Below are 110,729 nucleotides of genomic sequence, written 5' to 3' on the forward strand. Positions count from 1 at the left end.
TTAGCTTTTGTTTCTTATTCCGACACGGTCAAGCCTCTGAAGCTATGATTGTTAGCTTGGTTAGCTTTATATATACGTATATATGTGTGTATCCAGCAGTGTCCGAACACCAGATAGTTGCAGCGAAAAGCCCAACGTTAGGCAAGATATAACCGGAGAACTAATGTGTTTAATCCTAAACGACAGGTTAACAGCGTAATTATTACCAGTGCTGACATTGGGAGAGAGTATGATGAATACGTGTACTTGAAGCCGTATGTGCGCAGCGTTAACGTAACCGGTCCCATGGTGTAATGGTTAGCACTCTGGACTTTGAATCCAGCGATCCGAGTTCAAATCTCGGTGGGACCTCGTCCTTTTAATCGATGCGTTGTGATTCCTGTCGTGCCTAAATTATGCGTTCAAAGGCTGAGATGTACCAAATCAAACCGGCAGCCAGATGTTTGCAATTAGAACGTCACAACTAAGCTATCACCTGTTCTTTGTAAGTAACACAGAGAAGATGATCCTTTAAACTTAAATTGTCTCAAGATGTGCCTAACTTATAACTTTAATTATGAAGACACTACTTGGTTTCAGAACACTTGCTTTAATGTTCTTGTCAGATATGACATACATCATTCTTTTCACCACCTCAGACACCTAAAATATATTACTTCTTGTACATAAAAATCCAATATGACAAATAATAATTGTGCTGAAGTCACCTCGATACTGTTTCAGTGTACAGAAAAAACACAAATAGCAAAATGAAAAATGTATTTCAAAAAAGAAAAAACAACAGTTCAAAATATCACAATAGTCTTTGGTTTTAAGTGAAACAGTTCACTCATGAAGTGATTATTAACTAAAAACTTCTCTATGCGCTTTTATTATGACATTACCAACATAAGAAAAGTTGTTCATATTCATGTAATGCTTATGACCTCTTAACTTACTGCATGTTTGTTAAAATCTATTTTAAGATTATATTTTACATTACAAAATTTTTTGCTAGATAGTCTGCATTTTAAATTCTGGTTAACATAATGCTCTATTGTAGTTAGACCTTTATTAGTATTCATGCTGTGAGGACAAAACTGATAATGTTTCACATTTATATGTAATGAGTGAGTTAAACTGCAGCCACACCTTTGCCTTAGATCATCAGAATACACACTTTCATGAATCTACTTGCTTTACTCTTTCCAGTGTTTCATAAGTGCAACTATACCAGTTTACCCTTGAACACATGACTCTTACTTCCTGCCACATTCTGAGCCCTTTTTCTTCAGCTTTTGATACTGATGTATGGAAAATGTTAGGAAAATAACATGGATGCTTGCTCATGCAGTTTCAAAAGTTTGTTCATCATGTGAACAGTTTGAAAAATGATAACATAAATGATTTTAACAACAATAATAAAAATAAAAGATACAAACACAAAACCAATTAAATCTCTTTTTCAGTCTTATTCAGCAAATATCACCAAGTTTCGGTCAATCACTGGCTATTCCTCTAAATAATACTTTGACCTACAGAGCAGTGATTTGTCAGAATTAGATTCTCTTATAAAAACAGTCATACAGCCAAGCACAGTGATGCAAATTGTATAAACACAAACAAAAATGGTATATACACACACTTCATGAGAAAATATGTCAAAAACCATTTTAATGTCTTCCCCAGATCCCTAACAGTTCAGAGAGGTTTTTTTCCCCAAAAAAATTCTCAGTTTTTCTCATCTCCGTAGCTGTGGTCCCAGCATGACTTTGTTGATAAAGTTGACGATTGCTACAGCTGGTTGCTCGGGGTCCATCTCTGCAAACAGGTGACACACATTCTCTGTAGCAGTGCCTGTCCGTCTCGCCACAAAGCCAAACATCCTGCACCAGAGGGCAGACACAAGAGGTCAAAAGAAAAAGCAAACCCCATTTAACACTGAGGGAAAGTCAATTTTCTTTTGAAAAGCGAGTAGCAAATCCAATGGTGATCAATTGCCATGCAAAGAAGCACATAGTGCCAGCTGGTATTGTCACTGATAAGGGAAAAACACTGCCACACAAGCACTTACTTGCTTGACGTGCTATCAGAATTAGTCCACCTGAAGCACGGGTACACAAATAGAGACAAAGTGACAAGGACACAGAGACTGTTTTACTAGGGAAAAGAGTAGCAATATACATCCATTTCTCACATAAAAAAGCGAATATGCAACTCACAAAGAGAACTTATATTAGAAAAATATAAGTCATTACAGCAGCGACAAACACACGTCTGTTCCCACCTTTACTAAAGATAATCAACAGTGACATAGAAACAAGGGTAGTTTTTTATTAACATGGATAAAACTGGTTTTAGTTTTAACGACCCACCTCTGATCATGAGGATCAAGACTGCTAAAGGTGATACTGTTGATTGGGTAGTGTCTCCTAAAAAATAGCCTGTGTAAACATACATAACATTAAGTCTGGCATGAAAGAAAGACTTAATACTTCCTATGATTGTTTAATACAATAACAAATACCACAAAATTTACAAATAATACTCATTAAGTGAAACTGACGCTCTTCCTAATATGTAACATTGTAGTGATTCATAAGTACCTTCTCTTGCTGTCGGTTAGTGTGATACCCTGAGAGGACACTTTGAAGTGGACCATGGTTGCCACTGGGCGTGGATTCAGAGACAAAGTGAACTTCATTGCCTTAGAAACTGCTTCGGGCCCAGTTAACGACTCTGTTTCCACAGAGTTCAGGTAGAGGACGTTGCACGCTGGTTCATTAGGGAAATGACAAAGATTATTATTATTATTAATATTATTCTTACAGGTCAACATTGTGAAAATATGGAGCTTGAGAAGTACCTGCTCCTTGTTTGAGGAGCTCAGCTGCAGTGCTGGTATTTGTTGCACTCTGCATTTCCTGAAGCTCCCCAACCAGATCTGAAACATGATGAATTTCATTTAAGGCTGTAAAATGCCTCCTATTCATAGAAGAGCATTTAACTGTTCTCGCATAATAGATTTAGTTGAAATCTAATTAAACAATTAATACCTTTTTCTGGGATGTGAAGAGGACATGGCAAAGAGATGGGAGTAATTGAATGCTGGTACACCAAGGCGGATAAACTTCCTGAGACAAAAAAAAAAAAAAGGTAAGAAGATTGCAAATGTGACAGATTAGAAGGGATTAAAACACAGAAAATTGAGGCTTGGAATATAGTAAATATTCAAAAACTGTATGTAGATTAAAATGCTAAGTTTCTCACACAACACTGAAAATGTGAAATAAATGGCAGCATTTGCATCTACAGTGTAACTAACCAAAGTAGGACTCATTCTGACAGCCCTTGATCTTCACTCCTCGCGGCCCAGACTCGATCAGGAAGTGTCTCACCAGCTGTTCCAGAGGATCCCCTGGGAGACAGGAGATTGAAAAGGAAGGAAGGATGAAAAAGGGCTTGTTTTGCTGCCAAAAATCTTCTATAAACATAAACGAAAATACAGCATAATGTAGCTGATATCTTTTATTCTGACCATATTATATTTATTATGTTCACCATGAACCATTTTAATACATTAACACACTGTATCACCATCACAAAATAATTTATTTGGCGTTTTTCAAAATGCAGCCATCAGTGTGTCTTTAGATGCTTTGGTAAATGTCCATTTTATTTCTTTATTTCTTTCTGTGTTCCAGTTTGCATGCTTTATGGGCCCTTTATACCAGCCATTTTCAACCTCACAAACAACACTGCATAGCAAAAGTGCCATACATTCTTTGGCGCAAGTGGTCATTTCGGCTGATTATGCACCTCTCAACTTTTGTAACTTCACCCAGGATCTGATTTATTTATTTATTACCAACAGTTTAACTATATATCAGTGCAGAAAATCATAGATTCACTCATAATACAAAAGGAGACATTGCAACACTGGTTTTGACTTCCTCTGATTTGGAGGTTTTGTCTCAGTGGCGACACGTATTGTTCAGGAGAATACTACAGTGACAAGTTGTGCCCTAGAGGACAGTAATTGAGCCCTTGGCAACCATTGGCCTCTAGGGAAAAACGTGTATTCACTAACAAGTTGCCAAGTTGGTGGCTGGAGGAATTGAGGCACAGAGGTGTACAGTGCTGTACTGAAAACATCCGGACATCTGTAGTTTGCATGGAAGACGCTGAAATGTATGGAAACACTTGCCAACTGCTTGCTGCGAGCCATATGCAAATCAGACACATAAACTGTCAGCCTTCAGAGTAAACATTGTGCTTTCTGAAATGTATGGGTTGCAGTGGTAAGGCACAATTTTACTTTGAATGCAGAGGTTCTCTGTTTCCAGTTTGTGTTGCACTCATTCAAGTTTTACTGTCTCTTGTCGAGTAGTCAGTGAGTGATTGCAGACAATTTGATACCTTCCATGCAAACTACTGTGTGCAGCAAACATTATTGTTTGCAGTTATTGCCTTGGTTACTAGCAGATTGCTGCTAACAAAGAGGTTTTAGCTGCAGCAACGAATTTCACCCAGCAGCAGCCAGCAACCTCCAGGAACTGCTTGTCAAATTGTTGGGCAATACACCGGTTCACAAGTGAGAGGTTGCCTGGGGGTCGCCGATCAGTCTCTAAGCCTGTGTGACTGAGGCATTATAAACAAGCTAAACTTATGATAGATACCTTTGCTCCAAGAGAAGTTGGCATTAGGAGGAGGGGTAGCCACCTTGAGGGCCAGGCCATAGGCACCCTGGAAGGAATTGCTATCTCTGATGAGGAAACTTCCTGGCTCCTTGTCCTTCAACACAGCTATGGCTATGGTAGAAACATTAGAGCTATGATGTAATGGCCCAAAACAGACACACTGACCATAATACGAGTTAAATACGAACCATCCTGATGTATTAAGTGTTCCTGATACTACCAATTCATGTTTCATTAAAGCTCTCACCTTGGTCTCTGGTGATGCCTGGTTTGTACCAGTACTTGGAGCTGTCCTGGACAAACTTAGCATTGACCCTGATGTCTGGCTCCTCCCGGCAGCTGTGCTGTGCAGACCCCCTCCTCTGCTCTCCAACAGCAGGGGAGAAAGTAACATGATGTGTGGGGGAAGGAGCTGAGGAAGCCCGAATTAGAGAGTTGTGTCCATTTAGGGATCCTGCTGTTGTGGAAAAGCGTTTCTTCTCTGGGAGCGGTGGCTGGATGGTGGGGATAGTGACTGCAGTGTACCCAGTGTATGGAACATGGGGGACATTTAGTAATGAGTAGTAATAGGATGCTGAGGGAAAGTTTGGTGTATGGTATCCATCGGGAACAGGTGAAGGCGGTTTGGTGTCAGCTGAGCTGTTTCTGTCTGGAGTCAAGCTTTGTCCTGCTGTGTCTGTAGCAGATGAGGAGCGCAGAGGAGAAGACTGTAGCTCCGGGGAACCAATAGGAGAATTTGGGAAAGTGGTGGAAGGGCTAGAACTTAAACTAGTTGCTGGATTTATGGATACACCTCTGCTGCTGTCTGATGGGCTATCATTAGGGAGGGCAGAACCATTGAGTTGCACTTGAACTGGGGTGATAATGACAGTTGCATAGCTTGAAGCATGTGATGTGTTAGATCCATGTGCATGTCCCGTTACCTTGACTGCTCCAAGCTTACCATCAGGACTGCTACTTTCAGAAGACTCACCTGATGTTTGCACGGGGTTGACAGGTATGATTGAACCTTGAGTTTGTGTTTCTGTTGGTTTCACATTTTTGTTACTTGCGCTGGACTCTTGAGGTGTTGATGTGTCTTGGCTTTGAGAAGGACTGTCGACATTTACACTAATGAAAAGACCACATATGATAATTTTCTTCATATCTTTATATGTAGCTGTATTTTCCAGAATTGTGAGATGTCAGAAAGCAAAGTTTCACTCACCTGTCTTCTGTGTGTGTGGGGCTGCTGCTACCAATCAGTGTGTAGTCATGGTCAGAGTCTGGTCCAGGGGTGCTTGATTGTCCATTAGAATCAGACTTAGTTTCTGAATGTTGGGATATCTCATCTTCTGTGTCTGTCTTGGCCTTTTCGACTTTGATAAGAGAGATTAAAATATATGAGATGAAAGTATAACATAAGAGAGTGATGATGATAAAAGAAGGGGAAAAAAGCATGTTAACCCATCCACTTAGTCCTTTCCTCTACCTTTGCGATGCTCATTGTGCATTTGGTCTCTGGATCCCAGTGGGGTTTCGGGCAGCTTTCCTTTTGCAGGTGATGGGCTATTAGCAGGTAGAGGGGAGGCTGATCCAGAGTGATATCCTGAGGCATAACCTCGACTCTCATGGCTTTCAGCTGGAGATGACTCATAAGGTGAGCAGGGACAGGAGTGGCGTGGCTGTAAGGGCGTGTGGTATCCACTGCTGGCTCCATCCCGTATATCTATTAGTGACTGGGGGATTGGGTAGTTCTGGTGAGGTGCAACAACAAATCTAGGGTGCTCTAGATTTGGACCTCGGTCCAGAGAGGGTTGGTAGAGATGAAATACAGGCGTATTGGATTTGCACTGCCAAAATTCTGCCTCTCTTGCTATGTCCCATGGATTTTCAGTTTCCCATTGTGGAGGTACACCTGTTCCTTGAGACCAGTGTATTGTTTCTGATTGGTCTGGGTAAGCTGAGTGTATTGTTTTAAGTGAGGCTGAGTGATGTTCACGTCTGCAGGAGCAGTCTTGCCAGGGACAACCAGAGGACTGTGCAGGAGAGCCAAAGAACATCTCTCTGTAAGGGCTTGATGGCTGCGGCTGGTTGGATAGATGAGACGCTGGGATGTGGCTGGAATAATGAAGAAGGTGACACTCTTCCCCAGTGCAGAGTCTATTTGAGGCTGGCAGGGTGTGGCTGTGTGGGTGTGCATGATCGCGAGTGGAATAAGGGTAACATGGCCTATGGACAAAAGGTAGAGGTAGAGGTGGAGTTGAACGTTCCCATGGCAACTCTGGTAGAGGATGGACACTGTGGCGATGACATAGCTCCATATGAGCTGAATGAGGATGAGGGGACACTGATTTGGATGGTAAAACTGGCAGAGTTTGACTTTTTGGATGATTTTTAATGCTTTTGCAACGTCCAAGACAGTGACTGTTGGGAAGACAGGGCTCTCTGTCCCTCTCCAACCCCATGTCACCACACTTTATACTTGCTTGTCCGCAACACAAGTGCTCTCGTCTCAGCCCTCCAGGACCCAATGGGTCTGTATCATCTAATATAGCTGTTTCTCTGTCCCTTTCTTTTCCTCTTGTCTTCTCTTTTGTTTCATCTTCCCTATTGCTTCTCCTCAATGGATAGTCAATATTATCTCTTTCATTAATGGCTAGAGCGGTGTCAGCCAGGTGATCAGAGGGGACTGAGGAGTAGCTGGAATTTGAGGTGTAGGTGAGAGTCTTGGATTGGGTGGAAGTTTGAGTCTTCACTGTTGGGCTGGTAGTGAGGCAGCCATTGGTTGATGCTGGTGAGGCAGTTGCTCCTGGTCCACGTCGCTTCCTCACTTGGGCGTATAAGCTTCCATCCAGCGGTCCCCTTGTATGAAAGATATCTAATAAAAACAAGATGGAAATCTGATTCCTCCTTCTTTATCTAAAGCCCATAGTCAAAATATGAAGAAAACTCACCTTCTTTCTATTCTAATGTTTCTTTCAGGACTCAAGAAAAAGAATCCAGTCATTAGCAGGTCTAAAAAATAGGTAACTACAACCTCAGATGAACTACAGAATATGACATACTACACTGGGTCATTATTTATCCGACTAATATTGAGCTAAAATGAAGAAACAGTGTGTCAAAAAATAAGTATATTACTGTTTCTAGAGAAATTAAGGGGAAAATTAGTCCAAACCTCAATCCAGTTGAAATGCTGTGGTGAGAACTTAAGAGAGTTGTGCATAAATGAATGTCTGCAAACGTCAATGAACTGAAGAAATGCTGTAAAAAAGAGTGAGTCAAAATTCCCCCACAACTATGTGACAGACTGATAAAGTCATACCAAAGATGATTACTGCATATTATCACTGCTAATTGTGGTTCTACAAGCTACTGAATCATGGAGTGTACTTAGTGTTTCATTGGACTGCGTCTGCAGTTGATCTGAGGTTGTATTTATCTCATTTTAAGCCCTGGTAAGGACTAGATGATTTTTTATTAAATAAAACAGAAGACTTAACAGAATTTGACCATGGCTGTAGATCTTAGATGTATATGTAAAGCATTTCTTACTTTCCATGCTGTCTTCATGATGCAGATTGAAATTCTCATAGGAGTCCCATCTGACAACAGGATCCGAGGTGTTATATTCCACTTTGATGGAGGTGTCATTCTGGTGGTATTCTTGACCTCAAACACAAAGTTTTTATTTGAAACATATTTACACATAGCTCATTACTAATATATTAGATTTTATTAGTATTTATGAGTGGTGTCCTGTATGTGTATTGTTTTTACTTTATATAGCTATTGTATTAAGCCTGCTGGTATAGCAGAAGCTAAAATCAAGGAGTTTCATGCCGTAGAATAGAACCATGAAGTGTTGAACTTAATTTAAAATGAGAAAGAAGAGACTGGGTGCGAGGAATGCATGAAATGATTCAAAGATATGCAGGTAACAGTGATATTTACCTTTTATTTTTTCTGGTCCATTAGCGAAGATAAACTCCACTGTAGCATCAGGGGGGAACCTGTCATCTACAGAAAGGCAAACATAAAGGAGTGACTAAAATATCCAGACCGTAACTACAGAGAGACACCAAAACAAAGTAAATAAATAAAGATACTTGCTTTTACTCTCAGCATAATGGAAATAAATAGGCCAAAAAAGGAAACAGAGCACGGCACATCATAGAAGTCTATCTAAAATTAGCTTGTTTTTTAGTTTCATACATAAGTGTGGATTTAATATTAGTTGTATATTTTATGCATGAGTCAGCATGTAGCACTTAGAGGTACTGTCCTTAGACTGCTGCTTAGTGAACCACGTTAAACCATTTCTGTTTCATCTAAGCTGACGCTGTCCTTTGCTATTTGTCTCTGAAGACAAACAAAACAATGGTCTGAGGAATAAGTGGGTCTTGAATAATACAGTCATGTAAACAATTTCAAGTTTGCAGCAGAATTATGCAGCAGAAAGTTTCCTTTTTGTAATATTTTATGCTGTGAGGCAGAGTCTAAACAACCATGCTGCAGTTATTTAGAGTACTAACAGTACTAACTCCCCTTGAAGATGGGGTGGAGCCAAGGGATCGCAAAGGGCGGCAACAATGACACAGACTAAAGTTTTACAACCACACACAGCAAGTAAACATCAAGTAAGCCTGCTGGGGGTGCTATGCACATAATTACAGGAATAGAGTTACAGACAGTAAATGCTCCTTTTCAGAACCATTGTAGCTAATGTCTTTATATGTGCACATTTCAAAGAGCACAAGTCATTTCAACAGTAATTATGTTATGAGCTTTACTAACAGTTACAGAAGAAAAAGTTTGGCTAATGCTCCAGTTTTAAAAGAAAATTCAATTAAGAGTGACATAAAAAGCTTGTGATTGCTCAAAAAAGTCGAGAAACACTTTGAAAATAAATCAGATCTCAACAGGGAAAAAAATCATGCTGGATATCTGTCCTGATATGACTGGGTAATGTGAAAGAAAGGATGCCACATCGTTGGATGGGAAGAAAATTATCACCATGTCAAAGACACCTCAAAAATCAAAGTGAAAAAAATTATGATGCAGCAGGCTAGTCCAATTTGTAGAAATTTCGTTGCAGCAAGTCAAAATTGTAGTCAGTAGTTTGTATGAAGCTGGGCATTGTCGTGCACCTGGAGGAACCCAGGACCCAGCGCACCAGCTTAGGGTCTGATAGTGGGTCTAAGGATAACATCCCGATACATAATGGCAGTCAGGTTGCTGTTGCCTAACCTGGAGAGGTGTGTTAGTCCCTTGATGGATATGCCTCCCCAGACCATCACTGACCCACCATCAAACTGGCCATTTTGAACAATGTTACAGCCAGCATAAAGTTCTCCATGGCTTATCTGGGCTTTTTCACATCTGTCTCATGGGCTCAGAGTAAACCTGCTCCCATCATCTCAAATGCCAGTGAAGCTCCAAGGTGCCAGGCAGTGAGCACAGGGCCACTAGAGGACGTCAGGGCCTCAGGCCACCCTCATGAAGTCTGTTTCTGATTGTTTGGTCAGAGAGATTCACACCAGTGCTCATCCTGTTTCTCTTTGCAGAAAGGAGCAGATACTGGTCCTGCTGATGTGCTAACCACCTTCTACAGCCCTGTCCAGTTCTCTTAGAGTAACTGCCAGTCTCCAGAAATGTAACTGGCCAAATCAATACTCCAGAAGTTTAACTGACTTAATGCTTTGATTAAAAACACTGTTCTTTTCATTTTTGAGCAGTGTAGACATAAGGAATGATGACATACCTCTACATTGCTGTTATGTCTGCAAAACAAATGCTTAAAGTGAGTTACAGAAAAAGTGACGTTGTCTGAAACAAATGACTGTAGTTACCAGCATCAGTTTCTATGCCCAATTGTCTGACTCTGTCATTGCTTCAAGCTGGCATTTTTTTCTTGCCATTCCATGCTCCTCCAAACAACTGACAAACTTTGGACTTGTAATTTTATACCTATGCAGGCTTGGTCGAGTTCACTCTTGCCAAACCACAGCTGGGCTCCATGAACAGTACAGGTGTGGAACTGGACTCTAAAGACCACCTCTCTTTCTGTTGCTCGTCTCCGCCAGTGGTAGCACTTTACCTATGGATGCATATAGAAAAGCAGTGTACAACGATAGTCTCAAGATATTGATAGCAGCCCCTTACACTGAGATAAATAAAATGCCTTCTTTTATTCCTGGGCTGCTAAGGACTTATTTTTATCCTCTTGATGGGAGAAAATGATCATGCAGTCTCGGGAAGATTTAACTCTTAAGTGGTTTAAAAATAATCAAGCACTGTTCAAAAGTAAGGTTACAAAAGTGCATCAGAGTCAGGAGGGCAAAAAGTGTTTTGTGTAGCCGTTTTGTTAAGCGTGGATAAAATCCCGACTACAGGATTTAGCTTAAAAAAAACAACACGCAGTAGTGTTGTAGTTATTGCAGTGATGTACTGTATGTATTTGTGGATACGGAGAGGATAGAAATCAAAGAAAGGTTGTAAATTACTGACATACAGTTAATCATGTGCTATTTCTCACCATAATGTCCCCCTTCAATAGTAGTGCTGGCTCCATAGTCACGCACAGCTTTCTTGCCCTGGAGCTTTGTGGATCACTAGACACACACACACACAGGTACACGCACACAGAGTAGAAAAAATGGACAGTCCATCTTAAAATACATAAAACAAGTCAAAACATGCCACAGTTGGGTAAACACTGGCAAACAGCATAAACTTTAACATAAGCAGAGTCCCAGCTCCACCTAAACACAGACAGAGTCAACATGTGTGAAAGAGACTGAGGGAAGGAAAGATGTCTGCCCGCAGGAGGTGAGCTGAAAACACACACACACTGACCAGTTACTTACTAGACTCCTGAGGTATACACCAGTTGAAGAGACTGGTAGATTTTCAGGAAAGGATAAAAACCTGCAAATACAGAAATAAGTTTAGGGATAATAAAAAGGGTAAGAATTTGCAGACAGAGGCTTTGTTGCCCCCCCCCCAACATTGTAAAACACTGACTGTTCCCACTTTCACACTGAAAATTACCATTTAAAAAAAAGTGCAGCCTATAAAACTGACCTCCTCCTGCCTGGAAGTTTGGTAGTGAAGGAATGAGGATTTGGTGCAGGAACAAGGGATTGCTGTTCATTTTGATGGTACCTGACAACAAACCACCAAAGTAGTAGATGTATCTGTCAAAGATAGGTGAAGAAATGGTGTGATGACACAGTGACTGAGGTGATAACTGCAACACAACAAGAAAAGATTAATGGTGGGCGGAGGAAATGGATGATATGCAGGGGATTGACACCTCTTCTGAGAGGACTGCAGGGAAGAGGAGACTTTATCTTCACAGAACTTCCTCATGGCCAATGTGGTGAGGGCCTGGTCGGCTCTGTGAACACGGGCAGAAGTGTATTAGTTCATTCATTATTTCTTGAGCTTGATGTTGATGAGGTGTATGCTAAGAGGAAGTCATGAAATCTGTTGGTGGCTTTATCTACAGATTTAAACAAATCCACAAAGATTGTTTTAGTGGCTTTTTTGGACATAAGGGCTCATTTGTGCAAACAGTAGATCCTTACATATGCTGGCATATTGAGGCTAAGAGCAGACTAATAATCAAAATGCAGATTACCCTGCTGTTATCTTGCTGTAGTGCATATAGGCTGCCACAATGACCCCTGTTTTTCCTTTGTTCCCCTGTCAAAACAAAAATCAAAGGGATTATCAAATCAGTTTTACTGGTGTTATAACTTTTTAAGCGCAAAGGAATCAGATGAGTATTCAGACTACACTGACTTTGCAGTGGAGGACCACTACATTGTTTGGATCAGAAGTTAGCCACGTCTCCATGGCCTTACAAACAGCACAGATCCTGTCCAGGGGTGGAGCATGAAGATCGGGCCAGGCGTAGTCCTGCACCTGCATCGCAGAGGAAGATATTTCAAATACTAGTGGTTTTATGCTTTGTAAAGTATTTTCATTAACCCTAAATATACATATAAATGTACCTACAGTATATCACATACATTGCTCATGCACTTCGGTGATGTCTTAGTAGCCTGAGTTATGTGTCAGATGTGAGTGCCTGTACCTTTGGGTAGAGTCTGGTGATGTCATGTCTCTTCTCTGATAAATTTAGAAGCTGGGGGAAGGCAGAAGAAATTTACAAATCCAAAACTCCATTGCTTGAATCTAATATTAAACATTGTTATGCCTGTTTTGAATTTTATGTTTCTTATTGTTTCAGTCTTTCACACTGACCAGAAACTTATCTTGGTGCTTGGATTTCAGCATGGAGGCCACTTCCTGTAGGTTTCTGCGGTACTGCTGCTCCTCCAGGTCTGGCAGGAAGAAGACTGAGATGATCCTCTCTGTGATGTAGGTGAGGTCAAAGTCGTAGTGGCGCTCCATCACGTGCTCCATCACCTGTTCCACGCTTTTACTTCTGGACATTGTGAAAATCCATTCTTTTAGTTCAGGCAGAGCAATAATTAATGTCCTCACTGTAGATTTTGCTGTTGTCTGTGTCTGTCTGTTATAAATGCACAAAAATGCCTTTTTTCTTTGGTTTGAATGTGTTTGTGTTTTTGATCAGGCTTTGCGGTACCTTGGTATGGAGCCTCTCTTTTTCTGCGAAGTTGATTTAGTGGAAGTGTGCTGCGAGACAAGCAGAAAAAGATCTCGGTGCTGCACTCACATCATCATAAAAATTTCTCTGTGACAAAAAACATGTGATCCCCCCCCCCCCTCCAGAGCCTACCACTTCTGGTGTTGAGGTGCAGCTGGGAGTCACCTGAAAGGAAAGAAAGCACGTGGTTGTTTCTTTGCAGCTTTAACAGACCCACACATATACATTGGGAGGAAGCAGCTCATGCCAAATCATGTGTTTGGTTTAATGCTTTTGGTGCAGCTCCAGCAGTACAGATGAGGAGATGGAACGCTGTGGAATGAGGAGAGCTGATGAAGAGGATAGTAAAATTCACTCTCGCTCTCCTCCGTCTCAGAGCAGCTGGTTTCAGGAAGAAGCTGTCGGTCAACAGATGCAGCTGTTCCTTATGATGGACTAGTGATGGATGACACACGTAGAATGATCTATACACTCAGTGGTGCGCACAAGCGTAGATGTTTAGAAACAAACTTCAACAGCTGCTCATGTGTACATGTGTGTAAACAATTGTAAAAAAACAAAAACAACAAAAAGCCTGAGGCCAAAGAGTGTTCTTTCAATTCTCAGTCATTGCTAAATGGTGTTTATTGTGCTGACCAGGCAGCTGAATAAGCAGCTCAGGCTATTAAGAAGTGCTCAATAAAAATGATTGATTTCACTTTTTCATTCTTTTGGCCTCTTTAGAAAGAAACACTGATAGATAGACTTGAGGGGGACTCAACATGTGGCATCCAGTTCTTGTAGTGATGAGCCAAAGGTAAGTTGCCAAAACTACAAACACACGTATACAGATGGAGAGAGACAGAGGGAAGCCGAGGTCATTTGAACAGAAGACAGCCACTGCTATGACAGTAAACTTTAACAGGTTCCTGTAGCTTCCTCTGTTCTGGATTATTTGATACTTTTCGGACTCATCTGGAGGTTCTCGTAAAATGTAAAAATGTTTAATGCGGCTGAAATGATAGAAAGTAAGAGGGTAAAGAAAAATGGAAAGAAACGCATGGATAAAAACGAAAAACATTCAGCAATCCAGTGCAACTAAGGGCCCCAGTAGTGCGCTTTGACAGGTGACACCATGTCAGGTTTCAACCTTTGAACTTTCCCACGAGATTGAGCCGCCCTCTGTGGCTGTGTTGGCAAGTGCTGACAGGCCTCAAGCAACAGGTTAACTAGTCAAATGCCAATCACAGTGAACCACAGTGAAAGGAAAACAGGAAAATCTGTGACCATGCAGGATTACATTCACTAGCTCTGTGGTGACATAACAATACATTAAGACTGTGGCTGCTTTGAACACTGTCTTTAGTAACCATCTGCTGTCCAAGCATCTGGTCATTATCAAAATCAGTCTGCAGACCCCATGACCAGTTGACTGGTTAGCATCTGGGAAACTTTTATTTCCATGGCCTGCGTTGTAGCCAGCAGACAAATTTCTTTTTCCAACAAGGAATCAGTGTGTTTATGAATGCAGATTATTTTTATGCAGATTATTTTTGGATAGGCAAAGGTTTCAGGGTTGCATTTAAGCTATGCAATCCATCTCTCCGTGCAAATTTTATTCCTGCATGCAACCAGAGCCTGCTCTTCATGATAGATCAAACTAAGTACACAAAAACAGAAATTTTCTTGTAAGAAAAACCTCATCCTTTACTAAAAGGTTCTATGTCTTTATGCACAGCATCTGTCAAAGTAAGCCACTAGTACAAGCTGTGTTTCTTATTGAGTACTTAGTAATAGATGGCTTAGTTAGCATTAGCCTGTCTCTTCAGGCTCACTAATGTGTTTGTTGTTTTCATGTTCAGTGACTGTATCCTTTTAGCTGTGTGTGTTAGCTCAGCTTGGTTTTAAATAGACACAATAAATGTTATGTAAAATGCAGCACTGTGATGTGACGATCACCAAATTAAGAGCTGAAGCAGCTGCATCACGATTGCTATTCAGCTTCTCAGAAAGAGATTATATTACACACTGGCGCGCCAAAACATTATGACCACCACTCATATGTTGTTGGCTCTTTGCATGCTACAAATAACAAAGGACATATTAAGCCACTGAAGTTCTCTGAAGGTGTCTATGGTATCAAAAACTAGAGATCAGCAGCAGATCGTCTGAGCGTTGTATCTTGTTGGCGAGGAGAGGTGCCAGTCTGACTTATTCCTACTGCTACACTATTGTCAGTGAGTTTTCTGAGAAGTAGAACACAATTTATTTTAAGTCACTTTAAAAGAGCTTTGAAACCAGGAAAATTGGATTAGTTTAGTGTTTTTGGCAAGAGGACAGTCGAACTGAGATTTCTACCCAAAATAAAACTTTCAAATTTCACAGTGCACATTTTCTAATACACAAAAAGCAGATTACAAGCAACGTTGCAGTGGTGACAAGTATTACACGCAGAAGGTTTAGGCCTGTGTGACTGGAAAAAAGGGGGACGTAAATGAGCATGCAACCTAGGGAGGAATGAGTAAAAAGGGGAGTGAATGGGAAAGGGCACAATTGCTGCTTCATAAATTAGCTCCTGCTGAAATTATAAGAAGGTCGTGTTATGTAACATCGTGTACCTCCTATATAAAGACAGACAACCAGCATAACAACACTTATTTATTCAGCATAAACGTGGGACGCTTTAGAGTCACTGAGTCCATAAAGTAGTTATAAAACTTATAATAGGAAATGAAAGAATGCAGAGATTCAGCCACAGGGGATAACTCTTTTCTTAACAGGTTTAATAAAGGTTGTTACTGGATAAAGTAGTCAGTTCCTGGAAGGAACAGTGGGAGACAGACATAACACATGCATGTGTACCCATGTATAAACATGAACATGCACACACGCACACAAAGAAGACCAGGGTTTGAACCCAGAGGCATAGAACATAGAAATACAGCAGGAGAAAGACATCAGAGTCAACAGGAAGCAATTTGCAACAGGATGTCAGCGCTGCTCGGCCTAGGTTCACACGTAACGCACACACAAATTACACGCAGAGCATACACGTGTCTTTGGTAGCTCTGCCAGCCTCAGGGTCTTCATTAATGCATGTGGACTGTAAGCTGGAGCCACTGGGAAAGGAGCCATCTGGTTCAGTTTGTCTCGTTGATCAGTCAGCAATTACTGAGGTGCCAGTGACAGCACGCGACCCCCCTACACCACCCCCCGCTTCAGGGGACTCGACGACTGTTACTGAACTCATTAGCCGATCGATTTATCAGGTGAAACGTCTTTTTTTTTTGTCAATGAGAAACATCCATCCATTTAGTTTCTTTGGTTTATCTTGGTAAAAAAAAAATGGTAGTGCTGAGCAAAGCAAGCAATTGATAACAAAAAGCTGGCCTTTTTGAGATGTTTGCTTCCTTGCTGGCAGCTAGATGCCAATATCGATGCCACTCTCGTGTGCATATAAAATAGGACGCTACAGCTGATAGCTGTCTCACAAGAAAGAGTAAAAATGAGGAATCACCAAAATCGGCGAAAATCTAGCTCCTGCTGTCTGCTTCCAGTCTGAATCCATCTCAAACAGACAGACGTGTGATAACTCTTGGCAAGAAAGCAAATATTTCCCCCCCCAAAATTATCTTTGAAAAGCTCTTTAATGTTTTCTTCCACAGTGTAGCTTAACAATAAATAAATAAATAAATCCCTGACTTTTAATCACTGTTTAGATCCACACTCTTTCCAGATGAATGTGCCTGATCCCATCTGCCGGTGGATCACTGACTTCCTGACGGACAGGAAGCAGCATGTGAGGCTGGGAAAGGCTGGGACCATCAGCACCGGCTCCCCTCAGGGCTGTGTTCTTTCTCCTCTGCTCTTCTCCCTGTACACCAACTGCTGCACCTCCACCCACCAGTCTGTCAAGCTGGTTTGCAGATGACACCACCGTTACTGGACTCATCTCGGACGGGGATGAGTCTGCCTACAGGAGGGAGGTTGACTGTCTGGTGTCCTGGTGCAGCCACAACAACCTGGTGCTGAATGCCCAGAAGACAGTGGAGATTATTGTGGACTTCAGGAAGCACACAGCTCCACTCCCCCCCATCATCCTGACTGACACCCCCATCACCTCTGTGGACTCATTCCGCTTCCTGGGTACCACCATCACCCAGGACCTGAAGTGGGAGCCCACCATCACCTCCGTCATTAAGAAAGCCCAGCAGAGGATGTACTTCCTGAGGCAGCTGAAGAAATTCAACCTGCCAACACGGACGATGATGCAATTCTACACTGCAATCATCGAGTCCATCCTCACCTCCTTCATCACTGTGTGGTACGCTGGAGCCACTATCAGGGACAAACAGAGACTGCAGCGTGTTGTGCGCTCTGCTGAGAAGGTGATTGGCTGCAGACTCCCATCTCTGCAGGACCTGTACACCTCCAGGACACTGGGGCGTGCAGCTCGGATCACAGCTGACCCTTCTCACCCTGGACACAGTCTGTTTGACCTGCTCCCCTCAGGCAGGAGGCTCCGGTCCATTCGCACCAGAACCTCTCGCCATAAGAACAGTTTCTTCCCCTCTGCTGTTGGACACATGAACAATAACCGTATGACTGTTCCCGCCACTAACACATGACCCTACGCTGTGTTCACTGCATCATTCCATGTTTGCACTGATCCCCACCTGCACTCATGTATATATCTATCTACTTAGCACCAAAAATTCTTATTTTTATGTTTATTTAAGCGTTATCTGACAGTATGTTTTGCACTAAGTACCGCAGCAATTTCCTAATGTTGTAAACCTGCTCAACATTTGGCAATAAAACCCTTTCTGATTCTGATTAAACTTTCCCTCCTTTTAATCCCATCCACAGCACAGCAACTGCAGCTGGAATATGAATCTGATCTGACCACTGCCACATCCTGAATTATTCCTGGGAGAGGAAATCCAACACAGAGAGATCTGTCACAGCAGGGAAGGCAGAAGATAAATGTGAGTGTCTGAGACACAGGCGTCAGCATGCCATGTAGAGGGAACGAGCTTCAATCTGACAGTCAACTCAGAGCTGACATCACGCCTCAGAGAGGGAGAAGTGAGTAAGCCTTCAAACCAGAAAGTGGAAAAATCTAAATTACCAGGTTTATTCCATGTTCTGTACTCTCACAAAAAAGTCACTCATGCCCAAAGTTGCTGAAAGCTAAAATAAAATCTGTGGGCTTTTATTTTTAGCGGCTGGAGAGATTCATGAGGCTTTACCTGAAAGCGCAACACGCCCTCTTTCTCGTCTTGTTAGCAGTCTGCCTTTCATCCTCCTGTCATCTTTGATCCCTCGTTTCTCTATTTCCTACCTCCTGGAGTCTGTCGCCCCCTTCTAATCCCCCCTCTCTGCCTCACTACTTAAAAAGCCGTGGGGCAGGATGACCACAATCATCCCTGCCATGAAATGCAGGCATGCACTCCTCCTGAATAAACAACGTCAAATGACAAAGAGCACCTCGATAAGCATCACGCGCATCAAAAGCACAGCACCAACTAACTAACAAAACTGACCCATGGGATAAAGCAATAAGGGCTCAAAGTGAAAAACCAAATGTCGAGGGAACACAAAGTAGACATAGGAAAAAAGGAAGACAGGAAGAGGAAAGAGGAGAGGCAAACAGGGACAGTAAAAGAGACTGACCGCTGGCCAGGAGAGAGATGTCAACAGCTGAACATGCCTCCTGACCACTGACACAGAGCAGAGAGATTTCTCAGAGCTATTTTAATAGAGCTCCTTATTTTAGACTAAATGTCCCCCAGAACACTTACAGGCTCATTTTGTCTATTTGTCTGTCAATCATCCCACAAAGTCTCTTTTTCAAGAGATCTGGCAGTCGATTTTGAGGAATGTGTCACGTGGCTGCCTCATAACTAACATACATTTGGAGCTGGTCCCATTGTCACCGCATGCCTTTTGACATTCAGCAACTGGAAAAATAGCAGCAACTGAATCAAAACTTTCTATCTGCATCCCCTGCGCAATACAGTGACATCATCTAAGCAGACACCATTTTTTTTAAAACATTGTTATGACCCTGTTAAGAAAATGGGAGCTGTATAATTCCTGGAATATTAAACAAAGCATTACGGTGTGGCTTAGCCTCTCAGGAAATTAAAAAATATAAACGCTTTGAGCGTGCATCTGTGTGCACCCTTGTGCCCGCCGATGCTTTATTGTTGCTAAGGTGAGTAAAGCAGTAAAATTAAATTAACCTTGATAATTATTTGTGGACAAGTACATCATGGTTATAAAAAGCAGCAGCAGCACAGTGACAGTGATAAGCCACCACCCTAATCGAGTTACAAAGATAAACAATCTGTTGGGATTTTGTAATAAACGGCATCCACTTTAAACATCTGTTGACTTCTCGTCTACCTTGTGCCCCAGCTGTGAGACGTGCAGGAGAAAGTGGGCGGCTTAAGACAACGGAAAGGAGAAGAGACTCAGAAAACCAGGACAGCTGGTCAAGAACTAGACTAATAATCAGCATCTGCTCGAAGAAGAAGAAAAAAAGGAAATCCAGCCTATAATCTGTTGAGCATTTGCAAACTGATCTGAATTCACATCATTTCAAACTCATGACCCTATGTCACTTCATATATCAGCACAAAACATTAGGAGAACAGCTGGTGTGCATGAGCAGACAGTGTAAAACCATCTGTATTTCACTGCATGACATTAGGATCCATCAGATGGTGTCAGGACAGGTGACTGGGTCCCTTTGTCTCTGGTGTCCTTTGGTCCTAAATGGTGACTTTGCATACACACAATAACAAACAGCACAGCACTGAGGCAGTAGACGGTAATCTGGAACCTGCATCATCATATCTACAGGATTAATATTGATACAGTTAAAAGTAATAAAGTACAAGCAAATAAAAATACACAGACACAGTAGCAGACACATGCACACAAATACATCCAATCAAACCCTTAACAAGTCTTGCACAAAATGTATTATATATAAATGAATGAAACACAGATTAGGCCCAGTTCCCATAAACTACTAACCTGCTCGACTGTCTCATGAAAAAGTAAGTCTTATGAATCCATTCTCCAGTTTAAATAATTAAAATCAGCGTATTTTTGTAGGTCACAGCAGGAATCTCTGCTTAAATTTCTGCACTTTCCTTAATCACAGTAAACAAAATCCTCTTTCTGGGCAAAGCAAGAGCTCTCTGGCTACGGCTTTAATGGAATAATATGCACAATCACATGCCGCACAGTTTGAGCTAACACCGTAGAAAGATGGTAAGGCTGTTACTCGGTAGAAAATAAAAACCTAGACAAGCTGAAACTGATGCTGCAGCTGAAGGCGAACTAAAGCAAAAAGCTGTAGTCAGTCAATATAGAGCGGAGCGTGTTTTTACCTCACAACAAGCAGCTTCAGTCTTTCCCTCTGCCTCTGAGCAGCGTTGTGTGTAGAGTGTCATACACTACCTCCCTCTCGGCTCACTCTCCTTCACCAACTAAGTTTGCCCCCCCCCTCCCTCTCTTGCATACACTTGCAGAGTGCCAGCAGCACATGCAACATAGCGTTTCCCCTCCCGATTTGCCTGTGCCTTACGCACAGAAGGCAGCGACGCACATCAGCCATGCAAGCACTTCCCCTCGCACGCGTACATCAATACGCCACATGCAGACAGTGGGTGCTGATGTACAGTGACCTCTCCGGTGCCCCGAGGGAGAGTGATGACAAGAGGCAGGAGGACAAATAGCAGCGGGGACATACACTTGATGAGATGGGAAAAGACAAGACGATGCGCAAAGGATAAAAAATAGGGGGGAAAAAACATACTATAACTGTAGTGGTGACTGCCGTATCACACTGATGAAAGGATCAAACATTTGAAAAGGAGATAAGAAAAAAATGACACAGAGAAGGTGGGAGATGCTTTAACTGTGACGGCAAAACATCAGAAAAAGGAGCAATCTAACAGAGATTAAAGGTTAGAAGAGATGATGACAGTGAGACACAAAAAATGAAAGAAGTGAAAAAGAAGGTGGTGCTATGACATGTTCTATAGCAAGAAGACAAACAGCAGAAACCTACGAGGGGTGGGGGGGTATTGGTATATGAAGCACACCAGTCTGAAGCCTTGACCCAGTGTTCCTTTTTATTTATGAATAGCCCCAAATGGGACTGATCACACGCACTCTCACACAGACAAAAACTGCCTCCCCAGCTGCCTCTCACTTATTTGCGTCCCCTGTGATCACTCACTCGCAGGCATCTGCGGCACTCGCGTTATTTTCTATATTTACCCGCTCAGACTTCTCCTATCCAGACTGATCATCATCCTGCGTGACGATATCCACTCACCGTGGCACCCGCTCTCCTGCAGCCTCCGAGAATTGTTTTTGGCTGTTGCCCCGGTGACCGGTGGAGGGTGGATGCATATGACAAAAATAATAATCCTCTTTTAATACGCGCAACTAAGTCACAACAGCTGGTAGAGGCGTGTCATACACCATTAGAGTGTGCGAGTTACCTTGGTGAAGAGAAGAGCAGAGAAATATATATGACAGGTCCTTCTGTGTGGCGCTCAGAGAGGGCAGGTGTGCTGCTTTTGAGTGCATGTATACGACTTGTGCTGCTGGATACTGAGTGAGACAAAACAGTCCCGCTCCAGCAAGGTCATGAACTCACTCAGTGGCGTGTGACACTGAGGTGATGTGAGTGGGGTCACATGAGAGTAGAAGCTGCTGCTGCCAATGGCTTGACATGAGCTGTGGATGGAGAGAGTGCTTCTCTCACACAGTTTAAATGAAACAGGCCACTCTTTGGGGAACTCTATAAGCAAAGGTCGGGACATCTTACTCAAAGTGTATAAGCAGCTTTTTTAAAACCAGGACTTACTAATGCACATATGCCGCTGTGGTGAAGCTCAGCTGAGCTTAAAGTGTTTACTGGGCAATTTCCTTTCTAATCACCAACAGACAAATGCAGATTGTCTTACGGCAGAGCATGTGGTTTGAAGCTGTGAGCACTAGCTTCACTGAGCTTTGTGAGTGCGTTTGTTCAGAGAGCACTACAAAGTGACTGCTTGCAAACAAGGGCCTTCCAGTTTTCCAGTTGAGAATCGTATTTGGCTTTCTTATAACAAACAGCAACTTATCTGTAGACGGACACACAGACGGCATTTGTTTGCAACGTGCATTATCCCCTGAGACTTCTCGTCTAGGCTCCTCCTCACTGATCCCTCACTGTGCATTCAGACCACTGACAGCTCACAGATCCCTGTTGCCCCTAATTGATCACCCCGAGAGCTATTTTCACAGTGCTAATGATGAGTAATGATGTATCATATATACAGTCATGACTTCTAAAGCCACAGACTTTATTAAGAGTCACTTTGAAAAACAACGGAGACTTCCGGGTGCTTGAGAGCTCACCCTCTCATCCATGTTACTGCATGGATGAGTGCATTTCTGGAGGCAGGCCTTCTTTAACCAGACATCTAGGTCAATGCACATGGCTTATTCCACTTAAGACTAACATCACATTAACGTCAGTACCTGACAAACCTTTGAAAAAGGTGCACAGTTTGCTCTGGGCAGGAGGAGGTAAGGTATGCAGGTAGAAAATGTATAGCTCACCTTGGCTTCACATGTCTTGTGAACTGTAACCTTGCACTCTGTAAGCAAAAAGAAGCAATAATTTACTCCGAGAGTCAGCGAGCTGCTCTGACCTGCATCTAGATCTGCTACCACCCTGAGATGTGGACTCACCCTTGCAGAAAGCCGCAGGGGTGTCAATGTTGTACTTGCACACATCACACATTCGTCTCCTCTTTAGTGTTTTCAGTGTGAAGGCATGGTTCCCTGACTTGGAGAGCTGCGGATACACAGGACAATCAAATCTGATCACCACACACGAGACATAGAAATGTTACAAAGGACGAAATAAAGGCTCCTCCTCAGTGGAAATCATTCATTTAGTGAGGCGGTAACTGTGTGCATGAAAGCAGCTTGAAACCATCGATCCCCTCGTGATAACATGAATAGTAGATTGTGGGCCTGCTTAGGTTTACCAAGTTTCTCAATTTGAGTTTAGCATTCTTCCATCTGAAGCACTAGATGTTCACTATCCCCTGCGTGGCTGCTGTCAGTACAGATATGCGCTGGTTTAGTGATACACCAGCATGAGCACTGGTGTCCTACCTGCTGTACGTTCAGCTTCCTCCACTAATATCAGCTGTCGTATCATGTTGTCTTTGAAGGCATCCTGTTGTCTTGTCTTTTAACTTGTCCTTATTCTGTCTCAGTCTGGGGGCTAAGACTGAAAAATGAAAAGCTTTACATGCTGCTGTTCCCAGTCGACTGTGCAGTATGGTCACAGGCGAGACGAATTGAACCTAACAGATTCTGTCAGGGGATAAACGTGTTTTAATCTTTTTATTATTTTACCGTGGTCACTGTTTTAAGCTTCTCTGTGTCTCCATACTGATCAACCACAACTTCACAACTGTCAGGTGAAGCAAATAACAATGATTGTCACATTAAAGTCCTGCTAGTAAAACATTCACATGGGTTCTCGCATTCCTGTGCATGTTACTTTTACACATCGTATCCCCAAGTGTATCCAAAGTCTGCCTTACTCCTCTTTTGGTGATGGAATTCCCAAAAGCAGTGGCCTCCCCCGGCAGTTCAGGAACATGGAAAAAGTACCAAAAACACTGAGATGTCCCGTAAACTCCTCTACTCCAACTTTTCACCAACTAAAAACTGAATCCTCATGTTCCCCTGGTTTGACCTCTAGCGTCATTGTCAGGTTAACCTTTTTTCCTATTGGCCATTTCCCTGACTAATTTATGACCAATATTATGAATACACACATGCATTGTCATCATCTCAAAGAACTGTGTTGCCTGCATACATACTGACTTTGAAGATAAATCTTTTTCAGCTAAACAAAAGACTAATATTTAACTTACATTTAGTCTCCCTGTTAGTCTGGCTTAAGTAGCTGGGGCTTCTCCTCTTTGAAGACAGGCTCAGTTTCCTGTCAACATTTCAAGGTGGTACCACACTGGGCAGTCCTGGCAGCTGTGTAAACCCAGGGTTTGAGCTTCTTTACGCAAAGCCAAAGGTACAGTAAATCTGACATAAACAGGCTTAGTATGACTGTTCACTCTCTCTCAGAAAACAAACAAACATTATTTTGCTTAATATGGTGGGAATGATGATTGGCTGCATTATTCTTCATGTAAGCACTAATAAAAAAAAATGATCATTTGAAAGCAACGATTAATTTGAATGTCTTTAAGGCACATCCACACACAGCTGTGGTGAAGATATGCACTCTAATAATTTCACCTCCCTGACTCATAATCCATGGATTTTTCTTTTTATAAACTCATACTCAACTGTCCCAGCGAGAAGCGGGACAATGTTTATACAGAGTTATGGCAACGCCCTCCCAAAGCAAAACCTTTTGACGGCATGTGAAGCAAATTAAACCATTACTTTTTTCCTAGAGCAGAGGATGAGGAGGGGCCTGGAAACATCAGGAAGGAGATGGTGTGAGAGTGCGGTATGTGTAGGAGAGGTGGAGGACAACAAACATCCCATAGTACCACTACATGCTGAAATTTCCCTTCATGTTAAATGCCTGTATCTAATTAAAATAAACACATCTCGGCTGAGACATTTTTTTGGACGCCTTGGTTTGACTTTAACTCGGGAAGTTGAACGCCGGTTTGGTCCCTCTCACAAATGATTATTGACTGGCCTCGCTTCCCTCACCGCCTTAAACGGTGAGTGTCGCTAAACTGGAATGTTTTATAAAGGAGCCTTGCCTCTCAAGTGGAGTGTACACCGTTTAAATCCTTAATGACAAGAAATGTCAACTGAATGTTTTATGCGGCCTCACCTTCAGCTTTTGTGCGGCTGCTTATAATGCGAACGTAAACGCAGCTGATTTGCAGACACCGCGCTTTGCAGCACACCATATAACAGCTGCAAAGTTTCTGACTTGCTTCATTAAAAATTCCAAATGCTCTTTAATTTGACGTTTACTTGCTTACTGAACTCAAGTGTTTCGAATCCAATTTCAGTTGAAAATAAAGGTTTACCAAGCAATAATGTTTAAGTCTCAAATTAAAGCACTGCAATTTATTTTAATCTCATTTTAAATGACCTCACGGTTAATAATCAGGAGCTTTAGAATAATACTTTTTTCTTGAAAATACACTTATTTGCTGTCTTACTAAGCGTTAGACGAAGGCTTCTCCTGTTTGTTCGCTAAACATGGGATTACATCCAAGAGGTGGTTAGAATATTACTGATATAATTGTTTTTTATGCCTTTATCACGTCTCGATTATTGTAATTAATTCACTTTGTTCACTAGTCTGAAGGAAGCTTCTTTGGAGCGTCTGCAGGTTGTTCAGAGGCTTCTGTCTAAGTCTTTTAAGTACTCACATGTCACACTGTTACTAATTCAGTTACACTGGCTCCCCATTAACTTTTGGGTCCACTATATGATTGTGGATTAGACTTTTAGAGCTCTGCATTGACACAAACCAGCATACATCAGTGAACTTTTACATCCATACATGCCCAACCTGTCCCCGAGGTCATGCAAGCTGGGCCTGCTGGCTGTGCAGGATACAAGGCTGAGAACTGAAGGGGCATTGGCTACTGTGGCCTCCAAACATACAACTCGACCCTTCTGAGAGAGCCTGAGAGCTGTGGACCCAGTGATCTCTTCTAAAAGGCAGCTAAAATTGATCGATAAAAATTGATTATTGATTAAAACTCATTAATTGGGTAACCTTTTGTTTTGACGTTTTAGCATTTTTGTTGTGAAGCAGTTTGTGATATTTCTTTTGAAAGGTGCTAAAGTTTTACTTGCCTGCTTGACAGTATGAATGTGAGCAGAGGGAGCTAAGCATGCTATTTGATGGTGGGTAGGTGGATTAGAGTGGGCATATATGACTATAGAAAAAAAAGTCGCTAGAATCTCAAATCCAGTGGTCAATTTTCTTCCACTTATGCAATACAGGTTTTGTGGGGGTCATCCCTCAATCAACCTAATCCCCAAGCATGTCTTTGGACTGCAAGAAGAATCCCATACGACACTGCGAGAACATGCAAACTCCAAACAAACCGTCCTTGAGTCTAGGATCCTCTTGCTGTGAGGCCCCAGAACTAACCACTGACTTTGTCCAGTCATACTGTTCATACAGTATGGAGTGTAGATTAACACAGATCCACCAAAGAAAGGATTTCCATAATGAAATCACTGTTGCACTCATTTTCTCAGGCTGCCTAATATTTGTAACCCATCTAGCCACCAAGCCCTCTGAGATGAATTTGGCTGTTGCCTCTGATGGACCGCGTTACCATCATGCTGTACGCATTGATCTCATAAACAAAAGAACAGAGTACCGAGCCATCTGACTATCGACACGTGCTCATATAAACGGTAACATCCAGTGAATGTGATGCATCTGGGTCTGTGTGTGTGGTAGTGTGGAGTATATGGGGGGGAGGGCTGAGGGCATATGAGGGGAGAGGATCACCATCATCTCATCTCAGCCGTTTACACTCTGAATGTTCTTATGTAACCCGTGAATATTGGAGATTGAATCAATTGGACTAATGCAATCCAAAGAGATGCGGTACACACAAATGCATGTGTCACTTCACAGGTCTGAGATCGCCTGCAGAAATGTTCCCTCGGCTACGACACTGCAAAAAAAGCTGCAATCATCACTCAACGTAAAGCAAACTGAATAATTATGGAAATAAATTACAGGAAAGGATAAAGACAAAAATCATTCAGCGGCATAAAAGCAATGTAATATGTGTAATACATACCTTGGAATTATTTTGTATGACATATGGGGACAGTACAAACTCTAATAGCAGTGAAGTAAACAACACTTGCAATGAAGTCACAGTTAGATGGCACGTGACTAACAAACACTGCATCAATTTTTCCTTTGTTTTTGCCGCGGGTCAAATAAATGACAAAGATTTTTAATGTTGCAAATCTTTGCCACTGAAGAAAAATCACTCAAATGTAGCTTTTTACATTTTTATTATAGAGATATGGCATTAAAGCAGCATATCAGTTCCACGCTATAACCGTGGCACTTTCCATCTGTTGTTGCCAGTAAGTCAGAAAGTTGAACCTGAAATATCAGAATGGGTCAAGGCTGCTACCCAGTGGACACACTGTGGCAGTGCAGCACATTTTCCAACTGAGGACGTTTTCACTGTTAAACTTATTTGAAAAGCATAGACAGCTGTATATTTTTTTTCATCATGGTGATGTAATTAGTTTGGATGTACTGCTTTTGTTCCAGCGAGCACATTCTTGTTACTGCTGTACTTATATTATGCAGTTCAGTGAAATTTGGTTTGAAGCTCTTACAAAAGTTTAGAAGATTAAGTTAAAGCTATAAAAGTATCCAATAACTACACGGTAGCACAATAATACTGTGCACCAGTTCAGCAGGATGAGTAAAGTGGCATGTGCCACAACATCTAGTGTGAAATTAAATAGTTGATGGATCAGCAATACAGTGTGTTACATTGGAAGGATATTTCCAGTCTTTATTCGTTCTTGGCCTGGTTCCGAGCAGCCACAGCTCTGGGGGGAAGCTATTGTTCAGCCTGGTTGTGTGGGTGCGACAGATGGCAGTAGTTCACAGAGGTGAGGGCATGGGTGTGTGGGGTCCTCACGGCTTTCCTGAGACACCGATTCCTAAAATATCTGAATGATCCCTCAATCAGCTGACACACACGTTTTAAGCCATTCATTATTCATCTGACATTTTAATCAGAATCTTAGGGAACAGTCTAGTTAAATAATAACCTTTATAAAGTACTTTTGGTATGTGAGCAGAGAGCACATTTAGTGGTAGTTATCTGTCAATTAACTCAGGATAAAGAACAGTCCTTTCCACCTATTCCAGCTTACTTAACAACATTAAGTAAGGTGAGCCAAGTTAAACAGCTTTGGAGAGATGCTATCATCATGAAACTGAAATGTACGGATTTAAACTTGTACTAAAAACAACATTTTCATGTGAACTGAACATGTCTTTTCAACTTTGAAGTTCAGTTGTTACAACAACACCGCCGTTGTTGTTTGCTCGTCTAAAAGTCATTCGATCTTTAAATTTTTCCCATGATGGCAAAGCTCGCTTCTGCTTAACTCTTGCTGCACATTGTTTGGATTTTGTTCAAGCAGCCCATCACTATGGGTCTGGTTCAGAGTGTTTCTGAATATAACTATACAAAAGGATTTTGTTCCATACAGAGGGACAGAAAATTACACATCGGGAAAGCATTTTTAACACCACGCTCAAAAGATCAGGGCGACAAGAAGGACAACGCTGTCAAATAACTGGAGCACAACAAGAAAGCCAAAGTTTAGTTTAAACTGGAACTGCACAAACAACTGTCGAGGCATTTGTCATAAAAGCAGTACAGTTCAAAGCTGAGGTGATGCTGACAAATGCTTTGTCATTTTAATTTGACTCAGACAGTAAACACAAACTTTTTGGCACGATTTGCTAAATGCTTTGAATGCTTTAAAAGTTTGAATAATTTGAGCTTTCTAATGAATTTTACTGAGTTTTTTCAACACTAGGACTGAATATATGCTACGCTGTGCTGCACAGGTGTTTGTTAGATTATGCCCAACCCCCTTTATATGCAGTGATACCAGTAAGAAGGATCTCTGTTTGCACGGACATTCAGTCTCCAGAGGCTCCTGTGGCTATCAGCAGTGTTGCAGTATTGCATTGCAGCATTAGAACCCCACCCCATTTGTTTTTCGCAGCCAAAGTCTGTGTCATTCTCCAGGCATCTCCACTGACCAAAGAGCCCGAAGGACTTCCACATCTAACGTGTGGATGAAGAAAGGGACTGAACTGCATTTATTAGGGCTTTGTTTTTTTTACCCTGGCTTTTTAAAATGAAGCTGTAATGCCGCTTTGTGTCGTGAGAGTTTTCTGTCATGTGCCTCAATACAAAGCTTTAGTTATCTGAAATATACACTGTACCACTGCCTCACATTGGCAAAAATATACAGCTGCAACCACATACGCACACACGCCTGCATGCATGCACGCACGCACGCACGCACACTGTAAATAAATACAGAGTACAGTGACACACGCACGCACACCTCCTTGGCACTAAATGCCTCATTTCTTTTTTCAGCGGCACCTCACAAGTGATGACATGCTGGAGACCAGGAGTCACAAAACTCTCACACGCACTCACACACAGACATACAATCTGCCCAGGAAGGGACGGGAGCAGGTGGCGAGCCAGGAGTGTGCTCAAGTTCTGGCTGGGTATTTATAACCTGCAGGAGTAGGGGGCTGTCGCCTCTAAAAGCTATGAAAATGCTCAAAATAGGAACAAGAATTAGTTCAGATTTTCATTTGTGTGAAAGAGAGGAAAAAACTCCCCCCCCCCACCAAAACCAAAAAAACCAAACTCCTGCACTGTTGGTTGCATGTACAGATTCACACACTTCATTCTTCTCCACTTCATACGAGTCCGCCCATTCAGCTGGGACTATGTCATCATAATTTGGCATGCTCTGACACACACACACACACACACACACACACACACACACACACAGGAAAACACAAGCAAGGGATATGAAGCCGCAAATGATCTAATGTTTTTGTTCCAGCAATATCTCCAATATCAGAGAGAAACTACACACTCGTCACACAGATGTCTGAGCTTTCAGCTTCATTTCACTGTGTGTTTTATTAAAGATGCACAACCTTTTTCATTTCCTATTTACCTTTTTTGTTCTTTTGCTCTCTTCTAACACTGACACAGAGCATGCCACAATATGATTTACTCTAACATGTGAGAACACACATATTCCAGTGCGCATACCAGGAGGCTTCATGCATGTGGAAGTGTAGCTTGCACCTAAATCCATAGATGTTCCTAAATAGAGGCTGCAGACAGGCAGGCGGTGGGTCAAAACCAGACAGTAACTTATACCACTTCCTCCTGAACCTTTGATACCCGAGGAACATCATTTAACAGCGATCGCATGAATCCTCCCTTCCGCTGCTCTGCATACCCCCCTTTTTTCTTGGTTCACTGTTGATGACTGTGGTTTTAGTTTACAGTTTATTAGCTTTCTTAGCTCACAAGCTTCTGAGAGAGGTCTAAAAGGAACATGCCAAACACTTTGATCCCTTCGGTATGCACACTTCTGTTTATGATGTGCTGCTGGGATATTTCATAAGAGAGACAGAGCAGCTCTGGAGTCCAGGCCTCGTCTAATTTGGAAACGCAGTGGCAATTCTTTGGATTCCTTTGGTTGTTATCAAGCATGTGATGAGTGCATAAGTTCAGCCTCTGCTGCTGAGTCAAATGGCAAAGCAGATCGAGCGGGTGCTGTGGATGTAAAGTGAGAGCTAGAGTGTTTCAAACTGACTTTAACAGCTGATCTCTAATGACCTGTGATTTTACTTTGTGTTTATCTTCAAACTGCACACGTTTGAGGATGGAACTGTGCACAACCAGCGTGTTGATGGTTACTCACTTACCTCAGCAAGCTGAAGGATTTCAGGAGGTACCTCAGGGTCTGCCTTCACAGGGATTCCTCCAGTTTCTGTGTCATGTGCGTGCTTTTGTATCCCCACAGTGCTCGTACTGTGAATGCACCCCATTCTTGCAGCAAACACGCCTCTTGCACCTCTAATCTTTAAATTTCCTCAGCTCCTCGCGAGTGATTTCCTCTTCTCTTCCACCCCTTTCAGCACTTCATGTTTTCTCTCTTCTTGTTCTCCAGCATGTTCCTCCGTCCTTCTCAGCAACTCCTCACACCTCTGTTCTTCGCCTCTGACGGCTTACCCTGCCTCGAAACCCACCCCAGATAACTTTCCACCCCCTGACTTCTCTTCTTACAACCGCTCTTTCTCCCTCTGTCACCAAGAACCTACCCTTCAACCCGCATCCCCTTACACTCCCCCTGCGCCCCTTGCTCTCTGACTATCTTCACTCTGAAAACATACAAGCATACACTCACCGCCTCTCTCTTCCCTCCCGCCCCCCTCCACCGTTTCCACTTGTTAATAACTCCTTCTCTCCAGCTTACAGACCCTCAAATGTCTTGTGCTCTACACTTACAGACCCTCCAGTCTTCCCTGTCTCTCTCTCTCTCCCTCCCTTGCTGTGCGGGAGAAGGGGGCAGCTGTTTTGGCTTGTTGATGTCAAACCCTTCCCTTATGCTTTGGCTTTACTGCAGCTCCTCTCACGCTCCTCTTCCTCATGGGAGAGTGATTAGTTTGAACCTCTTTCACACATGTCATCCTTCTGGTCTCTGTGGCTTTGCTCATGAGAACTTAACTGCTGGCTTGATAGCACTGATCACTCTTCTCCCTCTCCGCATTGTTTCGAGGAAAAGTCTTCTATCTCGGCGTGTCCCATGGGCGTTTATGTAGCCTAAAACGTAATCAGCTTCACCTCCTTGTTTGACAGGACAAATGACATCATCACCGACCTCGCTTTATTTCCTCACTTGGATGCAGCTCTCTCTCTCCACTGAAATTAAAACAATGACACATTCTGTGCTTAAATTTTAGATCTGTGTTCATTCCTTCAGACTACAGCTCTCTCTTTCTGTTACACACACACACACACAACTGTAATCCTCAAACTGGGCTCCCCAGACAAAATACTGCTTCAATCTGGGGGTTTTTGCAGTTGGGAGGGGAAAAGCTTCAACAATAAACTCTTTTTAAAGCCACATTTTTAGGGCTTGGTTAGGCTGTACAAAGCAGTCTTTGGTTTAAATGTGAGACAAATCTGTGGCCGGGAGCTAAATTGGGCATCAAATCATCAGCATCTACAGCAGCAGTGAGAAGAAATCAGTGATAGTGAGAGATTAAAAGCTGTATGCTATAAATTCAGATAAAATCAAGGCAGCTTTCTTTGAAAACTTAACGTGTGGACATGAACCTCGGTCATTTTGTGGTGTGAAGTGGAAAAGGGTATGGAGGACCCTCCTGTGTGTGCCATCCTCTTAACTGTCATGGCGACAGGTGTGGGGGCTGGTTATGTGTGGATACAGTGGGGGATACAAGTATTTGATCACCTACTTGACCTATTTGTAAGTTTGCTCGCTTTCAAAGAAATGAACATGCTTTGACTTCTATGGTAGTTTCATGTTAAAAGGGAGATACTGAATATCAACCAATAACCCAGAAAAAAACACATTACACAAAAGTTATAAATAGATGCATGTCAACGAGTGAAATAAGTATTTGATCATTTAGTACTTGGTGGAGAAATCCTTGTTGGTGTGATCTTTCTTGTAGTTGGTCACCAGGTTTGCACACATCTCAGGAGGGATTTTGGTCCAGTCCTCTTTACAGAAACTTGGCAGCTCGAAGCTTCAGTTTCTGCCACAGATTTTCTATCGAACTGAAGTCTGGAGACTGGCTAGGCCACTCCATGACCTTAATGTGCTTCCTCTTTAGCCACTCCTTTGATGCCATCTTCAGTGTTCTGACTGAAGGAAGGAGGATTTTACACATTTTGCTTTCTCCCAAATCTTTCCTGAATGATTTAGATGCTCATTAGCAAACTTAAGATGAACCTGTACAACTGCCTTCTTGAGAAGGGGGACCGTACCACGATTTCAGTCTATTACAATCAGTGTTGGGTAAGTTACTTTAAATTAGTAACTTAGTTACATTACTAGCAGAGGTGGGACCAAGTCATTGTTTTGCAAGTCTCAAGTAAGTCTCAAGTCTTTATCCTCAAGTCTCAAGTCAAGTCTCAAGTAATGTCAGGCAAGTCAGAGTCGAGTCTCAAGTCACTGGTGTAAAAGTCCGAGTCAAGTCACAAGTCTGAAACTTTGAATTTCAAGTCCTTTCGAGTCTTTAAAAAAAACAAACGAAAAAATAATGTTGCAGTTATGCTAAATGTAAATATTAGACCATGTAATTTTAAAATCTGTGTTTTTCTCAACACATACAAAATAGTGAACTTAGAAAATATACACAAATTGTGAAATTGCACCTCTTTAAAATGCAGCTCAATTAAACCTAGCTCCAAGAATAATTTTCACCGACAGTTCTGAGATACGCTGCATGTTATTCTTGGATGCGGTTGTAGGACCAGCTTTAAAATCGCATGACAAAAATATCATACACATTAAAAAAAACTGTATCACCAACGTAGCCTGGAAAACATTTGCTAGTTAGATGAAGTCAGCTATCTCATCTTAGCATATTTATATGCATATTTATAATCATACGGTTCTTGGAGTGAGTGCATACACTCATGAAGTTTAGTAACTTCAGGTCACTGCAACAAGCCCAGGTACAGTTTACCGACGGATGGGTGCAGGACCTTGAAATGCACCGTGTAGAACGAAAGACCATCGTACGTATCATAAGTTTACCAGTCTCACAAATCGTCTTCATAAATACACATTCGTTAACCGTTTATTAATAGGACCTTTGAGCTCAACGGTAATTAATTAGCAGTGGAAATAATTTCTGGTACCCATCACAGAAATGTAGCAGTGACAATAATACTGTATGCTGTAATCGTACTGGGCAATTAGTGATACAAAAAACCTGTTTTATCCTGTGAATAAAAGTATATGTTTTTGTCAATGTACCATAATAACAGAAGCGAAACGCAATATTGTGTCAGGACAATTCACTATTTATGCACAATAAACAAAGGAGCATAGCGCGACAATTTCTGTTCAGCGCCAGACTTGCTTGTAACCTATATCAACAATTATGTTATGATAAAATACGTAATAACTACAACAGCAGACTGACCTTCGTGTAAATGCTTGGAGCAGACTAACCTGTGAGCTGGAGTGTTCTAGGACGTTATATTTGATCTTTGAATGGCTGCAATCCAGTCGCCTCTTTGTTACTTCGGAAACATGGCTCGAACAATTTCTCTTCCACGACGTAATCCGATAACAACCGATCTCTTTACCCGGCGGCTTCCCGTGGCTGTCATGCGACCGGCTATTGCAGTTAATAATACAACAGCTTCTTGACATTTTTGTGTTTCTTTTTATCGCTGTGTGACTGATTTTAATTGAAAGCCTGCGTGCGCTAGTACCGCTTGCCACGAGTTCCCAGAATCCTTTGCGGTTCTACCCGTGAATGACGTCACATTTTCAATCTCTATATAATATGCATGTTAAATTTTATATTTGGGGTGAAATATCAAGTCTTTTCAAGTAAACCGGTTCAAGTCCAATTCAAGTCCCAAGTCATTGGTGTAAAAGTCCAAGTCAAGTCACAAGTCTTAGAACATTTTTTCAAGTCAAGTCTAAAGTCATAAAATTAATGACTCGAGTCTGACTCGAGTCCAAGTCATGTGACTCGAGTCCACACCTCTGATTACTAGTTACTTCTATCAAAAGTAACTCAGTTACTTCAAGTTAATCGTTACTTTCAGAGTAACTAGTTACTAGGGAAAGTAACTTTGGTTTTACTCAGAATTCTCTTGTTAATGTGTTTCTTCCATAACTTTGCCGGTCTTCTAGCTTGCTTACTTGCCACAAGTGCACTGTGCCACCTACCAATAGAAAGGAAAAAATAATGTGCACATTTCCACGAGAGAAATCCCACGCCTGATTCTATCCTAGCCTGCTTTTTACATCCAACACAAAAACTGCAGTCGTGGTGCTTTCGATTGTACTCAGAACTCGGAAATTCTGCCTTCTGAATAGGAAGATGTAGGTAACACCAGACTGAAGATGAGCTGCATACAGGGCTGGACTGGGACAAAAAATCGTCCCGGGCATTTTGACCATTATAGGAAAAATCATAAAACCTTTGAATGAAAACAAACGCTGTTGTGACAGTGATGTACACTGTTCTGATGGTATATATGCATCAATCTATCAATTGTTTGTTGTAAGACTCAGATAATTATTTTTTTAAAAGTGAGACATTTTAGAGAATAAGAAAGTATTTCTTTGTGCCCCCCTTTCCCTTTTAATGCCCTACATGGACCTCTGGCAACACTTTGCTAGACCCGCCCCTGCACAGTTACCAGCTGTCAGCTACTTAGAAAAGGATCCTGGTGTTATTTGTCTCTCAGAAACAGTTCATAACTTCCCTTCAACTCATTCATGTCACCTAAAAGGTAAACCTGTTTCTTCATCACAGCTCTGATGATTCAGTAAGGACGTCTCCTGGTTTCATCTTCATGTTTCCCTCTCACCACATAACCAAACCGATATCATGACCAGCAGGTTTACAGCTGTGGCTCCAGCCAACATCAGCTGATACTAGAAACTAATATTAAATAAATTCTAACAACAGCTGATCAAGCTTAAACGTGCTGCTGTTGTTTAGCGCGACATCTGCTGGTTTCCTCTTTCTGGCGCAAAGTGGGCGATAAATAAACAAGAGAGAAAAGCCGATCAGCTGATCATTGATCGGTTTCATGATTGAAGTAGAAACAGGAGAGGGAGGGTGAGAGGATGAGAGAAGAAGAGGCAGCTGTGCAGCGTAAACACAGAATAACTCCAGCTTTGTGTCTTTTTCATTGTAGCTGAAACATAAACTGTGTTCCTTTTCACCTCAATACGAAACGCATGATATTTTCTCTGAATACCAGACGATTCCGTTTTTTACGGGACGGTTGGCAACTCTAATAATTAACCTTATGAACAAAATAAAGTTCAACATCAGTAACATAGCACCCACCCAGCTGTATAGAAACGGATGATCTGATATCCTCGTGTTGGTGTTGTTCCCAGACCATCATGAAAATGTTGTTCCAGGTTCAACATTGCAAGTGACCAATCACATTGTTGTGACGTTATTCCTTTGCGCGCCAAGCCATTCGTGCATTTATGAAATTCCAATGTTGCAAGGACAATATCAATTCTGCTTACTGTTTATTAAAGGGTTACGGTTAGGGTTAGGGTTAGGGTCAGGGTCCGTTGATCGGCGGACAGAGGCGGTTTCACGCAGCTTAAGTACAGTTTTTTGTTTTAAGCCGGTTTTTCCCGAAGTCGCAAAAGTATGACGTCACAACATTCTGATTGGTCACATGCAATGTTGATCCTGCAACAACATTTAGTATGATGATCTGGGAACAACACCAACACGAGGATATCAGATCAACCCTATCCGGTTGTTCAGTCTGACGTCACTAGCCGTGTCTGGGCCTAAACTCCGCTGCAGGTCCATATATCAAACGATCACTATGGCATTACTGAGAGTTGAAAAACTGTCTAAAGTCTTTCATCTTTAATAAAATGATCAGCGTTCTGCTCTACCAGGTGTAACAATTGAGTTTAACATCCAGGCATCCATGAAAACGGACATTTATGACATTTAACGGAGTTAGAAGTTAGCAGGAAGTTAGCTCGCTAGCTTCTATCTAAATATAATATAGCATGTCCTGACTGCGGGGTTTTGGAAACAAATTAAAACATACAGCTCTGTTATCACTTCCAGCATAAATGAAGACAGAAAACTAAACAGCAGTGACGTTTGTAGGGTTACTGAAGTTTGGCTAGCTGGTATATAATGGTGTGCTACGTGACCGCTAGCGACACAGCTATGTTAGCATAATATAAACAAACAAACTTTTTTTCCACTCGATAAAAGTTAACGTGAGTGTTCTCGGTGGTCAGGAACAAATGTAATCGCATGGCAGGATGCTGTAAAAGGACCAAACTTCAGCCAGGAGAACAACTGAGATAATCCATCCACAATACGAGGTTAGTCATTCATATACTGCTGCATGGGCTGGGCTGTAGTTACATCCTAAGGTTTTAAAAACTGAGCTTAAATAAATGATTAGCGGTAATAAAAGACGAGGGAGGTCAACAGTGATCACTGACTGTTTTAGGAGCTTTTTGAGATCAAATAGAAGAAAATACATAACATTAAACATGTTAACAACACAAAAGCCATATTAAACGCAGACTACTTTAGACCCGGAAGTAGGATTCGTCGCGTCATCACTGAACAACCGGATAGAAACTCCGTCATGCTAGCTAGCACGCAGTACGAAAAAGTCAGCATAACGAAAATAAACTCCAACTAAACTTGGTTCATATCTGACCCAGATGGACTGCAGGTTATAACTTCTTACCTGAAGTTCAGTTCACCTGACACTCTCGGACCAGCGGCCGCTTCGGGTCTCTCCCCTTGCCTCCCTTTTCCTTCATCCACCTGCTGGCATCCACCACTTGCTAATGTTACTGAATCTGTGGAAGCTCCGCGATAGCCACCACACGAAGTAACGAATAACGAGCCTATCTAAATCCCAGTAACGAGTAACGCGTTCCCGGTTTTGGCATAATAACTAGTTACCGTGCTCGTTACCACAATAATAACGTAGTTAACGCGTTAGTCCCAACACTGATTACGATGTAGAGTTTTACCAGATGTGACTGTGGTTCCAGCTGCCTTCAGATCAAGTTCCAAGTTTTGGACTGATCCACCATTAGCTCCATGAGCTAAGATCTTGCACAGAGCTCCAGATCAAGGGTGTCTGATGGTCATTTAAATTTCACTCACATATATTTCACTCAGTGACATGTAAATAAATTGAAAACATTTTAACTTTTGGTTGATATTCTGTCTTCCCCATCTCACTGAGGAGGAGCCAGACATTTGAAACACCCGGGGCTTAGCCCTAAAGGGTAGTATGCATGTGGGATTTTTTTTATTTTTTTTTTGAGGGGGGGGGTGTAGAAATGACTGAAAGATTAATAGGCTCTGTTTTGAGTTTTGTTCAAAAAAGAATGACTTCATATAGGGAAATATATATATCACACATGCAGGACACCTTAAACTAGTTTTTTAATTGAGCAGCAAGACAGAACGAAGTCGGGGCTGTATCAAGACACAGGGACTAAACCCCAATTCAACCAGACCCAGAACTGATCCAGAATTAAAACAGGACTACAACAGTTCAAAAGCAGGATTACTGAGGACTTAACCAAGACATAACCACAATCAGAACTAGATGATAGTAGCACTAAAAATCATCATAGACCTGCACTACACTTATTTATTTAATTCTACCAAAGTACAATATTTAGATTGAGAAAAGTTTATATAATTATTTAGCCTTGTTGTGCAAACAAGCCTGCAGAACTTAATAAATATAGAATTTGAAAAATAGCAAACCTAAAAAGAAACACTAGGTACGAGATACATGAGTACCTATGATACAGTGATACTTTTAGTAAGCAACCATTTGACTAACATGTGTGTCTCACCTGCTCTTGTTCATCTCTGTTCTGTCCTCATTCTCCATCTCAATCTCTGCTCCTCTCTCTCCCTCTTTGTGCTGACAATCATCAAATATACAGTTGAAACCAGATATTTACAAACTCTTCAGATCAAAACACAAACACTTTTTTAATTGTAACATCAAATCAGACTAAATGTTTATTTTTTTAGATTGATAAATATAAAAACATATTTGTTAACTTTAAGAGTAAAGAGAGAAACTGTCTGTGTTTTTTAATTGCAAATGGCACCAAATTGTATTCAAATTGAGCCACACTTATGGAGCTCCACGATTCTTTTCCTGGTGTTTTGGTTGACATCTCTTGATTTTCCCATGTCAAAGAAACAGGCTCTGTGTTTTGCCTTATATGCATCCACAGCTGTGCCACCAATTTACTCACATGGACTCTACTAACCTATCAGAAGCTTCTTCAGCTCAGAATGGAATCGTCTGGAGTTTTCTTATTATTTAACAATAAACTTAGTGTACATGTACTCCTAAATTTAATGAAAGTGATAAAAAATAGACAGCTCTGTCTCGCTTTATTCTGACATTTAACTAATTCAAAATATATTTCAATATTTATCTAAAACAAAAGTTTACTCTAAATTGATGTTGTACAGTAAAAATGTTTTATGTTTTCTCCCTAAAGTGTATGTAAATATCTGGTTACAAATGTGAATATCCTGCTGTGTACTGAAATCCCTCTTGTTTTGCATAGAAATATACTGAACAACATACAAAACATAATATATAAAATAACATCTACCTGAGTTTTTTCTTTGAAAGAACCCTCTAATGTCCATTCTTATATTTCAGTACATAACTGAAACCGAATTAGTCGGGGAGGGTAAGAACTGAAAATATGAAATAAACACACGTAAGCTAAGACTCTCTAAAAAATAGCATTTGTTCGGCTTTTCATTTCGCCATTTGTTGATTCACTTGAAGAGCAAGTAAAATAATATTGGTCAAGTGATCAGTTTCATATCAATCTTTCGTGATGCACCGTCATATTTACATTATTTGTACGGTACGAATGATTTGCTTTGGTACCTGCTCAAACTTAAGCTCTCCTTAGTATGGCTGGCTCCGTCTCTCCAACAGCGCACTCACGGGCAGCAGCTCCCCCCGCCCCCTCGCTCAGTCGCTTAGTGCCTGAGCTTGGATCATACCAATATCAGGGGGGGATTCACGCACAGTCGTAAATTCCCACAGTGTGCACTATGTGCTTCGAATATTGTGTGTACTTTTTGTTTTATACAGTTGTCAGCCAGGCATCTAACTATGAAAAAATTACACTCCAAAATACCCCGGGCTTCTGACAAAACAACCCGGGCTTAAGCCCCGTAAGCCACCCCCACGCTCCGCCCCTGCATCTCAGCACAACAAAGCACTCAGACCATGATTCTGCTCGCTAAAACTGCTCAACAGGACAGGTTATTGTAAAAAACACTGTTTTCCCCAATCCTCATGTTAAAACTGTTTTCACTGAAACAGAGTACCACAATGAAAGGGCACTCAGATCTTTACCCAAGTAAAAGGAACAGCACTGCAGTTCATATAAATAATATGCTACCCCTCACTCTCCCAGTTGATGCACCTATGGTATCTTTCTTGATGTGTTCACAAGATTTTCAGAAAACGTGACCTTTGACCTTGAGGTCGAGGACACTGATATTCAAACTCGACAGAGATCTTTAGTAGACGCACATATTGTATAAGTTTCAAAATCCTACGTCCCTTGTTCTGAAGTTGTCACATTCACAAATTTGGATGTCCCGGTGGGGTGGCGACAATACCCCATCAGCCTTTTATGGCTGAGAGACAATTAAAATAACACTATTACAAAAAGTGTTTGATCTAAATCAGGGGTCTCAAACTTAAATTAACTGCACTCTCATTTCAGTGGAGGGCCACTGTGGTGGGGCGTGGTCTGCGGGGCCGTGCGGACGCACCTGCACGGCATCCGCAATCACGCCCGCCGTGTTAAAACACGGGGACTCAGGGGTTGGTGGTGGTGTGGTGTGATGTGAATCTAATAAAGTTGGCTCTGAACGTCGCTCCGTGGTCCCGCCGTGCCTTATTCATGCCACATTGGTGCCGAAACCCAGGAGGCGGCATGGCGGGTACCTACCAGAGCCAGGAAAGGAAAGAGCTGGCCGAGAGGGTGGCCGAAATAGCGGCCACCCAGCGGAAGCAGGCGGCGGAGGTGCGTCGCCAACAGGAAGAGCTGCGGAAGGAGAGCGAACGCCACCTGGGGAAGATGGCAGAGCTGGCAGCGCTGCTCTGGGCCTGGGCGCCACCCCCACAAGTGTGTCCCGAGGACAGTGAAGCGGTGGAGGAGCCGTGTGGGTCACCTCGGCAGCCGGAGGTGGTGGACGAGCCACGCGGGGGTCCGAGCCTGCCGGAGGAGGAGGAGCAGCCGGGTGAAGGGCTGCTCCTGCCGGGAGCGGTGGAGGAGCCGCTCCAATCGGAGGCCGAGGACGAGGCGGGCGAGGGTCTACACCTGCCGGAGGCAGAGGAGTCGCTCCACCCAGAGGTGGGCGAGGGGCTGTGCCTGTTGGGGGCGGAGGCGCAGTGCGGGGAGCCGCTCCAAACGGGAGTGGCGGAGGCGGTGGCGGAGCAGCTGTGCGGGGAGCCGCTCCAAACGGGAGTGGCGGAGGCGGTGGCGGAGCAGCTGTGCGGGGAGACGGAGGTCCCTGCTCCAGGGCAACCTGTGCAGCCGGAGTTGGAGGCAGAGGAGCGGGACAGCCCCGCCAGGCCGGGGATCGGCGGGCTGGCTAGTCCAGCCTCGCTGCCACCAGTCGATTCTGCGCGCCTGACGTCTGCCCAGCCGCCTGTGTGCAGGAGCTCACGGCCATGCCTGGGGGGCCGTGTCCGCTTGCTACGCGGCCGACCTCCGGACCAGCTTCGCCGTTGCCGCTGGATGCGCGGGCGGCCACCAGAACGGACGCTTCCCCGTCGCTTGGTCAGGGGCTGGGGCGCCGATGTTTAGGGGCCGAGTCTCGCCCCAGTTCGCGGGGGGGGGGGGGGAGTAGGTTCGGCCAGATTGCTCCCCGGCCTCAATCGGGCGATGGGGGTATGTGGTGGGGCGTGGTCTGCGGGGCCGTGCGGACGCACCTGCACGGCATCCGCAATCACGCCCGCCGTGTTAAAACACGGGGACTCAGGGGTTGGTGGTGGTGTGGTGTGATGTGAATCTAATAAAGTTGGCTCTGAACGTCGCTCCGTGGTCCCGCCGTGCCTTATTCATGCCACAGCCACTTTAGTGTTCAAGTAGTACAAAACAAACAAACAAGAAAACACCCGCAAATATTTCTGAAAATGTAGAGTTTTGTTTGTTTCTTTAAAATTACAAATATTGTACAACAGGACACAACTACAAACGTGAAGGCAGTTTTTTTCCTCACTCTTAACTAACTGAAGCCTTTCATTGAGCTACCAAATAGACACATTAGTCCTCTCTTTCTGGCCAGACATGTGGCGGCACTTCTGCTATCATTTTGTTCGTATCTAAATAAAAATGCAGACTAAGTGCACACATTAGTTTTTGACTGCTAGTGAAAAATGTTTTCTTTACAAGTAACTATCTCACTGAACTAACACAGACAATCCCTCAACATGTTTGTGCTCTCTGCTCATATTGCCCTCATATTAAATCATTTTTTTGCTTTTTAAACAATTTATTTTAAAATTGCCTTCAACAACAAACAAAAGAACTAACTTCAAGGGCCAAATTGCATCATATTTCTTCACATCTATATAGTTTGAGACCCTTGCTCTGAAGGATGCACGCTTAAGCATTAATCTCATGTTGCAGCTGGTGCACTATTAAGCGCTTTATAAATGTGAATGATTATTGATTGAAATCAATGTTTAATATTTTAAAAGTCGCATTTTGTATGTGAAACCTGAATCCATGGATGACCTTTAAAGAGGATAATGACGCTTCTCCTTATAGTTTTCAAATGTAAAACACTGAAATCATACTGTCCAATGCTGTAAGCCTATCCCAGCTGTTATTGGTGGGGGGTGGGATGTACACCCTGAATAGGCTGTTGATCGGTCACATGGCTTTTACACAAATGTTCACATCTATGGCCAATTTAGAATCACTGTTTAATCTGATAAGCATCTCTTGGGACTGTGGGAGAAAGCCGGAGTACCTGGAGAGAACCCACAGTCACACGGAGGACATCCCGATTCGAACTCGGGATTTTTTCTCTGTAATTCTTTCTTATCTAGGCTTTATAATGATTGAAGTAATGTGGAGTGTGTTCATGCACACACACAAACACTTGCGTTGCTTTCCATGTCTGCTTCCCAGCTTTGGCATTGCTACATCATGGCCACTATTTTTGCCTCATAAATATTTAAAAGACATAATTTGCACGTGCCTAAACACACACCCTTGGTGTCAATCAGTATTCTTTCCGATATCCGCTGCAAAGAATGGTTTGCTTTGAAGAGTCTGAGAAATGCCTTCTTGCATTAAAATGCGCACCTCCTGTGTGTGGAGGAGGGTGGGTGGGTGTAAAGCTCAGCAGGATCCTAACCAGCTGCCACCAGGAGCCGGGGCCTCAGCAGGGGGCCCCGAGTCTGAAGAAAAACTGAGGAAATCTTATGCCTCACAGACCACACTGGGAGAGCAGAAAGTTGGTTGAAGCAACTCAGCATATAGACGACCGTGTTTTCACGGGTGATGGTAAATCCCGCAGGTGTTACGAGAGTATGTGCTGCCCATTCAGCATAACAAAAGGCAGCAGGGAGGAGTTGCATTTTCCCACATTAGAACTTTAATAATCATACTATTTGATTTCACATGATGACCCCAATTTATTACAAATTGGAAGACAGGTTCATATAACCTCATGAACAACCCCCCCCAAGCAAATCCACCCTTTCTCCATAGATTTGTACTCCTTCAGGGGCAATGAATGATTTACACAGATCTGTTAACGTGACTGGATACTGGAGTACCATGAGCATTTAACTGGTCTAATTCTAAGGTATAGAAACAGAGGGACATCTGTACAATGATGGGGATTGTAATAATGGCACTTAATTGATTCTCACGGTAAAATTGTGTGGTGGCTTTTTTCTTTCTTCCTTCCTTCCCTGCAACTGTGAAAATATAAATCCTGCAAAAATATGTTTGGGAATCCTTTTGTTAACACCATCGACCAGCTTATTTGTTGAATGGTGAATCACATGATTGGAAAATTTTTAAATTAGCAGGTTTTGTCTCAATGCTCTTGATAATGAGTACTGGAAAACAGGATTTTCAAATTTCAGCAGTACACTTGTATATATTTTTTTAAATACTCTATAACATCAAATTATTTAATAACGTATACAGAAGGGCTTGCAATGATGTTTTGCATTTCTAAAAAGTCAATAAAGGAGAGAGAGAAAAAAAAACCAAAACACGTTTATAAGCTCCATCTTCAGTCATTAGATGCGCCTGTGATCCACAAATATACAAAAATCATTTTTCCCCACTTTTTCCATTTATTTATTACAATTAATTCAATCTTTTCCATCACGTTTTCATGTGTCATGTATTCCTCTGTTCCATTTAAAACAAGTCCAGTATGTGACTATTCTTTAGAACCTGAAGAGTCCTGAAGGTGGAGCAGGGGGAGGAGGGATGGGTGAATGGTTTGAAATTAAAGGACAGGTTTGTAGGAGGAAAACAGAGAGGGGTGATGATTCCCCCTCCCTTCCCAGGAGCCACATCCATGTGAGGAGATTTTTTTTTTCCCATACGCTATGTGAGATTATTATTTTTTTCTTCTTGCATTCATCGCTTTCTCTGCATCTCGTTGTTTTCCCTCTAATCGGCGTCATCTGCGTCTTCTCCTTGGTCACCATCCATTAGCAAAGCGGCGTACTTACTGGCTGAGCTGAACTTCTGCAACAAAATAAGAAAAATAATCAGTACTTTGACAGCACAGTGCAACTTTGCACAAATTTTGATGTGGCTGAGCTACAGGACTTACGGGGGTTGGGGTCTCTTCGTATTTCTTTGGCTCTGGGGGTGGTCTGGAGTCTCGGTCTCTTCTGTTGTCCTTTCTAAAGGTCAGAGTGAATGCTGACGTTAGGAAGTATCTGTACTAAAAAACTAGTTGCGAAACCTTTAATGGCCACAGGTGAAAATAAATAAAGAGGAATCTGCTCGTTTTCGTCTTCTGAAGATTAACAGCCATTTCAGAAATTTCAGTTCTGATTCATGTAGTTCTGACATGAATTATTTCTTGTGCTACAATATGGGGATCATGATGATTTGGTGTAGCACAGATAAAGCATTCATGTGCACACCAGGAAACCCTGTCTTCCCAGTGACCCACAAAAAAAATAAAAATGAAAAAACAAACCACAAAGCACCATCAGTTGTGTAACCCGAGCACAGATGCCTGAAAAATATCCTCCCTGTCTCATTAAGAACTTTGCAGTTGCTAACCTGTCTGCCTCCTTCCTTCGGTCTCTGTTGGGCCCCTCTCCTCGCCCCCGCCCAGCTCCAGGCCCTGCAGGCCCCCCTCGTGCTCGTGGGGGCCCCCGGTCCCGACGCACACCATCAGCCTTGTTCTCATCTTAAAGAAGAAGCCAGACAGTTGAGTCAAGGGGGGCTTGGTGGACGGTGTACAGTAGACTACACTCTCAACGCACTGCAGCATAAACAGCTACTTTGGTTGGATTCAAAATGTGTTAGTCACTGATATAGGGCCAAATGAGAGGTGCACAACTGCCCCCACTACAAGAACGGGCCTCTGAGAAATCTGATGCCGGCTTGCAAAATGTGCCAAAAGGTTCCAAAACTGTAGAAAATAGTGAGAGCCACCTTGTGGCACCACAGCCATGAAGATATTATTGTTCTTGTAGTGTTTCGGCATGCACGTTCTGAGCAGGACCCGCTCCTAGCAAGACTCTTTGACAAATGCGTTCAGCACAATTTCAAGTAAGTGTGGAAAGCACAGATAAAAGCTGCACACCACATATGGTAAGTGAGCAAGTGAATCGATGAAACACTTTCTAAGGAAATCTGCTAAATGCATGAACAAAGCATTTGCACGACAACAAATGAAGTCCTGAACTATTCCACTTCCTTTTTCTGAGAATCTTGTGCTTTTCACAGTCTACAGAAACAAACAAACAAAACAAAAAGAAGTTCCCAGCTCTTTTTCCTGGACCACTCAAGAATTTGAAAAATCACTCTGTCATCACCTTTCAGGCGCCAATACTTACAAGATGTACCCTATAAGCACGTGCAAATGCTTCAGCTGTTTTTTTGTGCTTTTTTTGTTTCTCAGAGCACAGATGGGCAAATACAGCTGAAGCTGATTAAGTGCACCATACACTGATGATGTCGAGAAGAGCCAGACAAGTCAAAGGGGACAGGAAACTCAAAACACAACTCCTAATATCACCTCGTTGACTGGAAGACCTAACCAAACGCAAGTGTGTGACAAAGTTTACTTTTCCAGCATGGAATGAGATGGATTACTCACTGTATTCAATTAAGACATGCAATATACTGTTTCTGCTTCACTTCTTCAGTCAGATTGTGCTTTTCTAAGATTTCTTCATTAGGTAATCGATGGAGACACCCTGGTAACTTGTTTTCGGAGTGGGGGAAATCCCACTGTGTTTAGCACTTACCCTTTCCAGATCCTCTTTCATCTGCAGAACTTGAGGAGCTAAAAGGAAAGGAGGAACAGTCAAGGCAAAGTATATTAAGGCTGTAGGGAATTCAGAGCATCAATTACTCAATCTACTACAATCTACTCATTCATTCATTCAAGAGCAGAATTTAAACATTGCAGGCTTCATTCAGTGAGTGCTCACCTGAACTTGGGAGGAGCTGAACCGCCTGGGGAGACCGGGGAGGTCGGAGCTCGACCATCGCCCTCATTAGAGCCTGTGCTGACTGCACTTCTCTTGGCCCATGCATTCTCCTTGGGAGGAGGTGCAGGCATCACCTTCAATGGCTCTTTAGAAGAGCTGGTGGAGGGGGGCCGGGATGAGGACCCAGGGGAAGTGGAGCCACCTTCTACCCCGCTGAATACCTCATTCTCACCGGAGCGCTCGCTATCTCGACACCGTGACCCTAGTGGGAGAAGGCAGTGTTTCAGTCCCAAGTAGGACAAAGACGAAGGAGAGATCGAGAAGAAGAAAGGAAGCGAGTGAAGAAACATCCCACCTCTTCCAGAAGTGCTTCCTTGCTGTGAAGACTCACTTCCTGTGCGGGATCGCTCAGTATGAGATTCCTCGTTGCGCCAGCTCGGGTCCCTAAAAGCAAAAAGAAAATCTTTATTTTCTTTCCTTTAGACCTTTGGGTACATTATGCAAATCAAACCACTGATGTCTGAAACCCAAACCACTATTTTAAGCACTTTGTTTCAGTGTAGCTACTCAAACAAAGTGCTCACACCACATGAGGGGAAGGACAGTTGAAACACTGCAACACTAAAACTAAACAAAATTTAAGACATGTTTTAGCTGATTGTAAACTGCAAATGGGGTAACAGGGTTTAAGCAAAACAGGGTAAAACACAGAAAAGGCCAAGCAAACAAGTTTCTGAGTTTTTGCAGAGACTGTGGGGCATCTGAGACGGACTGTTTCGAGTGCAATGTGACGACCCGACCAATCGTAAAGCAAGAGCAAGAGTTCAGCCCTCACAGTTCTGCTCTATGCAAATGACATGATTAGCAGATTTTTGCAGTGGACAATCGTGAACACAAACCCTGCTGCAAACAGATATTAAAAATATCAGTTGCTGTTTTTACCTTCGAGGAGATTTTAAAAAGTGTAACATGCAAATATTTGGAACTGCTACTATGTAAAAACTTGAGCAACTTGTTAGGCCTTAACTTACTGATTACACAGACAAACATCTGAAAATTCTGGATGTAAATTTCAAGCAGTCAAATCAAGACCAACGTGAAAGGCGAGTTGCAGCTATAACAGAACAGTGAACCAAAGAACATCTCAGAAATCTACCATGAACTCTTCAAGAATCACAAGATGAGGCTTTGAGTGTCCGTCAAGTTGTAGGCAGATCTTATAAACATGCCATAAACATCTCAGAAATTAAACTGAGCTGCAAGAACTTATTCACGAGTGACGGAGAAGGGGGCGGGAGATCAACAGACGGATTGGTGCTGCGGCTGCAGTGATGCGGACGCTGTACCGGTCTGTTGTGGTGAAGAGAGAGCTGAGTGTAAAAGCGAAGCTCTCAATTTACCGGTCAATTTACGTCCCTACCCTCACCGATGGTCACGAACTGTGGGTAGTGACCGAAAGAACAAGATCGCAGACACAAGCGGAAGAAACGCGCTTCCTCTGAAGGGTGGCTGGCCTCTCCCTTAGAGATAGGGTAGAGCTGCTGCTCCTCCACATCGAAACGAGCCAGTTGAGGCGGTTCAGGCATCCGACAAGGATGCCTCCTGGGCGAGGTGTTCTGGGCATGTCACACCGGGAGGGGGCCCCGGGGCAGACCCAGGACACGCTGGAGAGACTATAACTCTCAGCTGGCCTGGGAACGCTTGGGTGTTCCCCCGGACAAGCTGTAGGAGGTTGCTGGGGAAAGGGAGGTCTGGGCTTCTCGATCCGGCCCCGGATTAGCGGAGGAAAATGGATGGATGGCTGCAAAAACAGAAGTGAAGGATTCTAATGCAACAGCGACAACGGCTGTGGCTCTACTAATTGCAAGGATCGATGGTCTATGCCTGGCTCCTCCAAGGTACTGTACCCCAAAGTGCTCCCGGTGCATCTGCATGAATGTTAAGTTAAAGAAAGCACTTGTATGAATGTGTGTGAATGAGGCTTGGGGTAAAGCAGCAGAAAAGCACTTTGAGCATCAGTCCATTTAACAGAGACTCTGGCTGCAAAGGGCTTGTACAAGCTGTACAAGTCTCCACAGGATGCGTCAGCATTAAACACTTAATCATTAACATTTGAAAATAAAAAAGGCGCTCTCCCATTTCTGCATTAGATCTAATTTACTTGTGCTTGAGAAAAAAAAAAGGCAGAAAATTTAATGGTGTAATAAATGTACAATACTACTACATTCAAACATTACTCATCAGCCTCCCCGCTCACCTGTCCCTCATCTTTCTGTCCGGTCCCCTGCCTTTGTCCTCCTCCAGCTGTCTCTGCAGTCTCTCCTCCTCCTTCTTCAGCCTCTCCTCCACCTCCCTCTCCTTTGCTGCTGTGTCAACGGGTTTTGCTCCGCCAAAGATGGACGAGGCCCTGCTGCTTGAGCTTGAAGTGGCAGCAGGTGAAGTGCCACCACTGCCGGCGCTTTCCTCCTCTTTAGGTACACTACGAGGCTTCAGGTTCAACTTGGGTCTTTGCTGAGGAGCTAGGGTTGGAAAAGATGAAAGTACATACGTCACAAATGCACAACTTAACAAGATTTTTCCTGAAAATTAAGAATATTGACAAAGGATAGGATTTATACAATGAAATCTCACCCCTCTCTTCACGCCTGTCGTGCCGGTCTTCACGGTCCCCGTAACGATCCCGTTCTCCGTAACGATCTCGATCTCCGAAACGATCCCGGTCTCCGAAACGATCCCTGTCCCCATAGCGATCCCGGTCCCCGTAACGATCTCGATCTCCGTAACGATCCCGGTCCCCGTAGCGATCATTGCTACCCTGACTGTCATCATAATCACGGCGGAAACCACTACCAAAGTTACGACGACCTCCTCCACCACTACGAGAGTCGAAACCTACACAGACAGCAGACCAAAAAAGAAACGTGAAAACAGAACGCTGTAAACACTAAATACAACCACAAAAAATAAAGATTTATTTGGGATCAGAATGTTAAAGTAATCTGGATCTTGTGCCTAAGAAGCAGTTTCCAGAACTTATACAAACAAACCTCCATCATTGTTTCTGCGGTCCCTGTTGTCATAGCGATCCCGGTAACGACCTCCTTCATTACGATCACTGTCCCACCGCTGGCCATCTCTGTGACGATCAGACTCGTAACGGTCACGTGATCCTGCATTAGGTCGAAAGTAATGGGACGTGACACACTGAACAGCTGATTGGATGGTGTTACCACACAGGTATTTTATATAAACAATTCAAAATTAAAGACAAAGAAATAATAATAATAAAAAAAAACAAAAAAACACCTGCTCCTCAGTTTGAAAGCTGAAAACCAGGGCTGTGACATAAAGCTAAGGCTAGGTTTCACAAAATAGTGCAAAAGAAGCCACTTAATGGACTTGCTGTAATTAATTAGTTCAGTCAATATACTCAAATTAAACTTTCATGCTTCAATTTGTGAAACTGAAATGGGGAAAAAAATAGTCTCAAAGCATTCTGTTTTTCTGTTTGTTTATTTAGGTATATTTTTGTCTTTAGAGGGAATCTTATGCTATCGTGATAAAGCTCCAGCAGAAGCATATTAGACTCACTGTCTCCGAAGGCATCATCTCTCCTGGGAGGTCCATCATCAGCATCCGCACTTGGTCGAGCTCTCCAGTCACTGTCTGTCTTGTCAGGACCCATGTCAGCCATTCGCCCACCTCGGTCTCGACCACCCATAGGTCCGCTGTCTCTTTCTGAGATGTGAAGAAGGAGAGGAGACGCTGTGTTAAATTATCGAACACTTCAACGAGGGCAATGGAGCGGCGCGTGACTGCAGAGGCAGAGATGATCAAAATGTCCAGGAATAAAAGTGTACCTTTATCATTTGACTGGTCTGCAATATCCACACGAATCCGGCGGTTGCCCAGGTTCTGTTGGCATGAGCAAAGAAGTAGTTTGTTACAACTATTATTTACTGATCCTTCCTGCACTTTGGTGAAAGTCTCAGACTGTTTAATTGTGTCTTTTCCAACTTCAGGTTCTCTTACTTCCTCGCTGAGGTTGAGAGCCCTGAGGAGGGATTCTACGTCGTCAAATTCAGCATAACCAAAGCCTTTCAGCCTCTCTGGGTTACTGGGCTCTCGAGGCAGACGCACTGCACTGATCTGGACACAGAGACAGTTAAAGTGAAACACATTGATTAATAACATAACGCTCTAATTACACTCATGACAACAGAAACACACTACCCAAGTTTTCAAAATGCAAAATAACAACAGAAAACAACAACAACAACAAAAACTTTGTGTCGTTGATGTGACACGTTGAGGAACAAGTGTGAAAACAAACAGAATAACAAAGTGGACCTCTGCATCCTGTTCTTTTTTAAAATGCAAATTCAATCTTGCTGTTGTGTGGACAGCCCCAAGTAGATGTGGACTGAAACTTCAGAAATTAGCCACACGTGTAACTTTAAAGTGATGATCTGAGAACCTGAAATGTAACTGAAACTGCAAAACCAACACACACAGAACTGCTGGCATCCTAAATGTTATTTGCCTTGGCTGTTATATACAATTATGAGTGATGGCTGTGTGTATATCTTGCTAAACCTACTGCCAAGCCGCGGAAGAAGTCTTTGATTGAGTCCTCAGTGACATCATAGGGCAGGTTTCCCAGGAAGGCGGTGTATGGCGGGCTGCGGGGGAGCCTGGCCCGGTCAATATTGGGCTCGCGAGCTGAGCGAGGCGCTGTAGGCAGAATGGAGCGGTCGATGGGTGGTGCCCTGTACGTGTCCTCCTCCGTGTGCCAGGAAGTCGAGACTGCAGAGACATTGGAGGAATCTTCAAATAAAAGCTAATATTTGAGCTTCCTAAATTCATGAAATGCTTTCACTTAAATAAAAAAAAAAAGAAGCTACCTATACTAGGGTTACCTGTGAGAAAACAAGAGAGCTCATTGCATAGAGATCACCGTTTTACATAATGCAAACACTTAAGAAAAAAACAAACATTAGGTGCCATTGCCTGCTACAGTGCTTGCGCAAACTGGCCTGCGTTTGCATTCCCCTTAATGATCCAGACTCGACTACGCATCAGTTTGTCTCATCATCTCAGCTCCTCTCTTTCTAAACAAACGCCCCTCATATGGTGTACAGCAATCACATTAGTCACACAAACTGGAGTTTAAGGGTCACACACACTCAGGTATGGTGTAGATAGCCTAGTCTCAACATAGAAGCTGGAACAATTAACATACAAACAAACAGGGCATTGCCACTGACGCTGCATAAAAACCAAACTTTGACTTGGTAAATATGTTAATTAATACTTTCTTATAAATAAAATACATGCCTCATGTAACTACCCCCAGCTTGGATTAGTGTTATCACCCTCGTATTACAAGACATTTATATCTGCATATCATATCTATTCATATCTCACCCAGCTCATTTTCATTTAAACACTCTGCAGCACATTTCACATCCTGCCACATGTTCGACTACATGTGTTACTAGAATCGCCAGTTTGACCACATTCTTCAATTTTCCCAACGAATCTAAAAGATCTTCTGAACAAGAGAGAGCGAGCACACCGATTTTACTACAGTAATTGCTTTCAGGGCATTTCCACTGAGACTGGCTTGTCATACATAATATCTCCTTTAAAACATGTGACTGAATCAACAGCTATGCAATTAAAAGGATATCTCTGCCTACTGATTGCATAGCTAACCTGACTTACACTGACCATTTTGTTACCACAAATCACTCCGGCAGGTTGCTTCTTCAAATGCAAATAGCTCAGACAAACACTGCAGCCTTCAATTCAGAGGTTTTGAATTTGCAGTTAAGGGGAAAAGGTAGAGCTAAACAGTCGTTACCAAGAAACATAATGCAGACCGTTTTTTAGTTCACCTACTGTTGTGAAACGCTGCTAAGATATTCCGATCACTGTGTGCATTTCAGTGTGTGCTCACCATCTCCGTCCAGGTCATCAGTCTCATCCGCCCAGCTTGTGGACTTGGTCGGATAGCTGGGGGCGACGCTGCTGCCTCCACTGTCCTCCGCAAGAAAGTCAGTCAAAGTGAGGGTCTTCCCCTTCTTATTCTTCTTCTTAGCTGTAGGGAAGAACACAAGAGTAAGTCATGGTTACCTTGCCCATTGTGGACGTCTCTCTATGGAAGTAACTTACAAAGTAACATATGGAATACCTGCAGACTAAACTATCAGAAACTGCAGCATCTCAACAGTTTAAAAAAAACAAAACCTAATGTTTTTACCTTAAATGAGAGCTGCTGTTTAAATGGTGACACTATTTTTAAGGTTTAGTAGTGAGATGATGTACAACCAAGCAAGATAAGAGTGGGCCCCAGTAGGGCTGGGCCATATTATACCGTTCACGGTAATACCGGTATAATGTTAGGCAACGATAGGAAAATGAAATATCGCGATAGAATATGAGTAAAACGCGCATGCGCAGTGCCTTTGTTTTCATACGCACATGGCCGATTGTTGAGTGAAACAGATGAACCAGAATTGGTTTGTAAAAATGGTGCAACTTCCGTGATGTGGAACTGGTTTGGTGTTTGTCCGTCAGATACACAACAAAGCACATTTTTTTGCAGAACATGCAAGCGGCCGTTGTTATTGTCGTATTTGTCGGACTAAGATGCTCTTAAATCTGGGAGTAATCTGGGTCCTAAACTCCGTATGTTTCAGGTCAAACAACACTGCAGCATCACTGAGAGTTAAAAACTGTCTAAATTCTTTCATCTTTAATAAAACGATCAGCATTGCTGCTTTACCAGGTGTAACTATAAAGTTTAACTTCCAGGCATCCATTAAAACAAAATGTATTACATTTAACGGAGTTAGAAGTTAGCAGGAAGCTAGCGGAAGTTAGCTCGCTAGTTTCGCTAGTTACCTAAGCATGATATAGCACGTTCTGACTGAGAGATTTCTGAAAAAAATCAAACGTACAGCTCTGCTATCACTTCCAACATAAATGAAGACAGGAAACTAAACAGCAGTGACGTTTGTAGGGTTACTGAAATTGGGCTAGCTGGTATATAATGATGTGCTACGTGATCGCTAGCGACACAGCTATGTTAGCATAACATAAACAGTGAAGCTGGAGGACGAACACTAACACTTTTCCACTTATAAAAGTTAACGTGAAGGTTCTTCATGGTTAGAGACAAATGCAATCGCATGGCAGGATGCTGTAAACGGACCAAACTTCAGTCAGGAGAACAACTGAGATAATCCATCCACAATACGAGGTTAGTCATTAATATACTGCAACAACATGGGAATAGAGCAGCTGCCAGAGAATTCAACATTAACGAATCAATGGTACAGAAGTGGAGGAAGCAAGAAGAATGAGTTTAATAAAGTTTGATTTATCTGACTGCTTTGTTTCGCTTAATGTGCCTTATAATCCCGTGCAACTTATGGTCCGAAAAATACGCACTGCACACTGCAGTTTAATGTTGCAAAGCACCTCTTTTTAACTTCAGTGGATATTATACATGGTTATGCTCAGGATATGTCAGCCCATTTCTACTGGAAATGCCTTTTGGTTAAACTTTCAGCAAGGAATTTGCATTTGCACTGTTACATTTTTATAAAGCTTTAATGTACATAAAAACCAGCTTCTTGTTTAAGTGAAAATAAATGGAAGGTTGTCTTTTTGCGCTAGTAATGTTGTGGAGTTGTATTTTGTCTCGCATCAATTATATCGTCGGTTATATCGTTATCGCAAATTTTCAAATATATATCGTGATAAATATTTTTGGCCATATCGCCCTGCTCTAGGCCCCAGTGTGCGTGTGATAACAAATACTTCTTTTGCTACAAAAAACCAAAACTGCACACACACGAATGGGGAGTGGTCAGCCTGTCCAACCGTCACTGTGCAACAGACCAGAAAAGGCTGTTTAGCTCCAAGTCAGGTGAGAACCATAACGATTTCAAAACAACCTTACTGCAACACGTTTTTGAGGTTTGACTGACTGAATCATGCACAGACCACAGAATATTCTTGACAGTGTGTCCCAGTGCCAGCAGTTACCAGCCCCCAAGGGAGATGGGGAGGGGGGCTCGCACACAGTTCATGATGCAGGTTTTGACTTGGAAAAACAAAAACAAAAAATAGGGGGTGAGAAAGCTGGCTGGGAGCTTTATTGTGAAAATCCCAGCTGTCAGGACATTCTTTTGCACACATTATTTCAAAACCCACAAAAACGCAGAGACCAACAAAGACTGTTTACAGCTCTGGTCCAGAATATTACACTAAGTTGTTGTTTACGGCCGTCAGGTTTGATCGAAATGGCTATAACCGCTTGTACTTTGCAAAACCAGCAAGCAAAAATATTGGCTGTGGTAGCCTGCTCAGCGATCCTCACTTATGTGACATTGGTGAGCTAAGAGCTGCGTAACATTAAGTTTCAGCGGAGCTGTCTTCTTCTTAAACTACAACCCCGCGGTCAAACTGTTAGGGTAACTATACGGGTCTTTAGCTTGCCGTATACACTGATCGCTTTTGTCTTGGCGGCTATGCGGGCTTAGTCAGCAAAGGACTGCTGACGGGGGAAGTATCCCTGCTTAGCTGGCTAGGTTTTACGGCCTAGCTCGCGTCGCAGCGCCACGATCCAAGTGCGCCATCAATCGCGCAGGACTTGGCCGGCTGGGGAAAAAAAGATAGCTTAAAGTTGAGAAGGAGCTAGGGAAGTGTTTAGAATGCGGCCAAAACAGGCTCAGCTGCCCCATTTCATCAAACACCGACACCAGGCAGCCACGCTTGCACACGTGGGGAGACTCCTCGGGCAGCCCGGACTCCTCGGCCCGACCCCTCCTCCACACATCGCGCTTGCGCCCGGCGCTTATCTTGCTCTGAGCGCCACGGCGAAACCCGCTACGGTCATACAATGTGCCAGCTCTGCACGCAGTTCCGAACATTTCACAGCCTGTCAACCACGTCCACTGCGCACAACAACGCTTAAAGTCAAAAGCGGACTTCAGCAGCCGCAGTAACCGTGCCCAGAGGTAAATGCTACAAGTTCTCGGGAGGTTACAACGTTCACATTTATGCTAGTCGTTGCTCCGTTCATTCGCCTATGTCTGGCAGTATCGTCTTTACCGAGCCCAAAACAACCGGGAACCCCTTTTATACACACGAGACAACGACGCGGAGCGATAAAGCGAAGAAAAAACAACCATCAAACTTCACGTGTTAAGTTGAATTGAAGTAAAATCCTCTTAAATTCTCCCCCGAACCAACCCGGATCGCTCACCCACATAAACCTCACCTGACGCCGCCATGTTGGAGAGCGAGTTCGTAGTAGTTCCCGGATGAAGGCGTCAGAGGTTTATTATCGGGAGCGCGCATCATCGTCCACGAGAGCCTTGCCTCCTCCCTTGTTTACTTGCTGACCCACATCTGCTGCACCGCTGCTCCGTGCTCTGCTCAATATCCCTCGTATTTGTCACCGAACTGGCTGCAGCTTTCCCAGCTGTGTATTTATTTTAATCTTATAGCAATTTCAATCCACCTTTTCTGATTTTTTTTGCTTAAAATTCTAATGAATTAGTGGTAATAAGCCATTAAGTACTGACCCGTGTCCCAGAGATTATAGAACTTTGCTGAGTTTTCGTTTTTTATCCTAAAACATAATAATAAAAACCGTCCAAGTAGCATTTTTTTTGGTTAAAGTGGTTACCTTTATATCAGCTCTTCATGATGGCTTGCATCTTATGTACAGGTTTGAATAACTGCCAGCTATCAGTTATATTATACTGGTTTTATGATTATATCATCCAAGGTTATAGCCACTCCTTGGTAGGGATGGGTATCGTTTAGATTTTATTCGATACCAGTACCAAACCGGTACTTTTGAAACGGTGCTGATGCTTAAACGGTGCTCAAACCTGTCCTTAAAGAATGGAGAACACAAAATTGGTCCAAAAACCTCTCATGTTCAGCTGTTTTTTTTGTAAAAAGATAACAATGTTAGCCTTTTCTGCAGCTATAGGGCATATATGGTATCACTCTTGGCTGGAAGCAGTGCTTAAACAATGGAAAAAACACAAATTTTGTCCAAAAACCTCTCATGTTTAGCTGTTTCCCACTTTTTCTTTGGCCATTTTAGCCTTTTTGGCCAGGGTGAAGGGAGTACCTGCGATCAAACAAGAAGACAGCCGCATGTAACTACAACGGTGTTTGCTAGTTCACCTTACATGCATTAATGCAGACCTTCCCAAAGTGTGGGAAGGTACCCCCTCCCCTCCCCCGGGGGGGCGCAGAGCCATTGCGGGGGCGGCATGAAAAGGGAAAAGAAACCAAAACAATGCTTGGACACTGCTAGCACGGGGCGCCCACACAAATGCAAAGCAGGAGATGAAGTTCCAAACCAACTTCATTCTAAGCCAAAGACTAGAAAATATGGTGAAGCATATCTTCCCTTTGGATTCACCTGCACAAGTGCCGAGGTAGGTCTCCCCTGCAGAATTGGTCTTTCCTATGTCGGGAGCAGCGCTGGGCTGTTCAAATCACGACAAACAGGATCCCACATTCTTGATTTTTAGTTCACAAACACTTGTTGTAATAAATAACTACTCCTGACATTTTGGAGATGTTAGCTCTTTACACAGTAAAGTTACAGTGGGATACAAATAATATCAGGCTGATCCTGCCACGATTTGTTCCCCCTGTCTAAATCACGGACAAACAGTATCCCACTGTTGTTTATGTTTTTAAACCCATTTTGCACAGAGAGGTATTTTTTTGAAAAATTTATTGATAGCAATGTTGAATATTATTACACAGGAAAAAAACAACTACATGTAAAAGAAGTAAACCGTGGTGCCTCTGCCTTTCTAAATAGAGGGACAGTAACTGCGTGTTTATATGTAAGAGTGTAAAACCTGAAGATAGAGACAAAATACTGTTTATTTGCCATTCTTCAATTCCTCTCATGTAAACAATAACGTGGCGCACAGCTGACGTGAAAAAAGGCACATACCTTTGAAGTTGTGTGACGAAAACTGTATTCCTTGTCCACACATAAAAGCAAAACAGGAGTTTTGAAAAATCTCAGTTTTCGGTGATTCGAAGTGCCGAAGTGCCTATGTGTGGATGACACAGCTGCGTTTTTAAAAAATATCCGTGTAGGTGCGGACATAGCGTAAAAGAGTTAGTAGTTTATTTTCTTACCTGCAGATTACTTGTATTTGCTTAATTGTTTATGTTTGAGGTGTGAAATAAACCGCAATTGAGCAAAATATGCGTGTGTGTAGTTGGAGGATGTGTTAGTACGTGTGCGCGTGCGGGGGGCACGAACATTTTTCTGTAAAACAAAGGGGGGGGGGGGGGGCAGCGAAAAAAGTTTGGGAACCACTGCATTAATTTAATAACATGGTGAGCCTACTCAACGTAAATTACACACGAACAACATTAAGCTACTCACGCCGAGAAGAACGGCTGCTGCTGTCGTCATCATCCGTCATCATTTCTGCTACACTGGCAGGGCTAGGGGCCAGGACTCTCCTCTTCGGGTTTTTGGGAGATGTTGCTAACTCCGGGTCCGATAACAGGCACCACACCCGCAGTAGATGTGCATGGTGTGAGGTCTTGCAGCAAGCTATCAAATACGGCGCATTTCTCGGCTTTTAAAAAAAACACTATGCGTCGCCAGGTGTTTCATCGGATTTGAGGTGTTACCTCCTTTGACAGTATCACAGTATCAGCTTAAAGCACTTGTTGCAGGCTGCTGAGTTTGCATCTTTTGCTGTGAAGTACAGCCAGACTTTGACTGCCTGGCCTGGCCTTGGGCACTTTGAATCTGTAGCTCTGCTCTAAAAGAACGTACGTACCTGGACCCGCCTACTATCCTCGGAAACGTAAAACGATTGGCTAGAAGTGTATCACAGCTCAGGGAAAAAAAGCACCGAAATAAAGCACCGAAATGTGCGCTGCTTTTCGGTCTGGTTACTGCCGTTTATGTCAGAACCGGTGCCATCGTGGCACCGGATACCGGTACCCATCCCTACTCCTTGGTGCATATAAGTAGTAAGGCAAATTCTTATGCAGCCACCTAGGTGGCTCATTTAGGACTACTTCTTCCCCCTAGTGGCCACTTATCATGTTGCATTTGTAAGATTCACGTTACAAATTATGGCCTTTTCTCTGAATGGGATAAGCAGAAAAGAATGGATGGATCGTGGCTCATATGGATGGATCATGGCTTTTATTTCATCATAATATTTTGAGATGCAGCAAATGATAACACAGATAACAATTTCCCTGAATAAGATAGCAATATAGTCAAGCAAATTTGTGGATATTTTCTTTTTATAAATTGTTGGTTTCACCAACAGTAATGATCAGTTATTTTATTATTATTATTATTATTATTATTATTATTATTATTATTATTATTTTTATTTTATTTTTTTTAATGTATTTATTTATTTATTTATTTATTTTTAATTTAGTAAATGCCTTTACCTACCAAACATGAACTGAACTGAAGTGAGAACCAGACAAAAACTGTGAATTCAGGTTTAAGAAGTGGTTTTATTTGTTTTTATTTTGCGGTCAGATCAGGCAGCGATCCATGTTTCGCTGTGGTGGAATAATGCCTTTATTAAAAACTGCTTAAATCAGGGTTCACTTGACATGTGGTTATAGTGCAAAAAATGTCAAAACTCCTCCACCCACCCCACTCATAATTAATGGGTGTGGGCAGATTGCTTCCATTGTTGCGATGACTCCCAATCCTTTGTTCCAAATTAGTCGGCGGCCTCCAGCTCGTCCAGTGCATCCTGGAGCCTGTGCAAAACACAAATGAAACATTTTGACTTCCAGAATATTCACATTAAACTGGCCTTGAGACCATGACCAGCTGAGATTTTTGCCTCGCATAATGTCTTGATGCATGCATCAATCATCCAGGTAAGGAAATCCCAGAAAGCTGATTCTGTTCATCTAGATGTAGCGTTTTGATTCTGCTCATCTAGATGTTGCGTTTTCAGAAAACACTACATCTAGATAAACAGAATCAACTTTCTGGGATTACCTTGCATAATGGTGTAGTTATTTTTGGCCATGCAACTCATGCTATCAATTGATTTTCATATTCACCTCCACCATCACCATCATCTTGCCATGACCTGCATTTTTTTTTCTTCCACCACATCTTTATAGCTCTTACTTGAAGTCTCCACCATCCAGCAGAGTCTTGTAAGTGCTGATCTCGCCCTCAAGTTTCATCTTCATGTTGAGCAGCGCCTCGTACTCTTGGGTCTGCTGCTGTATGTTCGCGCGTAAGTTAGCCAGCTCCTCCTCCAGCCGGATAATGAGGGTGTTATACTTCTCCATTTCTATGTTGTTACGTAGCTCTGTGTTGCGCAGGGTGTCTTCTAAAGAGGCTTTCTAATAAAAGGAGAAATAAAAGCTGTAAGTATAAGAAAAGATGAGGAAATATATGCTTTGCTAACTAAGAGTGGGCGCAGTGGTCATGGTATTCAACTGTGCCAATTTTGTAGTAAAAAGATATAGAGAATGCATTATGGAATAGGGTCATAAACTTAGAAAGGATTTGATAATTTCATGTTTATAAATAAAATCAGTGAAAATGCTTACTAAGCTCTGTTGAGATGCAAGTTCAATTTCCAGAGTCTGTATCTGTCGTGATAAGTCGCTCTTCTCCATTTGGGCCCCCTGGAGAGCTTCTGTGTTCTGTGATACCTGCACCTGCACATCTGCAATCTGCCAGGGACACGAAAGGAAGATGGTCAGAAACACAGTGGCTCAGCGTGTCTTTTGAATCAAACTTCTTGATGTCCACCGCACCTGATTTTCATGCCACCGTTTGAGATCTTCTGCGTTTTTCAATGCAATCTTCTCGTAGTTGGCTCTCATGTCCTCCATGATCTGAGACAGGTCCTGACCTTTGGGAGCGTCTACATCCACCTGCACACCTGACTGTGAGATCTGACTCCTCAGCTCCATCACTTCCTGTTGGATCAGCAGAATGAGAAAAGAAATGAAGAAGACAACAAAACGTGTGACTCTATATGTTATTATCAATCTGATGAACCGCAAGCTCACGTTCTCATGGTTCTTCTTTAGGAATAGAAGCTCCTCGTTCACGGCTTCAATCTCGTTCTCGATGTTGAGCCTGCTCATGTTCGTTTCGTCGAGGACTTTCTTCAGCCCGCCAATGTCGGCCTCCACGGACAGGCGGATTGCCATCTCATTCTCAGATCTGTGGGAATGAGCAGACACAGTGTATGAGAGACACAATCGCAGAGTGTAAGAATGACTCCACATGCAAAGACGAGACGATCACATACTTGACTTTGAAGTCGTCGGCAGCGAGGCGGGCGTTGTCAATCTGAAGCACTAAACGGGCGTTATCCATTATTTTATCGAAGATCTGGACAGGAAAATAAAACATTGTTTAAAAAATTATTATTTTATTATTTTCATTTTACTTGATTCTGCTGTTTAGAAAGAACAGAGCTGCTTAACCCGTGCACAAGTCAGTAGCCAGTTCTAATAATTATGTGCTTTGACACAGCATTTTTTGTAGGCCCGACTTGCCTTATGTAACCACCGATACTCAAAAAGTCAAACTGCAAAAACCGACCGCAGCATGATTGAATCCATAGTAACCTGTAGTCATAAAAGAAGAACCATAAACTGAAGAACAGGAAGCGAGGGTGTTCCTGTGCCAAAACAGAATCTGGTTTGTTTTAGCGTTGCCAGAGCAACATGTATCCTGTCTCAATAAATCATAGAGAGAAAGTTTCTCTTCTGTCCACCCAACTGCACATGTCTCTGTCTGTCTGTCTCTGTATGCATCACCGATCGCATCTATGCGTGCACAGAGGGGAAAATTCTTTATCGTGACTGTGGCAGTGAGTCTATGATTTCTTCTTGTTTCCTGTCACAGAGGGGAAGGGGAAATACTTTAGTGTGGTAGAAAAAAAAAAGAGTAAAAAACGAAAAAACCACCATAAATGTGTCATTATGTGATGCAGAAAAGCGGGACTCTGGAGAAGAATGTGACATTTGACTCTGCTGATTGTTATACAACCACTGCACTGACACGCATCTATCTGTGCGTGTGTGTGTGCACACTCACTCTGGCACTATGAGATCGCTTTGTATGTACGAGTGCCACACATCTGTTTCCCATTGAGCGCCTCCTACACTACGCATGCTTGTAGAATCCACATCTAACAAGCAGAACCATTTAGAAATGCTTTTGTCTGCTGGTTTTCTGAGAGCTTCGCAGTCCGTCTCTCGTGATGATACCCTTGTGTTGGTGATTCATCAGAGGAAGTTGGGGCCAGTCGAGAGTTTTATGGGGGAGGGGACTGGCTACAGTTGAGCTGCCACACCCGTCGTTCTCTTTAAAGAAATTTGATAACTTACAAAGGAAACACTGCTGGTCTCAGTAAAAGCATTCTCCAGCTTCATTTTCAAACACAGGTGATCTTTAAATTGTGTATTTTGTTGTAGTTATTTAATTTTCAACTTTAATTTATATATTTTATCTTATTCTTTCCCAGTTAAATTTACCCTTCATTCTAATTTGTGTTGTACAGTTATTTCATTTTTAACCTTAATTTATATTTTATTCCTTCCTAGTTAAATTTACCCTTTTTAATTTTTCATATTTATTTCCTATCTTATTCATAGCCGTTTCCTTTTTTGTTTTCTTTAGGTCACGAGCAGTTGTCCAAGCATTTCACTACATATCGTACTGTGTATGACTGTGTACGTGACAAATAAAATTTGAATTTGAATTTGCATTTGAATTTTAAATAAAGATTATGTTAAAACCTTCTTGCTGGAAATATGTAGTGTTGAGTGCTGTCACATGCACTCATTGATTCTCAAATTTTAGCCCAGCTAAACTATTTCTAAAGTATCTTTCTCACTGTGTCTTATCAAACACCTTTTCACTTTTCTAACATTTTCATTTGTTCTCAGTTCTTACCTGTCTGCGTAAGTCATCTATGATGGGCTCATACTTGCTGTAGTCTCTAATGTCAGGGCCTCCTTTCTCCAGGGCCTCCATGATCTTCAGCTCCAGTTCCTTGTTGGCCTTTTCCAGGGTCCTCACCGTCTCCAGGTAATTGGCCAGGCGATCGTTCAGGTTCTGCATGGCTCCCTTCTCATTGCCCAGGATCGAAGCACCGGAGCCACCGCTGGCTGTCACGGACGCGCTGGCACCACCGTAACCGGCGCCCATGCCTCCACTCAATCCACTGCTCAGCTTAAAGGAGGTTGAAGGTCTAAGTGGAATACCAGAACGCAGGGAAGATGCAGAAGCAGAGGAGATGCGAACATCCTGTCCACCAGCACCAGCATAAATACTGGCAGCACGGTACACTGGGGTAGAGCGGGTGAAAGACATCCGACTAGATCTTGTGGTCATGTTGGATAAGTTTAGACACGGCAGAGGATGAAGTGAAAAATGAGATGTGGAGACTCACTGCTGGCTGGTCTAGAAAATGACGCCGGCAGTGGGAAGTGGGGAACTTATACTCCTGCCTCTCTCCCCCAATGAAAGCTGGTGTCTCAGACCCTGCCCACTTCAACATCACCCCAGTCTTTGTTTCCTGTTTCACTCACTTACTCACGCACTCACTCACTCTCTCATATGCTTCCTTTTTAACCCACAATGTTTTTTCTGTCTCCAAGGAAATGTGTTAAACATATTTTGTGGTGTAAACATGTAATAGCCTTCTGAGCAGATAACGGAACTACAGAGACCACATAAACCAACACACACAGCAAATAACAGAAAGCAGCAATGGACAAGCATATGTTTCTAGTGAGAATTAAAAGCAAATATTAAAGGGTAAAATATGGTGAGTATGCAACGAAATACTTTTGGTTTGCCCGAGAAAGGAATAATGCCTAGTACTTGCTGCGTGCTTGCAAGTTTGTGGTCAGCCAGGCCCAAAATAAACAGACTGTGCCAGCCTTCCTATCTTAACTGAACTGAATACAGTATGAAACAGCTACAACTAAAACATGGCGTTAAAGAAATGTCTCGATCAGATTAAGCAGATTTAGAAAAACCACACCAGAAGTGATGCCATCTGATTTACTAACAGACTCAGCCACGACTGTGATCGAATTCCAGCACACTGAGTAGGATATACAATGATGAACAAAGAAATCGGACATAGTGCTATACCTGTGAAACCCAAGCTTCAGCTGGATCTAAAGGCTCTGCAAGAGATGAAAAACAAAGGTTAGCTGATACCCGGGTCAAAGTACAATCAAAAGGAAATAAAAGCTGCCCTCATTCAACTGTCACAGTATAGGCGATTATGTGCACAAATCAATTTCTATTGAGGATTCTGAACAATTATCTTTGAAGTCTTATCTTATTTTGTGCCTCTGGACATTTTCTCTTATCCTTTGAGAACCTCAAAGAAAGTAAAACAGAATACTGCAGTGCTCCTTGTAGCTGTCCTAAAAATGTGTTTGCAACATGATGAAGGTGAATAAATGAAGTGGAACATACAAACATAGAGGACTGATATATACACTGGAGTAAAACCCTGTGATAGACTCTCAAACACAAAAACCTTTAATTTTCTTAAATCCAGTTACAGTATTTAGTGCTCCAGCATGACCTTGGAAGCGCTTAAGTGAACCTAAAGTTGTGGCCAGAGAGGGTTTTCCTCTCTGAGCCCTTAGAGACCTGGATAATGAAGCACCCACAGGGGGAAATTCCAAAGACTCAAACAACCTCCTGCGCCCCCTTACAACCTCATTCTTTTCATTTCTGTTCCTCCCCTCGCCTCCAAGCTTGATCAGCTTTCACCGTGTACATTCCCACCCTATTACTGTGTATGTCTTTACTAATTTAATTTAGTAACACTCAGTAAGAAGAGAAGAGCTTGTACTGTAGAGTGGCAAAATAGCAAAGAAAAAGCAAAGAATGCACTGCAGCAGAGGCAGATTAGAGGAACGATGAATGAAGTCCGCATGACTCATACCTCATGACTTGTGGCTGCCGTCTCGTTTGTTTGAATGTGTGTTGGCAACCTTTTCCCCAGGCCAGTAAGTCCTAAACCTTGCAGTGACAAACAGAGAAATAAACTTGAGCTACAGGTTTATATAAAACAGCTTAATCTCTAAATTGCAGAAAACATCCCAGATTCAATCAAGACTCTTATCTTTAAATCCCGACTCACACCACTAAGATTTCTTTTTAAACCAAAGATAATAAAAGGAAAATAAGGGGATACTGGAGAGAATGGAGACTGTGAGTCATAGTAACACACAGCAGGAGTCTGGAAACCACTGCAGAAGTTTCTGTTCTTTTACAAATCTTGGCTAACTGTCAGATTACTGCAATGCTCAGACTGCTGCGGCCTCGAATTAATTTTACTTCCCTCCTTCTTTCTCTTTAGTTTCCTTTCTTTACAGCGTAAACCGTATGCTCGTAGATGTATACAAAATCCAAAATCTACATTTGCATAGATGCATTTGCATATTTATTATCATGCATATTGTATCTGTGGTCGTGTCACACATACACAAAACAGTGCTGACATGCATGTGAGTATGATACACTCTAAGTGACTCACATTTCTGCATCCTCCCTTCCTCTTTTTTGTCATTCTTTCACTGACTCATCCAAGATGCTCAAAGATACCAAAGAAGGGACCTTGTTTAAATTTGTACATACAGTACTGTGTAAAAGTTGTGAGCCATCCCTGACTTCTTTATGTTTTGCTTCCCAGGAGCCAGACTTTTATTTTAATTTTTTTATTTTTTTAAGTGGTCTTGAGCAATAGTTCTCCAGGCTTTCTTAAGGTCTTTCAATTTTTCTTTGGAGATTAGCAGCTGTTATACTTTTAGTCCATTCCTTGCAGCTGACTATTTTTAGAGCATTTTTGTATGTTAAGCCACTCAACACGGACCTATGAATCATTCAAGTATGAAAAAGGTACCTAACTGAAGATATAAACTTAATAGAGAGTACATTTTATGTCTTCAGGCACTTTTTCTCTAGCAGCCTGTAGACTTGTAGTCAAGACTGCCTAAACCAAGACCAAGACAAAGACAGACCGAGTCAAGACCAAGACAAAGTCGAGACGAGCAAAGACCGAGACAAAAAGGTCTTTAAACTGCAGCCAGATGCTGCTTCGTTTACTGGTGTCAGGCATATTTATGTGTTTTTGGGATGCACTCGCACAGCCCTCCTCACCACTGTCTACTGTCTCACTCACTTACTGAGAGGACAGACGCAGCTCCACTTGACTGTCACATCTCTCACCCTCTCTGTTTTTCACATAATGATATTATCCTATATCCTTGCATGTGATTGGCCACAGTATGGAGGGATTGGAGCATAGCTGAGTCACTGTGTGAGAGCTGAGCAGCGAAAGGAAATTAAGTGAGGAGCCGGCTCTCGCTCAATGGGAGTCGACTCTTCTGATTCACTACAAAGCACTCTCTAAGCACGGCTCTTAGAGCTGATGCTTTTGCGCATGACACATTATCGAATGTTACGTTGTGTGTCATGGATACTGTTGACTCCAAGTCTCCCGATCACTATGTCGATCTGAGACAGCAAGACCGAGAAAGCGAGACCAAGACAAGACCAAGATCAAAGTCTGTCGAGACCAAGACAAGATCAAGTGAAGACCAAGACCGGTCTCAAGACATCCTACTCTAGCAGCTTGTCACAAAATATGTTCTCATTTATTTACTTGATTCTATGAAAAATGTCAAAGATAACACATTTTGAAAGGCATAAAATGCTATCTTTGGATCAGTGAGGTAATTCCCAAAGAGCTATTAGCTGAAAATGTGGCATATCTTAACACTGTGTGCAGTGTGTCCTTAGTGTTTCCTGTGACGTAAAAACTATCTACAGCAGATAATCAGTGCCTGAAAGTCATGTCCTCTCCACAGAGCTTGGACCTCGACATTACTGAAGCAGTGTGGGATCATGGCGAGAGAGAATGGAACAAAAGCAAGCAAGCATCCAAAGAAGACTACTTAAAGAAATGATAAGAAAGCTGCCTCAGAGATTCCAGGCTGCGTTAAAGAATAGAGGTGGTCACACTGGATATTGTCAGTAGAATTGTACAAACACATTTATCTTCTAGGTTAAACGTGGACCATTGGCAGACAAGAAAGCTCACACAGCAGAGGTTATTGAATTGTGTCGCCTAAGAGACATTTTCTCTGTGAGATGTCATTTTCATTTCTGGCACAAAGACATTTCACAGGAAGACCTAAAATGAGCCTGAGCTACGAGTTTGAGCTGATGCACTGGAGAGTCACCTACATGCCCCTGTGCACGAGAGATAGATTAGCTTAGGTTCATTGCAGAGTTCAGCAATATAACTGATTTAAAAAATATCTGTTTAAGTGGTAATTTCACGAATTTATCCATTGTGTTTCAAAATGTATTTGAGGAAATGTGCGAGTTTATTCTCTACCAAAGTCCATGCCCTATTTCTCAGTTTTAAAGTGATTCACACTATAATTTTTCAGTTTAATATCTTTTACTATGCACCTCCTGTAAATTAAGATTCACAATGTAGACGTTTTCACAATACCAACAAATAAAGGACTCGCTTTATATATGGGAATGGATTCACTTTACTGAATCTACCTCTGCGCTCCAACCACAAGGGGGCACAAGTCTCAAAGCAAACAAACCTACTGGAGCAGAAGAAGGGTGGTCCTCTGCCTTTAGCGAGTTTATGTCCATTGAGTTTATATACCTCTTACCAAGCGCGTAAATGTGTATTTCATCACTGTATGTGGGTGTTTTTTGTTTGAACAGGCATTCAAGGGTGAAGCAGGAAAAGAGTTTTATAGCACATACTTTTGATTGCTTTCAAGGCTTGGCAAGCTCCTCTAAACACAGCAAAGTCCAACTTTGAAGACCAAAGAAGAAAAAAAATAACAGCAACGCCACTTCTTACTGTAATGAATATTTTTGCATGCCTGCTTTTTATGCCATTTCTAAGTATATGCATTTTAATCTTTTATCATATACCTGTCAAATGATAGCTACACAACGGGGGAAATAATTGGATCACTTGCTGAATTTTTAACTTTTCTCATTTCTAAAGAAATGATCCGTTTGTCATTTTTATTGTAGTTTAATTTTAATGAGGAGAGACAGAATATCAACAATTAAAAACAAAACAAAACACAATATACAGGGTGGGCCATTTATATGGATACACCGTGATAAAATGGGGATGGTTGGTGATATTAAAGTCCTGTTTGTGGCACATTAGTATATGTGAGGGGGCAAACTCCTCAAGATGGGTGGTGACCATGGTGGCCATTTAGAAGTCGGCCATCTTGGATACAGCTTTTGTTTTTTCAATAGGAAGAGGGCCATGTGACACATCAAACTTATTGGTAATGAAAAACAATGGTGTGCTTGGTTTCGACATAACCACTTAAAAAATGTGTTCAATGTGCTGCCCATTGTGTTGGATTGTCAATGCAACCCTCTTCTCCCACTCTTCACACACTGATAGCAACACCGCAGGAGAAATGCCAGCACAGGCATCCAGTATCCGTAGTTTCAGGTGCTGCACATCTCGTATCTTCACACCATAGAGAATTGCCTTCAGATGACCCCAAAGATAAAAGTCTAAGGGGGTCAGATCGGGAGACCTTGGGGGCCATTCAACTGGCCCGGCTCTGAAGGACTCGGGGGTCCGTGAGCAGTTTTGACTGTTGTTGTTATTATTATTATTATTATTATTACTATCGTTATTATTTGGTGATGTGTGTGTCTTTCTGCACAATGCTGTGTTAGTCTGTGTTCCACTCATTATATGTATAGGCAGGGTGTGTACATGTGTGGCTGGAGGATGGAGAACAGCCACATGCAGGCCTGATGGGTGTGGCCCTGCAGGAGGACTGGCCACACCTGAAGTTCCTGCCACACACCTGTTGGTGGTCAGGGCTCGTCGGGGGAGCTACTTAGGAGAGTGTTGGAGCTCCCACCGGCGTGGGATCATTGAGTTGTCATCCCAAGTCAGTGTGTGTCAGTGTATGACAGTGCTGTTTGTGTATGCCCGCCGGGGTTAGTGTTGACGGCTGTTTCTGTGGTTTTCCTGCAGGAGGAAGAGTGGACCAGAAAGGCAGCACGCACGGGGTGTGCGGAAACACAACAGCGGGGAGCACGAGCACAGACGTCGGAGGGAAGCGCACACACGGGATTCAAAGGAGCAACGGGGATTTATTGTGTTTACAGCTTTCACTGTAAATAAAGAGCACTGTTTGCATCGCAGAGTCTGTGTTTTGGGTCCTCATTCCCCACGGTCTGGCTGGCAGACCGTGGGGACCAGACCTGGCACCAGACCACTTTCCAGGAAACTGTTCATCTAGGAATGCTCGGACCTGGCACCCATAATGTGGTGGTGCACCATCTTGCTGGAAAAACTCAGGGAACGTGCCAGCTTCAGTGCATGAAGAGGGAAACACATCATCATGTAGCAATTTCAAATATCCAGTCGCCTTGAGGTTTCCATTGATGAAGAATGGACCCACTATCGTTGTGCCCAATATACCACACCAAACCATCACTTTTGTTGTTCCAACAGTCTTGGAGGGATCCATCCAATGTGGGTTAGTGTCAGACCAATAGCGGTGGTTTTGTTTGTTAACTTCACCATTCACATAAAAGTTTGCCTCATCACTGAACAAAATCTTCTGCGTGAACTGAGGGTCCTGTTCCAATTTTTGTTTTGCCTATTCTGCAAATTCTGTGCGCCGATCTGGGTCATCCTCGTTGAGATGCTGCAGGAGCTGTGGGAAAAAATGACAACCAATAAAATTCTAAAAGACAACATGTATTAGTACAATGATCAAAAAATGAAGGAATAGTCAAGTCCAGTGTCCCACTTGCAAAAGGATAAAACACACAGTCCAAGGCCAGAGCCAGCTATGCCACAACTCAGTTACACTTTACATGTCGACCACCCTGTAAGTAGAAGGCCGGTAATCACTCTGGCCCCAGCAACACAACTATAGACCCAAGTCTATAAATCTGAGTCTTTATATCTCTGTGAAGGCAGTCCTTTTGTTTTTTCTTGCTGACGTCTAAGTTCTTGATAAATGAGTTCTGTCTCTGCGCCTTCTGGGCCAACTTCTGGAGAGATTCCTGTAGAAAGCCAAAACCCGACCCGGGTGGAGCAGATCTACAAGTCTGTGGCAATTTATTTACAGATTTGAAACTTACTGGTTGATTGTCTCCACATGACTATCAGATTCTGAATTGCAAAGGTCGTTAATGTTTGTTAATGAACATCTAAGTGATTCAGAGAAGGCTTGCGAGAAAGTTCTGTGGTGAGATGAAACCAAAATCGAGCTCTTTGGCGTCAACTTGGCCCGTCGTGTTTGGAGGAAGAGAAATGCTGCGTAGGATCCAATAAACATCGATCTTACAGTCAATCATGAAGGTGGAAACATTATGGTTTGGGGCTGTGTTTCTGCTAAGGGTACAGGATGAGATCACTGCACTGTGGGGCCGATTGAGGGGTCCATCTACCATAAAATCTTGGATAAGAACCTTCCTTCAGGAGTTCTGAAGATGGGCCGTGGAGGGGTCTTCCAGCTCAAACAATCAAACATTATTACCCCAAGTGTATGTATATTGTATAATAATGAGCATATTGGTCTGTAAAAAGAATGAGTCACTGATAACTGCTCATGTAACTATAAGTTAACTTGTTGTGCATCCCACCCTGTCCAAAATGAACTTCTCAGTGAGAGTCAGTGGTTGTGAAATAGCTTTGTTTCTTATCGCTGCTAATTGCGTTCTCATATACCCCACCAGCTCGTCTTCTCAGCACCTCTCCTCACTGGCTTGTAGCATGTATGTGGATCTTTCTCAGCACATTCCTGTCCTGATGTGTCATCTAGCAGCTTCACACAAACCATAACATCACCAGCCTCAGAGGAGCATTGGGGGATTAACTTCTGAAATGAACCTTTTCACTTTTCTCACACAGAAAAAAAAAGGAATTATCAGGAGAGATGAGACAACTAGCTCTAATCATGTGTTAAAAAATAAAATTAGCACAAAGTGCAGCTCTGTTCATGAGCTAGTGCTCGTCGGAGAGGCTGAGTTAGTGAAACAGCAAAAAGGCTGTACATATGCTGTGCAAAAAGACTTGTACATATATGGTTGTCTCCAACTTTAGCACAAGTGCTCCATTGTGAAGTACCGCGTCACCGTTTGAGATTAGCCAAGTGAAACACACATTTTTTGATCAGCTTACAAGTCTTTTTTTCAGGTTGTACTTTCCATAAGATGTACCCCCTTGTGTCTGTTCACATTTATTTTGCACATGGCAGTGTACCATGGGATTTCTCTCTTTCCGTGAGCTCATAAATAGGTGGTCTTTTTTCCCTCCCTGACAGACAAAACCTGAAAAACAAAGAACAGACGTTTGCTAAAAATGTTGTTAGAGGGAAGACGTTGGGTTATTCTGGTTAAATTAGGCAACAGCCATTGAAATGCCCTGAAAAGATTGTGAGTCATAAATCTGCCAAGTGATAAATCAATGAAGATTTCCACAACGTGAATTGATGGAGTTGATGGATGTGTGTATATCAGCAGGTGAAGCGCAAACACAGAAGGAATGTTTATCAATGTGTGTGTGTACATAGCATAGATCGGTGGCAATTATTGCTGATAATGAAACACCCAGCCCATTACATAGTTTCTTTGTGCAAGCTGCACATTTGCACAAATCTGGTCCAACAGGTAACAAAACATTTGGTATAAAATGTTAAAAGACATATTTCAAAAAATACAAAGACAAAAAAGTGGTGGAACATATTCAATGTTTTAAATCTGCAGTTGTTTTGCTGGGTTTACACAGTCGATGCCCACCAGCTAGGAGAGGGCATCATACTGTCCAAGCACAGTTTACTTTGCCATATATCACAGCCTGTCAGAGGTGTTATAAAGTAGAAGGGAAGCTCATAAAGTGGTGTACATGTTCCTTATACCCAGTGTTTGCTGTGTGTGTATAAGTATATGTAAAATACAATGAGGATGTAGATCGTATGTGTCCAAGGTGTGACTAAAGCATGTGAAGTAAACTTGGTTGCAAAATAATTTTAATGCAACTGTAACTATGAAGCATGGAAAATGCAACTTCACAAAGGTTGTTTTCCAGGTTTCCAGAGCTTCTGCTTTCAGAATCTCTGGAAACCTTTTTTTATATATAAAAAAGGCATTCTGATATTACGTAATTCTTGTGCTTTTAATGTGCTGTAAAAGTGTAACATGATGCAATTTTCTCCCCTGACATTCCCTCATCTCTCCCCCTCTTGCTCTTTCTCCCCCCTTATCCTTCACTCCCCTACTGAGGACACCAGCCAATCGCACCTCAGCAGGGTTCCTCCCCTACTCTAATAAATAGTACACAGGACCAGGGTGGGTCTGTCTGCCTGACTCTCCTCTCAGCAGTCTCTCCTCTCACAAAACCTCAGTGCTACAGACTTCCTCCTACACCATGTCTGTCAGAGCTGTGAAGACCACCGCCTACTCCACTGTGTCCTCACCCAGAAGCCCAACGCAGGGCTTCAGCAGCCGCTCCTTCTCTGGCTATGGAGGTCATGGTGTGGGGAGTGCCAGGCAGAGCTACGGTGTCCGCAGCTCATATGGAGGAGTGGGCAGCAGTGGTGCAGCTGTGGGTGTTGGGGGCTGTAAGACGGTCGGTGGGTTTGCCGCTGGGGGATCCGGACAAAGATTAGGTGGTGTAGAGTTTGGATATTCAGGCTTTGGTGGAGGTGTAGCAGGTGGCATGGCCAATGAATTTGTGGCCCCCATCACAGCAGTGACAGTGAACAAGAGCCTGTTGGCTCCCTTGAACCTGGAGATCGACCCCACCATCCAGGCAATCCGTACTGAAGAGAAGGAGCAGATCAAGACCCTGAACAACCGCTTTGCTTCCTTCATCGACAAGGTCAGTCGAGGTTGTAATGAAATGTGAAATCTTGTGTTTGAAATTCATGCTGCAGAAAAGCACATATAAACTGCAAAACACCAACAGCAAACGATCCACACTTCTATAAGTGACAGGAGTGCTGGGGTGAAACTGAATGTGACGGCAGTAGCAGAACAGCACAGACAAACTGCAGAGATACGCTACAAGCCAAAATGAGTGAAAGATGAAAGAAGTTTCATTTCACAGAAGAGATCATCCTTAAGACATTCCCTGTCAAAACTTCATAACAATCTATACAGTCTGCTGGGAATATTGCCTGGTTTGCTTAATGGCTTTCCTGCTTCCAGTGTTTTCACTCTCAGGCGAGATCATAGAGCTCAGATAAAAGGATCAACCTGGATACAGAGTACAGGAGTGGGATGAAGAGCAGATGAATTTTGCTCAAAGGAGTGCATTCCCCATACGAGCAATATTCTGCAAAACGAGTGGTTGTGAAAGTAGAGAGCGAAGTGTCAGGTGTCTACCGAACAGAATCTCATTTACCGAATTATTTTCAACGTTTATGACCTGAATTTTCACCACCAGAGACCACATTCTTTCGTTATCTGTCGCTGAAACCCATAAACAGACTAAGGTTCACAAAGCTTTCAGGAGAGCAGGGTGGGACAGAAGTTGATATAAAAATCAATCACGCTGAGGGTAATTCTCCTGCTTGTAAAACACAGCTCACTCGTCCACTCCTATGCGCACTGGTGTGATATGGCACACCCACAAACAGCAGTCTGCCTCTCCTGTGTTTGCTGAGTGGTAGCACAGACCCCACCCAAGGTCATGACGCTTAATGAAAGAGCTGTAAAAGGGGCAAGCTGTGTGGCAAGTGAGAAACAGTGCCACTTCGTGTTGAAACGCAACACAGTGGGTTAAACTTGAGATTGGAGTATTTGCTGTGACAGATAGAAGCAGCTGGAGGCCAGAGAAGTCTGGTTACTCATTTTTTCCTTTCAGTTAATCTCTGTATGTTTTGGATTCAAACAAAACTCTTCAGTCACACCCACCCTATCCACCACATATCCCAGTGACCAACCACTCCATTATTTATTGTTTTCTATGGAAAGGTTTTGATATTTGTGTAACTCCCCCATTGTTTTTTTTCATCCACCAAGTCAGAGCTTCAGTCATCACATACACCCACACTTTTCTGCCCATTACATGTTTCCTTCCTTTTTCTTACTAAGCATTCATCCACCTTTCAATCTTCAGGTACGCTTCCTCGAACAGCAAAACAAAATGCTTGAGACCAAATGGAAACTTCTGCATGAGCAGACCATATCTCACTCAAACGTCGATGCTATGTTCGAGGCCTACATTACCAACCTGCGCAAGCAGCTGGACAACTTGGGTCACGAAAAAGTCAAACTGGAGTCGGACCTGCATAACGTAACGGGCCTGGTGGAGGACTTTAAAACCAAGTGGGTGGAGTTGAGATTTTTCACTTTAATCTTGCACTCAAGCATAAGGCATGCTTTATTTGTCCGAGATTTGGGAAAGTCTTAAACTGCCAACGATACTCTGTTTCCAGTTTTCCTAGACTTGTGCAGTTTGGCTTTTAGAAAGCCTGCAGAGCTATTTTTAACTTCCTGTCAGGAACCCAAAGTTTCAACAAGATAGAGCGGATAAGAAGATAAAAATAATCATTTGCAGTGTGGTGGAGCAAAAATAACAATAACCCTGAATATTCACAGTTAATATTCACTGTCAGCACCACATGTATTCACGGAGGTTTTCTTACTAGAATAGCTTATGATTTAAACAGCTGCTCCTTTATTCAGAAGGGGTTGCCACAGCACACAGATCTGCATGTTTGCCCTGGCAGACTCTGGGATTTTTCACATATTAGGCAAAGATGGTAACTTATGGAACCATTTCCATATTAACTTATGGAGCTATCAGTTCTGACAAAGCACCTTTCCCACCATGATGATTGCACACTGCCGGTTTTTCTTTATATACAGACTAAAAAATTCTCCTTTTCTGCAGGTATGAGGACGAGATCAACAAGCGCAATGAGTGTGAGAACAACTTCGTCTTATTAAAGAAGGTCTGTGCAGACTTTCTAGTAAATGCTTGATCTTGAAACTACAATTAGCCTTCATGAGGAAAAATAATGCCCTCTTTTTAAACTTTGACTGTAATGAACAATGAATGTTCTCAGTGCTGTCTTTTTTCCAATAAAGGATACAGATGCAGCATATATGATGAAAGTGGACCTCGAGGCCAAACTGGATGGACTTTCAGATGAGATTGAATTCTTGAAGCAGCTCTACGATGCAGTAATCACCTCATTTCATTTTTCACTTCCAGCCTAATAAAAAGTGTTTCTACAGGAGGCATCAGTTGTATGTTTTCCCTCTTTTTTGTCCTTCATAGGAAATTAATGAGTTGCAGAGCCAGATAAAGGACACATCTGTTGTGGTGGAGATGGACAACAGCCGTAATCTTGACATGGACGCAATTATCGCTGAAGTGCGTGCCCAATATGAAGACATTGCCAAAAGGAGCAGAGAGGAGGCTGAGTCATGGTATCAGACCAAGGTGGGACCACAAAGCTATGGGAAACTAAAGCCCACAATTATGTAATAGATCATCATCTGTGAGGACAGTCCATTAAGCTTATTTAATGTTCATGAACATTTAAAACTGAAGAGCATGAACTTGAAATCTCTGCATGGTACAAGAGTTTTACTTGTGGCAGATGGTGTGGGATGCCTTCTCTTTTCTGACTTTTCTGACCTCTATTGTCTCCTGATATTCTATCTTAGGCGATTTCCTTTACTTTTATTGCAACATACTGAAAAGTTTCATATACAAAGAAGTCAAAGAGCAGAAAGCCAATATGGATCTGGAGATTGCAAACTGCATGTTGGAGTGCTGCAACATGATTTCCTGATCCCCATGTCAAATTAATTGTGCAAAAAACCTGCCAGCAGTATCACTTTGTGTTTTAAAGTTTCACTATGATCTGTCTCTTTTCATGCCAGTACGCAGAGATGGAGCAGTCGGCGGGTAGATATGGAGAAGACCTCAAGTCAACCAGGGCTGAGATTGCTGACATGAACCGCAGGATGGCGAGGCTCCAGTCTGAAATCGACATGGTTAAAGCTCAGGTGAGGGACAGAGATTTTCTTCTGTTCATTTGAATGATTTGAGGTTTTGACATTAAGGTAATAATTCAAACTGCATTGCCGGGCTTATGAAGGCCATTGAATTCAATGCCTCGCTCTGCTTGGCTTCTCCCACTTTTAGCGAAGCAGTTTGGAAGCTCAGATCACAGAGGTTGAGGAACGCGGCGAACTGGCGGTGAAAGATGCCAAACTCCGCATCAGAGAGTTGGAAGAAGCTCTTCAGAGAGCCAAACAGGATATGGCACTCCAAGTCCGCCAATACCAGGAACTTATGAATGTTAAGCTGGCTCTGGACATTGAGATTGCTACATACAGGAAACTGTTGGAAGGAGAGGAGAACAGGTCATCTAAGAGCACCTATGCTCTCCTACATCTTACATAGCAATATACTCATGCTTTTACTTGTTCTTGTCTTTTATTTATTATTTCTTTCTTCCCAAAGGTTGGCAGCTGGAATTCAGACCACTGTGTCCAAGCAGACTTGTGAGTTCATACTTATGTGCAACTATTTCTAGTTCTGCTTTGTTAATTGTTGCTATATAGAGCATTTTACTGGTCAGACAAGCCCACAACCTTGCCATGACTGAAGCCATCTTATCTAGATATCATATCTGAGGATACAGTTTATATTGTTAGAATCTCATAATATCAACTCTGATATATTAGCATGTGTCAATGTTAATCACTCACTTCTTCCTCTGAATTTGTAGGTGTGAACTACAATGCCTACGGTCTGGAGAGTTCCTACATCCCTTCCTACATCAGCAGTTCCTTTGATAAAGTCAAAGCAAGCAGTGGGTCTACGTCAGCAGTCGAGGGAACGGCAGTGAAGAGCACCACAGTCACCAAGACGGAGACAGTGGTGATGAAGACCGAGGAGAAAAAAGAGAAGGAAGAGAAGAAGGAGGAGGAGAAGGAGCAGGTGGAGGAGGAGAAGCCAGCAGCGGCAGCCGAGGAACCAGAGGCTGTGGAGAAGAAGGAGCCGGAGCACGTGGAGGCTGAAGCTGCAGCCGAAGAGTGATTTTCCATCCTGTTTTGAGAAATTCATGATTTGTTGTTGAAGATTAAGAAAAAGCACATTCTTTTTCTTTATCCAATTTTCACCCAAAAAATGTGTGAAGAAGTGTAAACACACCTTTCCTTCAGATATTTTTAACACAGCGGTGCTTATCAAGCTTAAATATCCAAAAACTCTCTAAATTCTCTACTGTCACCTGAAGCAGTGCCAGACTTTAACTCTTTCCCCCTTAAACCTCCCCATACCCTATGATAAGTGTTGACAATCACAATATATATTAAAGGTAAAGATGTGGTTTGACGACCGTTTGAATAGTTTGAGTTTGTTCTATAAGCAGCCCTGAAATAAAGGGAAACCTCCAGGTTAAGAAAATAGCTTCAAGGCTACTCAAACTAGGCTTTCGAGGGCTAAAGAGTTAAACCTTTCACTGCACCACACTTTTTTAGCCAAAAGGCGGCAGTATTGTTTGTGTTTTCACCCTGTGTACTTCAACCAACAGGAGGCACTGCCATCACACCAACCTGTAATTCACAACTTTTAAAAGAAGGCCATTATATGCTGAGCAGGGAGTGACAAACCTTTTGTAGTTAAACTCTAAATTGTGATGAAGAGCAGCCACACGAGTTCTCGTGACTTCTACTTTCCTGTTTGCACAATAATAAACGTTCAAACAGAAATCTACATGATGTGCTTGTGTTGCGTTTGTGCTGAAATTCACTGACACTGTTAATTTTTCTGTAGTTTGTTAACTTGATAAGAAAGTGAAATCAAATAGAAACGTCTTAAAGATGCACAGAACAGTCGTTACAAAGCACTGGAAATCACCTCAAGGGAACTGCTATCTTGGTTTTTCCGGCTGCTAACAGTTGCTTTCTCCAACACAAACAAGTACTGCTTTTGATAAAGGAGGCTTTCGACATCTAACATGAGAAAGGATGATAATCCACACAAATCTTTCCCTGGAATACCTGGCAAGTCCCAGCCTGCCTTGTTCACCCTATTTCAAGAGTTTCTCTTTCACAAAATGAACTGAACGTTAGGCCTTCCTCAAAAATGTCTGCAACTGTCATATTGTCTCTTAACACCAACTAAAAGCTCACATAAAGTGTGACCAAAACAAAGAAATCCAACACATATCCTAAAAAATAAAAAAACAAGCATCAAACAAGCAAACTAAAAAAAGAAAAAACCCAAACCCCTAAAACATACATTTCATACTAAAGCTGACAGTGTTGAGAATCTGCAAGTGCTTGGAAGGAACACATGTAACATATCTGAGGACAGGAAGGGTTTCTCTTACAGTCCATTGTTCCTTAAGAGGCCTTTGAGCCCATCTAGGAACTGGTTTGAACATGAATTATGGGTGGTGGTGGTGGTGGTGCCCCACCCAAGGCCATAGAGCCTCTCATGAGGTTATAGACAGAAAACTTTGCAAATACCACAATCCCACCCACTGTTCACGACACTTAATGTACTGCAGCCAGACACAGGGAGAGACTAGAGCATGTTCAGGGTTTGAAAGCCTGATTGGGAAAAACAGTCAGTGTTTATAACAGCATAGTAACAGCAGAGCTGAAATGAAAGTAGTAGCTATAAACTCAGGCTTATCATGCTTTAGATATCCTCCCAGAACTTAACATGCCCAGCTTTGCTCTAACTGAATTTAGTCAACACTGCATAAGGTTTCACTTTGAAAGGATGAGTATGAGAAATGTACACTGGGCACTTTCATTTGCTTTCCTAGTAGAGAGTTAGATAAGAACACATGATACCATCCATGTCTTCCTGCATATTAACTGCAACCTGCAGTTAGTGTAGCTTAGCAATAAGCCTGGAAACAATGGGAAGCAGCTAGCTTAGTCAAAATGCAACAAAATCCAAGCTCAGTTAAATTAAACACAGTGATTGTTGTTATGTGCAAAAAAACATAGCTGGAAAATGAAAACTAACCATTTTGTGGACTTAACCTCTGGTGGGAGCAGTTTCTTTCTCAAGGATGCTGGTACAGAATTTTTAGTGCTGTAGTTGCTTTCAATGTCTTTGTGAAATACAGCCCTAAAACATTAAACCTTAAACTTGAAATAGCAAAATGCTAAAAAGAAAGAAAAATCTAAGCAAAGTAACTTAACCTGTCCGCCACTGCAGATCACACCCGACAGTCCTGTATCCCCAGTGGCCTCAGTAATTCAGACCCAACCAGGAATAGGTCACAAGTATATTGTCTGGTGTATATGCTCTGTGGTATCTGGTTTCTTTTATGATCTATTCATGCTTATTAACCCAGCAGCCTGTTCTTTATTATTTTATACTTGGTCTTTTTATAAGTACTTACTGAAACTTAAACCAGTGGGTGATGATTTTATTGCCTTGTGCAACCATCTGCTCTGAATGTTTTTTGCTATAGCAATACTCTGCTGTGACACACAGAACAGCACGGCGCTGCATTGTTTGTTGGCCCATCTGTCCCAGAAGCTGTAGACCAGCTACTGTATCCATAACCTCAGGTCCTTGATGCAATTTAATTCATTAATTCAATGTGATGTTGCAACATTCATTCAATCGGTGTCATCTGCCCTGAGGATCCATTGTACTACATTGCAAGTACGCTGTGAATAACAGACTCCTCGCAGCAGTACTGCTGGATTAACGTGCATCATTCTTGTTGAAACAGGAAAAGCTGACTAAGCCACAGGTCGCTGTGTTGAAAAGCACTGACACTGCCCCATTGTGTCATATCTGCCCCAGCACCCCTTTCAGGCCTGTGAAGAAAGACTTTGTCAGAGTGACAAGCACAGAATTTATCATGTCTAAACAAATACTTACCGTAACAAAAAGCACTCATTTCCTAGAAATACCATAAGGTACAGGTGTGAGGTGTAGAATTCAGGATGGATGCACTGAACATGCCCCCTCAATATTTAAGACTCATGCATTTAACACCTCAGCTCTATAAAACCATAAAAAATAAAACAATTCAAGGGCATATGTAGAAAAATGTTTTTTTCAGAAACTGTAGATCTACTGGGATTTTCCCACACAACTATTTACACATAAGTATTTCAAGAGTTAAGGGTCCAGTATGAGCAAAGTGTACCTAAAAAAGTAGTCAGTGAATGTATCTGAGGACACTTTATTCTTGCTGAAAGTCATCTAAGTTTTGAGACTCAGTATTTGCTAAGTGATTGTAGTGCCAATTCACATAGCACTTTGTACTGTAAGGTAAAGACCCTGCAGTATCTGTGAGAAAGATCCAAAGATCACATGACTGCCTATGAGCATGCACTTTGTGACACTGAGAAGGAAAAACTCCCTTTTAAGAGGAAGAAACCTCAAACTAGCAGGATCAGGGAGGGGCAGTCATCCATCACGCCCGGCTGGGTTGATGGAAAGAGAAAAGAAGAAGAGGGCCTGGGCAGACAGGACAAAAACAGAGAATGGGAGAGATGACTTTAAATTATAATGACATGTTGCAGTCATTTAGAAAATAACTGAATAATAGCAAAGCAAAAATAGAACATTAAGTCATGCCTGTGTGTGTGTGTTTGTTGAGAATAATTACATGAAATTAAGAAGGCTTATATTATATATTATCAGCCTAATATTGTAACAATTTAGGATGATTGAGAGACTCAATTAAACACATTAAAGTCATAAGTCACCTAGGCGCTTTTCTTTACATAAAGACATTTCCATCACAAAATGAGGCAGACTCCACCCGCTTGTATTTCCCTCCCAATGCTTAAGCGAAACCTACACCCGTGCTGTGAGGGGTGGGGAGAGGCTATAGTGACAAGAAATATGAAAGAAACTTGGTGGTTGCTGTGTTTGGCTGTGAGTCACTGATAGCTTAGGGGGTTAGAACATGTCTGATATTCACAGTTGGTATTTCTATGTTTATGTTATGTAATCTATAGAATGCACCCTTGTCCAACAGCTGAATTCCTTTGAGAGTAAACGTGTTCATGCCTGAATGACATGAAATAATAAATGCTTTCTCCGTGCCACCCACCTGCATACATGCAAATCCTGTAACACTGTGTTCTTAAACCTGTATCGTTACATTAAGAGATCTTTAAACAGTATAAACAGCAATCTAATACTTGCTTTAATCGAATTAGCTTGACACTGCAGTGAATTTTCCGTCAACATGCCCAGCTCGTAATGCACCTGAAGTAACTTTTGTATCACGTAGCCAACCCAACACAAAAACACAGGGCATGCATAAGCCTACTAAAAAAATAGATTACTAAAGTAGCCATGAGTCAGATCATTAGCTCATGAAAGACAAAGTTTTTTTTTCTTCCCAGACTTGTTCAAATGTCTGACATAAACTTTGGCATTGCTTTCAGAAGATAATCAACTTATTGTGCATGATGACATCATTATAAATCAAAAATCTAGCCTGAAGTGGTGACTGATCAAGTTATAACAAGTGCCTGCAATGAAACACGATGACTTGCATCATGTCTTTCCAGTGTTTTTATGATTTAGTGGAGTGAACAGATTTAGTAGTCTCGGCTCTCTAAAACCACACTAGCGGCAATTTGGGTAATCGCTACCACAATTAGTCTCATCTAGAATTTGTCTGTACAAGTTCTGACACATAACGTTTCAGATGTGTTTCTTTACTATAAAAAAGACCTGCTATTCAACTTGGGTAACAGGTCTTAATGCCTCTGCAGTCTTGGGGTGGAGGTGACTGACAGATAGAGGACCCACATCAACAAAAAGCAAGGGTGAATATTCTGGATGCCTGCTAGAGGTGTGCCTCTTTTCTTTTGTTAAACTGAGGCACGCACCTGCAGCAGGTACTGCTTTCTGAAGATATTATTTCTTCGGGTCATGATGCAGGACACTCACATTGCATTGTGACAATTTCTTGCAGGTACCAAATGAAATTTCATTGCACTGATTTAATCCTGGCCCAGGCCCTCAACTTTTTGGATCTTGAATGGCTTCTTTCCAGTTCTAAATTGAACATAGGTGTGATTGTGAGTGTGAAAGGTTGTCTGTCTCTCTGTACGGGGTGATCGTGTCTCAAGAGTTGGCAGTTCGTCTTGTAATCGGAAGGTTGCTGGTTCGAGCCCCGGCTCGGACAGTCTCGGTCGTTGTGTCCTTGGGCGAGACACTTCACCCGTTGCCTACTGGTGGTGGTCAGAGGGCCCGGTGGCGCCAGTGTCCGGCAGCTTCGCCTCTGTCAGTGCGCCCCAGGGTGGCTGTGGCTACAATGTAGCTTGCCATCACCAGTTTGTGAATGGGTGGATGACTGAATGTGTAAAGCGCTTTGGGGTCCTTAGGGACTAGTAAAGCGCTATACAAATACAGGCCATTTACCATTTACCCCTACAGGATATCTCAGTGTAAGCTGAGATTGGATCAAGCCCATTCTTGCAAACCCAAATTGTATAAGTGGAAGACAATGAATGGATGAATGGAAAATCACCTTAATTGTAAATTTGCATTTGTTGCAACACTTTCTCATCCATCCATCCATGCATACATACATCCTCTTCTGCTTGTCCAATTCAGCATCCTATTCCAACTACCGCAGCTCTAGAGGCAGGGTGGACAAGTCACCAGCCTGTCGCAGAGATTTTATCCTTATTAATTAACAGGTGTATAATCAACTTAATTGGGCCAGTGTTGGCCTAGTAAAAGTAATTTTAGCAAGCACAATATGTCATTCACACCTTCCCTGCACCCCTCTCAGCCATCCAAAGCATTCTTATGTTTGTTTTACTGACATGTCAGAAAGGTTACCTGGTTTATTAAGGCTGTCAGCTGTCATTTTTCACTGACTGAAAAGTTGTTCACTCCCTGCGGGGCATCTGTAGAAGGCAGAAGGAAAAGGACGCTTTGGTTAAACTGCTGCATAACTCTGGGGCAACTGACAGCAGCACCAACTTGTCAGATGGAACCAGTTTGGTTCGAACCCTGTATTGACAGAACTGAGCGTCTTTCCCTGAAGGCAACCACCAATTATGATTGGGTGTGTAGCTCTGAGAATGGAGGAATGTCAGAAGATCTTTCTACAGTTAAATTTTTACTTCTGGTGATAACAGCACAGACTGGTTTTCTGTTTGTTCTGTGCTAGTGATGAATCCACAAAACAACAACTAAAGGCCAAATATTCTTTGCTTATTTGCATGCAGATTAAGTTGTATTGTTTTGGTTCTCAATGGTTATGTTGTTTTCCTAAACCCCTCTTTGTAAGAGCATGTGTTTAGTTAGCAAAGTTTGATTGTGTGTTGACAGAAATGGTGTGTAGGTATGCCAGAAGATAATATTAAAAAGTTGTCCCTATGTTTTAGCCCTGAGACAGACTGGCGACCTGTCCAGGGTGTACCCTGCCTCTCGCCCTATGACAGCTGGGATAGGCTCCAGCGCCCCCCGCGACCTTGAAAAGGATAAGCGGAAGCGAATGGATGGATGGATGGATGGATGTCCCTGAGATGCAGGACAGTCATATTGATTATGCTTACTGATTTATTCAAGGTAGTTCATGCATGAAGAGCTGTTCTGCATGTTCAAATTCTGATCTGTCTGTAAATCACTCATGGTGAGATAATTAAGGTGTGGGCCTCCCCTCCACCCTTAATCACTGATGTTCTCTGATAGAGAAACAGAAGTATTTCTCTTTGTGTTAATCTGTGTCTGGGTCTCACACATAACTTTCACTCCAAAGTATGCACGGGTGTGTCTAATGAACGTTTCCTGGTGTTGCATAAAAGAAAGAATGGTTATTTCAGCTGCTCTGTCGCCACAGCGGGTAGTGGCGCACATTTGATTTGGCAGAATTTCACATTGGATGCCCGATCCCAGTTATCATATGCTGAGAGGCGGGGTACACCATACAAAGGTCACCAGTCTGTCACAGGGCTATTACGGAGAGACAGACAACCATTCACAATCACAAGGCCACTCCTACGGCCAATTAAGGATCACCGGGAAACCTAATCCTGTGCAGGTCTTTGGTCTGTGGGCGGTAGCCGGAGTACTCAGAGATGACCCACAAAGACACACGGTTTCTTAAATTCAGTCTCCCTCTACTTAGCACAAAATGCTTGTTTTGAAAAATTCATGTTGTGAAACCATATATGATCATAATTCCCTGAAATGATCTTCCTGTAGATGGGGCAACCTCATCTTTCTTTATTTGCAAGTTTGGAGTAAGTAATATAGTTTCTTACAAAAAACCCCATTAAAATGTCTTGTTTTTCATCATCGCTACCTAAAAGACTGCATTATATTTGTTTTGGCAGATTTATTGAACTATATTTCAGCATGGGTTTTAACATTTGCTTGTTATTATGTGAAGTAAGGCCATAGGTTTAGCGTTAGTGTCATTTAAGCGCTGATAATCAGCAAACTACAGGCATCCTGATGGCAGAGTGTCTTTTATGAGCACAAGTTAATAATTTACTACTATCAAAGCTGGCATTCACAGTGTATGAGGCTAAAAGTGCTGGGAGGTTTGATGGTATCTCCTCGCTTCTCTTTTACTTGTTCAAACAGGCAACTCTGCGGGTATATGCAAAGCAGGCTTCTGTTTGAATGCTACAATTTTCTTATTCCAGCCCCTCATTTACTGTAACATTTACACTAGGCGCTATCTGAATTATCACTATGAACACGCCCAAGTGTGTATGTGTGTGAGTGCAGGCACACACATACAAACACACACCACAAGCTACGCAACAGACATTATAGAGGAGACGTGTAAGCAATGATGAGAAAGTGGTTGCTAGGCAATACAGTAATAATAACAGTAGACGGCAACACATCACCCAGCATGAGTTATGGTGAAGGAATGTTGTTTGTGTGATGACAGGAAATACACTCATGAGTTAGTTTTACTATATATGGCTATTAAAGGATATTCCTGTTCATTTCACCTGCTTAAACCCCAACATGCTCAAACTTGTACAACACGGTATGAAAATAATAAACAGTAAATTCTTGCATGAAGTCATTATTAGTCCAACATATTCAGCCTCAAATCATGATGTCATGATGGTTCTAATTCTCTATGAATAGGGAAGGCTAGCACAGTTTACTCTGTGAGAGGAGAGTGAGGTGTCACCCTTTGACTGCGTGTGTTTGACTGTAGTTTACCTGCACAGCCACACACACTTGAGTTAACCTGTAGGTTTCAGTGTATGTGAAGAGCGTATAGGAGTAAATTCTGTTGCTCTCTATTCAAGGTAATGATTGATAAGGAGGCTGAGGTCGGTGCTTGCCTTGTGTAATGTGCTGAATTGAGTCACTGACAGGACACTAACGGTGCTGAACCACCTCCGATCGGGCGGGTGGTGTCCTCAGAATGTGCGTGCTGCAGGCAAAATACAGGGAGTGCAGAATTATTAGGCAAGTTGTATTTTTGAGGAATAATTTTATTATTGAACAACAACCATGTTCTCAATGAACCCAAAAAACTCATTAATATCAAAGCTGAATGTTTTTGGAAGTAGTTTTTAGTTTGTTTTTAGTTTTAGCTATTTTAGGGGGATATCTGTGTGTGCAGGTGACTATTACTGTGCATAATTATTAGGCAACTTAACAAAAAACAAATATATACCCATTTCAATTATTTATTTTTGGAGCTACTGGAGCTCTCTGCCCTTTACCAATCCAGCCACGGGCCCATCCATCTGGCCCATCAAGACTCACTCTCATTTCATCAGTCCATAAAACCTTAGAAAAACCAGTCTTGAGATATTTCTTGGCCCAGTCTTGACGTTTCAGCTTGTGTGTCTTGTTCAGTGGTGGTCGTCTTTCAGCCTTTCTTACCTTGGCCATGTCTCTGAGTATTGCACACCTTGTGCTTTTGGGCGCTCCAGTGATGTTGCAGCTCTGAAATATGGCCAAAATGGTGGCAAGTGGCATCTTGGCAGCTGCACGCTTGACTTTTCTCAGTTCATGGGCAGTTATTTTGCACCTTGGTTTTTCCACACGCTTCTTGCGACCCTGTTGACTATTTTGAATGAAACGCTTGATTGTTCGATGATCACGCTTCAGAAGCTTTGCAATTTTGAGACTGCTGCATCCCTCTGCAAGATATCTCACTATTTTTGACTTTTCTGAGCCTGTCAAGTCCTTCTTTTGACCCATTTTGCCAAAGGAAAGGACGTTGCCTAATAATTATGCACACCTGATATAGGGTGTTGATGTCATTAGACCACACCCCTTCTCATTACAGAGATGCACATCACCTAATATGCTTAATTGGTAGTAGGCTTTCGAGCCTATACAGCTTGGAGTAAGACAACATGCATGAAGAGGATGATGTGGACAAAATACTCATTTGCCTAATAATTCTGCACTCCCTGTAGATAAACCTGCTTCTGCAAGTTTTCTGTGTGGCTGCCCAACACTTAATAGATACATGGGGGCCTTTTCCTTTCTATAATAGTCCAACATGACGTACCCACATGGCGCATATAAACAAAACACTGGTGAAAAATGTTTTCCTATGGTTAAGTGATCTCTTCTTACATGCTTGGAAAGGCCTGGTTTTAGGAAAAGTTATCCACCAGTGCTAGGTGCTACTAAACCCTCACACAGCTGGTTCAGCTGAGTTGCATACTAGAGTGGCTAATAGTCATCTAAAGATTAAAATATGACGGAGAACTGAAACCTAATATAACCCTGATTTAACAATGGAGCTTGCAAGGAGCTAGGCCTGGTATTTGGGAATTGAGTGAGACACTGATTTATTTAAGCCAAAAATATGAGGCTTTTACCTTCAATAATTTTTGAGATATTCATATTCAAACATTAAAAATATTTGATATCATTTCACATCAATCATTTCATATGTCCAAACTTTGGACAGCAGCATATTATTAGGCAAATTATTGCTGGTCGATCAGAACGTGTTCCAAAAATGGAATGATTTGAGATGGAATGACCCATGTGCAAAGCAAAATAATGGGAAAAAAATCACACAGTGGCACTGTTGTATGTAATGCAAAAGGCTGAGTCAGGCTCAACCTTTTCTGATTTCCGGACATTCAACCAGAGCTTGCTGCAACTCCACTGTGACTGTCTTAACTCTGATAAATGGGAGAGGCGCTGCTCGAATGCTCAGTCTAAACAAACAGAAGGGTCAGGCCAGCCAGGTGTGCAGGCCTGTGAGGCTGTAGTTACAAGCAGCACTGCTGTGAGATAAATAGTACTGGCATGCACTATGAAAATCCAAACATGCTGAGGGTTAATAATAATAACGGTTAAATATATGACAACTTTGTTATATTTGTTAAACCTCTTAGCATATTAAGATTTGCAGCAAAACAACTGCTAAGGCTGCTGGGAATACCGATAGTTGGTAGGTCTAGTAGGCAAACTGAAAGCTTGAAAGAGTTTGAAAGTTTGGGCGATCACAAAAGTCAGTTGGATTTTGTAGCGGCTTGCTTTGAAATTTGATCTCTCACACACAAACCCACATACCCACAGAGAGACAGAAAGACACACACAGACGCGCGTACAGTTTATATTTGTTCATCACCTCAGACAGAACTGATGCTGTTCAGTTGTGGCACAACTGTTGAAACAACATAAAGAAAATAGAACAGAAATGAGAAAACAGACAGTGCAGGTACTGACTGTGACATCAAAAGCAGGTGTTTTCAAATGCCCACAAGCAAATGAGCTGGTTGCTAGGCTTTCATTTGGCTAGACAACTTTCTTCCCGGTGTGACAAAGGGTGAGTCATCGAGTTAGTCTGCCGTTTGTGCCAGAGTTCCCATGCGTGCCTACAACAGTAGTAAGGTGGTTTTTGAGCACGTCTCTGTGTGTTTCTGTGCGCGTGCATGTGTGTACACTACAAGTTAAAATGTTAAAGTCCAAAACTGTAAAGCAATATCTCTTGGTGATGTCTTACTGAACTGCGTGGGTATGTCTGAGCGTGTGTTAGCATGCCAACAAACTGTCAACATTGTGACTGTGAGAACTTTGTGAACAGCAGCAGCTCTGTAATGCAGCTTAGCATCTTAGCATCGCTTTGTTGCGTTAACCTTTATAAATGTGTCCCAGTTTAACCACATTCTCCTGGTTTGGCATCTACAAGATATTTCAATGCATGACTTGTGGCTTGTGCTGTGTTGTAAGGGTGTGCACCTTGATTTTTTTTTTTTTTTCCAGGTGGTGAAATTCTGAGGCCTAAGAGTAAAATCCAGGGCGACATCACTCCCTCCTAAAGAACACACCCACAAACTTAAGCCAAAGCAAGCACAAAGGGGGCCATTGATGTGTCCAAAGGTTTTGGCTTCTCTCTTTTATGTCCACTATTCCTTTCATGTTTAGTCAATAGTTTACATTTGATTGTAAAGTCCACTTAATACATAAGGCTTTGATAATTTTCTAGCGAGAATACAAATGAACATTGCAGAGCACAGGACAGAAAATGTGTGCAATTCTATAACATGGAAAGAAATGTGCTTAACATAGAGTAATTGTGGTGCTGTACAAAGACACTGAAGTCACAAATGAAGAAACGTGACCCTGTTTCAGATCTGGATTAAAGTGATCAGACAAGTGTGAATATCTGTTGGTATAGAAGTGAGAGAGACAGATGTACATCCTTTATTAATTCAGTTGCAGAGAGAAGAGAGAACATCACAAATTAGCTGTTTATATGAGCATACTTTATCAGTATGCTAATATACAGAGTGGTACAAATATTCGTTCAACAGGTCAACTTGTGGCAGTGTCTTAATGAATTTCTTTGGATTTCACAGTAATCAAGAGGTTGAATTATTCATGAGTACCAATATTTACTATGAAATGAATATCCACATTAATGCTTTGCTAGGTATGCATTTGTATCACATAATGTTATAAATGCAAGTATTTACCAGGTTACTAAATGCTTCTTAGACAGCTCTGTGTAACTTCCTGGTTTGCTTATGCACAACAAATCTTTCATGATGATGCTATCCTAGCATGCATGGGTGGTGACTTTGTTTGACTTCAGGTGTATCGGCCAAGTTTCTCTGGACCCCCCGAACCCTGGACTCTAACACTAACACACAGTTAATTCTATATTTGTTGTAAGTCTACTTAACATCAAAGGTCGATGTAGCTTGCTGATGTTTCTGTACCCAGTGGTTTAAATGCAAATCTGTATGTAAAATATGTACGTATGCAGGCACGTTAAACGTAATCTAAAGGTTGATATCTGGGTAAAGAATGTAAATAAAAGACACAAGGGCATGCATATTTATAATTCTTTTTTTGTGGGCGGATGTCATGCATGGTGGTTTTTACTATTAAAAACCACCATACGAAGAATTTGGTATCACCTCTCTGAAAAACTCAAAATAGTTTTATAACTGGTGAAACTGTTGCACAACTGTTTCCTTGGTCACAGACTCAAGAATTCGTAAAGATTAGACTTATTAATCAGACTTTCACAACCTGCTTATTTTGACAGGAATGTGCTCCACCCAAAGTCACATCAGACACGAAGATGACTATCTCACCCACAGTGGACAGATATAGTGATCTGATAAACTAAAAGTAAATAAAGTAAAAGGAGCAGCAATTGTTTTAATTATTAAAAGGAGCGACGAAATAATTATGAGCGTCCATTCCAGCTTGACGAAAGAGAATGCACTTTGTTAAGTGCGTTAAGAAAACAACTGAGTTCAAACTAACAAGATGCAAGGCATAGCTGCTCAGCAGGTTTTCTGCAGCTAGAGGCAAGGCCAGAGGCTAAGCTTCAAAACAACAATGGAAAGTTTAGATCACATTAACAAGAAAAAGAAAATGCGGGTAACGTTTCGGCTCTTCAGAAGTGGAGTTCCTTGTTTTGTGCTTCACTTTTACTACCAAACTTTTCTTTGAACTGGACATGAGTAATAAACAGAGAAGGTTGCATGTTTAGCAGATTTTCAATTACAACCTGAAACATTTCATTTTTTAATATATTTGACTTGAATAGGGATCATAATGTAGAAAATGAACATGTTGTTGTATCTAGTAAGACTAGGAAGTAGCAATACTCAGATTCAAATTTTATGCCACCTCATCTGCCTAGATGCTGCTTTATGGATGTAGTTGTTGTCCTAACCATGCAGCAGCGTACCTATTAGTTAACATGTGCCACCAAGTGATCCTAATAAAATGTTTCAATGTGGTGAGGTGGGAACAACTTCTGAAATCAACTCCCCCAGCCTGAACATAAATGTTCAGTTTTGTTAGTATGTTGCCTTAAATGGGATACAGCAATGCAACTTACAGTACTAGTTAGATACCCATCTCAAATGTGCACTGCATTCACAGATTGAACATAGGTTTCATTCACTCCATTTAATTCCTTATTGAAAAAGTCAGTATGAAGAGGCATAGCCTACCAAACCACACCTTCACAGTGTAAAACTGTCCACACCCTGGTCACACATACTACAGTGGTACAAAAGGGAATTCCAGAAACTAGGTTATAATATGTGCCGTAGTTTTTTTTTGTTTATGAGATATAAAATTATATCACTTCACAATGGCACTTTTTAAATGTTTTGAGACCTTTATTCAACCATAACTTGCAGCCTATCACATGTTCCGTCAGTCAGGTGTGCAGCTGGAATAGCGCTGTTACTGAACTCCCCATAATTACTGAGCTATGCTCTGATAGTTTGTTCCTTCACAAGTATGTAAGACAGGCACGAGAAAGCCATTCAGAGTGGGTGGAGACAGGTTTTTAGAGTAAACACTGGAGCCTGGACACATATAAAGAGTTGGTCACAGTTCTTGAAGCCCAAAAGAAATAACACTGACACATTTTAACTAATTTTAAAGGCTTTATACATCTTCACAGGAAGCCTGACTTCAGTGTTTTGGGTTTTGCACTTCAGATTACTCAGACTTGACCAGCTTGAGCTTTTTAATTGTGACAATTGTGTGACAAAATTTAATTGTGTGATGGGTCATGGCTGATGACATTTTAAACAAAGACAGACAAAACGTATAGCGATAGTGATCTGTCGTGATCACTTTGTTGCTACATTTACCAAGATTTTATTTGAATTTTTTATTTTTGTCTTTGCTTTTCTACTGGAACTGCACCACTCCTAATTCCTGTTTATCAAATATCTCAATGAAACAATTGTTTGGACCAGATACCAGGGCCCCACCCTGTTTGGTGATTCCTACTGTGTGGGTTGACTTATTGGCACTCAAGTTTGCACGCTGAGAATTGCTGTGAAAATACCGCACAGCATTAGAGACAGCACTGAAACTGATCTGTTTATGCAGGTAACATAATCCCGGGTCTCTAACTGACTGTAATGCAACTGTTTGAATTCAGTGAGATACAAGAGTGGAACATGCATTTTCTCAGAATCACAGCTGGGCAGCAGCTAGTTGAGCTTTTAGAGTAAATTCCACACCACGGTAGAAATTAAAGGCATGTGCATGTGAAAAGTTGGGGAAGAATGAAAAAGAATGCAGAAAGGTACAGAGGTGAGAAACTAGTGTGCCAGTGTTTAAGTATGGGAGCGGTGGGTGCGGTCAAGTAAGCACAAAAAACAACCACTCAATCTTGAATGCACATTACTGATTCATGGAGCAGATTATTTTCAGTCGAACAAGGAAGAACAAACTATAAGCGTAAAGCATTATTTTATACAACAATGTTCTGGCAGCACTTATGTTGAACTCTGCCTGGGGCATTTGACTAAATAATACTTTATTCTTGAAGTTTATTCCTTTCTTTGCAGTAATCCATGCTTGAATCTCTCAGGTTTGCGTAAATACTGATAACACAGATGAGTTAAGATGTCTAGAATCAGTATTCAAAATGCAAAACAGTGTAAAAGCAAACAAGTCCAATGCAAATGTGTATTTAACTAGATGCACAATGTGATACATGCACTTTTAATTGTAACTACAGGAAAAGATTGTTTGAATTGAGTGCCATTTCATGTTGGATTCTTATTGTTTCTGTTGTGATGCAGATGCCTCATTTTCATTTGCATGTAGTGAACTATATGCAGTATATTTTTAAAACTTGTTTTAAGGACTGTGTGGACATTTGTTTTGCTATAGCTATAACTATACTGTACTGTGCAGCATGCTAACACAATGCTAACACAATGCTAACAGCACGCTATTCTTTTAGACGCAAACATTTCTCTCTAGAAAACTAGCAACACTAGGCTGGGCCATTTGTTTTGAATCATGACAAATGTCTTTACAAATGGCAATCATAGATGGTAATATTATTCGACTCCACGTACCAGACCATGTATGGCTGCGGTGGTAGATCTGTTATACTAGAATGGGCACTGGTACATTCAACTGCTCATGAATTTAGCCTGTTATAATTAGGTGAATATGGAAATACAAACTTGCTAAATATCAGGTTCTTATAATGCTGTTCGGATGATTGGTTGGGAAATGATTTGTTTGGCAATGCTTCCAATGCTACCTTGATGCCAGGGACAGTAGTCAAACCGCGGGTGCACATCTCAGCTACATATTCTGGCCTATACTCTCTAATAAGTGTTTCATGAATGTCATTACTGCTGAAAAGATTTCATTGTTCATGAGAATTTTAGTCACTTTCTTGTGCTTCCTAAAACTGATCTTGACTTCGAATGATTTAATCGTAGTTTTGATCAGAGAGGACAATACAAACGAAGTGAATACTAGTGATAAAATAGCACATACGACCGTACAAGCACCATCCAAATTTTGGTTATTTATTGATGCATTTTGTTATGATGTCAGTGAAAAGCTTACACAACTTAAACAGTAGTTAGGGTGGAGCCAGCTTCATCTAATTAATATATAATGATGGTTTTTTTTGTTTTGTTTTTTACAACTTTTGGACCATTGTATGGTCTGATCCAGTGCTTTATGTTAAGGTGTTACTAAGAACTAATCAGTAACTGTTATGGTATGTAAGATATTGCCATATAAATTTAGCAAAGGAAAAGTATGGTATGTGCAGCATGACACATGTCACACTTAAATATATTAACCTGATTGCATCTGCTAAATAGACAGTACATAATGAATGCACTAATGAGACAAAGAGTCATAATTTGAGTAAAGCTTAGTATTACTTTGGTGATTTGTTTGTCAGTGGTTGGAATATACAGTATGTGCATGCTTTGATAAGAGAGGAGAAAGCTAGTTTATATGAAAGAATGTACATATCAAGACTACTTGTGTGTTGGTAGTGTATAAGTTTATGTATTTTGTGATATATTTTGACTGTGATTCTAATTTTTATCTTTTGCTTCAGTGGATGCAATAATAAACATAGAGAATCCATAAAAGGTTTTCTTTGTTGTTTTTTTTTATTCCACTTCACTCGGCTCTGCGTTACTTGTTTGCTCCTTCTCCCTTGTCCTGTTGCAGGGTGTGTCCAGGCTTATCTCCCTGACAATCCCTCCCTACCTGTTTTACAAGACTGGCCACTCCTGTCATTGAGAGCAAGAAGCGTGTAAGCTGAGGTGGAGGGAAGGCTTGAAAGCCAAACTCAGAGGGCAGGTGAAGATCCTCCCACCAGCATGTACAGCCATAAAAGCAGCGAGAGTGTGCTGTCAGACACTCAGAGGGACTTGGCTCTCCTTTTGAAGACTTCTCAGCGTCAGTTTGCTTCTGCTCAACAAGTTGAAAATGTATCAACCCAGGAAGGCAGCATCAGTAGTGAGCTACAGCAGCAGCAGCAGGAGGTCGGCTCCCACCTCAAGCTCCTACTCCATCAAGAGAACCACATATGGTGGTGTTGGTTCGGGTTTTACTCCTAGCATAAGTGCATCAAGCAGTTATGGCCTTTCTAGCCAACCACTACTTGGACAACCAATCACTGCTGTCCAAGTCAACCAGAGCCTGCTGGCTCCTCTGAACCTGGAGATCGACCCCACCATCCAGGCTGTCCGCACCCAGGAGAAGGAGCAGATCAAGACCCTGAACAACCGCTTCGCCTCCTTCATTGACAAGGTTTGTTCCTCTGATCTCTCTGTCTGACTGCCTGTTCTATGTACAATTTACTGCAGGCCTCATTATTGTGGTACAGAGAACTTGCATGCCTCTTGGGCCAGATTTATCTCTTGCTTCTGCTACACGTGAATAGTTCAAAGTTTTCATCTTGGATATGTGAATGAAAACAAAAAGAATTAGAAAGTTAAAAGTAAGTGAATTGTCTAGCACACTAATGGCAATCTGTTTTCAGACGAGTACCACACTCAAAATGCAAATATGCTCTTGACATTAGCAGAACTGACAAAGAAAGGCAGTTGTGACTCTTATCTGGGTGGTGTATTCACCAGTGTCTTACAGCCTTTGCGATTAGAGAAGCATTTGAAAACCTCAATTCTGTCAGAGGTCATGACAGAGTTGATTTTAAACTAGCAGCTCCATTTAAAATCTGCTCTGAATAACAGCTGGCTTATAGCCCCGTCCAAGCCTATCTATCCACTGTCTAAACATGGGTGGCGATTACAATGCAACCACTCGCCTATTCCTCACTTGGCAGACGAGCACAGGGAACAGGGAATTATCTGCACTCTGTCTGCATAGTCCAAAGTCTGCAATTTGCACATTGCACTTATCACCTGGTTGTTATAGGCAACATGAGGACAGAGCTGCAAATCAGCCTTTACTTCATATAGATGTTACAGTCATACTGTCTGCACTGATGGGAACTATGGGTCATGGGTTTCTTCGTGTGAAACTGTAAATGGTATACCTTGACACTCGGACACACAAAACAACAAGTGCTGCAATTCTTTGTCTTCTGTGGTTTAACTGCCACACCCAGTTTTTATGGCTGGAGAGCCAGTGTGGCTTTCAACAATGCACGTAGGATGACTCATAGCCAAATTGCAGACCCAATAAGAGAAATCCTCAAGGCCACGTAGACGTTGGCGAAACATCTGCATGGAATATTCTGCATTATTTAAAGAAAAGAAAAGATAAAATGATACGTGTTCCAAAATAAAAAGGCCTAAAAGTTTACTTTAACACTTTTAGTGTACATTTGAAGAACTGCCTTCACGAGTCACAGCTGTTGTGACTGGGGCGTGGCAAGTCAAATAGATGTCTAGCTGCTCACTCAGTAAAGTTGTGCAATCTTTATATCTGATAACAAAAGTGCTGCACATTATACCCTTCTTTAAAAATTAAAAGAACCAAACCACCAAACAGACCTCAAGCCACATTCATATATGATTCAACGTTAAAAACACATGAAAATGATCAGCATCTGATCTTTTGTCTTAAATTTTGTGCTGTTTTCCAGGTGCGTTTTCTGGAGCAGCAGAACAAGATGCTGGAGACCAAATGGAGCCTCCTGCAGCAACAGACCACCACCCGCTCCAACATCGACGGCATGTTTGAGGCTTACATTGCCAACCTCCGCAGGCAGCTCGATGGGCTGGGTAATGAGAAGGTCAAGCTGGAGTCAGAGCTGAGGAACATGCAGGGCCTGGTTGAAGACTTCAAGAATAAGTAAGTGTTTACATGACACATATACCGACCAGCACCTCCTCTAAAGAGCAGACATAAAAAACGGAGAGGTGCTGATGTATTGCATTGTGTTCCAACAGGTACGAGGATGAAATCAACAAGCGTGCAGCAGCAGAGAATGAGTTTGTGCTCCTGAAGAAGGTGGGAAAATGTCAAGATGACCCTTTAAGTTTTTTAAAAAATGTGTGACTTTTGATGTGGTAAAAGTGACCATTTTTTGTTTGTATGTGACATCATTTCCAGGATGTTGATGCTGCCTACATGAACAAGGTGGAGCTGGAGGCCAAGGTGGATGCTCTTCAGGATGAAATCAACTTCCTCAGGGCTATCTATGAGGCTGTATGTAGTTTCTAATGTCTAATTTAACCAACTTATTGTGATTTCTCTTTTTGCACCCTAATAATTGTTTTTAACTTAACTGTTTTCCATAAACAATTTGTTCTGTAGGAGCTTCGTGAGCTGCAGAGCCAGATCAAGGACACCTCTGTCATTGTGGAGATGGACAACAGTCGCAACCTTGACATGGATGCTATTGTGGCTGAAGTGCGTGCTCAGTATGAGGACATTGCTAACCGCAGCAGGGCTGAAGCTGAGAGCTGGTACAAACAGAAGGTGAGGGAGCAAAGCTGATGCTCATCCCCTCTCTGCTTTTAATACACACTACAAAAGGTCTACTCTCTGGATTATGTTTCTGATGCACCTTGTATTTTTTTCATAATAGTATGAGGAAATGCAGACCTCTGCTGGACAGTATGGTGATGACTTGCGCACAACCAAGGCTGAAATCGCTGAGCTGAACCGTATGATTGCCCGTCTTCAGAATGAGATCGAGGCTGTCAAGGGACAGGTACATTTCAAGGCCTTTTACTCTGAGTACACCTTATAGTGTAAAAAGATTGGCAACTATTAAAGAATGCGTGACATGATTCTCCACAGAGGGCCAACCTCGAGGCTCAGATTGCAGAAGCCGAGGAGCGCGGTGAGCTGGCAGTGAAAGACGCCAAGCTCCGCATCAGGGACCTGGAGGAGGCTCTGCAGAAAGCCAAGCAGGACATGGCCCGCCAGGTGCGCGAATACCAGGAGCTCATGAACGTCAAGCTCGCCCTGGATATTGAAATCGCCACCTACAGGAAACTGCTGGAAGGAGAGGAATCCAGGTGAGATAAACTGAATTGTTTAGTTTCATGGCCCATGCATTAGACTCATATCTAAATTAAACACTAACTCTCTATTATTAAACCATTAGACTGGCCAGCGGAGGCGCCAGTGCAACCATCCATGTGCAGCAGAGCAGTGGTGGTAAGTTTTTTTATAAAAAAAAAAAAATCATGTATAAAACGTAAGCTAATAGATGACATAGAGAGGATGGATCATCACTTTACATTCATGCTTTGCTTTCTTCTCCAGGACTGTCCAATTCCTACGGTGGTTATAGTAGCGGTGGTGCCATCACCAAGTCTACAGTGTCATCTGTCAGCAGCAGAAGATACTTCTGAAGTCTTTCAAAAAAGGAGAGCCGTCCCCCTTTCCCTTCAGAAACTCTTGAACTTACTCTAAATCTCTAGCTTTTTCATGGTGCTATTCAATGCTGTTAAACATGTTCAACCAGAGTGCTGAATATGCCCCCAAAATCTGTGATTCCTAACACGGAAACTCTTGACTTTGTTCTGTTCAACAACATTGTAGCAGGAGTTTCTGAAGGGATTCTTAGCCTTTAACACACAAGGCCCAGGTCAGTTAGCGAGGGATCATTTCGTTTCTTTCTGCACTGACTTCCTGAGAAAAATAAATAAATAAAAAATGGAGTGCTAAAAACTAGGCAAGGAAAGACCTTTAAAATCGTGTCAGGAAGAAGAGCAAGTCACTGACCAGATCTGATCACTGGAAAAAATACAGGAGTTTGAAATTTGTGTCTTTACATGTTTACAGTTAAACTTTGAACTGATTGGTTATTGTCTCGCTCTTTTTTTTGTTGGTTTTTTTGTTGGTTTTTTACTGTTCTGTTCATTTTTTCCCTGCTTGGTTTTGCTTTCAGACTAAAACTACTTTGAAACCAGATTTATTTTGTAAAGCGACACGACTGAGTGTTGCTGCAAACAACATCGAATAAATCCAAATGAAATAAATCTGAGATTAAAAAAAAAGGTTGTCTCTTACTCTTGTTATTGTTGTTGTAAATGAAATTATTCCTGACTACTTCAAGCTGAGGAAGTTTTTTTTTTTGGTTTTTTAAACAGGAAGATTTCTTTGCTGAGATTTCACATGGGGGCAGTGCTGCCACAGTTTTAGACTTTGAACTCAACCAGGTAGCATTCTCCAAATATCAAAGTCATAATTCATGTTTCAGAGGTTTATTACGTTATCGCTCAGAGTGAGCACACAACAGCTGTAAAAAGGACAAAAAATCTGACCTTTTTAATCCAACAATCACTTTGACAGACTGCTGTGTCAGCAAAAGAGAATATCTGTGTAACATGAGCAGTAGAGATAACAGAAACGTAGCGTGGGAGGTTTCAGTTGGGAATTTACTGCATCTGCAACCATATGACACAAACATAGAAAATAGGAAGTGGAAGGCTCCAAAGCAAAGGGTTAGGCAAACAATGGCATTTCTATGATGGTAAGAAATAAGTAATGCCGCAAATCTACGTCTCTGTTTTTCATATTGTGAATGACTTAACAATAGACCGCAGGCTTTTTCTCTAAAATATTAGTTTGTGAAACCAACATGCCTCAATGCTTCAGATTAGAACAATAACACTCTCCACAAAGAGGTGGACAAAAGAGTAGGGAAGAAGAAACACAAGTACTACAGTCTACCCTACATTCACCACAAAATCCAAACACTGTGTCAACATACAGTATTTATATTCAACACATGTTGCAGAACAACTGCTTGCAGGATTTTACGCCTTGACCTTCATATTGTGTGAGCTCAAAAACCAACAACAAAACAGGCCGAGTTATTTTTAAGTGTGCTATTTTCTGCACACTCAAAGGTGTATTTTTAAATGTGCCTCCCGCATTTAAGTCTACATTGGCAGGTTAACAAGAAAAATCCCTTTTATTAGCTTCACCTGGAGCACAAAACCTCTGGCAGTGATCGTACAATTTATTGACTTTAATCCCAGAGGAATTAACGTCAGATCGACTCAACATAATTGTTCCAGACACACGCCAATTGCTGTATTCACTCGTGTTTTCACGTTAAACCAGTTACATCACAGCTGAAACAGTTGTGAGGGAGTTGTCTTTTCACCCTGAGGTGGCCAGAAGGAAATCACACTTCCTACAATTATAAATGCTACATTTATCCCCAGGACAAACCAACAGTTTTGGCTGAAACACGTTAATACTTGCACAGCTTGCATACCTGCTTTTCAGTGGCACGGTGTTTCCTGCTGTGCAGCACTGTTATTATCCAGTATATGTCTATTTGGGCAATTAAGACAGACTCAATGAACATTCATTGGCAAATGAGAACAGCTACTCCTGTAATGTTGAGCATGAAAACACAAGAGGCGCAAGGATGGAAAGGCACCGGTCATTAACCTCCCTGGAGAGACTGTAGAGTCTATGAGCAGCTTGTCCTTGAAAAGGATCAGTGGTCTTATTGTTTCACACGTAACAATTTCTCTGTGTCAGCAGGGATGGGACAGAAAACAGGTACTGTGCCCCCGTTTTCAAGGAGAGACAACCTTGCAGGAGCACAGATGAAAAAAAAAAAAATGCACCATCCCCTCTAATTAACTAGGCTATTCTTTTTTATACATATATAGATAATCAGGATAATAATAGTGATCTTGAACAATAGCAGAAGAATTAAAATGATGACGAATGCTTGAATTAGAACTATGGTGTCTACAAGTACACGTGGCGCTAACACCTGCGGCCTCAGACAAGTGTGGCTGCAGTAGAGAATAAATCAAAAGACACGGGGGAAAAAAGAATTGTCTATGCAGTACTTACTACGACATATTTGTAGTAAAACACAATTATCTGATAATAAATGCCATTTTAAAACATATTAGTTCTAGGTGAACAAATTCATATTTAAAAACTCACATTGTTAAATATTAATATATTGATTTTAAACAGGATTTGTTCAGTATTACAATAAGTTCCTACTTTTTTTTTCATTTTTGTTACACTCTGGGTTTGATAAATCTTCAGTTTAGAAGTTTAGTCTTCATTAATTTAACAAATCTGAGAATAAATATGTTTGTTTACAAGAACCCGCTGAACCTGCTGCCTTTGGATTATAGCAGTTAAAGCTGATTTGTAACATGGCATCAATTGTGTTTATAAGTAATACTTTTGAAAAACATAGACGATGCTACTTTTAGCTTCTCCCTTTGCTCTTCCTGATGCAACCCTGATGGATTTGTGTCTTCTCCCAGGATTCAGCTGGGACGTTTTTCTTGTTAGGTGAATTTGCGAACAACTACACTATTAAGCCACTTAAAAAACATTCACGCACCTATATAAAATTATTTGACACAAAGGTCAACCAGTGATGAGAGTATAAAGATCAGCCACTGTTTACAGCATTAGCAAATTCCCTGGTATAAGGCAGTCATATATTTTATTAGAGTAATAAAAAAAAGCTGCTTGATGTAAGTGATTGTTAATAGACCTTTGTGTGTGAATGCATGCTTATGAACATTACAAGTCTGAACTTTTTTTTGAACTGCTAACTGGGTGTGAAGACTAATTATTTAGAAATCTTACAAGGCATGTATGAGCTTTTATATTCAGACAACACACAACAGACCCGAGAGCACAAGATCTCATTCAAAATGAAGCAAATTTCATTAGGAGTCAGATCTATCATAGAAGATGACCTTTGTTTTCTTTGCCCTTACTGCTGTGTGAAGAAACACACTAATGAGCTATTGATTAAAAGTGGGTGGGTGGGTGGGGGGTGCAAGCTCTTAGACAGCATTGGAAGAAATCCTCCGGAGTGATAGCCAAGACTGACCGGACCCTTAACCCAAGTCCTGCACCACGATCGATAAACATTACACCTTCCACAAACCCTAACACCTCTGCCAGTGCTGGTGAATATCAGCAGCCGCGACTGGAAACACCAATAAGCTGTGCGCTGCATGTGGAGTGAGCACGGGTCAGATCACTTAGTGTCTCTGTCAGGTGGTAATGGGGGGCAATGTGTAAGTGTGGGAATGTGGACTGAATTTGACTCAATCCTGAGTGCAGGACTGAATTAAGGACGTGGATGCAAATCCACATTTGCTAGATTGACATTCTTCAGCCACTGCATTTGATTCTGTTTCGAATCATCTAATCGGAGAATCCCGACTGTTTTGGCGTCACACCTCCGGCAACATTTTCTAAAGATGACTCTTGTCCCATCAGCGTAAACAGACAAAACCCCCTCAAAAACAGGATATATCTGACAAAAGGGGAAATATTTACAGCAATAATCTGCTGTAACAGGTAAGCAAGTGAAAGTCAAGGTTTCACAGCCACAGCAAGAAGCATGGAGTAATTGGAAACATGCAGACTGAATGAAGTTCAATGTTAAAAAAAAAAATCTTTAAAAGAGAAGAAATCTAAAAAAAAAAAAAAAAAGCAATGTTTACAAATGTTGGACCTCAGCTGTGTTATTCCAGTCTGTCCTGGTACAACAAAATGAGGTGCGTGTGTAATGTCACGCTATATTAACCCAGTCAGTCCACAGCAGGTGAGAGATAGGCTGTCTTGTGTTAGCGCAGCTGCTTTGTGCCCTCCAGCTGATCTGTTGTAGCTCCTTTCCAGTGTTCAGACACTCCAGCTCTTAAATAGGGTTAGATTTATAGTGATGTCAGCTCTGTTCTTGCAGCTTTGGCCTCAGTAAGAAGCCACTCTTAAGGAATTTTTTCCTTTTTCGTAATTCTTTTGTAAAATTTGCATGTACATTTTGGGTGTTAAGCTGTAAAATATGTAACACAATCAGATATTTTCGATTAGTTCTTAATTGTACTTATTAAACAATCATCTGTCCATTTTCCTGAATGCATATCCAGATCAGGGTCATGGGGATATCTTAAACAGTGATAACTAATTCATAGCGTCTTTTCAGTTCCGTTTCATTGGATACAAAGTGATGCTTCCTCTTTTCTTTTGACGCTCGCCACAGAACATGCATTGAAGCAATTGCCTGAATGTTTGCTTATGTATCCTACAGCAATATTTCACTTCTCCGCAGGCACTGGCTCTGTCGTCAGTGACAAGGCACCGTGTTTGAGTGATGGCGCTGTGAGGCGGGACAGACTGATGTGTGGAGACAGATTACCTGTGCCAGGGCACCTATACCAACCTATTCAGCCTGTGGGAAATGATAGATGCCCGGACTAATTTTAAACTCTGAACTAAATTCCTGTTACCAGAGGCAGTGATGGGGAACTGGGACACAGCTGGAGGGTATAGATAAGACCTGCACTCACCTGAGCCTCCACTCTTTCGGTGCCCTTTCAGCTGCCGCGTCGGAAAAAATAAAATAAATAATGACAGGGCATAAATGACTGATTGAACTGAGTGGAGAGTCATTGGGGGCACGTGCTTGTGATGTTGGCTTTGGGCAGCAGCAGTAAAACAATACTATATTAAAACAGCGCAGCTTCAAATACTGATTACAAGACAAAGAAATCATTTTTGTTGACCTCCCAAATTCATGCAACAACTGAAGAAATCCAGAAAACCTTAAAAACTATTGAATAAAAACTTTAAAACATGATCCCCGGAGGATGAATAGTGAATTTGGTGATCTTTGTCTTTTAATTTTAGTCCATAATGAGGTTGCTAACTACTAATGTGAAATGGACTGCCATGAAATGTGCATTATATCCTGGTTCCTGGTGAGTCTTATAGCACCGCTAGAATCTTGTTTTCACTTACCCAATAAAACAGCTTAGACCTCCAAAAATGATGGGACACTGGTGGAGAAGTTGCAGTAGCACTGTCACCTCATAGCAAGAAGGTCCTGGGTTTGAACAGTTGGCCGTAGGTGTGAATGGTTGTCTCTCTGCCCTGTGAGACACTAGGCAAGCAGAAGAAAATGAAATATCCCAGGATATTTCCTCATGATGTGCGCGTCTTTGTTTGTGCTGGTTGTCATAAGTCTTCAAAAATATACAATTTATTTTGTATTTTAGTGCCAACATTATTTCCAAATTCTTATTTTCTCCAGTATTTTTGTTTATTGCATTATAGGAAACCCAATCACAGTGTGCCGTTTAGCACTTCATAAAACAAGATTGTGAACGTGGTGCCATTTGCTCAAAGGACCTCTGAGCCTAGCCTGGCTGAAAACTGAAGTTGTGAGGCGTAACATACTTACATGTAATGTGAATGCAATGTGATTGTACCTGAGGGGGAAAGTGCTTAATCATTTTAATCCCAAAAAGATAAGCATTTACTAAAAATGCTGTTCTTTGTTAAACTGCTGTTAAACCGAGAGCTCTACCATCACTACTGCTTTCTATCCTCTTATTTATTTATAGATTTTTATCTTTAATAAAAGTAAGCTGAGAGTTAATCTTGTTTTTGTTTTTTTTTTTGGCTTGCTGAGAAATGATTCTTTATAAACAGAAAAAGCACAAATTTTCTGCTTTAGTTAGAGTGAATTGTTGAGTTCCACTGAATTTGATTTGTTCTTATTAGACCAAAAAGGGAAGAAAATTAGTTTGAAGTGCTCGTAGCTTTGGTGAGATTATTGGAAGCATGTGCTCTGTTATATCTCAAGCAACTTTAATGCTCCTCTCTTATTTATTAACTAGTCAGAGAAAAAAAAATCCCTTTATGGTCTTTCCATAATTTATGTCCTGTGGCTTTATTTCCTGGGTTACAGAAGTAAATGTGAAAAGCAATATAATTTGAATAGAACTCATAACCACAAGGTTACCATAAGGTTACCTTGTGTGCTGTTTCATGCGTCCATCCAGGTTTCAGCATGTAGGTAGTTTCATAAAAGAGAGTTTATACTTTGCTGATAAGTTAGTGTGAGTCATTTTATTTTATGATTTACTAGATGCTCTTTTCTTGGGGAAGAAGGGAAAAGCTAGTTGATAGTCTAATTGAACAAGACTGCATGTGGGGAAGTTTTCCACTTGAGGCTAATATAAAATAAAATAGTAAACATCTTAAAACTACACATATAATACCTCAGCATTCTATGCAGCAGAACTCCTATGTGCTTAGTGATCAAGACAAATTTATTTGTTTCATCTCTCACAAGCAAAGATGTTCAGATAGGAGCTTCCCCTCTTGCTTCCACTATGACGGATATTGGAAAACGGCTTTTTTTTGTTTGTTGCCTGTCCCATTTGGATCTTTAGCCATGAGAATTGTTGTCTGAAGGCCAAGAAAGATGCCAAGCGGATTTATTTTACCAATTGGATCATCATGACCATGCCATATCGGTCCATTTGATTGACCTTTATTATAATTAGGTATTTATTTGATTTGATTTTCAGTTGTTACAGACGGGACAGACATGACTGGGGGACAGGAAAGGGAGGAAGAATGAACGAAAGAGCGGGAGAGAAAGAAAAACAGAGGGGAGAAGAGATGGTGAGAAGGGGGAAGAAAAAAAAGAAAAACAAACAAAACACCTGGATCACCTGTATGGAGATAAGAAAAAACAGAAGAGAAAGCAAACAAAAAAGTACAACACCATCACAATAAACTAGCTAACAGTAGATAACAGTAGATACTAAAAATTACACGTTATTGTGCAGCACACAAGATCGACAGCGCACAATGTGCTTTTAGGTAGCAGCCAAGAAAGGTGTAGTTTGTGTCTGTGTACACCAGTGTGCACACCTGTGTGCATCAGCACACTTGTATTCAAAAGGTTTCTCCATGTAATGATCTGCTAGGGAGTGTGAGGAGCCATAGCCCCGTCCCCCAGAGCATGAAGCAGGTATGGAGGAGATCCAGGCCCCAGACATCCAGAGGCCCCAGAGTACGAGGACCCAAGGAGGACCACCAGGCAAACGGCTTTATAGTGACTGGGATGATTGTATGTGGCCAGTTTGCACACACTTCAGTGACTGATCAGAACGTTTTTTCAGCTGCAAAATGATTAACTTTAGCAATTTTTTTCTATTTGTTTCTTTCTGTCTTACTCGCTCTTTCTTGATCACATGCTTATTACTTTTTTTTTTTTTTTACCATTTTATATACATTTTTGAACAGGACCACGTTAATTAAATCACAACATGTCATCTATGAAGTATCAGCAAAGCTTTCATGTGTAACCAATTAATGAAAGCAGCCTTAAAGTTGTATGTATGTTTTCATGAGCACTGACAACGGAAAAGTTTTTAAATGCAGTATTGATCTGATAGTCCTTTGGGCTCTGTGGAGACAGGATATAAGACTCATTATCAGACAAATCAATGGGTTTGCTAATGCTGATTGGTGTCTTTAACTTTGCAATCTATAGCAAGGAAATCTCTATCTAGGCTTAAGGACATAGTGCATTACAGAGGCATTACAGAACAGACCGATTTGCGAAAGCAGGGAAAGGATACATGGAGGAAATTATTTCAAATTTTCTAGTTTTAGTATAATTTTTTAACCCCATATCTGACTTAAGTAAGATCAAATTTATCTGGAGCCACATGCAGTGTGAACAATAAAGGGAACAGGACAAATACACCTGAGCACTTTAGAGGCTTCTCAAAGAGGTTGCTTAACACTCTGCAGTTGTATGTTTTTCTAAGGTGCTTAACAGATCTGTCAAAAAAGGTTTCTTTTGACCTAATTTCATTATTGAAATTAGGTCAAGAGAACCAAACTTCTGAGTTATATTTAACTCACAATGAACAATGAAATGAGTTCTGCTCAGTGTACACGCTTGCTGAAATGGATGAAACCATTTCACAGCTATCCCCCAGGTGAGTCCTGTCTGTCGTGGTGATGGAGGATTTCTCCTGGTATGTGCAGATAAAAACAGTCCCTATGATCATTTAGCCATCCTGGCGATCGCGCTCCGTCCACCTCATCCCCGTGTCTGATCTTCACACTACAACCTCCCTGCTCGCCCGCCTGCCAACACCTCATGGGGTGTTTAAGGGAGATAAATGAGCGGCGGCCTTATCGGGTAATAGATATCCTATAGTGGAAGTTGGATAATTGTTCTGTGTTTTCATTCTCCCTTCCCTCAGAGTTTTTTATGGCAGTAAAAGGAAAAAAAAAGCTCCTCTGGTCATCACTTCATACACACCTACAACACTGACAAACACAGGGGAGGATATTTCAAGAATTTCATCAATCCAAAAAGTGAGTTATATAGAAGTGTTTTTGTAGATTTTAAAGTATGTAATCTATTTAATAAAACACATAAATAAATAATAGTGTGTGTGTGTGTGTGTGTGGGGGGGGGGGGGGGGGTCTAATAAATTTGGGCTTTTTTCTTCCAAACATGATTTATTTCTGCACAAAATCTGAATATCGGCCAATTCAAAATTTGACTAAACGTCGTCTAAAAGCACAAACTCCCGGGATTCAAATCATATCCTATTTTAAGATATGAACACCGAAGCAACAATAGTTCCTTACTTTGTAAAAATTAAGTGCAGTGCTGCAGACTATTGTCAGTGTAATACCACAAAAAACAAGCTGCTTTCAGGCTTCTAGGTACTTAATAATAACACACAAGTCTCGCAAACCTGTAGTTCCCAGCCCTGAAATTTAACCAAGTTAGCTGATTTTTCCTGCATTCTCACTTCTTTCTGCACACACGTTCTTACTATTTAAAGCAGCTGTACACCATTCTCTCATTTTAAATGGTAAATACTGTAGTGTATCTGTTGCTGATTAATATTCTACCAGGTATCAAACCTTATCATCTCTGCTGAGGTTTGATGGCGTTTACATCTACGCCCTTTTTAACTGCACAGGGGGGGGGGGGGGGGGGGGGGGGGAGGCAGCTACAGAGACATCGCGCTGATCAACTTTGCGTGTTTTCTTTGAAAAAGTGTAGGTTATTGCTGAAGACAAATTGAGCAAGAGAAAACGAGAAAACCAGATTAAATTGTGTGGTGTTATTGAGGTTATGCAAGACTAATGGGATGTCAGCCCCTATCAGATCAGCCTGGCTCATGACCCTGGGTCAAACTGAAAAGCTTTACAGAAAACACTGTCACTGTGCTTTCACAGCAGCTTTTAAGATTTACTTCCTCGGCGCCTATAAAGAACATGCTGGTTTTAACAATCTAAATTGAAAACTGCTGGAGGGGAAAATGATAGTGTGTCACTGGCAGGGGGGTGCCAGCAGTGGAGGGGACCGTAAAGAGGCAGTGACAGGTCGACGCGTTGGTACCTATCGGGGGAAATGATTGCCTCCGTTAGGAGAAAACAGAGGAGGGGGATGGGAGGATCGGACGTGCAATGTCATCCACACATAGTTTAAAACTTCACAATTCAAACTGTCTTTTTGAGAAGTTTCAAAGACTCAAATCAAGTATAGTAACTTTTACCAAGTATTGCTGTGATACCCTCAAAGCCCAAAATAATAGTTATAGGTCACGGGCCATAAAGACAAGAAATAAAAGACACAAACAAAATCTACAGCAAGGAGAAATATCACCTCAACTCATCACAAGGTCAGTCAGGTGATCTACAGAGATTGAGAAGTCACTGATGACATCTACTGGACAGGTGTTGCACTACCACTCTTAGAAACTATAAAACTACATTCATTTTGTGCCACTTTTGTGCTAGTCATGGATTATAGACACACATTCACCATCAAAGTCTGCGCACAGCTGCAAGTTCTAGAAGTTACTTCTGAATATGCATTTCCTTTTATTTACACCTCAGATCTTTCACCTTTGGCCAAAATAAGCAAACCAAACATAGCTCAAGCTGTATCGGTGAAACTAACCCCCAATGGTTATCATAAGAAACTGCAAACACTGTTATTAAAGACTTGGCTCTAGCAGCTTATGTTTAAACAAAGCATATGCAAAAAAACCTACCCCCATAAACACATGGCTGAGCTTCCCCATCAGCTCGCTCTTCTTTACAGTCGGATGAGATGCAGCAAGCTGCAGCAATCTGCTGTGACTGAGAGAACTGAATGCTGCTTTGTGATCAGCTACAAATATAGAAAATCCATTTGTTCTCCTCCAGCCACAGAACATCAGTCATACAGACAGTCCCAGTCCACCAGGAGTTCACAAGCCTTTGGCCAACTTTCTTGGAGGTCTGTGGTCCATGAAAGGTTTAAAAATAATTGCCCTTTCTCCTCAGTTCTTCTGTGAGTGTATGTGTGTGAGAGAGTGCACTTGAGTTCAGTCGAGTTGTTCAGAAAATCAAAAACAGAAATAGATGTTCAGCAACAAAATTAAACTCAGCTGAAAGATAGCAGCTGTGTAAAATGAAGCCCACACAGTGCAATCCACTGGCAAGGCACTTCATAGTGCTGTAGCTTCACGTCTCTTTTTGTCTTTTCTTTTTGTCATCATATATTTCCAGTAGTGAAGCTACACTGAAGCTATCACATTCAAAGCATTTTTTTAAATTTTAAACACATTTAAAAAGAGAATTTAACTACTTATATTTCCATGTGTAGTTTACATAAGTGAGCAGATGTTTTAATAGAAGCACTTGTTTTATATTCATCCTTTAAAATGAAGATATTCTGAAAAACAGTTGAGCAGTGTTTAATAAAGTAATGTGAAAAAGTTTTATAGGACATCACGTTGGAACGAACTGATCAACAGCAAATATGAGCACCTCTAGAAAAGCACAAGTATTGGCAGTTGATGGTTTCACCACATTCTTCCCAACAGCGCACAGCCAAGCAAATTCAGCCCAAGGTCAAACCGTGCAATGCTCAGGAAAACAGCAAAAAAACAGTAGCTACATCCCAGACTTCACAGGCTTCTGTTAGCATTTTAAATGTTTAAAGATGATGACAGCAGAAAAAAAGACTGAAAAACAAGGGAAATGACAGCAGAGCTTAAGTTTGCAAAGTTTATAAGATGTCAGGAAGACCAAAGTGGAAATGTTTGACCATAATACATTGCACCATATTTTGTGAAAAGCAAGCACAGCATATCAGCACAAACACCTCACACCAGCTGTCAAGCACAGTCTTGTTTTGCTGCAAAAGGATCTGGTTCAGCAACAGGACAATGACCCCAAGCACTCCAGCAAATCTACAACAGAATGGCTGAAACAAAAAAAGGAATCAAGTTGTTGCAGTAGGCTAGACCTCAACCCAACTGCGTATTAATGAAGTCCTGAAAACCTGAATGAACTCAAGTGATGTTTTAATGGAGATTAGGCCAAAAAATTCCTCCACAATGATGTCAGAGAGTGATAAAGTCATAGAGAAAGTGAACATTTCAGTTAAGTTATTGCTGCTAAAGATGGTTCAACTAATCTCCCTCCAGGTACACAGCTAATATACAGGGAGTGCAGAATTATTAGGCAAGTTGTATTTTTGAGGAATAATTTTATTATTGAACAACAACCATGTTCTCAATGAACCCAAAAAACTCATTAATATCAAAGCTGAATGTTTTTGGAAGTAGTTTTTAGTTTTAGCTATTTTAGGGGGATATCTGTGTGCAGGTGACTATTACTGTGCATAATTATTAGGCAACTTAACAAAAAACAAATATATACCCATTACAATTATTTATTTTTACCAGTGACACCAATATAACATCTCCACATTCACAAATATACATTTCTGACATTCAAAAACAAAACAAAAACAAACCAGCGACCAATATAGCCACCTTTCTTTGCAAGGACACTCAAAAGCCTGCCATCCATGGATTCTGTCAGTGTTTTGATCTGTTCACCATCAACATTGCGTGCAGCAGCAACCACAGCCTCCCAGACACTGTTCAGAGAGGTGTACTGTTTTCCCTCCTTGTAAATCTCACATTTGATGATGGACCACAGGTTCTCAATGGGGTTCAGATTAGGTGAACAAGGAGGCCATGTCATTAGTTTTTCTTCTTTTATACCCTTTCTTGCCAGCCACGCTGTGGAGTACTTGGACGCGTGTGATGGAGCATTGTCCTGCATGAAGATCATGTTTTTCTTGAAGGATGCAGACTTCTTCCTGTACCACTGCTTGAAGAAGGTGTCTTCCAGAAACTGGCAGTAGGACTGGGAGTTGAGCTTGACTCCATCCTCAACCCGAAAAGGCCCCACAAGCTCATCATTGATGATACCAGCCCAAACCAGTACTCCAGGTTGATGTGGACAAAATACTAATTTGCCTAATAATTCTGCACTCCCTGTATTGGAGATTATGAATCGGAATTTCAGGAGCAGGACCACGCCTCCAAACACGCTCCTTCTGGCTGTCATCTATATAGGTTCCCCCAGTTCTGCAAGCTGTTCATTCTCGTTTACGTGGCCCACCCTCCCTCCCTCCTTGTTCTCAATTCTTTAACGTCTTCATTTCTATTTAGTGCGTGGGGATCTGCCAGGCCCGGGAGCCATCGCCTGTCCCCTTCAAGGTCTTCCCCAAACCGCAGCTCAATTCATGTCAAAGCATTCACTTTTACCTACTAAAACGCTGTCAAACCTAAAATGAGGACGTGGGCCCAGCTAGTGAAATGAGCTATTGTACACTTGTACGAAAGCATCTGTTTGTCAAACTCATCGGCAAATTCCCCCTGAAAAACACCAGCCGCTCTCTTTGCTCTCATCTGTACCACTGACCCAAACTTTGATGAGGAGATGCCTGATTTAATAGCACAGAGTGTAAATTAAAAATGTAGATTTTAGACCAGAAAGTAAAAGTAACATGGAGTTGTTCTTTTCTCTCCATGTCCAGCAGAGGGCAACGATTCCAGTTGCTAGTTCCTTTGACCAACAGTCTTAGCAAATGCTTTTCCTAATTTCAGGTCTTATTGATTACAGCATGTTATCTATTAAAAGTAAAAAAGCAGTGTGAGTATGCAGTGTTCTTCAGTTTCCCAGTCTAATCCATCCCTCGCTTGTCTCATCACATATACAGTGTGCTTCTAATGCCAACAGAAAAGAAAGAAAAATGTAACACTCTTCTTTAGACTCAGCAGTTCAGAAGTGACAACTGAAGAGAAACAACGTACCTTTGCACCTTACTACAGAAGAGGATTTGTGACAACTGATCAAGCAACCCAAGCCGAAAAAAATAGAGTTGTATTAAGCTTATCCATGAAGAATGTGCTGACAGATAAGTGGGAAAAGACAATCTCAAACTAGTTATTAAGACTGGAGGAAATTTACTCATGAATAATGTCTCACTACTTCAGGGTGTCGGTAGTTTGGGTTGGATTGGGATCAGGTGGAAGCAAAGTGGGCAGTGAGCACTCTTGAATCCGATTTGGTCAAATTTTCTTTCTGGGGAAAACGCTTTAGATAAATGGCTTCATAGCAAGACTCTCTAAGCCAACAATCACTTTGCTGTTCTGCTATTAAAATAAGCTATTAAAGAAAATAAAAGAATCATATAATCAGCCATCACTGCATTACGTATTTTTCTTACAATAAGCACAGACCTCTGCAGCTTACTGCCTCACAGCACTCATGTTTAGTCAACAGAGAATAAAAACAATAGATGCTGTAGGGCTTTTTCAAGCTCTTAGAGCACATAGGATAATGCACATATGTGGTCTTATATGTTCCCCGGCTCCTACAT

At 41.9% G+C, this 110,729-nt stretch overlaps 5 protein-coding genes and 1 long non-coding RNA gene across 14 annotated transcripts; 2 read left to right on the forward strand and 4 right to left on the reverse strand.

Annotated features, from left to right (window-relative positions):
• Positions 1-573: 573 nt before the first annotated feature.
• LOC309707187 (tensin-2-like) lies at positions 574-37,525 on the reverse strand. Of its 6 annotated transcripts, XM_082534341.1 has the most exons (28): positions 37,422-37,525; positions 30,869-31,865; positions 23,050-23,155; positions 22,918-22,955; positions 13,435-13,467; positions 13,282-13,331; positions 12,936-13,119; positions 12,766-12,816; positions 12,471-12,593; positions 12,307-12,371; positions 11,980-12,063; positions 11,748-11,860; positions 11,531-11,591; positions 11,200-11,275; positions 10,632-10,761; positions 8,616-8,681; positions 8,217-8,333; positions 6,151-7,539; positions 5,887-6,037; positions 4,927-5,789; positions 4,659-4,790; positions 3,305-3,397; positions 3,036-3,113; positions 2,846-2,923; positions 2,586-2,754; positions 2,355-2,423; positions 2,054-2,083; positions 574-1,865 (listed from the first exon to the last, which is right to left on the reverse strand). In XM_082534341.1, the coding sequence occupies exons 2-28, from the start codon at positions 30,989-30,991 to the stop codon at positions 1,721-1,723; spliced, it is 4,617 nt and encodes a 1,538-aa protein (XP_082390467.1). In that variant the 5' UTR covers positions 30,992-31,865; positions 37,422-37,525; the 3' UTR covers positions 574-1,720. The 6 variants fall into 6 exon arrangements, with proteins under 6 accessions (XP_082390467.1, XP_082390468.1, XP_082390471.1 ...); XM_082534342.1 differs by lacking the exon at positions 2,054-2,083; XM_082534345.1 differs by lacking the exon at positions 30,869-31,865 and having other exon boundaries at positions 37,422-37,484.
• Positions 37,526-38,020: 495 nt separating this feature from the next.
• Positions 38,021-39,938, reverse strand: LOC309706089. The gene is made up of 3 exons (XR_014276670.1): positions 39,627-39,938; positions 39,340-39,427; positions 38,021-38,627 (listed from the first exon to the last, which is right to left on the reverse strand). It is a non-coding gene; the product is annotated as an uncharacterized lncRNA (long non-coding RNA).
• A 3,408-nt stretch (positions 39,939-43,346) lies between these two features.
• eif4ba (eukaryotic translation initiation factor 4Ba) lies at positions 43,347-57,925 on the reverse strand. Of its 3 annotated transcripts, none has more exons than XM_082534366.1 (15): positions 57,871-57,925; positions 52,381-52,521; positions 51,019-51,224; positions 50,451-50,567; positions 50,279-50,333; positions 50,010-50,156; positions 49,466-49,588; positions 49,050-49,310; positions 48,676-48,937; positions 46,774-46,862; positions 46,419-46,680; positions 46,233-46,270; positions 45,037-45,166; positions 44,576-44,648; positions 43,347-44,487 (listed from the first exon to the last, which is right to left on the reverse strand). In XM_082534366.1, the coding sequence occupies exons 1-15, from the start codon at positions 57,911-57,913 to the stop codon at positions 44,410-44,412; spliced, it is 2,025 nt and encodes a 674-aa protein (XP_082390492.1). In that variant the 5' UTR covers positions 57,914-57,925; the 3' UTR covers positions 43,347-44,409. The 3 variants fall into 3 exon arrangements, with proteins under 3 accessions (XP_082390492.1, XP_082390493.1, XP_082390494.1); XM_082534367.1 differs by lacking the exon at positions 57,871-57,925 and adding an exon at positions 55,714-55,811; XM_082534368.1 differs by lacking the exon at positions 45,037-45,166.
• A 1,034-nt stretch (positions 57,926-58,959) lies between these two features.
• LOC309707197 (keratin, type I cytoskeletal 18-like) lies at positions 58,960-62,954 on the reverse strand. 2 transcript variants are annotated; one of them, XR_014276934.1, is made up of 7 exons: positions 62,416-62,916; positions 60,761-60,843; positions 60,516-60,672; positions 60,258-60,422; positions 60,048-60,173; positions 59,547-59,837; positions 58,960-59,234 (listed from the first exon to the last, which is right to left on the reverse strand). XR_014276934.1 is itself a non-coding variant. In XM_082534371.1 (7 exons), the coding sequence occupies exons 1-7, from the start codon at positions 62,854-62,856 to the stop codon at positions 59,195-59,197; spliced, it is 1,233 nt and encodes a 410-aa protein (XP_082390497.1). In that variant the 5' UTR covers positions 62,857-62,954; the 3' UTR covers positions 58,960-59,194. The 2 variants fall into 2 exon arrangements, 1 of the variants encoding a protein (XP_082390497.1); XM_082534371.1 differs by having other exon boundaries at positions 59,617-59,837; positions 62,416-62,954.
• Positions 62,955-71,883: 8,929 nt separating this feature from the next.
• LOC309707196 (keratin, type II cytoskeletal 8-like) lies at positions 71,884-77,272 on the forward strand. Its single transcript, XM_082534370.1, has 9 exons — positions 71,884-72,409; positions 73,652-73,860; positions 74,429-74,489; positions 74,626-74,721; positions 74,819-74,983; positions 75,430-75,555; positions 75,695-75,915; positions 76,016-76,056; positions 76,284-77,272. The coding sequence occupies exons 1-9, from the start codon at positions 71,957-71,959 to the stop codon at positions 76,592-76,594; spliced, it is 1,683 nt and encodes a 560-aa protein (XP_082390496.1). The 5' UTR covers positions 71,884-71,956; the 3' UTR covers positions 76,595-77,272.
• Positions 77,273-93,135: 15,863 nt separating this feature from the next.
• LOC309707198 (keratin, type II cytoskeletal 8-like) lies at positions 93,136-97,212 on the forward strand. The gene is made up of 9 exons (XM_082534372.1): positions 93,136-93,541; positions 94,842-95,050; positions 95,149-95,209; positions 95,312-95,407; positions 95,516-95,680; positions 95,790-95,915; positions 96,005-96,225; positions 96,315-96,367; positions 96,476-97,212. The coding sequence occupies exons 1-9, from the start codon at positions 93,218-93,220 to the stop codon at positions 96,562-96,564; spliced, it is 1,344 nt and encodes a 447-aa protein (XP_082390498.1). The 5' UTR covers positions 93,136-93,217; the 3' UTR covers positions 96,565-97,212.
• The last annotated feature ends 13,517 nt before the right edge of the window (positions 97,213-110,729 follow it).

The sequence above is a fragment of the Aulonocara stuartgranti genome (assembly GCF_965226115.1).
Source record: "Aulonocara stuartgranti genome assembly, chromosome: 5".
Taxonomy (NCBI): domain Eukaryota; kingdom Metazoa; phylum Chordata; class Actinopteri; order Cichliformes; family Cichlidae; genus Aulonocara; species Aulonocara stuartgranti.

What these genes read in the sequence shown, in the direction of transcription:
- eif4ba (XM_082534366.1), bottom strand. Translation starts at nt 57,913, where the DNA reads ATGATGACGGATGATGACGACAGCAGCAGCCGTTCTTCTCGGC. An exon ending in TGATGACCTGGACGGAGATG is followed by an intron (nt 51,225 to 52,380) that starts GTGAGCACACAC and finishes ATGTCTCTGCAG; the next exon opens with TCTCGACTTCCTGGCACACG. An exon ending in CCGCAGAAACAATGATGGAG is followed by an intron (nt 49,311 to 49,465) that starts GTTTGTTTGTAT and finishes CTGTCTGTGTAG; the next exon opens with GTTTCGACTCTCGTAGTGGT.
- LOC309707198 (XM_082534372.1), top strand. Translation starts at nt 93,218, where the DNA reads ATGTATCAACCCAGGAAGGCAGCATCAGTAGTGAGCTACAGCAGCAGC. An exon ending in AGAGCTGGTACAAACAGAAG is followed by an intron (nt 95,681 to 95,789) that starts GTGAGGGAGCAA and finishes TTTTCATAATAG; the next exon opens with TATGAGGAAATGCAGACCTC. An exon ending in CTGGAAGGAGAGGAATCCAG is followed by an intron (nt 96,226 to 96,314) that starts GTGAGATAAACT and finishes TTAAACCATTAG; the next exon opens with ACTGGCCAGCGGAGGCGCCA.
- LOC309707187 (XM_082534341.1), bottom strand. Translation starts at nt 30,991, where the DNA reads ATGGGGTGCATTCACAGTACGAGCACTGTGGGGATACAAAAGCACGCA. An exon ending in ACAAGACATGTGAAGCCAAG is followed by an intron (nt 13,468 to 22,917) that starts GTGAGCTATACA and finishes CTTTCCTTTCAG; the next exon opens with GTGACTCCCAGCTGCACCTC. An exon ending in CAACTTCTCTTGGAGCAAAG is followed by an intron (nt 3,398 to 4,658) that starts GTATCTATCATA and finishes CCTGTCTCCCAG; the next exon opens with GGGATCCTCTGGAACAGCTG.
- LOC309707196 (XM_082534370.1), top strand. Translation starts at nt 71,957, where the DNA reads ATGTCTGTCAGAGCTGTGAAGACCACCGCCTACTCCACTGTGTCCTCA. An exon ending in GTGGAGGACTTTAAAACCAA is followed by an intron (nt 73,861 to 74,428) that starts GTGGGTGGAGTT and finishes CCTTTTCTGCAG; the next exon opens with GTATGAGGACGAGATCAACA. An exon ending in TGAAGCAGCTCTACGATGCA is followed by an intron (nt 74,722 to 74,818) that starts GTAATCACCTCA and finishes TGTCCTTCATAG; the next exon opens with GAAATTAATGAGTTGCAGAG.
- LOC309707197 (XM_082534371.1), bottom strand. Translation starts at nt 62,856, where the DNA reads ATGACCACAAGATCTAGTCGGATGTCTTTCACCCGCTCTACCCCAGTG. An exon ending in TAGATGACTTACGCAGACAG is followed by an intron (nt 60,844 to 62,415) that starts GTAAGAACTGAG and finishes TTTCCTGTCCAG; the next exon opens with ATCTTCGATAAAATAATGGA. An exon ending in TAAAGAAGAACCATGAGAAC is followed by an intron (nt 60,423 to 60,515) that starts GTGAGCTTGCGG and finishes CTGATCCAACAG; the next exon opens with GAAGTGATGGAGCTGAGGAG.